Source organism: Ipomoea nil, unplaced genomic scaffold, assembly GCF_001879475.1.
Source record: "Ipomoea nil cultivar Tokyo-kokei standard unplaced genomic scaffold, Asagao_1.1 scaffold1421, whole genome shotgun sequence".
In the NCBI taxonomy this organism is placed as follows: domain Eukaryota; kingdom Viridiplantae; phylum Streptophyta; class Magnoliopsida; order Solanales; family Convolvulaceae; genus Ipomoea; species Ipomoea nil.
Genome location: NW_017617849.1, coordinates 1,220,918 through 1,360,897, shown reverse-complemented (window position 1 = coordinate 1,360,897; position 139,980 = coordinate 1,220,918). Strand labels below are relative to the sequence as shown.

The following is a 139,980-nucleotide window of genomic DNA, read 5'->3' as shown; positions in this document are numbered from 1 at the left end:
TTTTCAGTTGGCTTCTCAAACAAATAATTCACATTTAGGTGCATTAGCTGATTTATAGTAACTAATTCACATTGTCATTTTAACTACCTAACCTCAGTATAATTTCTCAAAATATGGGTGATTTCCTCCTTGTTATGAAAGAATGATGAAACCCACCCCCACCCAGGAAGTGCCTGGTGCAATGTGCTTTATGCTGTACATATTACTTCCTGGTTTTTGTTCCTATTGTTTAATCAAAAGAATGTATGATTATTCCACCCCTCATGTGCCCATCTAATGTATTGGTTCTAATAACTTTAAATGGTAAAGTTGCACTTTGCAAGGACTCCATTTTTGTTGTCTGTCATGGATGAAGATTAAGGTTTATGTTTTCTTGGAAATTACTATTCTGTAGCACTAGAAAGTCCCCTTCATTTGTGCTGAATGAATTATAACTTTGCTGAAACAATATTTCAAGTTTTGCAAATGAATAATGTATAATTGGCAGCTGACAATACTTCAACTGTTTGCAGGTGTTGAGTGCAATCTTCGTAGGAATGAGAATGGTTCCTATAGAGTTACCATATCTGCTGGTGCCACGAAACTTGTGGCAGAAGTGAGAAAACCATTTGAGCAGCTTATGAAAGGGAAAATAATAGATCATGGTGGCATTACTCCAACAGTTCTGCAGCATTTATTTTCTCGGGAAGGGATCTTTCTTATGAAGTCAATTCAGCAGGAGACAGGAACCTATATTCTTTTTGACAGGCATACCCATACGTTGAGAATCTTTGGTTCTTCAAACAAGATTGATATGGCAGAGAAGAAATTTGTGGATTTGCTTCTGTCACTTCATGAAAGCAAGCAACTTGAAGTCCATCTTCGTGGAGAAGCTTTGCCCCCAAATCTGATGAAGAGAGTGGTTCAGAGGTTTGGAGCAGACCTTAATGGGATCAAGCAAATGTTTCCTGAGGGTAACTTCTCTCTAAATGTCAAACAGCATTGTATCTCTATCAGTGGTCCCAAAGAAGTGAAGCAAAAAGTTGAAGACGTAATTTATGAGATGGCCCAAGCAAGTAGTCTGCAGAAACAAAGGAGTGATGATGAAACTGACTGCCCAATTTGCTTGTGTGAGGTGGAGGAGAGTTTCAAGTTAGAAAACTGTTTCCATGACTTCTGCCGATCATGCTTGGTGGAGCAGTGTGAGTCTGCCATCAGAAGCAGAGAAGGTTTCCCCATGTGCTGTATGCATAAAGGTTGTAAGGCTCCAATCCTGATTGCTGACTTGAAGTCTCTGTTATCAATTGAAAAACTGGAGGAGCTTTTCAGGGCATCATTAGGGGCTTTCGTGGCAGCAAGCGGAGGTTCTTACAGGTTTTGCCCATCGCCTGACTGCCCTTCAGTTTATCGTGCTGCTGATCCAGGCACTACCGGGGAACCATTCATCTGTGGTGCATGTTATGCAGAAACATGTACGAGCTGCCACCTTGAGTATCATCCATTCATTTCTTGTGTCAAGTACCGTGAGATTAAAGACGACCCAGACTACAACTCTCTGAAAGCATGGAAAAAGGGAAAAGAGAACGTGAAGAATTGCCCCGACTGCTCGTTGACAATCGAGAAGGTGGACGGCTGCAATCACATTGAGTGCAAGTGTGGGAAACATGTTTGCTGGGTTTGTTTGGAGTTCTTTGCTACAAGTGATGATTGCTATGACCATTTGAGGTCTGTACATGCCACCATTACATGACATGCTTCTCCAATTTCAACTGCATTTCTGTTTCATGTATATTTTTCTGTTCTCTACATACTGAGAACTTGTGTACATATGCTTAGGTCATAATTCCCCCAGTACCATAGCAGGATTTGGATTTATTGTCTCCACCCCACCCTGCACCCTCACCACTCACACCATGTATATTTTGGGATGCATTTTAAACATATGTATATACACTTAAACATATGTATATATATTACTACTGCAGACAAATTGAAGGGACATCACATGGTAATTACAAACACATAACATGATAACTACACACATAAATTGTTAACTGCATGTAGAGAATATGTTAACTGCAGATACATAAGATGTTGGTTAACATGTTACGTGTCTGTAGTTAACAATTTATGTGTCTGTTTAGTTATCATGTTATTAACAATTTATGTGTCTGTAGTTATTATGTTATGTGCTTCAATTTGTTTACATGTACAGAATGTGTTACTAGCAGACACATAATTTTTGAATCAAAATTCATAATACAATATGAACCTGGTCCCTATAGTAGTAAATTAAAATTTGCTCCTATCCAACATAATAATCTTTCATGACACAAATCTATCTAATCATCATGCCTCATCTTTGATTCATTGTTTATGCAGTGTTGAATTGATGGCATTAAAACATACAAACATAAGAACGTATCCGATCCGGCCATATATGACCCAGTACAACAAACGAACGCGTCGTAACACTGGAGTCTGAAAAAAAAACAATAAAAACGCTATATATCATAATTGAAGTTATATATAGTACGAAAACATGAGACAAATTAAACAGCAATTATATTTAACGTTGACAGATGATAGCAACATTATGATTCTTCTGCCCCTCGTAAGTCAAATTCTCCACATACTATTCTGTTTGTTCTTCTCGGTGGCAGCGTTGCAACTCGCAATCCGCCATGGCATTATTTTATTATAGCTTGACGAAGTTAGCTAGCTTAGCTTGTTATCGAGAATGGAGACACAACAAGAATATAATGCAAATTGCCGTATAGAATTCCATTTTCTCAATACGACCAACTGCTTAAAATCAAAACTTTCTTCCAAAGACTCATCACCCAGATTCCGATCTATCAAGAATAGTGAGATGAAAATAAAAAATTACAATCACACCAACCAACACATTTGGCGGCAACTGCAGTCCAAGCTGGTCGAGTTAACTTATTAATTACAAGGTTTCAAGTTCAACTCCCAGTGGGAGTAACCTATTGGTCTTCTTAGTTTGACTCATTTAGCAATAAGCAGCTTAGGTTAGTTTACCGGTCCTTTGCTGGTTAAGATCATAGGCGGGGTTCACCTAGTGCATACCCTCGGAGACAACTGCAGCCAAGTTGGTCGAGCTTTTACCTTATTAATTACAAGGTTCCAAGTTCGACTTCTAGTGGGAGTGACCTATTGGTCTTCTTAGTTTGAGTCATTCAGCTATGGACAGTTTAGGTTGGATTACCGGTCCTTTGTTAGTTAAGGTCATAGGCGAGGTTCACCTAGTGCATACCCTCGGTTAGTGGCTACGAGTTTCCCTCGTAACCCAAAAGAAAAAAAAAAAAGTATAGTAAGATGAAATGGATTTGTTGTAAGAAACAGACAGGGTCAAGGTTAGGAGCCGGCTAGAAAGAGAACATTTTTGGAGATTTCTATATGACTATATATACTAAATTACTAATATAATCAAGTGTTTAGCACTTAGCAGCTAGCTAACAGCTGGCCTGCATGTCAGCCAATCCAGTTTATTAGCCAAAGTGCATATAATTAAGTGAAAGGTGATTAATGGCTTCATGTGCATGAAGAAAGAGCAGTACAGTTGAGAATTAGCCCTTAATTTCATAGGAAAATATAATATAATGGAGAAGAAAAAAGGGGATAATGGCATGTTCAGATATGCAGATAGAGTGGACAAGCTGTTTATGTGTTTTGGAACACTGGGGAGCATAGGAGATGGCCTGCAGATTCCTCTCATGATGTATGTTCTTAGCGACGTGATTAATGAGTATGGAAGTCTCGACAGTGCAGTCTCTATGCAGACTGTTAACAAGGTTAATTAGGCTAAAGAAACCAAACATCATTTTCTCCCCTCCCCACAATTAATGCTGTTTCAATTCTTAATGTTTTTGCTCTTAATGTTGCAGTTTTCACTCAGGCTACTTTACGTCGCTATATTGGTTGGACTATCTGCTTTTGTTGGTATACTTCATGTTTACAAGTGCTGTTTTTTCATGGTTACATCAAAAAACATGTTTTCGATCATCTGATCTGTTTGTGTTAACGTTTTACAGAAGGGCTGTGCTGGGCAAGAACAGCTGAAAGGCAGACATCAAGGATGAGATTAGAATACCTTAAAGCTGTACTTAAACAAGAAGTTGGGTTCTTTGACACACAAGCTGCTGAGTCTTCCACAACCTTTCAAGTTATTTCAACCATTTCTGCTGATTCCAATACAATCCAAGTCACTATAGGCGAAAAGGTATTGTACACTTCTTGCCACAATCAAAGAAAACTAAACAATTTTTGAGTGACGGGGGAAACCCATAGGGTGTGAATGGGGTAACTTCAGTCTTGTGGCCCTAGTCGGCAAAGGATCACAAATAGGTAAACCAGTCTGGGTTGCCCATAGTTTATTGGCTCAAACCGGCAAAGGATCACAGATAGGTAAACCAGTCTGGGTTGCCCATAGTTTACTGGCTCAAACCGGCAAAGGATCACAAATAGGTAGACCAGTCTGGGTTGCCCATAGTTTACTGGCTCAAACCAAAGAAGGCTGATAGGTCACTCCTGCTAGGAGTCGAACTTGTAACCTTGTGGTTGCTAACAGTCTGACCAGTTTGGCTAAATTGCATAAGAATGCGTATCTTTTTTAATGTTTGGCTAGAGGTTACTTCTGTCATGTACCCTTCTTCTTATGAGAATGTGTTGTCCTTTTGGTACAGATACCTGATTGCCTGGCCTATCTATCTTCCTTCTTCTTCTGCTTCATATTTGCCTTTGTGCTCTCATGGAAACTCACATTGGCAGCTATACCATTCACCATGATGTTCATCGTCCCGGGGCTTGGATTCGGGACAATGATGATGAAAGTGGGGATGCAGGCGATCGAGTCCTATGGGGTTGCTGGCGGGATTGCAGAGCAGGCGATTTCATCTATAAGAACTGTATATTCCTATGCTGCTGAGCACCAAACTCTCGAGAAGTTCAGCCAAGCACTACAAAAAGTAATAGAGCTGGGGATTAAGCAAGGCTTTGCAAGAGGACTAATGATGGGAAGCTTTGGAGTCATTTATATCAGCTGGGGTTTTCAAGCATGGCTTGGATCTCTTCTGGTCAGTAAGAAGGGCGAAAAGGGCGGTGATATTTTCGTGGCGGGATTCAACGTTCTTATGGCGGGACTGTAAGTAACTTCACACTGCACTATGATAAGATCCCATTATATTTGGCTGACCAGATTGTGATTGCAGAAATATCTTGACAGCTCTTCCAAATCTCACCGCGATAACAGAATCAAAGGCGGCTTCTGTTCGGATTTCTGAGATGATTGATCGCGATCCAGCCATAGACACTGAAGACAAGAAGGGGAAAGCACTGTCATATGTGAGGGGAGAAATTCAGTTCAAAGGTGTATATTTCAGTTACCCCTCGAGGCCCGATACTCCTGTCCTGCAAGGGCTGGATGCCACGATCCCGGCTGGGAAAACCGTGGGTATTGTTGGGGGCAGTGGCTCGGGCAAGTCCACCGTCATTTCATTGCTCCAAAGATTCTATGATCCCATCGAAGGCGATATTTACCTGGATGGATACAAGATAAAGAGACTGCATCTTAAATGGCTGAGATCCCAAATGGGACTTGTTAACCAAGAGCCAATCCTTTTCGCAACATCCATTAAAGATAATATACTTTTTGGCAAGGAAGATGCATCAATGGAAGATGTAGAGAGAGCAGCCCAGGCTGCAAATGCACATGACTTCATCATCAAGCTACCAGATGCTTATGAAACTAATGTAAGTTCGGGCTAAATGCACATGGGCAAAACCACACTAAAAGATTGAATCCAGTAAATTAGCTAATCTAACACATGGCCTTATAAACCCATATATTCTCTCTTATTTTTTCAATGTGGGACTCTTAACAGTCTGAAGTTGTTAACAAAATGTCTAACAGGTTGGACAATTCGGGTTCCAATTATCTGGAGGCCAAAAGCAGAGAATAGCCATTGCAAGAGCTTTGATCCGAGACCCGAGGATCTTGCTGTTAGATGAAGCCACGAGTGCCCTGGATGCCGAATCTGAAAGAATTGTACAAGAGGCAATCGATCACGCATCCATCGGGAGGACTGCAATAGTCATAGCACATCGTCTATCCACAATTCGAATGGCGAATCTAATAATGGTTCTTCAACACGGGAAGGTAGTCGAATCTGGTTCACATGCACACCTTATGGAGATGAACGATGGAGAGTACTACAATATGGTGAGAATGCAGCAATCAGGTATTCAAAACGAGGCTACTCCGAGTCGCCATAGCCAAAAGATTGATAAGAAAAGACGCCATAAAATGAGCGTACCTTCTAGTCCACTGAGTGTGAGATCAAGTGCAGCCAGCACTCCTGTTATGTATCCATTTAGCCCCGCGCTTTCCATGAGCCCAGTAATTCCACACAGCGGGATATATTCCGCTCCCTACTCGGTGCAATACGAAGATTCGTTTGGAAGCGACGATGAGGACAGAAAAGAACCGGCTTATCCTGCTCCTTCACAGTGGCGTTTGCTGAAAATGAATGCCCCCGAGTGGCCTCGAGCCCTGCTTGGATGCATTGGAGCGATTGGCTCGGGAGCAGTACAGCCCATAAATGCATACTGCGTTGGGGGTCTTATCGCAGTTTACTTCCGAACTGACAAATCCACCATCCAATCTCACGCAAGGAACTATACTTACGTTTTCATAGGCCTCGGGGTTTTCAACATGGTCACTAATGTTCTCCAACACTACAGTTTCGCAGTCATGGGGGAAAAACTAACCAAGAGGGTTCGGGAGAAGATACTCGAGAAACTAATGACCTTCGAGATTGGATGGTTCGACCAAGACGAGAACACAAGTGCAGCCATATGTGCTCGGGTTTCAACCGAAGCTAACATGGTTCGTTCCCTCGTAGGAGACCGGATGTCACTGCTAGTTCAAGCCATCTTCGCAGCCACCTTTGCTTACACTTTAGGCCTCTTCCTATCGTGGAAACTCGCCCTCGTGATGATGGCAGCTCAGCCTTTGCTCATCGGAAGCTTTTACGCGAGAAGTGTACTAATGAAGAGTATGTCTGGAAAAGCACAGAAAGCACAAAGGGAAGGAAGCCAATTAGCAAGTGAAGCAGTGGTTAACCATAGAACTATAACCGCTTTCTCATCCCAGAAACGAATCGTTGGCCTGTTTAAAGCAACATTAGAGGAGCCAAGAAAGGAAAGTATCCGGCAATCCTGGTTTGCGGGGATGGGGCTATTCAGCTCCCAATTTCTCGCCACAGCTTCTACAGCTTTAGCCTACTGGTACGGTGGAAAGCTACTAACACAAGGAGAAATATCCCCCGAGAGACTCTTTAGAGCCTTTCTCGCACTGCTTTTCACTGCCTACACAATCGCCGAAGCAGGAAGCATGACCAAGGATATATCCCGAGGAAGCGACGCTGTCCGCTCAGTATTCGCTATCCTGGATAGAGAATCCGAGATTAAACCAGACAGCTCGGTGGGAGTTGATGCAAAGAAGGCAGAGTTTATGGGTCGAGTCGAGTTCAAGAAAGTGTTCTTCGCTTACCCAACAAGACCCGACCAGCTGATTTTCAAAGGCCTTAGCCTTAAAATTAGCCCGGGGACTACAGTAGCACTGGTCGGGCAAAGCGGTTCTGGCAAATCATCCATTATAGGGCTGATAGAGAGGTTTTACGATCCACTTAGAGGAGCAGTTTATATCGACGGAAGAGACATCAAGGACTACAATTTGAGGAAATTAAGGTCACGTATAGCATTAGTTAGCCAAGAACCTACCTTATTTGCAGGAACTATCTACGAAAACATTGCATATGGCAAAAAGAATGCAAAGGAAGCTGAGATCAGAAAGGCTGCTATTCTTGCAAATGCACACGAGTTCATAAGGTAACACATAAAAATAAAAAAACAGTCTATTATATCATGCAAAAGGGTAGATATAATCATATAAACTAAAATCTTACCATTATTAATCTCAGTGGAATGAAGGATGGATATGAGACTTACTGTGGAGAACGGGGAGCACAGCTCTCGGGAGGCCAGAAGCAAAGAATAGCAATTGCTCGTGCGATTCTCAAGAACCCGAAAATCCTGCTCCTCGATGAAGCAACCAGCGCTCTCGATACAATCTCAGAAAGACTGGTTCAAGAAGCACTGGAGAAGATGATGGCTGGTCGAACCTGCATTGTTGTGGCTCATCGCCTATCCACAATACAGAAAGCTACCTCCATTGCTGTGATCAAGGATGGAATAGTCGAAGAGCAGGGATCACACTCTGAATTGCTTTCCCTAGCTGGCGCTTACTACTCGCTTGTAAAACTACAAGGTAGTAGCACGCCTTACAGGCAAACTTGAAAATGGCAATTCTCCCAAGAATTGTAAACTAAGAATGAGTGAAAATCTAATGTATTTCTTTCCTTGGTATGGTGGAGAAAACCATTTTTTGTTGCAATATCCTGAATTTCTCTCTTTCTTTCTTTCATCTTCACTTTCTTTTGCCAGAATATACAGAAAATTATTATTCATTGTGGACCACTAAGGAATTCATCCATTATTGACCAATACCATAAATAGTATTTAAGAAGAATGTGTCAACATCAATCTATGAACATATTTCTAGACTACTTACCAACAATTTCAATGGGAAAAAAATGAATTACCCTTCAAAATTTCCAAATAATACAATCATAAATTGAGAAGAAAAAGAAAGGAAAAAAGACAACATGTTAAAAAAAAATCTGATCTTTTGCTATTCTACTCCAGTTACAATAGCAAAACCAGAACAAATAAAGTGACGGAAAATATAGCCGGCGCGTGGAAGGAACGGCGTTGTCGTGTGCCGGAGTTCTTACCGGAGTTGTTGACTTCCACAGTGGTGTTTTCCACCATAAAGTTGTGTCTCTTTGTGTACCAAAACACAATCTTGTACCTCACCCTGGTATATAAATCCATCCGGAAAACCGGCTTTGACCCATTCGAAACCGCCCTGAAAGCCGCCTCCCACGGCACTCCACGGGCGGTCAAATTCCCGAGCTTGTCGGCATCTTTGCCGTGGCCCTGGTAAAAGCTCGGAACCGTGTAATTGCCGATGGGGACACTGGTGTTCGCACCATAATAGAAGCTGAGGCGAACTTCGTCGTATCTGACGCCCTTGTCCTTCATCTTGTTCTTAAGGTTGATAGTGAAGTAGAGGGTGTGATTGGATCTCGTGGCGTTTGAAGCGCCGGAGGTGTTAAGCGCCGGCAAGTAAACGGCCGAAATGGAGCATGAAGGCTTGGTGGTGCGGAGACTAAGCCAGACGAAGAGGGCCGTGAGGCCCGAAGTCAGAATGAATCTGAAGCAGCACTTGAAGCATCCGCTGCCGTGGCCGGAATCTGACATGGAGGGAGAAAGGATTTTCCGGCGAGACAGGAAACTGCCGGTTTTTCAAGAACCGGAAATGAAGAGTAGGAGAATGTAATAAAGGTGCAATGCAAGTGGCGGAAGTCGGGACAGAAATAGCACGTGAAATTTGGTCTTCTTAACTAAAGAAACTCAAGTCAACGAATGAGTTGACTAGCAAAACCAATCATTTTTGTGAAATAGCGGTCAAATAAACTCTCCAACTATATACCAAAATTCAATTAAAACTTCAAACTCAAAAAAACTGTCAATTAGACCCTATCCTATTTAAAATATACTACTGGCTCAAGTTACAGTAGAGTATCTGTATAATCTCGCATTTGGAAGAGTTCATATCAATTATATTACAAAGTCATTAGCAAAAAGAAATATTTTTTAACTACTTATTTTTAAAAACTAATTTTAAAAAACTTTCCAACGCGATCTGACGAAAAAACACGGACTTTTCCGTCAAGCTTCTTCACCCATGACAGTTAAACTGCCATAGATGACTGTTATGCAACTTGGCTGCGAAGGCGGACTTCTCTGTCCATGACGAAGAAGCCCGCCAAAGTTCTTCGTCCATGGCAGCCAAGACGCAATGGACATGAAGCCATGGCAGCTTGCTTGCCATGGTTTTTTTTTTTTTAAAATTTAAATTTTGTACATAAATAAATATTATTATTTAAATTTTGGGAAAATGACGAGTTTGATCCTTGAGTTATAACTGTGGTGACGATTCAGTCCTTGTGTTATTACCGTATCCATTTTTAGTCTCTCAGTTTTGAGAGAAGTTGCGAGTTTAGTCCCTGACACTAGTGGTGTGTTGACAAAGTTAATTCTATGAGTAAAAAAAGTAAATTGCTTAATAAAACTTAAAAACTTAGCCAAAATACTTTCCCCTAACTCGACAAAAGCCCTAAGTTGCTTATGTAATCAGCAAATAATCTTACTCCCGTTTTTCTAAAAAATCAAAGTTCAATATTTCAATTGTATTTATAAAAAAATAAAAAAAAATAAAAACAACTTAAATTACAATTTTTTGGCAAATACAAAAAATTTGCTCCATAACATGGACAAGCTTGGTATATTTTCCTCGATTAGTATAACTCCATGATATTTTGATGGGTATTAAATCATCATATTTACATCGAAAATTACCCCCAAATTGAGGAAAATATGAAGTACCACAACTAAGAGATGACATCTTATAATTAACTAAATTAGTTAATCAATACGGAGAATATTGATTACTCCGTATCTATTTAAACATATAAAATAGAGAAACAACTTACCTGTGAATTTCGCAGCTTGGAAGTGGACGAATTTGAGATTTCAGATATTGAGGAAGAAAAAGACATTCGATTGTAGGTATAAGAAGAAAAGAATGACTCTTGCGTCAACATAATAAGAGGATTATAATTTGAAATTCATATTTTACCCTTCTATTATTAAATTGTTTTTAAGTTTTTCGTTAGTTGCAGACGAAAAATTAACGCTAGAGACCAAACTCGCCACTTCGTTCATAATTGGGGGATTAAACTCGGATACAGTCATAACTTAGGGACTGAGTCAGAACTTGGTTATAACTCATGGACTAAAGATGCAATTTTCCCTTAAATTTTTATAAAAATATAAATTTTTAAAAATGTTAATCTAAGTGGCATCTTATGTGGTAGTGACTTTGGAGTAACATGCTATTATAGGTCAAATATGTCAATTGTACAAATTTAACAATTTTAAGAGTTTAATTGGATTATTATTTTTTAAATCAAGTGTCTGATTCCACTTTGGTATATAGTTGAAGGGTCTATTTGACCTTTATTCCATAATTTTTTTACATTCAACTCAATTCAAATTCAAAATCTCCATATTTGTGACACAAATTAAACTTCTAGCTGGACGGCAGCTAAGAAAACCATAAAACAAGTTTTAAAAGAGAAATAAGAAAGCAAGTTTGCCAAGTAATTGCAAGAGAATTAAATTCAGAACACTTCTCAATGTGCCACAAGGATATTTATACAATATTTGAATGAAGAAATATTAACAAATTTGATCTTAAGAAAGCTTCATAAAGTGCATTGCTTTCTAATGCTGAAAAGGGAAATCTAACCCATAATCTAGAGGGAATCCCTAGAAATTCTCCTACCACCACATCTGAGCACCGACACACTTGATTGGGCATATGAGTCCAACCACATTCGCGTGGTAAGCACCCTAGCCCACACACACACCACTCCACGATAAGGGGTCAATCGAATAACTTTGCACACAAAGAGCCTTTATTTACACTAAAACAATGCATTAAAATAATCAATCGAATCAACTGAGCTAGTCATGCTGGGTCATCCATATTATTCATCGTGGACAACTAAAGAATTCATCAATTATTGGCGAATACCATAAATATTACTCCGTATTTAAAAAGAAAGTGTCAACATCAATCCATGAACATATTTCCAGACTAGATTCAGTGCTTGATCTGCAAACCAGAGTACCAAACAAACAATTTAAATGGGAAAAAAAAAAGAATTGCCCTTCAAATAATACAATAGAAGAAAAGGAAAGGGAAAAAGACAAGAAGTTTTTTTTTTTTTTTTTGTTTAAATAAAACTAAGCATTCATTCAATAAGATCAGAAGTTAAAACATTACAAATAATAGGAGATCGAAAGGTGAGTGAACCACTCTAATTAATCATACATAAAAACAGACTGCTTAATTAACAATTGGACTATCAGATTCATAAATAGTTTAGTAAAAAATAAAAACACGAGTGAACTCATAAGGTTTTTAATATCCCTAAGAATCAAGTGAAATGAAGAATCCCCTTTAACTAGATGCCTTGAACAACTTGAAAAGAATCAATTTCAATAAGAATCAAGTGACTCTCTCTTTGGTTCCAAAAAAAAAAAAAAAAAAAAAAAAAAAAAAAGTGACTCTCACTGGTATAGTCTCCGCTTCCCTGGGAGAAAAGACACCTGATCTTCGGCTATTTTATTCCAAATCAGAACAAATAAAGTGACGGAAAATATAGCAGCCGCGTGAAAGGAACGGTGTTGTGGTGTTGCGGAGTTCTTACCGGAGTTGTCGACTTCCACAGTGGTGTTTTCCACCATAAAGTTGTGCCTCTTTGTGTACCAAAAAACAATCTTGTACCTCACCCTGGTATGTAAATCCATCCGGAAAACCGCCTTTGACCCATTCGAAACCGCCCTGAAAGCCGCATCCCACGGCACTCCATGGGCGGTCAATTTCCCGAGCTTGTCGGCATCGTTGCCGTTGTCCTGGTAAAAGCCCGGAACCGTGTAATTGCCGATGGGAACACTGGTGTTCGCACCATAATAGAAGCTGAGGCGAACGTCGTCGTATCTGACGCCCTTGTCCTTCATCTTGTTCTTAAGATTGATAGTGAAGTAGAGGGTGTGATTGGATCTCGAAGTGTCGGAGGTGTTAAGCCCCGGCAAGTAAACGGCCTTAATGGAGCATGAAGGCTTGGTGGTGCGGAGACTAAGCCAGACGAAGAGGGCCATGAGGCCCGAAGTCAGAATCAATCTGAAGCAGCACATGAAGCATCCGCTGCCGTGGCCGGTATCTGATATGGGGGGAAAGGATTTTCCGGCGAGGCATTCAAGTGGCGGAAGTCAGGACAGAAATAGCACGTGAAATTTGGTCTTTCTTAACTAAGGAAATTCCAAGTCAACGATTCAGTTGACTAGCAAAGTCTTTTTTTATTTTTTTATTTTACATTCAACTCAATTCAAATTCAAAATCTCCATATTCGTGAAAGAAATTAAATTTCTACCTTACCATTTGTTGGGTTTACCGTCACGGAGTAGTCACACAGCGAGCCAACATTACCGAAACAAATTTTAAAAGAAAAATAAAAATATAATTTGGCGAAGTAATTGCAAGAGAATTGAATTCAAACATTTTTCATGTGCCTATGAGTATTTATACAAGATTTCATGCCTTAAAAGAAAAGAAAAAAGATTAACAAATTTAATCTTAATAAAGTTTCCTAAACTGTCACGTCCTTTTCATAATGCTAAAATGGGAAACCTCACCCAGAATTCGGAGGAAATCCCTAGAAAATCTCCTTCCACCGCCTCTGAGCACGGCATTGGTCGGGCATACCAACCCGACCGCTTTCGGGAGGCAGGTAGCCTAGCCCACACAGTCCACTCCCCAACAAGGGGTCTGGCCACTGGATCCTTCCCGCCTCTTGGGTAACCCGGTCCATCTACTGGCTCCAAGCACTATAATGTATACTTGACTGGGTGCCCTACTCGGGGTTATCCATCACCATTAAAAGTAAGTTTTAAGTAAAAAATTCAGCTAGTAAACTAGTGTTTTGGAGACAATGTAATACCTTTGAACAATTAAACACTTAGTAGTTAATACCAACATTAACATTAAGCAAATCTCACATAAAACACATTCAAATAGTGGTTGCGAATTTTTCTAAAAATCAAAGTATTAAGCAAATTCTACACACACAAACGACAAGATTGGTAATTTTCGCTTTCTGAACTATACCGTGAGACTGTCCTCAGGTTGATTGATTTCATCTTCTTCATCAAATATATATATAATGATTCACACATTTTTTAGTTAACTTCGATTAGGCATTGTTTGGTAGATAACTTTTTAAAATAGATGTTTGACTTTAATTGTTTGATTTTATTAAATACCTAAAAATGTATGTTTGATTAATGACTTTTGAGATAAATTTTTTTGTTCAAAAAGTTACTTTTCATTCTTATAGTCCGAAAACAAATTATCAATTTCATTTAATATCATATCATTTCTTATATAAAATTATAGAGTAAATACCAGCCAAGGTCCCTCGAGTTTGGTGGTTCCACCACCTATAGTCCTTAACTTCCGTAATTACTATTCGTGGTCCTCTGAGTTATGAAAATTGACCTGCTACCATCCTCCCGTTAGTTCCTGCCGTCTAAACTGTCAAAAGCAGGGGTAAAAATGTCATTTGGCATATATAATTCTTTTTTCCTGCCGTTTAAGGATTTAATTGACCGGCAAATGAGGAAGCTAATGGAGAAGCAGGAAGCGTTGTTGGATAAAGTAATGAAGACGATTAAGCACAAGGATGATGAATGGAGAAATTATGGGCAAATGGAGGCCTTACACAAGGTAATCGGCAACGACTTCATCCTCAAGTCGACACAAATCCTTGTACAACAGCAATGTAGAATCCAAATTCTCAACCTTACAGTACCCAATAATCAGATGTTCAGGAGTGGTACAGGTGCTCTCCACCCCACTCATCACTATCTCTCTGAAAACCTCTTCAGCCCTCTCAACCTCACCAACTCTACACACAAATGGATCCTCATTAACAACTACCTTAGTAAATGCAACAAGAAAAGAAAATACGATGACGAAAACAATGAGTTGAATTTGGTGATGAGAGTTCGCCGGAAACACCCACCACCACGCTGACAGCCACTGCTCAGTCGCAACGATCGTCAACCGCCGCCGGATCTCCCTAGCTCCCACCGTATCTGCTCGTCTCGCGTCAACTGTTCGCCGGAAAGAAACAAAGGTCATCGTTCGGCGTTGCTCCTTCGCCGCTGATCCATCTTTGCCGTCGTGCCTTGCTCGCCGGGAGGAACGGAGGTCGCCGAAGGATATGAGAGCGTCGCTAGATCCGCTGCTTCCCATCTTCTGCTTGCCGGCTTAGACGGCAGGAGCGCTGCCTAGCTCGCCGGCTTAGATAACTTAGAGCCTTAGACGGTAGGAGATGACAATAAAATAAGTAAAAAAGAATTATATGAGCCAAATGACATTTTTACCCATGTTTTTGACGGGTTACACGGCAAGAACTAACTAAAGGATGATAGCAGGTCAGTTTTCGCAACTCGAAGGACCACAGATGATAATTACGGAAGTTAAGGACTATAGGTGGTGAAACTACCAAACTCGAGAGACCTTCGCTGATATTTACTCTAAAATTAAATGATCTTTCTTTTGTCCGTTAAAATCAGAAGCAATTTCAATCTTTACGAACATTTGAGGAATGACTGTTGGACAAAAGCTATGACATCATTAATAAAGGAGGTTTTTTCTTAGTTTTTTTCAAAATTACTAGGAGAGAAAAAAGGTAAGAAAATGAGGAGAAAAAAAAAATCAAGGAAAAAAATAAAGGAAAACAAAAAGTAGGTAGCCCAGAGGAATGGATGCACCATGTTGAGCGCTATGGTGCTGGATTATGCACATGGAGCGCGTCTTTTTCTTTAGCTTTTCTTCGTGCGGGTCCCACAAAAAAATCAACAAATTACTTTTTCATCTCTCTTTCAAATCATTATCTCTTTCATTAATATCATAAAAAAAATCAAGAAAAAAATTATTATTATTATTATTTATTTACATGTCTTACAATCTTTCATTTTTAAAAACTTGCAAAATACCCAAGAAAACAAAAGTTATCAAGTGCAATTTTTTTTTTTGAATCAGGGTGAGGGGTACCTAACATAGAGTTGGTCCATTATTTTATAAGTCCGGGACAAAATAAAAATAAGGGTCTTTAATATATAAATTTAAAAGATTGTATAGGTTAATTGAAAATAATTAAATGATAGTTTTGAAGTTTTGTAATCATATAATTTTTTATTAAAAAAAGTAGAATAGCCTTGGAGTAGTGTCTATTCAAAATTTGGATCAAATTGTTGTAATTATTAAATATATTTAAAATTAATAAGTAATTTTGAAGTCATGGATTCAAATCTTTGCATATGTTCTTATAGGTCATTGACTTTTAAGATTAAATAAATAATTAATTTTATTAAATTTCATTCTATAAATTACTAATACAACCAATCAATTATTTAAAATCATTATCCCTCATTACTAATTATCATTTGTTGAGAAAGTCTTTACCTTTTTCCCAACATAGAAAACAAAATATCATTAAACAAAAATTATTAGACGTGCCCATGAAAATGATCGTATCTACAAGAAAAACAAGGTACAACTGCTCTCAACCCAAAAAGAAAACCAAAATTCACACATTTCTATGAACCAAAGGTTACGATAAGGTTTGCCAAATGTTCTACAACCAAATCCATCCACTTGCTTAATTATATTTAAAAAAAGTAAATTAATACGGAGTAATTCTTACGTATATGGGGAAGACTTGTAATTTGATTGGATTAATGTAGAAGAATCTAGTAGCCATCCATTACTGACTTTTTTGCCCACAAAATAAGAGGCGGTGTTAACTCACCCACCCGCGCAAGGGCGCGTGGTACAACTCATTTTCCTAATCATCTGCGCCACTCAAAAGGAAAGAATAAAAACAAGCTTGCCGTATAGGTTCGTTCAACGCGCTGAAATACGCAATGTACACGTGTCGTCTGCTGATAGGTTAATCCGAAGAGCGTTTTTGTCTTGAGTCTGCCAAAACTCCTATATAGACCCCGCTCCCTTCTTCCTTCTCGTTCATCATAATCATCTGATTTTTCTCTTCGCTCTTCTCCTGCGATTATTTTCGATTTTCAATTCTCTTTCTCAAGGTAATAAATCATCGCGTCTTCGTTTGATTCTTTGAATTTCTGCAATAAATTTCGTTTGTTTCTTGGATTGTATAGAGATTTGATTTGATTCTTGTTTTTGATATATAATTGCAGATGCAGATCTTTGTGAAAACCCTAACCGGTAAGACTATTACTCTCGAGGTCGAGAGTTCCGACACCATCGACAACGTCAAGGCCAAGATTCAAGATAAGGAGGGCATCCCGCCGGACCAGCAGAGGCTGATCTTCGCCGGGAAGCAACTCGAGGACGGTCGTACCCTCGCCGATTACAATATCCAGAAGGAGTCCACCCTTCATTTGGTTCTCCGATTGAGGGGAGGCATGCAGATCTTCGTGAAAACCCTAACCGGCAAGACTATTACCTTGGAGGTTGAGAGCTCCGACACAATTGATAACGTGAAGGCTAAGATCCAGGACAAGGAGGGAATTCCCCCAGACCAACAGAGGCTGATCTTCGCCGGAAAGCAGCTTGAGGACGGCCGTACCCTAGCCGACTACAATATCCAGAAGGAGTCAACCCTTCATTTGGTTCTCCGATTGAGGGGAGGTATGCAGATCTTCGTGAAAACCCTAACCGGCAAGACTATTACCTTGGAGGTTGAAAGCTCTGACACAATTGATAACGTGAAGGCTAAGATCCAGGACAAGGAGGGAATTCCCCCGGACCAGCAGAGGCTTATCTTCGCCGGAAAGCAGCTTGAGGACGGCCGTACCCTAGCCGACTACAATATCCAGAAGGAGTCCACCCTTCACTTGGTTCTCCGATTGAGGGGAGGTATGCAGATCTTCGTTAAGACCCTCACCGGCAAGACTATTACCTTGGAGGTTGAAAGCTCCGACACAATTGACAACGTGAAAGCTAAGATCCAGGACAAAGAAGGAATCCCCCCAGACCAGCAGAGGCTTATCTTCGCCGGAAAGCAGCTTGAGGACGGCCGTACCCTAGCCGACTACAATATCCAGAAGGAGTCCACCCTTCATTTGGTTCTCCGATTGAGGGGAGGTATGCAGATCTTCGTTAAGACCCTCACCGGCAAGACCATTACCTTGGAGGTTGAAAGCTCGGATACGATTGACAACGTGAAGGCGAAAATCCAGGACAAGGAAGGCATCCCTCCTGACCAACAGAGGCTCATCTTCGCTGGCAAGCAGCTTGAGGATGGCCGTACTCTTGCCGACTACAACATCCAGAAGGAGTCCACCCTTCACTTGGTGCTCAGGCTCAGGGGTGGAATGCAGATCTTCGTGAAGACCCTGACGGGCAAGACTATTACCCTGGAGGTGGAAAGCTCCGACACAATTGACAACGTGAAGGCTAAAATTCAAGACAAGGAGGGGATTCCACCGGATCAGCAGAGGTTGATCTTTGCCGGAAAACAGCTGGAAGATGGAAGGACTCTGGCCGACTATAACATCCAGAAGGAGTCTACTCTGCATCTTGTCCTCCGTCTCCGTGGGGGTTTCTGAATTGCTTCGTTGCCATGTTTGTCATCTGTTGTTCTGTTTGGTCTTTTGAATGTGTCTGTCTTGTGATTGTCAAGTGTGATGATGGTCTGTTTTGGTGGTTTAAGTATCAAGAAAAGTGAATAATTGAAGTTTAATTTGCTGTCCAACTAAGGTGATTTTGTTGAATTGTAATTTTCATAATTGTGTGATGTATCCAAAATAGAAATTTAAAAATGCAGTTAAGGTTCATGAGTATTGGCATAATTTGGATTGATTGGAGCGTTAAAGACGTTTCAATCTCTCAATAAGAATCCCCTTAACAAAACTAGTATTTGTACCGTGCGATGCACGGCTATATATGTAATAAATAGAATATACAGTATCATATAATAAAAAAAGGTGATGATAAGGAGTAATACTTCTTTGAATACTTCTTTGTATAAGACATTAGTAGTGATGTTACATTTTCGTGACAAATAAAAATTTGTAATCTCTTAAAATTACTAACTCTTGACACTGCTATATATATTTGACCATGATTAAAAATCGACAATTTCAAAAATAAAATCACGTTTGATAGTATTTGATCTTATTTTTATTTATTGTCATCGTATATTATAATATAAGAATTATTGCTTTCTTTGGAACTATAATCAACATAGTATTATATTCAATGTAAAAAAAAAAAGAAGGTAGAAAGTATTAAGAAAAACAAACATATAACAATTATTTGTATAAAAATTTGTATTATTATCATATGTAACAATAAATAATAATAAACACCTATTATTTGTAACAAATCTAAAGTCCAATTACAATTAATATTACAATGAGAGATCAGACCCAAATGTTTGAAGTGGATCAGTCCAAGACCCCACAACAATCTCGATCCCAACGCGTACTCACCTCGACCATATACTCTATTCCTCGCCTGATCTTAGTTGTTCTTGAGTTCTCTCTTTATCTCTCACTTAATCACTGGTTCATGATCGATTGAACATTGAAGCTTAAACCTATGATTTCGTTCTTGCATTTCACCTTGATGTTGAGGTCTGGTCGAGGTGATCCAAACCGCATGCATGAGATCAAGGGTGTGTACTGAAACCCTAGGTGCGGTCTATTTTTCAGAGGAATTTTGGGGTTTGCAGCTCCAACATTCAAAATATAGTTCACTGATCTTCGCTTTGAATGGTAATTTTAAGGCAATTTCAGTGGTTGATGTTGTAGATGGAGATTATAGCCGTAATTAGCAAAATCGTCTCTAAGCTAAGTTAACTACCACTTTTTTCTTAGATTGATATCTTCGTTTGTTTATTTTTTGAGAAGATTGCTTGTTATTGAAACCATACCTAAGCAAGAAATTAGGGTTTTTATCTTAACGTTTACCTGTTCGATTTGGGTAAATATAGATGGTGAATCTGATTCTCTATCAAACTGAATCGTAACTAAGGTAAGTATTGGTTGACATAATTCGTTCTTATTCATATTAGATGGAAGTTATTACTTAGGGTTTTATCTAATTGGTTTATTTATAATGTTCAGGGAGACAGAACTGTATATATCTATGTCTACATACAAATCAAGGCAAGCATCAAAAAGGAAATAAGCTATATAAGTTCTAGCAAATTAAAGAAGAATTCCTCATGCTTACTATCCCACTGCCCAGAAGAGCTTTTTGTTATTGAGTGTTAAAAGATGTATAGCATTAATTATTTCATTCAAGATAGCATGAAACCTAATAATTAGCATTGAAATTAACAATGTAAGCTACTTTTTTTTTTATCTCATTTAATAATGTTTCCCATGTTTTCTCATTGGTTAACGTTATGTAGATTAATAATGGTTATTTCAAATAGTTGCAACAAAAAATTTTGTTTATAGTCAAAATATGCATATGTCAATACAATTTTTATGTAGATGAAGAATCATCCATTCTGATGTCATGTTAAAGTAAATGATCTGTAATTTTTATCACTATTTGAAATATGAAATAGGTGCCCCAAAAATCTTTGTTTACAGTAAAAATAAGCATAAGTTCATGCAGTTTTTTTTAAGCACGTGAAGAATCATTAATTCTGATGCCTTATTTCTTTAATTCTTTTCAAACCAAATTTCTTTAAAACCATGCCGTTTTCCAGATTTCTTATATATTACATCTATTTGTATCTTTTTACATAGATTACAATTGGCAATTCATTTTGAATTAATACTTTTGCTTTGAAACTGTAATTGCTATAAACTTAATGTAATCAATTGTTATATTTTGACTTGAAAACATTCTTCTAAGTTTGTAAAATATAAACTTAGTGATTTTAAACTTTAGATTATATTTTTTACATCAGTTCTTCCAACTTAGTGGATGAGAAAACTAATTAAAGCAGGTAACCCATTATTTTTGTTTTTTTTTTTTTGTTTTTTAGTACAAATACTAATGTTTGAATAATTGAATTAAATACTGAAATGACCAATACTAAACTCTTTGACTAAATATCCATCCTTAGTAATCACAAGGCTACTCCCTCAATACTCCCTCAGTGCAGTTCTCTTTGTCCACTGCTATAGGAGAATCCTTGGAATTGCAGTGCATTAGAAGTCCATTTGAACCGCATTTGTAGAGTCCTCTTCAGTTCACTAACAATGAACTGGGTTCCAATAGAATAACCTCATTCCATTAAAACAATAACAGCAACATCAACACCAATAAACAACTTAACACATATACTGGAATATATAATGACAAATAGAAAAAAAATCTTAAGTACCATTAGTACTACATACACTTTACCAATTTAACACATAGGTAAACTTTGGCACATAGTCTTTCGGAATATTTCCATACACCTAGGAGCCCAATAAAAAAAATAGGTACACAGAATATTACTTCACAGTCAAAGAAAAGACATTCTTGACTCCTGATGACATTCATGTTTCTACCTTCAAGGACTATGTATGCTCTTACAAACCTTAACTGTATAGCCTTTTTTTGTATAATCTGGGCATGTCTTACCCTAAGATGAACAATTGAGACATTTCACATTTTTCAGATCAAAGAAATAACAAAAAAGCAGAGAGTGAATGGCGAACTGTTGAATGTTTGTATATGAATTTATAGGAGACGTATGCAGGCTTTAGAGTTCTAAAAAGACTCAACCGTTAATTATCTTGTATTTTTTTTTTTGAAAGCAAGTAATTATCTGGTATCTTTTAATACTTTTATATTTATTTTTCATTTAATATCTTTTCTATTTGAGATGTATGTATTGAATTTAAACGGTGGAACAATTTCCAATGAGTACACAATCAATAAAATAATTAATTTTTATATCTTCTAAGCTTCGGAATCCAAAACGGCGGTGCATTAGTGTTAATGCAAAATGAAAAAGAAATCTGTAACAGCACAATGAATATACTCCAAAACGGCGTAGTTTTAGTGAGCGGGAAAATGAAGCAATGTGATTGGCCAAATTCTTATGGCTTTATTATATAGTAGGACTATGATCAAACAAGGCAATCTTTATGTTGTGTGAAACGGAATAGCAAAATTCATTTATTTATCATTCACACTAACTCTTGTAATAATGATTTAAGCATACAAAAAGGTAAATGAATTTTATTGAAAATTTAAGTATATGAAGAGGCATTCACACTTATCGAAAGAGCGTTTTTGTGGCGAGTCTGCCAAAACTCCTATATAAGATCCCGCTCCCTTCTTCCTTGTCGTTCAATTTTCCTGGTCGTTCTTCTCCTGCGATTATTTTCGATTTTCAGGCTCAGAGGTGGAAAGCAGATCTTTGTGATGACTCTCATGGGCAGGACTTTTACACTTGAGGTGGAAAGCTCCGATACAATTGATATCGTGAAGGCTAAAATTCAAGACAAGGAGGGGATTCCACTAGATCATCAGAGGTTGGTCTTTGCCGGAAAACTGCTGGAAGATGGAAGGACTCTGGCCGACTATAACATCCAGAAGGAGTGCACTCTGTATCTTCTCCTCGGTCTCCATGGGGGTTTCTGAATTGCTTCAATCACATGCTTGTCCTATATTCTTCTGTTTGGCCTTGTCTCGTGATTGTCTGTTTTGGTGTGGTTCAAGAATCTAAGAAAAGTGAATAATTGAAATTTAATTTGCTGTTCAGCTAAGGTGATTTTGTTGAATCCTAATTTTCATAATTCCAAAATAAAAATTTAAAATGCACTTAAGTTTCATGAGTTTTGGGACAATGTTTTGAATGGTATTGATAGCGTAAATTGAACCGGGCGGTTACGGTTACACTACGAATACGTATGTTTGTGAACGAGTAGAATGAAGCGCTCGACGGTCAGTCGGTCGGTCGGTCGGACTACCGGGCGACGACTGAGCGGTCCGAGGCTAAGTAGTATTGCAACTAGTAAGTAATAGGTTACAAGCGGGTTGCTATTATAGGATGAAGGGTACAAGTAGTGAGTAGTAGTTACAATGAGATGAAGATGAGGATCCCCCGAGTGAGGGGTGAGACCCTCCTATTTATACTTAACTAAGTCGGTCTACGCATTTAATGCGCCTGCTGCATGCGGATCGACGTGGTGTCTTCTCGTTGGCTCAGTCAGACAGTCGCTCTGCAGCTACTCGTAGGTTAGTCAGACGGTCATTCTGCAGCTACTCGTAGGTTGACTGATCGAGGCGACAGAGCCGGCCTACCTGCAAGCGGATCGACGTGGTGTCTTCTCGTTGGCTCAGTCAGACAGTCGCTCTGCAGCTACTCGTAGGTTAGTCAGACGGTCATTCTGCAGCTACTCGTAGGTTGACTGATCGAGGCGACAGAGCCGGCCTACCTGCAAGCTGTCAGTCGTCGTTCTGCAAGTGCAAGTTGGACCCTAAAAACTTGCAGTGTAAGTTACGTTTTCGGCTGTGCAGGCTACGTCATCTTGTAGGCCGACCGGTCACCCTACGGTAGACCGGCCGGGTGACTTTCCATCGGGGCGATTCCAATGGTGATCCAAAAACATCTTCTTTTGTCACGAGGCCTATCGGTACGAACGGTACGGTTGACCACAAGTGATTTATTCTTGTCGGGATGAAGACCATAACGGACTGGTCGGATGACTTCTTGACGGATCGGCTATACGGATCAATCTTCTGTACGTATTTACCCATCAGGTATTTACTAATAATTTTGTAGATTCAAATTATATTACATAAGAGGATGAATTTTGTATATTCATACAATCATATACTTAAAATGGTTGATGAATGGATGAAAAATTAATTTTCAAAGTGTGCATAAGAGCATTCTTATCAGCGATTTATTTATTTATCAGACAAAGAACTTGTGAATGATTTCTTGTAGAGTTGTATGCCTCCGGGCACGTGCACTGCATACACCATTTTTTTTAAAAAAATTTGTTTTGATTATTTTTCTTTTTTTTTCTCTCTCCATCTCCACATTCTCTTTCATAATCACACTTACAAAAACTACTCAAAATTTATAAAATATCTCATCTACTATGGATGCTGACTTTTCCTATAACCTTAGCCCTATAAGTAATTTGCTAATAGCTATTAAAGAGGCAAACATTTTAATAGCATTGAAGCACATAAATATTCATGAAGCAGGAAATTTAAGGATGACAAAAATATTAAAATAGAATTTGTAAGGTAGACAATTGCCACAAAGATATATATAGAGGCGTTGGGAAATTTCGCTTTTGTGTAATAGACAAGGTTGCAGTAGGCGCTAGGCGCTAGTCGGGCGGCCGGGCAGCGCCTAGCGCCTAGGCGGTCTAGGCGGCGCCTAGGCGGATTCTAGGCGGGGCTAGGCGGGCACCAAAAAAATTAAAAAAAATAGTGACAGACTTGTAGTTCGACAATTATAATGAGGTTGTTTTCAACGTTCACTCAAATAACACATCTAAATAAATGAAATAATGATAATTTATAAGTCATAATGTCATAATAATATTAAAATCAATAATTAATGAAAGACGACATCGGTCAAAATCAGTCAAAATCAGACAAAATCGGTCAAAATTGGTCAAAAACGGTCAAAATCGGACGAAATCGGTCGACTCGGCCGAGTTGGCCGAGTTGACCGACTCGGCCGAGTTTGACCGCCTAGGCCGCCTAGCGGCCGCCCAGGCCGCCTAGGCCGCCTAGCGGCCGCCCAGGCCGCCTAGGCGGCCGCCTAGGCGGCCGACCGAGTTTTGGCCGCCTATAGGCCAAAACTCCAAGGTAAGTGGCCGCCTAGCGCCTAGGCGGGCGCCTAGGCGGCTAGGCGGCCGAGTTTTACATCACTGGTAATAGATAACAAATTATACAGAAAGAGTCCACGAAGATATTGACAATAATAGAATCTCGACTTTCAACATGAAATTATTTTTATTTAAAGGAAGGATGTTTGCACAAAATTATACTCTTTCCCCTTGATAAAATATGGTGGAAGAAATCAATAGTTATACTGTGCAACCGAATGCACCATGCGCATGGTGCATACGATGCAAAACGACGTCGTTTTGACTAAAAATGCGCGTCCCACTTAAAAAAAAAAAATCAGGTTCGATTCTCGGCAATAGCATTATTGTGGATATATAGTTATGAATTTTGGATATATAGTTATGAATTTCTGGATATATAGTTATGAATTTATGGATATTTAGTTCATTCATTGTGGATATTTAGTTCATTCATTGTAGATATTTACTTCATTCATTCACTCTAGATATATAATTATGAATTTCTGGATATATAGTTATGAATTTATGTATATTTAGTTTATTCATTGTGAATATTTAGTTCATTCATTGGGGATATTTAATTCATTCATTGTGGACTTTTACTTCATTCATTCACTGTGGATATATAGTTATGAATTTGTGGATATATAGTTATGAATTTATGAATATATAATTATAAATTTATGGATATATAAAAATGCTATTGCCGGGAATCGAACCTGATTTCTTTTTTAAGTGGGACGCGCGTTTTTTAACCAAAACGATATCGTTTGCATAGAATGCACCATGCACATGGTGCATTCGGTTGCATAGCATAATTTGCGGGAAGAAATTGGCTGAAGCTAAGGTCTAAGGGTGAAGCCGTATAGGTAATTGTAATTTATTCAGTTGAAGCTAGTGGTGTAGGCGTATGTATTCTGCTCCATCGTGCACTATATAATTACTCACACTGCCTTTTAGTATATCCACAAAACGATGCCGTTTATATGGCCATACTTAATATTATGGAGTATTTTTTTAGAAAAACACCCGTGAATTCCCAATTCCTAAAATTTCAAAACCTATCGATCGATCCACTAAGCACAGCTGCACAGAGGCGAACTGCTGTTTCCGTCGCCCGTCATTCCTCAGGCTGCCGTCAACTGCGATTGGCGAACTCCTCAGTCTCATAGTCCACAGACCACCGCCAGGCTCCAGGTCCACCGCGAACTGCTGCTGCCGGCCCGCCGACGTTCCTCAGACCACTTTCAAACCTGGACGGCAGTCTCCACAAGTCACAACCAGGTAATTTGTTGTTTTTTATTGAACTATTGATTTTTTTATATTAGAAATTTATTATTGTTAGTATTTATTGCTTGATTTTTTTATATTAGAAAGTTATTGTTAGAAATTGCATCTCTAAATCTCTAATTGAAAATTTTGATGTTAGAAAGTATGTCTTTTAGAAATTTAAAATGTGATAGTTTTTTTAGAAACTATGATATTAAACTGTATAAATGAGTAAGGTATTTACCTTTTTTATCGGTGATTGACCTTAAACCAGCAAACGCAGCAACAAGTGGCCGGAAGCCTAACTAGGTGTTCTAATTTCTCACGTACCTCAAGGCAATAAGGCATTGTTAACTTGTTAGACAGAATACCAGATGCCATTGTCAGCCTGTAGCTGAGTAGCAGACTTGCTGTGAGTCAGCAGGCACCATCTCAGGTATGTTTACATTTTTTTTTTTTTTTTGGTTTGTTTCTAAATCAGTTGTATTCACTGGCGGATCAGTTGTAATAATTTATTATTATTTTTTTTATTTTTTATTTTTCATTTGTTATGCGAGACAGAGACTGCTCTCATCTTTTCCTCTCGCCTCGCCTCTGCTCTCGGCCTCTCGCGTCTGCGCCTGCCTCACCGTCAACAGTCAACCAGACGGCGCCTCTTCCTCTCCAGTCGCCACCGGCCACCGTCTTCTGCCTCAGGCCTCACCTCACCGCCTCTGCTTTGCCAACTGCGCAGGTTCAACTTCTCACCCCTTGTTCAATTTTTTCAATTGTTTGCTTAATTACAATAATTTGTTCAATAACTCAATAAGCAACTTCTTTAATTTTTTGTTTGCCATAATTTCTTTAATTTCCCTAATCTTGTTTTTGCCCTAATTTCTTTAATTTCCCTAATTATGGTTTTGCCCTAATTTTGTTTGTTGGCTTTGTTGCTGGTTTAATTTATGTAATTATGTGATGCGGTTGATGCCGTGAATGGCCGTGATGGACTGATTTATGCTTATTTGGAAATTGGAATTCTGTGAACTGTGAATCTGTGATTTAGCTATGGTGATTTATGCTTATTTGGAAATTGGAATTCTGTGAAGGGTGAATCTGTGATTTAGGCATTTAGCTATGGTGTTGCATAAAAAAATATGAGGAATTGAATATGATACTATGCATATATGATATATTGGTAATCTGTGTTGAAAGTTTTTGCTTATGTAATATGAGGAATTGAATATGATACTATGCATATCTGGCCGTGATGGACTGATTTATGCATAATGCATTGCTTAATTTTTGCTTATGTAATTATTTTAGTTAGAACTTAGAAACTGAAATAACATTTGGTTGTAATAACATTTGGTTTAGTTATGGAAAAATTCTTTAAAAGAAAATCAAGAGGATTCATCTAGGTAGTGGCGAAGTGTCAAGTACAAGGCCTTGTATTGAGGAGTAGAGGAGTATTATCCCGTAGTTTATCATAAATCTTGTATTGTAATTTTATAATTTATTTTGTATTTTAACAATTTTATTTGTATTTTAACATTTTTGAACATTTTCCCTTTGCTTTTTTGCCCCCACTCAAGATAAATCCTGGCTCCACCATGGGTTGTATTTGGATTAATTTTGTCAGCTTCTAATGTGCTTTCCTCCGTTGGCAATGCAGGCCACAGGAGATGCGGTTGGGAATGTTTTAGAAAACTTGCTATAAGTGCTCTCTCTTCTAATACTTCACACTAAATGTTTGAAAATTTGTCTAAAAGAATTCCTCTTTGAAGACCTGATGCTTGATAAAAATGCACGACATAAATGTAGAAACTACATTATTTGATTGTGTTCTTCCAACTGTGAAGACTATGAACACCTTCAAATCCAAACTACTTAATGTTTTATTGCATGTTTCAAATCGTTGTTTGGGTTTTTTTTGACACACTTCATTCACTAAGTCCTTTTCTTTTTTTCCCAACAATAATTGTAATGTTGCTGAACAAGGGAATCTAAAGCTTGTTTTCTTTCTTGTTTGCAGTTGATAGAGACTTCTTGAACTCCAGAACAACTATGATTTACACAGCAATCGACACTTTTTACCTAACAGATGAACAACTTAAGAACTCCCCTTCTCGGAGAGATGGAATAGATGAAGCCACTGAGACTACCCTTCAAATCTATGGATGTGATCTTATCCAAGAAAGTGGAATTTTGTTGAAACTGTATCCTTTATATTTGTTTATGTTATGCAGTTGTTGATAATGATGCATCTTCAAGTAAGTTGTTTCTATTGTAACAGATGCTATTTTCTTTATGGATCAACACATGGCATATGTACCTCCTTAATGTGGTTATCTGCAGACCTCAAGCTGTTATGGCCACTGGTCAAGTACTATTCCACCGCTTTTACTGCAAGAAGTCATTTGCTCGTTTTAATGTGAAGGTATATCTCATTTCGCCCCTTGCTCCTCCCAAATATGAAAGCAAACAATTACCTATGCAAGTTTAATAGTTGCACAAGTTGTGATTTTCATTCTGGCTTGGCATTTACTATGTACAGAGGGTTGCTGCTAGTTGTGTGTGGCTTGCCTCAAAACTTGAAGAGTGTCCTAGAAAAGCCAGGCAGGTCCTCATTGTTTTCCACAGAATGGAATGTCGGAGGGAGAATTTAACCATAGAACATTTGGACACCTCTTCAAAGGTTAGATTTTGAATAATCTTTACAAAGTAGGAGTCAGGGAACAATTTTTTTACCATTTGGGAGATATTAAATTTCTCATTGTGGATATTGGTTTGCTTTTATCATTAATTTTCTTGTTTTTCCAGGAAGCGGCCTGGGGGATGAGGCTATGCCCTGTATTTGTTTAGTTGTTCGTCCCTTTTTGTTGTTATTTGTATTGCCTTTTTGGTTTTATGTATTTTCAACTGAAAGTGAGTTGATTTCAGATTAAAAACCTGTTATTCATTCTCTGGACAGAAATATGTTGATCTGAAGGCAGATTTGATCAGAACAGAAAGGCACCTTCTGAAAGAGATGGGTTTCATCTGCCATGTTGAACACCCCCACAAATTTATATCAAATTATATTGCAACTCTTGGAATGCCTGATGAACTGAGACAGGAAGCATGGAATCTTGCAAATGACAGGTACTCCGTATAATCCAAACTAGCAGCTCTGACATAGTAGTGATAGTACACATGCTCTTTCTTGAAATAGTACAGCTCGACACTAGCAGTACATAGTTTTGTGCATGATTTAGATGTTAATTCTGAATATTTTAGAAGGGATAAAAGGAAGTATTATGTTTAATAACGTTTTTGTGGTATCTGTTTTTCTTACTAGTTTTTGCCACATGTTCTCTCAGAGCTTCCCCAACATTTACCGTCAATTTTACGTGTGCTTTATTATTATTTTTTAAAAACCTAATACAAAATAATACGCAGCCACTGATCTAGCCAATGTGATGGAGTTATCTGATAGTTTTCTCTGTATGTACGCAATGTTTCCACATTTATGCATTTTTCAATGTCATTTTCCTCACCTATTACAACGTGAAGTTGTGAACTAGTGAAGTTTCCTGATGTAATGTCTCAAACTAGATTCTCTTATACTATACTGAGTTGATCAATTATGTTATTGCTATTAGTACTATTAATATTCATTAGTATGATATTGGCTATATGTTTTTACCTATCAAAAATAAAAGGATTGGTTGTGTACTTGTGTGTGTATAATGTAATTATTTATGTTTATATCTATATTTATAGATTTAAAAAAATTCATAAATATTTAGAAATATGTGTAAATATGTAATATAGTTAGGGAACCCAAATTCGTAGTAACATAATTTTTTCCGTGCATCGCACGGGTAAAACACTAGTTTATATTTTATAGATGTAGAGATCCCAACTACATCAGATTTGGGTTTTTGGTTACAGACAGTTTTTAAAAGGTGACACAGCACGGTAATTCCAAATTGCAAACTTGTAGCTTCTTTCCAATTACCATTCATAGCCATTTAGCTTGGTTTTTATAATTTCTCCATTTTCTTTTTCCTGTTTTTACTTTCTACTCTTTTATTATTATTATTATTATTTATTTATCCGAGTGTTTCTTTGTTCCATTCTGCTGACATTTCCCCATTTATTGTGCAGTTTGCGCACAACTCTGTGTGTTAGATTTAAGAGTGAAGTTGTGGCTTGTGGAGTTGTGTATGCTGCAGCCCGTAGATTTCATATACCCTTGCCTGAGAATCCTCCATGGTGGAAAGCATTTGATGCAGATAAGGCTGGGATTGACGAAGTTTGCCGAGTTTTGGCCCAACTTTACAATCTTCCAAAGGCACAGTATATTTCTGTATGCAAGGAAAGTGGTTCGTTTTCAACATCAAATAGATTATGGGATTCACCTTCTCAGCCAGTGCCGAAGGTCAAAATGCCTCCTCTATTGTAATCTGCTTTAAATTTTCTACTTTGTCATGTGTTCTTTCCGCTAGTAAGCACCAGGGTTTAAACTCATATCATTTCCACAGAGAAAAATCCATGCTCTATTTTTGGTTCTCATTGAAAAGAGGTTAACATATACGGAGTAATTTGGTTCTCACCATGTCAACCCGAGAAATTTTTTTGGTAATTGATGCACAGTTCTGATACTAAGAATCAATCTGATTTATCACAATATTTCTATTTCCTCTCTTGTACTTTACAGGAAGTGGCATCAAATGGCCCTTCTGTAAATGATGACACTGGTACTCCAAAGGGGGCTTCTGCAGCAATGAGTCAGGAATCTGGTAAAGATGCAGTAACCAGGGCTCCTCTTGAGAAGGCAAAGGAATCAAAGAGTGATGAAGAGTCTAAAAGCGTGCCTTCTGAAGGAGAGGCAAAGGAAGAACCAGGTTCAAAATCAATAACTGTGCATAAAGCTGAAGCAGGTGGAGAAAAGGCCAAGGACCAAGATAAGGACAGAGACAGGGATAAGGATAGAGGCAGGGAGAGGAAGAAGGAAAGATCAAAGTCATGGGACCGTGATAGGGGAAGGGAATCTGACAGGGAAAGGGAGCGAGAGGATATTGAAAGGGAAAGGGATAGGGCCAAGGGGAGGGGCTATCATTCAAGAGACAAAGGTAATATTCAGATTGCTTTGTGAATTTTGCCATTATACCATTGTTCCCAGGCTTTATCATTGTATGTTTAATGTTTAATACGTTTACTAAACGTATCTAAACAATGCAGGGCACCTGGAGAGGTCAAAACGTCACTCTTCTCGAGGTATGGTGAACTACAGGTGTATTTTCTTTAGTAACATGCCACCAGAAATCCAGAATCTTCTTGACAATGTTAATTTTATGCAGATCGTGACTATCATAGTTCCTCGTATTCATCAAGGGAGAAGGATCGCCGCAGACATCACTAATGTACAATCTTTGAACTGGAAGATGAGTTTGTACTTTTAGCATTTCAGTTGGCTGGTAGACTGGTAGTTATGGTATGAAAAGAGTTTACAGTTGTGGTGCTTAGGTGTTATCTGCTATACTTGTTTGTATTACACCCGATTAATTATCTGTATAATGAGAAAAGAACTACTTTTAGCAAGTATATTCATACAGGATCAAACTTAATTTTTGTTGAATCTCTTTTAGAGCCTGAACCATTTTGGTATACTGTCCAATTTTAGAATTTAGACAGCATTGTTAATGACATAGCTAAACATGGTGGGTCCAGAAACATCAATTGTGTGAAAGCTCAATGCATTCTTATCAAGTATCCCAAGGGTTTCTGACTTGCTGTCTCCAACCAGATCTTAGGCTTAAATGAGAAATAAGAATAGCAATGCATAAACGCCGACTCATGCAGGTATTAATGAGGTGCAATTTATATCGTGGGACCTTGACATCGTTTGAGTATCCGCAGTGGTTATTTCTTGGTTTTTGTCAACTCAAAAAACTGAATGTTGGTTTTTTTTAGATGTGGAATATGGTTTTTGGCTTGGTTTTTCGCCGTGCAAAACAAGAGATTTTGTTAGGAATTTTTTAAAAAAAAGACCCGCGCACTGCCGCCCTAGCAGGCACGTGTTTCCCACGCGCCTGAGACGTGTCAGTGGCTGCTACTCTGATTTTTAAACAACTTTTAATGTTTTTTTTTTTTAAATGTTGTCAAATTTTATTTTCCTTTTTCTTTTTCTCCCACATTTTATTTCTTTCCTAGTTACACCAAACTTTTCGAAAATCGCAAAAAAATTACACTACTAAGGATATGCTCATATTAAGTTTTTAACGCCAATAAATGTATTGTGTTTAATAATATTTATTATATACTATGTTTATATTATTTATTTTATAAGTTAATAAATATAAATCTTAATATACATAAATATTAAATTGTAGGTATATCATATCTATTTTTACTCACTTTGTAGTTTGTTCATAATGTTCATTTTATACATTTATATAAAAATAAAGTTCAATATTTTTCATTTAGTGTGTAGTAAGTTCATAATGTTTCTTCTATATATTCATAAAAATAAGGTTAAATGTACTTAAACATTACACTAAAGTAATGATTTTATGTATTTATAGATTTATTTTTTTAAAAATAAAAATATATATAAATGTCATTTAAAATATCTCAATTAGAGCTTATTAATGATTTTTTTACACATTAATTTTATTTGTATAAAAAGAGAAAAATAAAAATAAATTTAAGTTGAGGGATCCCAATATAAGGAGTAAGTAAATAAAGAGTAAGTCTTGTATTAGATTATTTTCACGTGAAACATATAATACTTTTTAGTTGAAGTGTAATACTTTTATATCGTCTTACAATAAAACGATCTTATACAAGACTTATTTCAAGATAATTGCTTGTTTAAATAGATAAATTTTGTGTAAACGGGAGTTTTTGTTTCTTTTGAATTAAGTTAAATATGGTGATCTTTACTTTATACACTTACATTATTTATTTATTTGTTCATTTATTTTGATTTGAGTTTATCTTGTGTTGTAAATTTTTTTACCTTGTTTGTCACAATTAGCCATCTACTTAAAATGTCCAATAAAAATGAGAAAGAGCACGTATGCAAGCTGCTCCATCATGCAGCGTATAATTACTCACAATGGCGTTTTACAGTATATCGATGCAGCTTAAACCAGCACACGTAGCAAGTAGCAATCGGTGGGCGTTTCACACTACTTTTCTCTCTCAGCCTTATCCGGATCTAGGGTCTGCTCCATCGTCACTCTCCGCCATCTCTCCCTCCCCACCGAACCCTACGTCCCGATCAGGTACGCATACGGATGGATCTTAGCGGATCCGAGTTTAATTAAACTTTCTGTTCGATTCACTAATTTCCTAGAACGATCGGTTATGTTTCGCTTTAGATATCGGATGTAATTTCAATTTCTTCTGCGTGCTAATGATTTTCTTTTTTGTCTGATAGTTTTCATGATTTTGTTTGCCGTCGGTTTTGATTTGGGTTTATTGCCTTCAATTTCCTAACTGGATTTCAGTTTTGATACATCGATGTTTAAATATTTATTTATTTCATTTTCGATCTGATCTTAAAGCCGCTATTCTCTCTCTCTTTTTTATTTTTTATTTTTTTTTATTTTTTATTTTTTTTTATATAGTAAGTGGAATGAAACTTCTTCGTATATGTAACTGGTAGCTCCTGTGTTTATTTGACGCAGTTTTTTCCCTGATTGATTCAGTTATTTGGGTTTAATTGTGTGTGAGGTTGTGAAATTGAAGGTCTAAAACTGCTTTTTAATCCGGACTCAACGTATATTCCGATTTTCTGCTCTTTGGGTTTTCTTTTGTGTGTGTTCTAGGAGAGGGGTCTGCTGTGTATTTAGATTGATATATAGGTTATTTTGTGAGTTTTTTACTTTCTTTCCAGCACGTCAACCCTAATTTATGTGTGAACCTTCAAAATTTTGTTCTATGTCATGGTTTATGGCGTGGATGTTAGTGAGGCTATACAGATCATTACTTTATGTTGTGTAACTAATAAATTTGATTAGTTTATTTGCAATTCCAATCTATTTATTGTTTTCTCAAATTTGTTTCATAGTTTGTATATGCATGTGAATTTGGATAATTTTTGCTTCTGAAAATACTGATGCAAAATTTTCCCTTTCTTTCTAGGCCTGAGAATCCAAGATTAGCTCAGGAGATTTGTTTGTGTGTGTAGCGCCTTTCAGTTATCAGCCAATTTTCATGTCCGATCTCGACCTCCAGATTCCCTCCACTTTTGGTACAGTCTTCTTTACTCCCATATCCATTTGTTGTGGCAAAAACTTTTGCATTTAAGAACTTAAACTGTATTTGGTGAAAAATATATACCGAGTATTAATTGTTCACGTAATTTTAGAATGGACAGTATAGACTTCGGTGGTATCAAGTTGAGTAAAAGAGTAATAAGGATACTATTCTATGTTATTTATATTGCCACCAATGCCACATTGAGTTTTAAGTGATACTCTTATTTTTTTTTACATTATATGTGCTTGACATATTGGTGCTTTTTTTTTTTCCGCTCAGATCCTTTTGCCGAGGGAAATGCTGAAAATTCTGGTGCTGGGTCAAAAGATTATGTGCACATTCGTGTTCAGCAGCGAAATGGTAGGAAAAGCTTGACAACTGTGCAGGGGTTGAAGAAAGAATTCAGCTATAATAAAATATTGAAGGACCTTAAGAAAGAATTTTGCTGCAATGGAACCGTTGTTCAGGACCCTGAACTAGGCCAGGTGCACTAATATTTATGTAATTTGTTTGATTATATATATATATATATATATATATATATATATATATATTCTTGATCAGCATAAGTAATAATAATGATCTCAGTGTTGTTGCTAATCAACCTTATGAACATTTTTTTTTTTTAGGTTATTCAACTTCAAGGTGACCAGCGGAAGAATGTGTCTACCTTCCTTGTCCAGGTAATCTTCAATGACTTAGATAATGCTTGCGGATATAGTACATGCTCTTGAGGGACAAGGTGGTCAGTTAGGCTAGGCAACCATCATTAGTTCAGGCACATGGTTCATTACTATTAGTTACTTTACACTCATTTGGCTTGTCTGAGGGCAATCCAGTCTTGTGAAAATTAGTTCTCTGATTACCTGCTGTTTTTGAAGGTGTAATCACAGGCTGATGAGAATTCTGATGCTCTTCTCATTCATTTGTTTAGTTCTTTATCACTTGTGCATATCATAAGGAGCTTTGATGAATGGTTTGATTTGGGGTTTGGGGTTGTGGCTTTTTTCCCGACTCTATCATAAATTTCTTCAACTGATAAGTTCCTTGAAATTGGAAACAGGCTGGAATTGTGAAGAAGGAACACATCAAAATTCATGGTTTCTGATCTGACCGCCATCAGCATCCTAGTTACCATTTGTTTTCTTTGTGCTGAAAACTCCTATCTGAATAATAGTTACATTTTGGTGTTCTAGTGATTTGGAAAAAGTTGTGTTGTTTACCTATTGGACAGCGTGTTTGTGTTATGGGATATTATTCTCTTCGTCTATTTGCAAGTAATGATGATACCTACCATCTTCTTGTCGTTGGAGAAAGATTGGTTGTCGATTAACTTTGTTTTTTTTTTTTTTTTTTTTTTTTTTTTTTTTTTTTTTTGTAATTGTTGGCTAAAAATCTAAAATAGATTTTCGCATGGAAATTATGGTATAAAAATGTGTACAGGGTCAGAGTCTAAACACAAATCACAACTGTGAACCAGGATATGCTAGCTTTAATATATACGCCATGTCTAAATTTGCCTATTATGTTTATTATTATTTATTAGGGTGTGTTTGGTTGGTGGGTTTTCCTATGGGTATGAAAGTGATTGTTGTTGTTTGGTTGATAGGTTTTTAGAACACCACTATGAGTTTCGAATACCCCATCAATTAAAAAACCCATACCCAAATAGAATAAGGGTTTCATTCCCTTATTCATTTTCAAGCACTACTATTAGTAACCATTCTCATTCCACCATACTACCAAACATGTTAAATACTTTCACCAAAATTCATTACCAAGTATTTGATACCCATTCCAATTTCGATTCCTATGTGCGAACCAAACACGCCCTTAGTTAAATATATTTTTTCCTTATGGAGTACTTTATTAGGAGTATAAATTCTGTATTTGAAACAAATTAGTAGTTGTGTCTTAGGGCATCCCAATAAGGGAATCTTGCCACATTTTAGAACAGTAAAATTAGTTTGGGTTGGATTTTGACAAATAGGAAAGGCAAAATTTCATCACATTTTTCTCCTGCAAGAGGAGAACTCATGTCAGAAATTTTAAAAAAATAAATAAATAAATAAAGGGTGAGACACGCAGGTGCGTCTCACCCTTCAGCCTAGCGGGCGCGTGTATTACATGCGCCCGCCAGGGCGTTTCAGAACTGGCGGCCACTCTGAAATTAGTTACTTTGGCCATTTTCGGCCATTTTGTGTTTTCCCGTTGCAATTTGCAACGGCACACAATAGTGTTTTTTTTTGGTTAATAATTATTATTTTATTCTCAAAAAAATTAAATAGAACATCTTTCACACATTTTACTCCTAATTTTTATTTTTTATTTTATTTACTATGTTTATTTTAATTGTAATTTTGGAAATGAAAGCTTGCAATTTTTACTATTCATTTATTTTATTATAAAATTATAAATCAAATAAATAAAGAAATAATTAAAATATGGAGATAAAATGGTGGGTCCACCAAAAGTTGTGAAAAAGTTTAAAACTAATGGGAAGAAGAGATTTTGTGATTGAATTAGATAGTGGATGATGAGGTGGATGTTGGGGCCCACAAAAATGTGGGATAAAATCCTCAACTATTGAGGATGCTCTTATGTTATGAATTTTTGTGTTATGTGTATAAAATTCTGTGCCTATGAACACAAATTATGTATCTAAATCAGATTTGAAAAGTAAATAAATATATAACATGTGTATGTGTTTTATGGTGATTTTTTAAGTCTTGCGTTATGAAATTTTGTACCTCGTTGTTTAGTTCATCTACAATATTATGTAAATTTAGTTCATAATATAAATTGGCGTTTATATGAGAAACAATCATTAACAGTTGAGGATTTTATAATGATAATTAGTACTCTATTTGTGTGTTTACGTTATTATAAAATTTGTATAAACAAGTATATTTGGATAATCGTTGTTCGTAGTTGTTGTATCATATCATCAAATAAAACCCAGCTTCCATAAGTTGCTTTTATGGTGCCAAGAATGTTAGTCAGTAGTTATATCAAAAAAAAAAAAAAAAAAAAGAATGTTAGTGAATAGTGATTACCTTGGACGGTTCCGATTCAAAATAATTCAAATTTAAGCTTACAGGATACATACAATTCCAATAAAAGCAATGCAGATATTTTGTTAGAAAGAAAGGGCAATTAAGTTGAAAGCGACAAAAGATGATGAATGGATGCTCTTCCCATCACACTTTTCAGCCTAAAAAACAAGATATGAATGGATGCTCTTTCCATCACGAGATTGTTTGGTACACCAAAAAGTGAAGCCTGCATGCCCGGTAGACTCATAACTTGGGTTGGAAACTTTTTTTAAAAAGTAGATAAAATATGGCAAGTTTTTGCGTAGTGGACAAAACAATGATAAGCAATAATCTCAATGCACTTTTCTCTATTTACTAACAACTACCCATACACGCAGAATACATGACTAATTGATTGATTAGCTATCATTCATTATTATTATTATTATTATTATTATTATTATTATTATTATTTTTTTTTTTTTGAGAATTCATGTTGGGTAATAAGGCGGAAAAATTTGAGTAGAAGTTAGCACAAGTTTAAACAAATTGTTCGTTTTCTTAAAAGCTTATTTGCTACATCTCACAAGTGCTAGGAGCGTTGCAGCCTAGGTTTTTCAGGATAAAACGTGTTGCGATTCTTTGTTTAAGCACCCAAACAAAGAACCCGGCAAACAAAGCAAAACAAGAACACATTTGACTTAAAGAAAGAGAGTAGAAGCAAAGTTTTGCAAGCTAAAAACGTACTAAGAATTCCTTAATTTCTTATTGTGTGTAAAATACTTCTGCCCTACCTCTCTTTATATAGGCCTGTTCTCAGGATAAAACGTGTTGCGATTCTTTGTTTAAGCACCCAAACAAAGAACCCGGCAAACAAAGCAAAACAAGAACACATTTGGCTTAAAGAAAGAGAGTAGAAGCAAAGTTTTGCAAGCTAAAAACGTACTTAGAATTCCTTAATTTCTTGTTGTGTGTAAAATAGGCTTTTGGAGGGTAGCATTCAACATTTTCCAGATGACTCTCGTGCCTTTCCAATCTCATTTTCAGTTGGAATTTGAGCGAGAGAGCCTCTATGCTATACAATTCTACAAGCTCCAAAAGGGTTAGTTCTTGTATAAAAGGGGGGTAAATCCCATTTCCAAACCAATGTGGGACAAAAGTTCACTTTTCTCTTCATTTTCCAACTCAAATGGGTCTACTTTGAGAATCAATATCTCATTATCCATTATCCATTTTGAGCATAACATATACCGATCTCTTCATCCCACTACGAAGAACACGAATCCACTTTGACCCGACCCAAATCGAGAGTGAACTCCACTGATAATTGTACCACAAAATAGTCACTTAATATGCCATTTTAAGCTATTTTTTCCAACAATTCATTCTTAGGATTTATTTTTCCTAAACATTATTTCATTCCATACTACAACAATATCATTCTTTTTTAGAATAAAGGTCAAATAGGTCATCCAACTACACATCAAACTATAATTAAGCTATTGAACTCAAAAATTTACAATTAGATACCTGAACAATGCAAATTCATACAATTTAATTTAAAATGACTTGTTTACTTGTTAATGTGTTGACATGTTGGTTCCTTTATTTAAAAATAATTTTTTAAATTTGATTATAATAAATATAAATAAAATAATTATTTTAATTTTTTTAAAAAAAAAAAAAACCTCCATGACTGACCGGAGACGAAGGAGACTTGGTCTTCGGCCCGGCCATGGAGATGAAAACCTTGGATACGAACGATCATATTATACCATAACTAGTTTTATACCATCATATTATATAATGAATTATACAATTCTATTTTAGGGTTGGGGTTCAGCCTTTTGGAAGAATTATACAATTCTATTATACCATGTATTTACACAAGAAATTTTATTTTACGATAATATGCTATCATATTCATGACACGCGTTTCTGAGAAACGCATTTCTTTCTTTACTCCAATTTCAAAAACCATTATAACATTAGAATTCATTTTGAATTTCTGTCTACCAGAACCATTGAATTAAACTCGACCGGCTTGAATTTCCTTTCTGACCATGGTTACGATTCGAGAATCCACCTTGCCCCGTAGAACCGGACAAACTCACCACCTTCATGATTCACCATTTTAAGCCCTTCAATTCCTATCCTCTCCTTGACACGTGTCCTTGCTGACCAGGCCATCCATCAGATATTTTCTCAATCACCTCACCTTCATCTCCTTCCTTAAATACACTCTACTTTCCACTCAATCTCCAACCATTCTCTCAAGTTTTGATTTGATGGCAACCATGGCTTCTACCTTGGCCGCTTCTTCCTCAGTATCCAAAACCTCTTTCTTGGATGCTCATAAATCCTTCTTCCATGGAACCCCTGCCGTCTCTTCACAACCTGCAAGGTCTTTTACACAACCCCTTAAATCCCCCATTTCCAGAAACATGGCTATCTCTATGTCCGCTTCTTCTGCTTCTGCTTCCACTCCTCCTCCTTACGATCTCAAAAGCTTCACGTTCGAACCCATCAAGGAGTCCATTGTTTCTCGGGAGATGACCAGGCGGTACATGACGGACATGATCACCTACGCCGATACCGATGTCATTGTTGTTGGCGCTGGATCTGCTGGCCTCTCTTGCGCTTATGAGCTCAGTAAGAACCCTAACGTTCAGGTACGTTCATGTGTTAGACTAGCTAATTGGTTGAATTCAATTTTTAGTATGATTTGATTATGTGCATTATAGTCTAGTTCATGTGTTAGACTAGCTAATTGGTTGAATTCAATTTTTAGTGTGGTTTGACTATGTGCATTATAGTTTAATTGAGTGACCTGACCTAATCGTGTGTAGGTGGCGATAATAGAGCAATCGGTGAGCCCTGGCGGGGGGGCATGGCTGGGCGGGCAGCTGTTTTCCGCCATGGTGGTTCGCAAGCCGGCTCATCTGTTCCTGGACGAGCTGGGCGTGGAGTACGACGAGCAAGACAACTACGTGGTGATAAAGCACGCGGCGCTCTTCACGTCGACCATCATGAGCAAGCTTCTAAGCAGGCCGAACGTGAAGCTGTTCAACGCGGTGGCGGCGGAGGACTTGATAGTGAAGGGCGGGAGAGTGGGCGGCGTGGTCACCAACTGGGCTCTGGTGTCCATGAACCACGACACGCAGTCGTGCATGGACCCCAACGTGATGGAGGCCAAAGTGGTGGTCAGCTCCTGCGGCCACGACGGCCCCTTCGGGGCCACCGGAGTCAAGAGGCTTAAGAGCATCGGCATGATTGAAAGTGTCCCCGGGATGAAAGCTTTGGATATGAACACGGCGGAGGACGCAATCGTAAGGCTGACTAGAGAAATCGTGCCGGGGATGATTGTCACCGGCATGGAGGTCGCTGAAATCGATGGAGCACCAAGAATGGTAAGATTTAATCTGTGTTATAACTGATCTGCTCAAACTAAGAAAGTTCAGTTTTCAGTAGTAATCAATCTTGTGATTAGAAAGTTAAAAGCTAAGGACTGATAAATTTGATTGGATTGTCCCAAAATCTAATGTTTTTAGTTGAAAATGATGATGATGTGATGCAGGGACCGACGTTTGGAGCGATGATGGTATCAGGGCAGAAGGCGGCGCATTTGGCACTGAAATCTCTAGGAATGGCTAATGCTATTGATGGTGATGAGGTTGGAAGCATTCACCCACAGCTCATAATGGCTGCGGCTGATGATTCAGAGGTAGTGGATGCTTAATTCATTAGAAGAAACAGAGGGAGCAGATCGAGTGGTTTTAATTATTATGCTAGACTAGATTTAAGACATGGGTATGTTGGTCTGCGTAATCAAATGAAGGACATCAATGAATAAATATATCCTTAAATTTTTAGTCGGTTATCACATCACATCTACTCTATAATGTACTTGTGCTCATCGTACCTACTTTCTGTCGGCTTTAGTGTTAAAAAAAAAAAAAAAAGTTTTTAATTCATATTATCAATCAGAACATTACAGAGAACATGAAGAGAGGAAGAGACCCACTGCCTACGTTCAGGCCTAAAATCAGGCTTCCTAGCTAGGGGTATAAATGAGTTGAGCGGCTCGCGAGCCACTCGGTCAAAGTTCTGTTCGAGCTCGGTCAAAATCGAGCTCGAGTCGAACTCGAACGGCTCGTTTATTAAACGAGCCAAGCTCGAGCTCAAATATTCTAAGCTCGTGGCTCGTCGAGCCGCTCGCGATCTATAATTAAATAAATAGATAAATATTATATATATGGTAAGGATCAATGTCTACTATTGACTTGTAATTAAAGTGGAGTTGTAAACTTGTTTTGAGTGTTTGGAGTCTTTAAACATTGAAGTTTGGACTTTTAAATTTTTTAAAGTTTTTGTTATTTATGTATGGATAAAACAATGTTTATTATTAATTGAAATATGAATACAAATAGGTCAAAAGCGAGCCCGAGCTTGAACAATCGAGCTGCTCGAGCTCGAGTATCATTTTTTGAGCTCGATCGAGCTCGAGCCGAACCATGTTTATCGAGCTCGAGCTCAAGCCAACCCATGCTCGAGCTCGGCTCGTTTACACCCCTATTCCTAGCTAACAAATGTGGGGTATTGGCCCAATGGTTGTTAACTGATAATGGTTAGCTGTTAGTTAATTAAGTTAATTAAAGAGTATAACTAATTAATAACATTAACTGATTATAGAAAGTGTTAGCTGATAACTGTCCAAACACTTATATTAATTATTGACCTATAGACTAATTATTTTACCACCAAACAGGGTCAGTGGGAGTTAAACATAGCGTTTCAATTGGAGGGTCTTTGCATTACAACATAAAACGGGTATGTAGAGTTGACTCACACTACGTGTGTGTGTGTGTTATGATTCATCTCATATACAAAAATAGTAAAATACAATAGTTGATGCAAATACATTGTAAAAACTTTATCCATAATATTAAAAAGAAAAAAAAAAAAACAAGAAGATTTTGCTATGTACCATTTCTAAAGATTTCCAGTATTAGGTTCATGTTTCTGTGTTTATTTCACAATCAGAATTCCTTCCACATCTGATCTACTTCACCTTTTTAAGGTATTTCTTGTGAAGTTTGAGCGCGCCATTGCATGCTTTTTTCGCGTCTAGGTTGCCCGTTGTGTCATTTAGTATCTGCAAAATGATGACGAAATATGAATCCCATGTTAGGATGGATCAATTCACATACAGAAAAAATACTACAATGGACAATATATATATATACCAACTGCAGGAATGACACGAGTGTTATGTGGTAAACGTTTACTGCGTTTAATGTGAGATAACACACACGAAGCTAACCTTAACAACGTCGTCCAGTCCCCGAGCCTCTGCCAACAGCTTGGGGCTTTTTTCTTTGAGGACACTGGCAACAAGGAAAACAGAGAGCGGGAGGGGAGCCACTGAATTATTTTTTCCTGCATTTTTCATGTATGCTCTCTCGTATTTCCCATACTCGCTTTTTGTCTTTGTTTTCCCTTTTGATCCTTCAGATTTTTCGTTAGATGATGATTCAGGATCTTCATACAGCAAGAACAGCGTTGGATCGTACTCTAGCGCCCACATCATCTGTTCAACATCGACCAAGCAAAGAATGAATGAATGAAAACCGCCAGATTTCCATTACTAATGGAATTGGAAAAGAGATTCAATCTTACCTCCCATAGAAACAATGAATCGCCAAAAGAAAATTCACGACGGAACAAAACCATAAGCATTCTGAAGGCAAACAGATAATCACCTCCACCTAAGGTCTCTGCAGCAGCCAAAAAGAAAATTTTAAGAATTATAAAGAAAAAAACACGAAAACATTTAGAGAAATGCATACCTAAGTGCTTATGGAGTTTAGGATCAATAACTTGGGTAACTGTGGCCAGATTACTAAGCTGCATTTCTACTCCCACAGATCTTTCAGTGCATTTGAAATTTCCTCGCTTCAAAATTCCCAATAACCACACACATAAGCAACTAAAAGTGTTTTTCTAATAACAAGAACGACCATATAGAACATCCAATAGGATCGATAGCTATTCAACTAACGAGAACTTGAAGTTTCTAATGGTAGCAATTGAGCTTCAGATAATTACTTTACTTTCCAATTATGGCTACCAAGAGAAAGGCTTCTAGCGCCATTAAGCCATACAGTACATGGGAAAACTCATTGGCGTTAACCGTTTGTCAAAGAATGTAAAATGCATGTACTTATACCTACCAGTCTACGCATCAAGTGTTGGAAGCACCAAAACGCATCCCCTTCATCTTCAAGAAGAATGATCATGGGGGAGCAAAGGTCACTCATACCTGCTCACCATATTTAAGGTCAAACTTAGCAGCAACAATAACATATATAAACATGCGAATTAAAATACTTGTAGAAATGAATACTAAGTTTACGGGTAGAATTTTATCCACTAACAATATGTTTAACGACTGAGATACAAGCAGTTTAAACTAATACACATCATGTTATTTAGCTAGACTCTTCTCGTTGAGAATATGCATAGAGTATATGATCTTTTTTTTTTTTTTTTTTTTGGGGAGTACTACTGACTCTGTTACAATGTAGTATCTATTCATACATACTTTCTCAACCTACTGAAGCACAAAGATTCAATGCCCCCACTGGGGTTCGAACCTGTGACCACAGTTATGCCGCTTGACAACAAGGTCTTTGGCAGAGTATATATCTTTAAAACAACTAGAAATTGCAAAAACCATAAAAGACACTCTCTGTGCTCACAAAATTGAATCGGGTATGTGCAATAACACTCTTTGGACAATAATTGAGGGGCAAAGGTGAAGAAAATATTGCAAGAGTTGGTAGACACACCTTGACAGTAGCCAATATCTTTGTCAAACCAGGCATAAACGGCCAGAATATCCCAAAGTTTTGCAAGATTCTCTTGTTTCTCATAGAATATTAGTGTCCTATCCGTCCGAAAAACATCAAGACCTATCATAGATATTAATCCGACAATGAAATGTTACAAGACATAACCAAAGACACCATCAATTAAGGAAAGAAAAGAAATAAGCTGTAAGAATGATTTCATAAGTAGTATATCGATCATTCTTGAATTGCAAATCAAATAAATAGTTAAAATGAAATGGGCAGAAGAGTGGGAGGAGAACTTGAACCTAGATAAATACTTAATGAGTAGAAAGGGGAAGACAAAACAAGAAATCATATTATATTTGCAGAAAAACAACCTATCTGATGCAATGTGAGTTTCCACTCAACTATTCTTTGATCTGTTTCCTTCACCACTTCTGGGTCATTCAAAGAACCTGAATTTCAAGGTTAAAAGCATTAGCATCAAATCACTGCAAGTGCCAAAGACCTTCTGGTCGAGAGGGATAAGCTTGTGACTCAATATAGGTGGTCACTGGTTCCATCTCCAACCCTTTCAGATATATTTTAAAAAAATTTAAAAATCAAGTCACTGAAAGTGCACACACATCCACAAAATATCGACTAGAAGCTATACACACATCAAAAGCAGAGCATGAAACCAGCTTGGTTGGCGTGAGTGGCCGTGCACTCTCATCCCTTAAGAGAGGTCAGGAGTTCGAACCCCCTCTCGTATGGAAAAACCAATCTGGCCAGCACTTTGCCCCTTAATTGGGCCGGCCCGGTGCAAATGGGGATTAGTCTGAGTATGGTACAGGCTTAAAGGTGCCTCATACAGTTAGGGCCTGCTCAGAACACCTCATGGCATGACCAAAAAAAAAAAAAGCAGAGCATGAAATCTCCACCCCTACCATTCTCGGTTGGCCTTTGGGCCTTATTTGCCTCTTGAAGCACTAAAGGATCTTGAATAGGATAACCATCCTCTGTGATTACAGGTGCAGTAATAAATCTGCCACTTCCAATCATGGAAAAATTTTGGCGGCATTCTTCTTTCAATACCGCATACTGCTCCCTGGAAACAGACACAAGAAAATTGCACTAACTAACAAATTACGACAACAGTAACAGATTTGAAACTCGTGAAATCTTTTAACATTGCAGCCAAGAATTCCACTATGTTAGAAGACTTTAGCATCTACTTTTACATTTCAGATCCTTCAATCCATTCAATGCCAGAAAATAGCAAACACAAGAATAAATCATGTTCAAAATCCCATGATAAAAGGCTTAATACACACACACACAAAATTAAGGTTCAAGCATCTATCTTTCTTTGCTAAAAGTGGAAGCTATTTATTCAACATTCCCCAAGAGAATTAGATCGAATGGAATTAAGAATAGTCAAAAAGTCAAAAATCCCTTTGTATGGTAAACAGTAAATAATTCCCTCCAAGGCAAAATTGTAAGGAAGACAGTGTACCTCCGACGTTGTCTTATCTGATCTCGTTCTCCAAAAGTGCTTTTTGGATCATAACAACCCAGTAAAAATTCCCAAACTTCACCTCTAATTGAGGGATGTATCCCCTATGTAGTCACAAATATTGATAGTAAATATAATGCTAACTTGATGCACTCTAGAAGAATTGTTAAAATCAAACAAAATGTATTTACCAATATTTTTTTTCCAGAATAAATCTGAAACAATTTCCTAACCATGATCTAAAACTCACCCCACGATAAATTCTTCTAAGTATTTTGCCAATATTGAGATAACCTTCTGGAGTAAATGAAGCTTCCCATCTCCTTGAACTTAGGGTTTTCCCAGCCTGAACAAGTAGATATAGATAGCTTCAGTAGAGCAATGTAGAATAATAAACAAAGCCAGTGGGAAAAGATATATGCAATAACGAAAGCTTATAAACTACCACAACGGGATTCAGATGATTTTCCAGACACACATCGTCCAATATATATTATATTTATCCGAAAAAAAAAAAGAGAACACCTTATTAATAGTACCGTGAAATCATTCAACTAAGGGTTCACACAAATTGATTCACTTGCCATGGCCTTCCTAATGTTTATTATCCTAGTAAAAAAGTGAGGATACCGATAGATCCGATTCCAAAGATGACATCTGCATAAATACATAGTTTCTAGAATCTAAAAGATAAAATTTATCCATTTAATAGAAAGGGTTCTCATATTTCAGGTTTCAAACATGTGCATATTTTCATAATTTTGTCGAGTGTGCACTTCCAAGATTGTGAGATAGGCTTTACCAAATTGTGAAATTTTGATTCTCAATAAGGACACATCTATTAATAAAAAGTTACAAATAGACCAATCAATGAACTCTCCTTCAAAGAGAGAAAGACCCTAACTTCTAAAATCATGGTCCGATCAGTGTTTCGTCATGCTCACTTTACTTCTGTTTTTAGTAAATAATTCCCTTTCTCCCCAAATTAAGCTAAGTCCGGAGTGGTATACAAGGAATCAACTCCGCTCTCTTTTTTTGCAAAATTAGCTTAAAGTTCACAGCAGTGTGCAAAAGAAAATAAATTACAAACAATTTGCCTTACTATAACTCAACACAAAATTTAACATTTTACTAACCAAAGCAAAAAACTTCATGATAGCCAAAAATGAAATTAATTGTCCCCTAAAACCAGAAAAGTTCCCATATGATGCAATTGTTACAGACCAAACACTTTTTTCAGATTATGAGAACTCTGAACTTGTGAAGGCATGATCTATAAACCTCAATTGTTTTTATACAAGTTCTTCAATCTCAGTTCTTAATTAATTCTTGGAAAGGAAAATGCAAACCTTGACTCTAAACTTGGTTTTGGGAACATCCGTGCATTGAGGCCGGACCTCATAGAATGAATCAGTAGCAGAATCTCCAAGGTCCTTCCACATTACTGAAAGTATCTACAAGAACAATACACAGAGACTCCAATCCCAGCAATTAGCTGCAACTCCTGAGCCCAGATCAGAAGAAGAATCAAGAATGGGGGGCCCAGATCACCGCGCCTCTTCGTTGGCAGTTCAGCAGGCTTCTTGACAGAGATTCAAGAGACCCTTCCAAACCAAAGAGAATATTGAATAAAAAAAGAAAGAAAAAAGATCTCTTTTTTCCTTTTAATTTTTACTTTTTGTAATGGTGAAAGAGTGATGGTAGCTGAATAAAGATGTTGGTAGTTATGGGCAGTGGCGGTGGTGCGGTGTTAGTAGGTGGCGAAGGTGGCAACATAACAAATCCAACACAAAACCATTAACCGTCTCCACAGTCAACGACCACCATCTTTTCGCGGGTAGGAGACTCAATAAACTTTGGAGTTTGGATGACGCGCTAATGGTTAAGCGTATCCGAGACGCAGTTAGTCTGGTCAATGTCAACTTTAATTTGCTGACACAGTCCAGGGTCGTTTGAAGGGCTTGAGGGGAGAAAAGTAGATAACTTCACTCGTTCAACCTCTTCCACACATACATCATTATTAAGAAAAATGCTATGAGATAATGAAATAAGAGATTAGAATATGAGAAGATTAATGAAATATAATATACAATGTCAAATGGAGAACTCCAAGAATATACATACTAAGGTAAAGATCAGAAATAAATCTCTAAGAATATGTACAGAATTTTAATGATCATGTTAAATATATTCCTACCATATAATGTCTTAACACTTCTCATCAAGTTGCAGCATAGATATTGATCATGTCTAAGTTGTTACATAGGTAATCTAATCGAGGTCCATTCATGTCTTTTGTAAAAAGATCTCCTAATTGTTCTCATGTCTTCACAAACTCTGTTGAGATTAAGCCTCGTTGTATCTTTTCACGAATGAAATGACAATACACTTTAATGTGTTTGGTTCGTTCATGGAAGACAGAATTGGTTGCAATATGGAGAGCTGTCTAATTGTCGTCATAGCTTCGCAGGAATAGGGGCCTTGAATCCTATTTCATTTAGAATGTGATATATCCACAAGATTTCACAGGTTGCTTGTGCCATTGCTCTATACTCTGACTCTGCACTCGATCGTGATACAACATTCTGCTTCTTGCTTTTCCACGAGATCAAGTTCCCATCAAAGAAGACACAAAATTCAGTAGTAGATCTCTGATTCTCCTTAGACCCTACATAGTCTGCATCTGCAAAACACTCAATCTTCATATGTCCATGGTTTTGATATACAATTCCATGCTCTGGAGCCCCTTTCAAGTAGTTCAAGATTTGTTCAACAGCTCTCTAATGGTCAACAGTTAGAGATGCCATAAACTGACTTACAATACTGACTAAGTAAGCAATATTAGGACGGGTTACAGTCAGGTAGTTTAGCTTACTGACTAATCTCCTATATTTTTCTGGATCATCAAATGCACACCCCCCCCCCCCCCCGATGTCAACTGTGAATTAGGGATCATTGGAATACAAGGGACCAAAAATAATTTGACGAATTGAATGAAAGTGTTGAAGATGATCTTTCAGTTAGATAGATGAGGTCTATTTATACTTGAGGTCCAGCCTGATGGAATATTGATATGTGGCAAGTGAGGTCGACATGGTGTGTTCCTATTGGAATACAAGGGACCAAAAATAATTTGACGAATTGAATGAAAGTGTTGAAGATGATCTTTCAGTTAGATAGATGAGGTCTATTTATACTTGAGATCCAGCCTGATGGAATATTGATATGTGGCAAGTGAGGTCGACATGCCCTTCCACCTAGTTAGTATTGTTAAGTTGGTCTTAACGAATCGAACTCATCGGGCCTATTCCATTGGGCTTACTCTTTATTGGATTAATTTGGCTACCATATAACTCCATCATAAGCCTATTACTTTCTATGGTGCAAAAATTGGCAACACAAGAAAGTAGATGAGATAGTCAGACAACCATCCTCTCAAGCCCCTTTCACTAATGGTCATTCAATTAGAGATTGCATTCTAGTTGGTAATGGTGTTTGCATCATTTTTGCTTATGTGAAAAATCATGTAGATCCCGTTTTGCTGACATGGAATCCATATAACTAACCTTAGATAATCTCGTTTTGGTCAGTTGGTTAAACATTGACCAAGTATCATATATGCCTTTGGAAATTTTTTAAAAACTTCAATTAGGAGTACTTATTGCTCGGTCGCGCAGCTTGGGCAAATTTTAGTTTGAGAACTTATAAGAAGTGTAGCATCTCAGTCGCCTAGTAACTTGACCAGTTGGAATCACATGAACTAGTAACTTGTAAAAATAGAAGAGAAAATGTAGTTCTAAGATCCTAATGGAGCTCAAGAGCACTAACCAAGCAAGTGCTCTCTCATAGGCTTGTACTTGCCAAACACGAGCACATCAACCATTCAGGTAAAAATCACGAAAGGGAACTAAGCATAAATGCCCCTCATTGGGAAGAATTATCGGTCAAGCACAAGGTCATCGTCCATTCAGATGAAAACCGTTAAAACTATAACAAGTGCCCCTCACAATTAAGAAAATTTCTACTCAATTGAATAAAAAAGTTTGACCAACTGGATATGAAGGTCATACACTCATACCAACTGAGTAAGAGGTTACAACCTGCTAAATAAGAAATTCCAACCATGAGAGTAAAGGGTTCTACCATGGAGTAAAAGGTTATGACCATTGGAACAAAAGGTTTCAAAGGTTTTTACCACGGTAGTAAAATGATTATACCGTGTGAGTTAAAAAGTCTCAACCATGGCTCATGGGAGCAAACATTTTCAACAAGTTAATAAGGTTTAACTAGTTGAGTAAAAAGTTTTGACTAATTGAATAGGAAGTGTCGATCAGTTGGATAAAAGTTCTAACCATGGAAGTAAAAGTTTCGACCATGGGTCCAAAAGAGTTATATGATCATGGGAGCAAAAATTTTTAACTAGCCAAATAAAAAGTTCTGACCAACTAGTAAGATGGCCTGACCAGCTACGTAAGAAGTTTCAACCAACTTGATATGAAATTCTAATCAGGTGAGTAAGAGGTTTTGAATAACTAGATAAGAGTTTCTCTGACAACCTTGACACTTAATTACATGATATGTTCTCTTTGACCAAAGATAATAGGATGTCTAGGGATGATTGTGTAGATGACCGAATTTGATAGGTTAATTGACTAAGAAAAATGGTGGTGATGAGGTAGAAATTAGGAAACCATTTGAAGGGTCGCCATAGATGACTTTATTGATAGCATAAATTAGACCAAGGGATAAGGGTCTAGAGTTTCATTGCCATATAAAATACTAGGAAATGAGAATGTGTTCATTAACTAAGGACAAGTTGGTAGGCTCCAAATAGTATGACTAAATACAAGATACAGAAGTTTAGTAAAAATAATACAAGGTCAGGGGTAATCAGTCAATTATCAAAGTGTAGAAGATAATCATTCAAATTAGGTGTAGGAATTCTATTTATACTAAGGCCCAACCTAATAGAATGATGGTTGTGACAAGTGGGGTCGACATAACATATTCATGTGGAAGGAAGGTCGATCGGTATACTCGACAATCCTATCAAATGGCGCATCAACCTACAACCCCCAGCTAGCCTTGCAGCTTAGCGGGTGTAGGCATTTCGACCGAACTAATCTTGACCACGTGGTTGATGAGGAACATCTTAGATGTCTACACTATTGGGTAGTCTAGCAAGTGTAAGTCTCTTTCATTCGATTAGTCTCATCGAATTGGTTAGACGATGAGATTTTAACATATTGGACTATTTGACCTATTTCATTGGGCTTACTATTACTGCCCTATAACCCTATTAGCTTTTTTTTTTTTTTTTTTTGACGTTACTTCTTAATATTTACCTCCTGATAAAGTGGCATTAAAACTACTTATAATATTAACTACTCAATTGACCGAATCCATCTCCGGTTTGAAAAGTAAAAAATCTACTCATTAATAAAATACCAAAAAAAAAAAAAAAAAAAAAAAAAAAAAGAATCAATCATATTGCCACATATAATATAGTACTTTAACGCTCCGCAATAGTATTATATCTTGAATTATATTTAAACATTTAAAATTTGATAATTTAATATTAAATTTTTATATCTTGTGATAATTATACCGAATTATAATAATTGATGCTAAAAATAATTCAACTCATGATTTTATATATAATCATAATTAAAAGACCTAAACTGAAATAAAATAATTATTTTAATGTCCAACTTTTCAGTTGATTTTGAATAGAAGCATCTCACATGAGATATGTAATACCTTTACTAAAAATAAAACATGTTTGATGTGATAGGCCTCACACAGCCATTTGTGTCCGTGTTTCGCTCCATATAAATAATTTTCTCAGCCTTATTGTTAGCAGCTGAGCTTAGGATTTCGAACAAGTTTGTTAGTTTAGTTTCAATTGTAAATAATCCAACTTGAGAAACCCACTCTGCAAATATAATCTATCAACTCCCCCCTCTACCTGAGGAAAAAACTCAAGAAAAACCCCTTCTGGGGATGGCTTTAATTTGCAAGTCCAACCATGTGGAGTACTACAAAATATTCTACAACTTTTATTGTAATTTGACAATGTAATATGTTGAAACTAGAGTGAGTTGTCTGTATAGTTATGAACTTTCAACTTTGAGAACATTAAAAATTCTTTCCTAGCTCAACTTTTCGCACCAGTCTCATAGTATTCTGCAGAATTGAATCCAATATACCAGCTACCTGCAAACAGCAGGAGAAACAAAAGAGGCATCAGCAATACAGGGTCAACTAAATCGGTCTTATTCCGTAGGGTACAGATACCAATGCATTATGTAAAAACAAATAAATAAAAAGGTGTGTGAATGGTGTGCAGCAGGGAGGGTGAAGAGAGAAAAACTAACCGTAAAAACACCCCCGATAATAGCGCAGACATTTGTAAGAAAGTGCGAGAAGGATTTTGCATTTTCGTTAATGATGACCTGATTGCAAAACAAAGACATCAACACCAATGGAAACCGAGAGAATGGTTGGTAATAATTCTAACATGTATGAGGTTGGAGTTTTGGAATACCTGCATTGCTGATGGCACAATATGAAACTTTGCGACAGGTAGGTCAAAATTGTGAACCAGACTACTATGAGCTGTGTACTCGTACTCCTCCACTAATTTATAGGATCTTGTCATGACCTCTGTTTTCACCACTTGAATGTAATGCTCAATCTGCAAGACAGTCGGGTTCAAGAAATAGCAAGGCTTCGAGCTCCAGGTTTAATTAAAAATGAAATAAAACGACGAAAGATGAAATGAAGTTAACATCAGTCACACCAAGCAAATAAAGAATTCCATTTCATTCCATTCCATTTCTTTTTATCATCCAATATTTTAGAATCACATAAGAGGTTTTACCGTATCCAACTATATACATGCTTTTCAGGTCAATGAACAATATAAAATTATAAATCATAAAATATTTTACATGTAAAATATTTTATGCAAGTTTTATTCAAAGTGAACTGGGCACAAAAATTCAGGGAAGAAACACTTATCAAATGTAGATACAAAATCTAAAACCAGCAATTAGGATATGCAACAGAAAAGTAGGAAGCTTACGGTAACATTTTCACTGGAATCCTTTGGATTAGTAATGTATGTTTTGCCACTCAGCTTGTCATAACCTTGACCAAGGTATGGTAGCAACCTCTTCAGATCACTCATTTCCCTAGGACTTATCATCTTACCAAATGAAAAACGAGAAATTACATGCGACATGTTCATCTGAGAAGCATCAAATGAATGAGCCCCTGAATGAGCTGAAATAACAAGACTACCGGGAACCTGCAGAAAATAAGACAGTGATTTTTATCTTTTTCAAAGCATACCTAAACATCCAAAGAGACAGAGATAATAGCCCCATATAACATCTACAAGACTACAATATCCTAAAAAGCAATGCTGACCAACACAAACTATGAGCTTCCAAAGTGTCTGTTTGTCCCTCTACATTTCAACTGCATTTATACTAATTTTTATTTGGGCAAAGAGGAGGGTGGTTGTGGTGGAGTTGGGTAAACTGTCATCCAAAGGGACTTGAAATCTGAGCCTTTGGATAAAATATAATTTCCAGACTCCAGTGTGTCACTTTTTGCCCCTTTAAAAGGTTAACTAAGATAAGAAATATACATTTGCATTTTCATGACCATTGATGAATAACACACCTTCTTAACACGTACAAAACCTTCAATTCTGCAGCCTCCAGTTGCTGGTGCGGGCCTCTTTGTACCATTTGTCAGTTTGTTAGACTTGCCATCAGAAGCAACCCTTTGAGACTCCCTTGAAATAGGTGCAACCAGTTCTTCCATTGTCTGCAATAAGAAAGTATCAGGCATGTCTCTCCTATAATAGGCAATATGCATATTGCATGAGAAACACTCCAAGGGTGCATCTGCTTCAAGTAATCACATTCTTAGGAATCTCACATTAACTAAGAATTTGGGGGGAATGAAATTCCAGGGAACATGACAAAAAATGAACTACAAAACTATTCGCAGAAATCTCACATAAACTCCAGAAATTATCTCAGATTCCAAGAAACCAAACAAGAGCATATAACATCTGCTTAGGTAACGTGAGATTTCTGAGCACATAACGCAAACCAAACACCCACTAAGGTTTCACAACATCTCCATCACTGCAGAAACACTTCAACAGTTCAATATGTAATGTGCCAAGCATTTGCAAGGGCAACATGCTGTCTTACATTTTAACTTCCACTCTCACTTTCTCTTCAATCCCCACACACCCCCACCCCGCCTTTAAAAAAAAAAAAAAAAAAAATAGAATAGAATACAATACAAACTATTAAGTATTGTTTCTTCCTTCCAAATGATCTTTGTCAAATCAGATTCAAACTTTGCTCTTACCTTTACCAGGCTCTCTGTATCTCGATCACCATAATATGACTCATGCTCATGGTGCCCATGATCCTCTCTGTATCAGAAGCACATAGAGAAAGAAAAAAGTAAACAGAGATGCATACAGCACAAATTGAAGACAAAATTGTTACGACTAAATGCATTTTCTACAAGTTAATTAATAAATTTAAAATCTTCTTTCAGTCTAGCAATTTAAGCATATTTAAGTTCACGCATCCCCCTTTTCACTGCCTAGAAAGTTCAAAGTGTTATCCTTTCTCTTCAATTTCATTGGAGATGGATTGCCCAAAAAAACTTCAGCTAAATCATCAGTTCTGCCAGTTTGGATCTACAATTCAGAAACAAATACATATTGCAAAAGAAGGCTTTGATACTTATGCTGAGAATGCCAGGATGAAATCCCCCTCTCCGGGATACATTTTTACCTGGTTGTATTTTTCAAATGCTCAATAACTCCTTATAATGACAAGTATATCAAATAACGAGGCAGTGTTCTAAATATTGCCATACACAACTATGCAAAATTTTTCAAAAGGGAGATTGCACATTAAATACATCCCTAAACTTACTTAAGGTCGCTCCCTTTCCTGAAGATGCGAATAGATGGATAACCCTGTATGTGATTCCTGAATATTTATTAATGGTTATTGTAAGCAAGAGGATGTAGATAAATGAATAAGCAAGCACTAACAAAGTTACAAAGTTCGCAAAAAAATGGAAGTCTAAAGACTAAGCCAGTTAGCACAAAAACCAACAAAGTCTTAGCAGCAGCTATATCATTAGAGAACAGAATACATTATTAGATTATGAAAATGTAAAGAAATATAATACTGTTCTTAAGCTAGCTTCAAAAATTTAAGAATTTCTCATAAAAAGTAGCTTGAAAACATAAAATTAAGAGATGAGTCCATTCAGCAAGACAATAAATCTTGAAAAACTGCAAAACTATGCACCACTGCCTAATAGTAAGTTAAGGTAAAAAAAAAATATATAAAATCATACCAAGAATAAAAAAACTAACAAAAAATGCATCCAACTTTGAGAAAGAAGGATGCCAAAAAGAATATTTTTCTGATGTCATGAATGATAATGGAAACAAAAGATTTTTGTATTGGATAAATATTTGACTATTTGAGAATCTATAACCAAAATTAAGACTAATATATGAAAGCAGAGCTGCAAGAACAGATTCCTTGAAAGAAACAAACAAACAAAGAAAAAACAGTTCAATTCAGAAGTACCTTTTACATAAATCAACTTCTTCAGTGCAATCAACCTTTCCCAAAAGGATTCGTCCATCCATCTCTGGATCATACCTAAGAGGCCAAAAATGAAGTTTCATATGAGAATTTGAAGGGCATAGTAGCATGAAAATGCTAGAACTCCATTTCAGAAGTGAAATGCAGTCCAGCAGGCAAAAGTTATTTTCGACATTGTTATAAAAGGATAAAAGAAACTACTAGACCTTTCTTTTATGATTTTGGCTGCTTTTTCCCATGAAGGTTTCTGATATTTCAAGATACCAGCCACCAAAAAAAAAAAAAAAAAAAACACACAAACAAAGTTGTTAGTCAGCCCTCAATTGCATACCCTTAGATTAAGAATTCTAAAATAAAGCCTCCACAACATCAAGGCATGTAGTTTAACCTATGCCATATATATTGCAAAAATGGGAATTTAATCAACATGAGCAATAAGTGAATAAAAAAGTACCAAACGGTTGCTCCAATAGCACCACGGAGCATAGAAATTTACAACTAGAATTGGGTATCTGAAAAAGAGACATGACTAGAATCAGCTGATGATGTAACATCAAAAGTATCAAGGCAGTGAAACAGAAGGTTCATGGTTCAAATGGATCAACTCACTCATGAACTACTCTATCAAAAGTACGGCCATTTAGTGAAAAGGCACCTTCACCATACTCTTCATCTACTTCCTCATCATGCTTAACAGCAACAATTGCTCCAGATTGAAATTCAGAACCAGTATGTCTCAAATTTGAATCTATGGAATACTTACGCACTGTTTTTGTAATATTCAACCTATTCTGAGGTGAGGAGAGGGCACAGTCAGACTCATAATTCATAATTATAGCAAAAGGGTATCCCCATAAAATAAAAACTATCAGAAAACAGAGCAAGATAATTTTAACTTTTTGAAGCCAATTACACAATGTATTTTATTGGACAATCATTTCATGGCCAATTATGTTTTCATTAAATTTCCAAAACATACATCCACACTGAGGAGGTTCACAATTCATAGCCAATTATGTTGAGTTCATTGAATATCCAAAACATGCATCCATCCCAAGGATGTTCACAAGCAATGTAGAGCTAAAGTTTAGAGTGAAATTTTAATGAGCAGCTAGTTGACTGACCAGCTTTTACTAGAATCATCTTTTGATGAAAAAAAAAAAAAAAAAAAAAAAGACAGAGAGTCAGGGAGAAAGTCCATGTATCTGATTCTGAGACTTACTGTTCCCAAGACATCAATCACATCCACAGATGCAAATTCACAAGACAGTGCTGGAAAACTGCAGCATAATTCAACAAAATGTGAGACTAATATAATTGTTCAGCAAATCTAGGGAACATAGATTGAATTCCCCCAGTTCAATGAAGAAGAGTTTCGTGCTGGACAAAGATACCAATCTTTTCAACGAATCACCTTTTCCTATAAGTAATGGTTAAGAGAGAGAGAAGAAACAAACAAAGAAAGAAAAATGTACAAGCATTCTTTGAACAACAAAGAAACTCCAATATACCTAAGATTAAAATCAATTCGCAAGAAATCTCCATCAGAACTCTTGTCAACGACAATTGAAGTTGTGGTGCTCACTGTCAAGTAATTATTTAATTCCTGTAACGATGAAGACATGAGTGCATTTGGATTTCTTTTTCTTTTCATGCAATAGGTATGTACTATAACAATAAAACATGATATTGCTAGAGTGAGGCCAGAGCATATCCATTTGAAACTTAATGAATATTGCACTAAAACAGTCATAAATAACTATCAACTTCTACCACATCTATGTAAAAGAAAGAAAGGTTCAAGCACTAAATAAAAGGTTAGACTCTTACCATTCCAAACAAAAACACCATGCAAAGTGCTGCTATAATGGACAACCCAGCACCAGATAATGATGCCTCAGTCAGATCTCTGGGAATCTTCCTATAACGGAATAAGTTAATAAGTTAGACTCCTATTCACAGTCTATAATTTTCTGTGCCAAGAGATAAAACATACCCATGTGAGGATGCAATATTGGACACAAACAACTTTTTTTATGCATGTAAGTAATGGAACAAGTAAGCAAACAAACAAAGAAGACTTTAACTAACTATAAACTCATTAGTGGCCTCATGCTAGTCTCATTCTTCATCTTGTTTCAGCATTGAACAGCAGGGTTCACGCTTGAGTAAAAGAAACAGTGATGGATTGATGGAACCGTAGCTGTTGGTACACGACCTTCTTTTGATAGGAAGAAGATGCCTCCCAAATCAGACTCCATCTCAAATTATTTTACTAGTTACTCTGTATGTTTCTGTCTAATAAAGTTATCCAATTTAAAGTAATTTGTTTCAAAGCAAGAACCATTAGTTTAGGCCATGGAATAATTAAAGATAGGAATTTATGTTCTAGGGGTTTTAACAGCTGCGCCTTCAGAGGCCATTCCTTCTGCCATATAAAATTCCCAAGTTTCTGCAAGAAGAAATGCACAGAACCAACTCCAGCACATTAATGTCGTCATGCACTGTCGTGACCCAGTATATAACCCCAGACCTTTTCTTTCTTCTTCACAGCTGCAAATGCCCATTCCTCTCTCACTAATAAGGTTAAGAGGCTTTGCAAACTTATGAAGATATTTCGGAAAAACTCTGATTATTTAAAAGATCAATACCTGCTCTATAAAAACTTATTATTTAAAAGATTAATATCGGCTCTATTGTAGGGGAAATATCAGTAAATGCCAAAGGCTGGACTTGGAGACTGAAAGAATGTGCATTTACTCAAATTCCTCTGTGGTCAATTTATTTTTTTTTTCTCACAAATAGTCATCATACTTCCTCCAATAGTATATTATATTCCCCTTCTGTTATTCAATTATTCAAGTATAGAGACAGGTGATTCAAACATAAGACTAAACAATTTTATTTTTTTTGAAATTACTAAACAATTTTTTACCCCCTTCTTACCAATCAAAACAGAAACAAACAAAAAGCTATCTTAACATACCCATCGCTAGATCAGTACTATTTCTAATTGGATTTTATATCGCATAACAAACGTGAATTGAAAGAAGAATCATGCTTCGCCATGCTAACATTCGAGAAACGAATTTAACAGCTTCGGCCAGTCCTTAGTCCATGGAAGTCGTGAAAAATCAAATGCAAAGTCAAACGGAAGCAACACAAAACTCGCAAACTCGGCTATGAGCTATGAAACAAAAACACCATAGATACATAGGAAAATCAAATGGGAATTCCACAACCATGTACCAAGAACCAAATGCCGAACAAAACAACTCGACGAACTAATTAACCAAAAAAAAAAACAGTCGCATTAAAAATCGAGGGTTGCGAATGTTTAACCTGTAGAAATCAACGGATTTGAGTTTACTGGTAGAAAACATGGCTCCAAAGGATGATAGAAACGGAAAACAATCGAAAATTTGAGCTAGTTTTATTGCCTCAAAATGCGGGATTCCTTCGATTTTGTGCCTCTCCCGCCGCGTATCTCGGTGTCCGTGTCAGAGACACAGTGATGCGAGGCGACGGATGCAGGGAAAGAATGGTGCACTATTTTTAGAATGAATAACCAGATCTTGAATTTGTGGGCCCAATTTATGGTACAACATTTATTTCTACTGCAGTCAACAAAGGAAAATGGTACGGTATTATGGACCATGGTTTACGTTATTTTTTTTTTTTTGGAAAACAGACCATGGTTTACGTTAAGAGTTGGTATCATAAATCAGGTATTATTAATATTGAAATTATAAAGCTCTAGAATATAAATTGTGTTCCTAAATCAAAAGGCATAATAACGGTAAAAGGAAATTTGTAAATATAATACGGGATCATTAAATTTTAATATGTCATCAAATGTTAATCTGTTAATATTGTGTAAGTGTGTGACTGTAATATTTAAAAAGAACTTGTGAATGCAAAACAAGGTAATCAATTACATATATATTAAGTTGTTAACATTGTGTGTTTATAGTATAAATACAAATGGTGAGTTTTTAAAATGTAATTGTGAATATTTAGTATGTAAATTGTGACATTTGGATCGGGGTCCACCTTGGCCCACAGCATAATTTGCGTTACGTTATCATTTTGTTTAATATGGATAAATATTTATTTATATCTTAAAATGAACTTTTAATCTCTATCTGTATTCTCTATGTCTATATCTCTATCTTTATATATATTAAAACAAAATGATGGTCAAAATTTTTTTCTCTCCAAAATGTGAAAGCATTTATTATATATATATCTATCTATCTAATTTATTTATTATCTAAATACCATAACCATAACTTAATTTAATATGGAATAAGGGTCAAATAGGTCATCCAACTACACACCAAATTGTAATTAGGCCACTGAACTCAAAAAACCTACAATTAGGTCCCTGAACTACACAAATTCATTCAATTTAACCTAAAATGACTTGTTTACTTGTTAATGTGATGACGTGTCGATTTTTTTTATTTAAAATTAATTTTTAAAATTTTATTTTAATAATTATAAATAAAATAATTATTTTAAACTAAAAAAAAAAAAAAAACAGCCCGCCGGAGACGAAGGGAACCCTTCGTCTCCGGGCAGCCAGCCAGGGAGTCGAAGGGTCCCCTTCGTCTCCGGCCGCCATGGAGACGAAGGGTTCCGTCTCCATGGCTAGCCGGAGACGAAGTCTCCTTTGTCTCCAACCGGCCATGGAGACGATCCCCTTCGTCTCCATGGCGGCCGGAGACGAAGGGGACCCTTCGTCTCCCTGGCTGGCTGCCCGGAGACGAAGGGTTTCGTCTCCGGCGAACTTTTTTTTTTTTTTAAATTAAAATAATTATTTTATTTATAATTATTAAAATAAAATTTTAAAAATTAATTTTAAATAAAACCGACACGTCATCACATTAACAAGTAAACAAGTCATTTTAGGTTAAATTGAATGAATTTGTGTAGTTTAGGGACCTAATTGTAGATTTTTTAAGTTCAGTGGCCTAATTGCATTTTGGTGTGTAGTTGGATGGTCTATTTGACCCTTATTCCATTTAATATCTATAAAAAAAATATGTATAAATACATCTACTCACACAATTAATGCACTCAAAATGCATTCACACTTTGGAGAGAAAATATATATAGAGATTAGCATCCATAGCGATGCCCTAATAATATATATATGTACGTTAAATATATTACAACAGTAATATATATATATATATATATATATATATATATATATATATATATAAACCTACTTATGATTCTAAACGCTTACTCCTAATATATAAGCATATATGTACACACGGATTTCCCAATATATATACTAATCAACATCCTCTTAATCTCTTCATCGACTTATGTTTTTATTCTTCGTTTGTTCCTCGTGCGCACAAAGAGAGAGAGAGAGAGCCGATGGTGAGTCCGACGGTGCTGTTACATATGTGTTGATGTTGAAGGATGCAAATAAATCATAATTTATACCAACTACGAGCCGCAACAACATCTTTTTACATTAGAAAGGACCATCTTATTTTTTAATATATGTACTTAAATACTAAATATAAATAAATAAATAAATAATGAATATAAACATCAGTATATTATATTGTTTTTATTTTATTATTAAGTATGTTAATATTTACAATTTATTACATATGTTAATATTTAAGTAACATTGGTGAGTGTTTTTTTTAGTTAAATTGATTGATTTGATTTTTTGCATTGTGATGGTTTAATTTCAATATGTTAGAGATATAAATGTCCAAACCTTCTAATGTAAATAAAATAACTCTTCAATTAGTTTACAATAATTAAACAAATACAGTTTACAAATAAAGTGTATACGTTTATCCCAATGTGAAGTCATTGAAAACATCAGTATATTATTTTTATTTTATTATTAAGTATGTTGTTATTTATAATTTATTATATATGTTAATATTTAAGTAACATTAGTTAACATAAGTCATATTCGTGCATCGCACAGGTACAATACTAATAAATGAATATATTCTAAACTCATAGGACCCTGCCTCTTAATCTCTTAGAGACAAATCGCAAGTTTATCCATCGGTCATATCCAAATTTTCTTTTAAGTCAGGCACCGAACCAATCACTACTCCGCTGGCAAATTAATGAAATTCTCCCCTCCCCTTGTCGCGGCGTACTTCCTTAGAGCATCCACTATAGTAGTGTCTTTTTTGGAGCTTTTTCAGAATGCATTCTTCCCAAACAAGGAGCAAAGCTAATGTGGGGTGGGAGAATGAGAAAACCAAGAAAAAAAAATAAAAGAAATACTACTTGCTGTGGCACACAGCAAGTCCACAGTCGGGCGGGCCGAACGGTGCGCCTGACATACTTTTTTTTTTTTTAATTATTTTTTCATTTTAAAAAGTCGGTTTTGGTTTTTTGTTATTTTTTTTCCTATTCCCTCTCACATTTTCTTTCCTAATCACTCTTACATTCTTCTCTCTAATATCTCCACTAATAAGGATGCTCTTAAGTAACCATCCAAATGGCAGTAGGATCCATTGATGAAGAGCTTTAGTTAATTAATATATCATTAATAAAGTAGTACCCAACACACCCACCCTACTAGCTACTACTGCTATTTTCACTTGATAACTTCTCAGCAGTACCGTACCAAACACACCAAACCTAGTGCTTGCTGCCATATCTTCTCATCGCTTCAAGCCGATCCAACGGAACTTATAATCTAATTGTGTGAGGACATCTGCTCGATCGTTGGATGTATTGTAAACTTGATTAATGGGGAGATGAGATACTGTAATTGTGAATGCATAATTTCACATATGGGACCTTGATCCGGCCCGGATGGATCGAAGTGGATTCTCTCATTATGAAAAGAAATTAGAAATGCATGTATGGGTCATGGGTGTATATATACCACCCACCTTGAGCGCATGTAATGTTTAGGAGTTGAGGCAACACTTTGGAAAATTGACATGAAAATGGAATTTAAAAAGGTAATTTTGTTGAAAAAAAAAACAAGAAGAATAAGGATCAAATAGGTCATTGAACTACACACCAAAATGTAATTAGGTCATTAAATTCAAAAATATGTCATTGGGTCCCTAAATTAACCAATTCCATGCAATTAGTCCAATTTGAAGGATTTTCAGGTTTCTAATAGGTCACCCCAAATTTAAAAAAAAAATTAAAAATAATTATTTAAACTAATTATTTAAAATTATATATAAAAAAAAAAAACTTTCTTCGTCTCCGGCATCGACTTTTAAAAATAATAATAATTATTATTCTTAAAAAATATTTTAAATTTGGGAAGACTTGTTAAAAACCTAGAAAACTTGTAAATTGGACTAATTGCATGAAATTGATTAGTTTAGTGACTTAGTTGCATGTTTTTTGAGTTCAATGGTCTAATTGCATTTTGGTGTGTAGTTCGATTGCCTATTTTGAGACATGTTTTTAGTATTTTCAACTTGAATTAGGTCATAATTAATTTGAAATCTCCTAATTGATATAATTAATTTGATCAAAGTTGTATATAGACTAATTTCTCTACCGAGCATATATGACTATTGAAATTGACCAAGTTTTTAGTTCGAGATTTGTCTTAGGAAAGTTAAATGGCCCATTTGGTAATTGGCGGATTCACCATTTTAGCATTTTGACAGTCAAAACATCAAAATAAATGTTTGGTAATATGACAGTTTGATCCAAAACGCAAATTTGCAAATGCTACAATTTGCAACGTTTGCTTATGGCGTTTTGGAGAAAGAAAATTCTTTCCCAAAAAACACCCCTGATTATTATTTATTATTTTTTAAGGTATACTATGAACTTAGCCTTTAAGACTCTCTAATGAGAAGTCATTTCAGCTTCTCAATGTTGCACAATCCGCTTGGATGGGCATAAAATGGTTAACCAAAATGGAGCCTTGAGGCTCCTTTTATAGGGGCCCCAAGGGTCCATTCTCACTTTTTCCACATCACTTTTTCCACTGATGTGGAAAAAGTGGGAATACAAAAGGGGAGTAGCGTCCTTACATATATACACACACACACACACATATATATATATATATATATATATATATATATTTGTTTATTTATTTATTATTTTTTTTGTTAATTTTTATGGTCATGGGGTAGCCGGACGGTAGGCCAATATATTCATAAAACAAAATGAAAAATATGAGAGAAAGTTCATAGAGTAATCACAAAATAATGGAATTATGAACTCGGTTCAATGTGCCCCAGAGGTTATTTATACAAGATTTATGTGCATTAGAAAGGAAATAAATAATAAATTAAGAAATTAAGACTTATGAAAGCTTCCAAATAACCATGTTTATTTCCTAATATTTAAAAGGGATTCTCGCGAAGAATATGGAGAAAAGCTTTGGGAGATCTCTTTTAACCACCTCTGAGTGCAATACCTAGTCGAGCGTTCCAACCAACTGCCTTCGCTTGTTGTCTAGTTGGGCCTACCATACGGGTCATACACCTCAGCATGAGGCAAGCTACTGGATTCCTCCCATATTCGGGTAACATGGTCAGATTGCGAGTCTCAATCACCAAGGTATACTCCTGACTGGGTACCCTACTCGGTGTATCCATCACTAGTCCTTCACTTTCCCGAGATATAGTAGGGCGACGGCTTGGGAAATTATGTGGGGTGAGGAATCTAGTAGCCTGAGTGCTGACTGTAGGTTGGGGCATCCTTGTATCTGTCAATCTTGCAATGTAGCTAAGAAATATGTATGCAACCGATCAGGTCGTCTTCGTAGTCGTGATGCTCTTCTCACCCATCACGACTGGCTGAATTCTTGACTGGTTTTGCGAGGGTATGGTCATTAAATGAAGCATATTCAATACATTTCCTAATTTCTCGCCGATTGGAATTTTAAAAAGTTACACTAATGTAACAGTTGCGTCAGACGTCACTTCCGCCTGCCACGTGAGGGGGCTGGGAGAACCGAAAAATGTGATGGCTATACACAGTGTCGCGGTGCGCCTGTGTTGGTCGTGATCGGCTGGTAGCTACGTCGTTGGGAGGATTAGAGAAACGACATAATAGGGATTGGGGAATTAGGGCTGGATGGGCATGGGGAGACTACGTCTCTTAGTCTTTATTCATTTAAAAAAAAAATAGGTGGAGCTCGCCAACCTACGTGTTAGGCGGGGATGGGTTAAAAGCACGCTCTGATATGAACTTATAAAATCGAGTAAAAGGCAGGGCGGGACGGACTAGCCCAACAAGCTAAGCCCGTTTTGATGATATGGGACGTGAATAGGGGAAGCAACCTCCTCCCTCCATCGATATTGATTAAGGAGGTGGCTTCTTCCTTTGTCGACGTAAATCGGGGATCGGAAGCAACCTCATCTTCCATCGATATTGACTGAGGAGGTGGCCTATCCCTTTATTGACGTTGATGGAAGATGCAGACTTCTCTGTCAACGTAGATGTAGCCTGTACTCCTGTAGGAGGTGTAAAGTTTTATTTTTATATTTTTTAAATTGGGACAATAAAGCTTTGATTTTTTTTAATTAAAATTAGAATTCTAAAATATTATAAAATAATGTGTTATAATTAAAAAATATTTTTAACATGCCACATAATGTAAATGTCAGCGTCAATTTTTTAAATCTATCACATTATATATCGACTCGGCAATTTAACATGTTTTACCTAGAAGAAACCTACCAATAATGATGATCACACATTTTTAATATTAAATAATTTAATTACATAAATTTTGTATTCCATGATTTAATTATACAAAAATTTGATAGGTCACTTTTTTTCCAAAATTCAATGATCTATTTAACCTTTTTGTTTTGGAGCCAAAATGGTGGTATGGTGGAAGGCAAGAAGGGTAGAGTTTGGGATCATGTGACATACGCGTGCGATGCCTCTCATTCCTTCCGCTGCTACAAGCAAAGATGGATGAACATCGTGCCCACACCTCTCGCTTTACTATGCTCACTTGGGCATCGTGCCCTTCCGTATGCTTCATTGCTTCTCCAAACCCACTTCTCTCTCTCTCTCTCTCTGTCAAATTGCATATCCTTTTCATTTGCTTCCACCGCCTTTCCCTCTTCCCAGAAAACTTTTCTCTTCTCCTTGCACCGTTCCCATCACCGTCATGATCCTCAGTAAGCCCCATCTCTCTCATACTACTTCCGCTTTATTTTTGGTGTTTTCCCATTCCTTTTCCTCTTTGTTTTATCCCTTTCAAGAAATGGTTGCGGGTGACGAAGTCTCATGGATAGTTTTATTTGTTTATTTGTCTGTAAAAATCGTTTCTTTTTTTGTCTGGGCATTTTTCGTGCTAAAATGGCTGATTGCTTATACTGATCTTTACAATGGTTTGATTTAGTTTGATGCTTTCGCTTCCGTATCGTCTGGGTGGCGGGTGGGTACTCAAATTGCAAGGCTAAGTTGCACAGTTTCTTATTAATTGTCATCGGATTAACCCTATGGGCTCGCGTTTTGGAAATACCCTACTGTTGGGTGTCCATCAAAGCATTGCCATACTTTGCATTACTAGCGGGGCATTCAGCACCGGTAGTATTTCTCCATTTTTTTTCCTTTTTTTCTCTAGATGATAAGTTAAAAGTACTTGCTAGAATCTATAATCACCTTTTCAATATTAATATCTGAAGTGCTTTCCTAGAGCAAATACTTTCTGCCAGAAATAAGGATGTCTTGTTCTGTTTATGGATGAATGTTGGTGTTTCTAGAACTGTAAATGTGTGGCACACTATTCGGATCCTAGAGTGTTTTATTCTTGAGCATACTGTCAAAAATTTCATTTTTAAGTTTTAACCCTATCGAACTCCTTACTTATTATATTCGCAGGGGAAATGGAGGACATTATGAGCAGTTTCAAACGGCGGCAGAAGGTATCTGAGGTGGTCAAGATTGATGATGGTGAAGATAAAATTAGCCAGTTACCTGATGGCATTCTTCATCACATTCTATCATTTCTTCCCACCTCAAATGCGGTGGCAACCTGCATATTATCAACAAGATGGAAGAATCTATGGACCATTAGGAACAATCTTGACTTTGATGACTCCTTGTTGTACTCGAGCCCTTTTTTTGATTATAAGGTCACTTGCTTTATGCATTTTGTCCAAAGGGTCCTTGAACTTAGAAATGCATCTACTATTGAAAAGTTTTGCCTTTCTTGCCGTGTTTGCTTCAGTGCTTCCCATGTTTGTACGTGGCTATCATCGGCTATTAAAAATAATGTTCAAGAGCTTGATCTTTGCCTGTTTGCGGAGGAACCTTTTTCCTTGCCCCCATGTGTTTTTTATAGTAAATCACTTTTAGTACTAAAACTACAAATGACTTGTATCCTTGAGCTGCCTGATTCTATCTCTTTTCCATGCCTTAGAACCTTGCACCTACGTCTCGTCACATTCCCTGATGATAGCTCAACCCAGAGGCTGTTCTCTGGCTGCCCTGTGCTTCAAGAATTGGCCGTGTTAGATTGCGAATGGATTCACTTGAAGAGTGTCAGTATATCCATTCCTTCACTAAAGAGTCTGACAATAGATGACTTGCCCTATTTTGGATCATCTGATGATCTAAATGGTTGTGAAATCCGGATTGACTCGTCCAATCTCTGTTTCTTAAAGTACAGCGGCTATCTGTCAAATGAAATTTATCTATATAATCTCTCCTCGCGAGTTGATGCTTCAATTCATATTGCTGTTCTCTGTGAGAAGAGGAACCAGATTGCTTTCCGTGCTGTTAATCTATTTAGAGGACTGAACAATGTTAGCTCTGTGAGAATATCGAGTGGTGCTATCAAGGTATTTACTTTGGGATTGCTATTATCAATGAAATTTGTGAACACATGCCTTTTCTTGCATATGGAATATTAAACAACTGAACTGAGATTTTAAAATTTTTCTTGAATCCCTTGTGCTTGGGAAGTCTCTATTCAGTGCAGATGATGTACTTGACCGTCTTCCAGTATTTCAGAACTTAACACATTTAGAACTGAGCAAGGAGCTTGAAAACCAAACAGTTGGAGCATTGATGGAGCTGCTTCGACGCTTGCCAAAATTAGAATCTCTTGATTTTTCTCAGGTAGTATTCTAGTAATATTCTAGCTTAATAAGGATATGTTGTAATTCTTGGAGAATGTTATTTTATCCATTTAGGGACTTGATCCTTGCAAGCCTTCTGGAGAAAATGACTGGAAATTGAAAGCAATACCAACATGTTTCTTCTCAAGTCTCAAGACAGTTAACTACTGCAATTTTCATGCAAAAGAAACAGAAATTTGTTTTCTCAAACTTTTGCTGAATATTGCTATCATTTTGGAGGAAATGAATATATTCTGTTCTAAGAGTTTCTTGGAGGACCCGAAGAAGCATAAGGAGGTTAGGAATCATTTGCATACCCCTCCTAAAGGATCAGCTCATTGTGCAATCAAGTTCTTTGAAGTATGAAAGTGCCAGTATATGTAAGTGCCTTCCGCTCTCTTAAAGCATTTTTCTATTGCGTGCTATTTATATTTATATTATACTGTATATACCATCCAAATTGTGATTGATATAGATAAACTAATGCCATGCAAAGCCTTAAGAATGGTTTTCCCTAGCAAGCAGAATGTGATTGTGAAACCTTTATCTATATAGAAGGCTTAACAACTAGAACCTACTGGTTCATAGAATGGGCTTAGTGGTTGTACCTAGGGATCATACACCTGTAATTAGATTCCTGATTGTAAAATAGACAAAAATTCAGCTACTCATTTAAGAGCTTAAGTATGTGTCTTTCAGTCTTTGTCAAAAAAGGAATTTAGGGAGCATTTTTGTTTGAGGCATTAAAGAATTTTCTCCCTATATATACATACATACATTATATATAGAGAAAAGGGTCAAATAAGCCCTTAAACTTTACTCAGAAGGGCAATTAGGCCATTGAACTTCAAAAAAGGTCAATTAAACACTCAAACTTATTATTTTAGTGCATCTAAACCCAATAACCGGTAATTTACCTGGAATAACCAGTTATCAAGAATCCGGCGAGAATTCCGACAATAATTCCGGCAACAAAAAATTTTCCGGCGACATATGAAAAAAAAAAAAAGTTCAACAGTCACTGTTCGTCTTCTCCGGCAGAGAAGACGAACCAGATGGTCGTGGAGACCAGAAGGTCATCTCCTCCATGGAGAAGATGACCGGTCTGGTCCTCCCCTCCATGGAGGAGACGACCAGATCTGGTCGCGGAGACCAGAAGGTCGTCTTCTCCATGGAGGAGAGGACCAGACCGGTTGTCTTCTCCATGGAGGAGACCACCAGATCTGGTCGCTTTCTCCAATGGAGAAGGCGACCAGAAGGTCGTCTCCTCCACGGAGAAGACGACCAGATTGTCTTCTCCACCAGAGAAGATGACCGGTCGTCTTCTCCGGCGGGGAAGGCCGGAAAATGGCACCGGTAAGTTTTGTTCATTTTTTACGAGCGTGAATAGTGGTCAACGACTAGAATTTTACCGGTAACTTGTTGGTTACCCTTTAATTTGACTTAATTGACTCATTTTAATAAGTTTGAGTGTTTAATTGACCTTTTTTAAAGTTCAGGGGCCTAATTGCCCTTCTGAGTAAAGTTTAAGGGCCTATTTGACCCTTTTCTCTTATATATATATCGAATAAATCATGTGAGGATGATTGCTGGCGTGAAAAATGAGAAATAACATGGACCATCTAGATCAAGTGGTTAAATGTTCCAGATTTATGCAGTGGCAATTTCAAAATTTTTTACAAGCAGTAGTGCAAAATTTACTATGTAAAAGTAAAAGTTTATTTGACATGAAGTGCACTTCTGCATATGAGATTCTTTTCACCCTTTTTGCACTGGATTTCACCCCTATATATAATTTATTTATTTATATGTATATATACTATTTTGTGTATAGGTACTTATATGAATATAATCTCTTAACCCAATCAAATAATGGAATAGTATTCTTATTTTATTCCTTTTTTATTCAAAATTTGTTTGGAATCCTATTCCTATTCACTCTATTTCCATTTCGTGAACCAAATGCCATGTTAACACAACTAGTCTTATTCCCATACTTTCATCTACCTTTCAATAGATGAATATTTATAGCCTTTGAGGTTTGCTTGTTATAGCTATTGCTTTCCAGTGTAAGCTTTATCCATTTAGTTTCAAGTTTTCTTTGTTTAAACTTGCATGTTATATGAGTCTTGCATATTGGGTCTCTCCTTAAATTTATACAACATAGATAACATCGAGTCCCATATCGAACTCCCACAAGTAGAGCCAATGTAATTGCTATACCCATGGCATGAAAGAATAAATGGATATACAGCGTAACTTTTAAGGTTTGATGCTATTTATGTAATCTTTGTTGTCATTTGATTCAGTTTTCCACAGGTAGTATATCACAAAACAATAGCGGTTGAATCTGGTCAGTAGCTTGCCTCTTTTGATTGGTGATATCAACATCTGGTCATGATGTACTTGTTTCACATCACACATGGACTATCAAACTATGATGCACTTCAGGCAAGGGTAACGAGCGCTATTTAACGTATTTTAGTGCAGGTTTAGTAGTACTAGTGGGTTTTGTATCTGGTATTTTGCTTCAGATAACCAAAAAATCCGACCATTGTCTTTTATTCCTTTTTTGTTTTTGTCGAGGGGAAGAGAATGGAGGTTGGATTTTGTGAATGTTGTAAAAATTAGCCTAACTCATAAACAGGTTCCATCCTGTAACAGAACAGGACAACAATGTGATGATGCTTTTTGGGATAGAAGGAAATGCATATTTATATATTTATGTTACAACATAGAAATTCTGATCTTTATTATCATTAAATTTACAGTATTGTTTTAAGTGTAATCCCATGTGGGCATGTCCTGTCTTTGTTAATCAGCAGGACAGTGGTAGGGCTCATTGGGAATCAATTGTTTGGTTCATGGCTGTTGTGTTGAGAATGCCCCTTTTTATGCACAAAGAATATTCGGAAAATGAAAGGAAGCATAATCTGTGGATTTGATTAGTTGATTGGAGAAAAGTGTTTTGTAAATTAGCTGATAGCCGATTACATGCAAAATGACTTATTCAAAAAGTTGATTTGAACAGCTTTTTGAATTTTAACATTTTGGAACAATAATAGTGGTGAAATAAGTCAAAATTGATTGATAAGTTAATTATGTTACAAAATAGGGCTATACAGATCTGTAAAAATTAATAATTGACAATGAAGTAAGCAATTGTGTTATTGCCAGTGCCATGAAAATGTGGCTGCTTATTCTCACAAAGGTCACTTCGACCCTTATTCAGTTTTCAACTTTAACATAGGCCTAGGTTTTGGTTTAAGGTTTCGAAAGGACAATAATGTTATGGTTTAGGTTTCAAAATGTCAAAGGATGGCATGGAAAGATTAGGTTTCATAAGGTCAAAGGATGGCATGATATTGCATTGATATCGGTGTGACATTATTTATTAGTTGATTTAAAAGGATTTTAAATTGATTAACAATATAACATGTTACAAAGTTGGTTAAGGGCAACATGATTTAAAAGGGTCTTTTTGAAACGGTTATCAATAGTATGTAATGTATTCACAATATATGGATGAGATAGAATTGCATATGATAGAGATATATTTCGATCTTGCGTTGTGTGTGTGACTGATCATGGTATGACTACATATTCTCACCGTGTAGGAAGGCTACACGTGTTGTTTTGCCTTGGTCTTATCACTATCAGTTAGCACGCTTTGGACAGATGACTTGATCGACCGTTTACTTGTTAGAAACCCATCACGTGTAGCCAAATGAAGAAAGACAAGCATGTGTCTCTTGGAATGCCTTAGGGCATCCCCAATAAGGGGATTTTACATAGGTTTTGGAATAGTAAAAGCTTGAGGTTGGATTTTAAACAAATGTGGTGGTTGAAATTTTAGTGGGTTTTTCTCATGCAAAAATGGGTTCTTTGTGGGCCCCATTAAATATTAAACAAAGAGGAGAGATGAGAAAGCAAGCGCGTATTGCGCAATTTTCGCGCCCAGTAAGGCGCGCCCATAGCACTCGCCTCTTGGGCGCGTTTGGCGCAGCTAAAGCGATGTAGCTTGCATTAAGGGGGACTTTTGGCCAAAATCTAATGAAGTGAATCCTTACTGCTTAGGAGTCTGTCAGAGTAGAAGTGTCTTGAGTAAAGATCTAACTATATGAGGCACATTTAAGTCCGTAGCATACGAGATGAAGTTTTAAACTTTCAACCTATCTTAAGATATAAGAGTGCACGACTATTCACACAAATCAAACAGTTCTTTTCTCTCTTCATTTAATATTTATTTCAATCAATAATTTTTTTTCACTCTCTAAAAAGTACTCCATAATAAAATATTTAAATTTAATTAGTTGGTATTCGAAGAAATAAAATCTTAATTTATGGAAATGTATTCTTAATAAGTCATAATGTACAAAGTGATGGAGTATTACATAAATGATTAATATTAAAATGAAATGACAATGTATTAAATATATATACTTTTGAGTGCATTAAATAATATGAAATCTTGAGGTAGTACATCAGAATTTAGTACACAGCATTAGAAAGTTTGGTAGACATAATAGTATATATAGGCATACTTGATGGAATATGCTATTTCACAAACATTATTATTTATAATTGCTTGATGGGCGGTCACCACTCACCACTTTTCTGAATTCTTTTGGTCTTCACTCTAAAATATAATAACTATAGAAATAGTCCTTTGTATACTGATTTTATTATTCTGGTCACCAACTTTTAACTTCATTTAATAATCTCTTTTAACTATCAAATTTGAAAGCCCTATATTCGGAAGATTCTTGCCAATATTCTCTCAATCAGACCTATCACACAAGGTAATCCCAATACGATTTATTTTTCATGTATTATTTTCAAATTATTATATAAGAACGAGATTTGCACATTCTCAGATAGTGTCTACACCTAAAAGAAGAAAAAAAAGAACTAAAGTGATAAAACCACTATAATTAATGAATTATTTCAGTGGTTGGTTTTTAGTTTATGTATCACTTGACATGATGTTTCAAATAATTTTTGACACATAAGCATTATATGGATCAAGTTAGGGAAAGTGTAGGGTAACTCTGATTAAGTTGGTCAGATTATTAGTTAAATAATCACAAAATTTCAAGTTAAACTTTTAGTGAGAGTGACCTATTGACTTTCTTGATTTGAGCAAGGTACACCCTATATAGTAATATAGTAATTGTGAATTATCTTAATCATCCAAAAAATTTTGGAGAAGTTTGGTTCCGACATCACAATAAGAATCGTAAAAGAAGGGATGGATGGGTGTATCTACCAAGAAATTGACTGTTGAATATTGACCAAAAAAAGCTTAGAGTAATTATTATTAGCAGCATATTCCATTTTAAAAATGTTATATCCTTAATAATAATAATAATAATGTTTGTTTAATGTAGTACATACAGTGTATGGTGCTTTTATTGTCGAAACGTCAATATTCAACGGTCCGAATTTGTGATATGAAGAGTGAAGACACCCCACCAAACATTGTGTAGTTTGGACAAGGAATTACTCCAGCGCCTCATGTACCTGCCCTTCTTACGGTTAACACCATAAAATGTGATTTGTGTAAGTGGTAAATAAGTTGATACACTATGGCTCTGTTTGGTAAAAAATTGGCCTATAGGTCAATTTTGACTTATTTGACCACTATTAATTGTTTGATTTAGTTAAAATATCAATAGAAATATTTGGTTAATTAGCTTTTTGCAACTCCAAAAGGCTAAAATTCAAAAAGCTACTCTAAGCAACTTTTTCAATTAGCTTTTTGAGAAAAGAAATTATACCAAACAGCTATCAGCTAACAGCTAATTTACCAAACACTTTTCTACAATCATCTAATGTTATCAACTATTTATACCCTTTAATTAACACAATCAGCTAACAACAAACAGCTATCAGCTAACAGCCATTTTACCAAACAGGGCCTATATATAGATTCAGGTTCAGATGCATTTAAGTGTTTCTCGTGCGGTTGTGCGGGTGATTAATATGCGCGAGTTTTGTACTTAATGTGCATGAGTCTTGTGCTTAATGTGCGTGAGTGTGTAATGTTTAATGTGCGTGAGCTTTGTACTTAATGTGCGGGAGTCTTGTGCGTAATATAATGTGCGTGAGTGTGTATAGTACTTAATGTGAGTTGTTATGTGAGTTGTTGTTGAAACTTTAAAGTGCATGAGTTTTATGCTTAATGTGCGTGAGTTTTGTGCTTATTGTGCGTGAATCGTGTGCTTAAGGTGCGTGGGTGTGTACTTAATGTGAGTTGTTTTTAAAACTTAAGGTGCGTGTGCTTTTGTGCTTAATATGCGTGAGACTTGTACTTAACATGCGTGAGGTTGTGTTCTAAAGGTGTTTTGTTTGTGTGCTTAATGTGCGTGTGTTATGTACTTTAAATAGGTCAGATTAATGCTTAACGTGCGTCCACCCGCACAATCGCACGGGAAGCCTCAAATGCACCTGATCCCTTCATATATATAAAGAGCCCAAGAGAGTTAGGCCTATAATGAGTAGAAAAAATGGCGGTCAAATTTTTTAATCAAATGAATGGCTCAGATTGATTAGATTTTAATTTTTCCTTGTGATTTCCTAATTTATCCTTAATGAATATGATTATCCGTTAACTTTTCCGTTAAATATGATCTTTTCTGTTAGTTTCTGTTAGTTCACCGTTAACTTACTCATTGATTTTATAAGAAAGGTCTCAGGTTCGAACCTCATCCCAATCAAATTAAAGTTGGCATAATTAGTACTCTATTTTACTCTTATTAAATTAATTAATAATAAGAATTTAGTAGCTACAACAAAAAATAATACATATGCATTTCTTTAATTTAGAATTATGTGTGTACAATGTCTTTATTCAAAAAAAAATTATTCATTATCAATAAATTAAATAAGAGAAATAATTTCATTAGTTATACTATCTTATTTTTCTCCAATGTAAAAAATCTTTACATTCAAATTAATCAATTAATTATATTCACTACATTGTCTATTATCTTTTTTTGTGCACTATTTTTTAATTAAATATCAAAGTTATAATACAAAATAATGTTATATATTTATTTACCAAGTATTTTATTAATACTATGAAAAAATTAAAAATTTAAAAAACATAATTAATAAAGCCGGTCATATTAACTACTTGAGGGATTTGTTGACAAAGAGAGTATTCAAAACACACAACAAATTGAAGTGAGAACTACATCGCAATGTTCTTGTTTGATAATCAGCAGTTAGGGGTTAGCGTTAGCGGATTTGACTAGCGAATTATATCAACGGTTGGTAAAAAGATATTTGAAAAAATTAACCGTTTAGATTAACATGTAAAATGACCTAAGGGTATACATAATAATAATAATAATAATAATAATAATAATAATAATAATAATAATAATAATAATAATAATTGTTTTAAAAAATAAAAATATATATAATTAAGGCAACCATATTAACTACTTGTGAGATTTATTGACAAAAATAGTATTCAAGTCACAGAACAAATTGAAGTGGGAAACTACCTCGCAATGTCCTTGTTCGTCAATCAGCAGTTAACTATTCAATATTAGTATATATTTAATATTTTATGCCTTAATTTTTAGTTGCTCCCCTTTATGTCCCGTATTTGGTTTCAACCATACTTATACAATTATTTTATTGACAATTATAATCAATCTTGACTATATTATTTTGCATTTGTAAACTTAGAATTACCTATTTAAATACACAAATTAAACATTCAATTATCTATGCATTAACAATTCCAATATAATCTTGCATTGATATATTTTAAAGTACTTATTTAAAAAAAATAAAAATATTGGGCATTATCCCAATCGCGCAATGCACGTAAAAATTAGTGTATATATATATATATATATATATATATATATACACTCAAAGCTATGAAATTTAATTTTGAAAATTAATTCCAACTAAAATTTTAGTACGAAACCAAAATAATAAGTGATTTAATTTATAGAAAATTAATACCAAGAAATTTATTTATATAAAATAAATAAATACTAAGAAAGAGTTTTCTACCCTGAGGTTATAACCCAACAAAAATAAGGAAAGATCCAAGTCGTGTGTAACACACACTTTCCTTAAAATTGATTCGCTACCTTCGGGAGCTAGGAGCGTTGTAGCGTCAGCCTCCCAGGATAAAATGGATCACGACATTAAGTTTGAGCATTCAAACAAAAGGTTCGGCGAACAAAAATAACAAGCTGAGCACTTCGTAGTTTTACCCCAGTGCTGGTAGAAATTTTAGAAGAAAATGATTTTAAGAGAGGAAGAGAGAAAATTTAGATTTTGACAATTCAAAATCAGCTTCCAAATATAATCTGCCAACACTAACATGGCGTTTGGTTGGAGGGGGGAATTATATGGGAAAGGAATTGTAATTCCATGGGAGTTGAATTACTGGGAATAAAGTGAGAATTTAAATTCCAGAGTTTGGTGGACAGGAATAGAATTACTGGGAATTTCAATTCCAATGTTTGGTATACATGGGAATTGAAAGGGAATAAGTAGTATAAAGTAAAAAATGTCCATTATTGTTGTTAAACATTAATTTTAGGTTAAAAAAGGAAGGGATAATATTGACTCATCACTATTTTTTTACCCAAGAATTAAAATCTCGGGGGGGGGGGGGGGGGGGGGGGGGGGCACATGGGATTTTAATTCCATGGAATTGCAATTCCCTCCAACCAAACTACGGAATTTAATAGTCTTTGGAATTAGGTGGGAATTAAGCGGGAAGGGAATTTAAAATCCCTCCAACTAAACGCCCTGTAAGTTTTTATATGAGAAAGAGAAGTTAATAGCATTAATCAATGGCACATAAATCTAATTTAATAATCAAATTATAACGTTTAAAACGATCATACTTATTATCAAAATATACTTATTATCAAAATAATATCAACGGTTACAAAATTAATATACAATTAATTCATATCAACCATTAATAACTTGTTTCAAAACACCTTAGTGGTCGAGAAGTCTGTACATCCGGCAACCTATCGAAACATTCTGGAAAGTTGCCTAAGCATGCACCTTCTGAAATTAATCTGGATGGTCACAACTCACAACCATTCGGAACTGTCCGGATGGTGACCATTCAGTACTACTAACTATTTGCACCATTCGGTGCTGCCACCTTCCGAAAGGTGCAATAAAAACACTCCAAAGTGCTTAATGAAGTAATTAGCACTATTTGAAATGCTACACAATTAGCACCTAAACTTAAACTTAACTTTTGACTTCTCTCAAATAGGTTCCTTTTGAGAATCAATTTCCCATTCATTTATTATCTATTTTTAGCGTACAATATATCAATTTCTTCGTCTCACTACGAATAGTGCAAACCCACTTTGACCCAACTCAAATCGGAAGTGGATCCACATATATTTGTACCACAAAATAACCACTTTATTTGCCATTTTATGCTAAAAATTCCAACAATCCCCCACATGAATGAAAATTAATTTTTGGAATGTGGAAAAACGACACGAATGTGCTCAACGGTCGATCCCTACATAGGATAGGTAGGTGTTACCCTTTGAACCTTGCCTTGTGAAGATATGTTTACTCTACTGGATGTTCGGTAGAACTGATGTCTTTGAACCGACTGCCGTTTGTGTAGATGATGACATACCCCACACAAGAACCTTCCAACATTTGTTCTATTCTCATGGTTGTGCCTGTTTTGCTCATGGATCACCTTCCTGGTTCTGCGAGAGTTTCAAAAGAATTGAGCCCAATCAATTATCCTTTGAAGCAGTCTACTTCTCTCTCACATATGTGATTCTTTTCTGAGTATCCCGCACACTCACAAATGTCAACCGACATTCGAATCATTAAAGCATCAACATGCTAATCTCGTGCGGGAGTCACTATTTTGTCCAACTCAGAGACTATTAGACAAATGTGGTTAAGTGGATGAAACACGATTCTCATGTATGATTTGTGAGCTATTACAAACGAATAAGAGAGATTTATCTAATACACACTCAAATAGTGACGATTGATTTTCTCATCATCCAAAAACTAAAATAAGGGGGTGACGGGATAATTGGATACATTTACTAGTATTATTGAGATAATTGAATATCTTTACCGGTATTACTTTCTAGCTGGCACTAGGTCTGAGGAGAGCAATAAATCCGTTACATAGGCACTTAATGCAGAGTCATTATAGTTATTATAGAGCCGTTGTATTTATTAGACTAAATTAATTAGCCAGTATCCAATATAAATACCGAACCCTTGTGGTAGGCATGGGAGTGACGATGGGACACACTCAAATATTATACTAAGAACTATCACCAATGCAATCGTTTAACTTGTCACTCCTTGCTTACTATATTCTTAACTATATTCTGGTAACATTCTTACGGTCAGGGAGTGTATCATGACTTGTGGAGACTTGACTTTTAAAATAATAGATTTTAATAAATTATCAGTGACTTTCATTAAATATTTATAAACATTTGTAAACTTTATAAGAGTCTATAAAAGTCTATATTAAAAATATTAATATACTTTTATTAACTTTTGTATTTCTTTTTTTTTAGAGAAAATTCCAATTTTGGTCATATGACTATAGGAGCTTTGTTAATTTCAGCCCCTAACTTTTAAAGTATCAATTTAGTACCTTGAGTATGTAATTTTTGTCAATTTTGGTCACTCCGGCCAAATTTCGCCGGAAAATATTAATAAGTAAAATAATGAGGGTATTATAGTAATTTCACTCCTCTTTTCTTCTTTTACGGCGAGACCATCTTTTCCGGTGATGGAACACCAAATCTAGAGCTCCACACCACATTTTGCTCTTTCTTTCCGTTCATCCACTTCCAATAAATGAATAATTTCACGGATTCGGTTTGGATGATCACAAATATTTGCCCTTTGCAAATTCTTTAGACTTCTGGAATTTGTCTTAATGTGTGTTAACTAAAGTTGGTGACGCAATCACTGATGTGGAAGCATTCAAATGGACTAGAAACTGGTATTGGCTGGAAGATTTCTTCATTATCTACGGTGAGTGTTTATCAGTAGATTTATTTCTCCCATATGTTTTTAATATTGGTCCGATGAGCTTTGTGAGTTTCCGATGGCGCACTGGTCTCGTACGCACAATCAGTTGGTATCGGTACCATGACTTCCTCAAGTTCGCCGGAGAGTTTTTCTCAGGTGACATGGTAGACTCGCCGGAGAAGAAGAAGAGAAGTGTGAAATGATTAAAATGCCCTAATTATTTCAACTATTAAAATTTTTCGACGAAATTTAGCCGACAATTTGACCGGAGTGACCAAAATTGACAAAAATTACATACTCAAGGAGTCAAGGTACTAAATTGACACTTTTAAAAGTTAGGTGCTGAAATTAACAAAGCTCCTATAGTCATATGACCAAAATTATTTAAAAAAAAAAAATCTAAAAAAGTCATTAAAATTCTAAATTAAACACAACTCTACAAACTTCCAATGACTTTGATTCTTATTATTTATATAATTATTATTTTCTTATAAAAATGTTTTAAAATATGTTAAAATTCTTCATAAAACTCTCCATCTATATCTTCTTCTTCGATATCAATTTTCTCAACTTCATTATTTTCACCATAGTAAGGTGAGACATTAAATGACAATAACATATACAATATTAATAAACACTTCCAAATAAAAACTTTTTCATATAAAATTTCATAACAATATTGACTACAAATGGGAGGTCACATGTTCGAATCCAAGTGGGGTAATTGACTCTTTGTGCTTCAATATATTAAGAAAGTATATATAGACAACAATTTTTTTTTTTTTTGAAAGCTTCTAGCTCTATTACATTGTAATGTAATATAGACAACAAAGTTAGTAGTACTAAAACCAACAATATTGAATAAAAAAATGATTTAAATAAAATATTTAAAAATATACTTACTAATTTTTTTTTTAAATCAATAACTTTTTTAATATTAATTAATATTGAGTAGATCTAAGTATAATTTTAATTTACCCCTTTCGCATGACGTAAACGTGGCCAATAAATACAATGTGTTAGTTGGAGCTTGGAGTTTTCAAGGCCTTACAATAAGCAACCAAAACCAAACCCTCCAATGCCCATACGGCCCTACTTCCCCTCTCTCTCTCTGGATCCAGCGGCCACCTTTTGCTTTTTAATTTTGAGTTTTATTTTTGTAAACCAACCCTTTTCTCTATTATTGTGATCTTTTCTCACATGAATCTCTTGCCAAGTGCCAACCCAATACCGTTTCTCGCTCGTAATTTGTGAGTATTTACTTGGCGTCTCTCTGTAACTCTGTAAGTATCACACAACATTACTGGTTTCTGGTTTGAGTTTGACGGCCATGCTTGTTTCACTATATTATACGCCCACTTGGATCTTGCGCCTCCTTTCATTTTCGGCCGTCAATTGAATTAGCGTTCAGAGTTTTGATCAGTCACTTCTGTTTCCCTTGAGGAGTTATATATACATTCAGGTAGGGAGAGAGATCTTTCAAGTTGGCACCTTTTTCTTTTCTTTTCTTGGTTTTTTAAATCAAAACTCAACTACCCACTTTGATCTTTGCCTCAAAGTTCCAGTCTTTACGCTATAATGATGATCTCCGCTGTGAGGCAGTCTGGGCCGCTAGCGATCCGCGGCTCTGATTTTTTCCGTCCGAAGTCGCCGGCGCCGGCGCCGAAGTTATGCGTTCTCCCGCCGCTCCCGGCGTTGAAGCCTTGCCGGGGTTCTGTTCTCTCGTTGGCGAGGCCGGTCCATGTTTCTTCTGTGGAGACCTTTGGGAGTTTGAAGGAGAGATCTCGAGGCGATGATCACGAGAAGCGTGCGTTGGTCACGTGCAAGGCCTACGAGGCCGACCGATCGCAGCCGATCGAAGAACCGGCGGCCAAATCTGAGGCTGCCCGGAAAGTGAAGATCGGAATCTACTTTGCGACTTGGTGGGCTTTGAATGTGGTCTTCAATATATATAATAAGAAGGTTCTGAATGCTTACCCTTTTCCATGGCTGACCTCCACGCTCTCCCTCGCTGCTGGGTCTCTGATAATGCTCATTTCTTGGGCTCTGAGGATCGCCGAGACTCCAAAGACGGATCTTGATTTCTGGAAGACCCTCTTCCCAGTAAGAAAATCAATCTTTTTGTATTGTTCTTCTTGATCAGATGTTTTATGTTGTATTGCCTGTGATCTTTAGCTTACCTGTTTATTTATTTTAATGGATTTTATCATCTGAGGATGCTAATATGTTGGGAATTTTCTATTTTTCTTGTTTGTATTGTAATTGGATTGGACTATAGTGTTTTTTGATGATGTTGATGTTAATGTTGTGTTGGGTATATTTATTTAGGTTGCAGTTGCACACACCATTGGACATGTGGCTGCTACTGTGAGTATGTCAAAGGTTGCTGTGTCTTTCACTCACATTATCAAGAGTGGGGAGCCGGCTTTCAGTGTTCTGGTTTCCAGGTTCATCCTGGGAGAGAATTTTCCGGCGGCTGTTTACTTATCACTCGTCCCGATTATTGGTGGTTGCTCGCTTGCTGCCCTTACCGAGCTCAACTTCAACATGATTGGTAACCACAATTTCCTCTATCGAAATGTTTGTGATTATGTGTTTCTTAAACCATTGCCGTTTACTATAGTGGAGAATTCATGGTTTCTAGGAGTTATTGCGTTACTTCTAATCAGTGTTGCAAAAATCAGGCCTAGGCCCTAGGCGGTCCCCAGGCGCTTAGCGATTTTTTCAACCTTGCTTCTAATATAAATCACCTTTAGAAAGAACTATTGCACTATTTAATTGATGGAGTTTTCCGGGGATTTTTACTACTGAAATACTGCCCAATAATGCTTGTTTACTCTAACAATACGCAATTTGCTGATGCCTTTTCATTTTGGGTTTTGGCTGTTAACTTCAGGGTTTATGGGTGCCATGATATCGAACTTGGCGTTTGTTTTCCGTAACATATTTTCCAAGAAGGGCATGAAGGGGAAGTCGGTTAGTGGGATGAACTACTACGCTTGCTTGTCCATGCTATCTCTTGTTATTCTCACCCCATTTGCAATTGCTGTGGAGGGACCACAAATGTGGACTGTTGGGTTTGAGAAAGCTCTTTCCCAAATTGGACCCAATATCATATGGTAATCAGATGACACCTATCGAACCTTGTTTATCTTTTCGGTACAATATTTGGCATAATGTTACTTCAAGATGTTTTGGGTAGGAAACCTTTTTTGTAGTAATTATTATTTTCGTCAATTTTTTCAATGAATTTATGCAATGAGGACAATGAGGACAATTGCAGATATATATATCTATTTTCTTATTGGCTTGCCAATAGTTGGAAAACTCGTTTTCATTGAATTCCAAAAATGATTAGGTTATCTATAGAGAATATGCAAGCAAGCTAAATGATATTTCAAGTGTGGATTTAACATTTTCATATCCAACGGTTCTCATAATTTCTTATGTAGTGATGTATGACCAGTGTTGCAAAAATCGCGCCTAGGCGCTAGGCGGTCGCCCTCCTAGGTGCCCTAGGCAGTTCCCAGGCGCCTAGTGATTTTTTCAACATTGTGTATGACTATTCGTTTGTTATAGAAATATTTAGTTTGAACGGACTAATAACTACGATGAAGGCTAGGGAGCTCTTCAATGTGCATTTGCGTATCTGTTTATACCTTTTTAAACTGCGACCCGTCTATACAATCGGTGTGTTTTTGGTTACTGATGTTTTTGTATGGTTAATATCTGCGTGTATAGGTGGATGTTGGCCCAGAGTGTGTTCTATCACCTCTACAATCAGGTGTCGTACATGTCCCTGGACGAGATCTCGCCTTTAACTTTCAGTATTGGAAACACCATGAAGCGTATTTCTGTTATTGTCTCGTCCATCATTATCTTCCGGACACCAGTCCAGCCTGTCAATGCTCTAGGAGCTGCCATCGCTATTCTTGGAACTTTCTTGTATTCACAGGTAAATTATGTCTTTTTGTATTGTTTTGGTGATTAAATACGATTCTCCCTTGCTAGATACCTCAGTCTGAAAGCTACCGAAATTTTTTCTGCAAAAATGAACACTACTTCCATATAAACTAAACAACAACACAATTTACATTTTGAAGTTCTGCCCCCACATGTCTTTGGACCGAGGGAGGGAAGTGTAATCTGTGGTTATCTAAGCTGAATTTGTCACCATTGCTGAAATCCCAGAGGCCTAACTGTAGGAGGCACCTTTAAGCCCGTACCATACTTAGACTAATCCCTGTTCACACCGGCCCGGCCCAATTAAGGGGTAAAGTGCTGAACAGATTGGTTTTTTTCATACGAGAGGGGTTCGAACTCCTGACCTCTCTTAAAGAACAAGAGTGCCGGCCACTCACGCCAACCAAGCTGGTTAAGTAGCTAATTAGGCTTCTGCATTTTTATTTCCTTTTTGTCATTTTGTGTAGTATACCTAAAAATGAACATTCAATGTATTGAAAATGAATCTTTAGTATACAACTAATGAATCTTATGTCAATGGTCCATCTTGTAATGATCGGACAAAGTATTGAATTGTATTTCAAGGGCACGTTCTCTAGTTTTAGCGAGGATGCATATTTAACTTAAAAGGATTGCCATTTTTATCGTATTCTGGGTTGTTTTTGCAGGCAAAGCTGTGAAGATTTGGGCAGAAGGAAGTTGGTGCAGCAGAGAGGAAGGAATGAGATTTTGGGGGTGGTGATGAAGCAAGCAAGTTGCTTTGTTTGTAGATAGCAAATAAGGAGTTTGAGGGAAGTACTCAAACGTTATTATAGTGATAGATTGGGCAGAGTTTATTGTAATTTTTTTTTTGCACCTCCAGAGTTGAGAGAGAGAGAGAGATAAGAATGTTGAACTGTATAAATAAGCGAACAGAGATGATGATGAGCTGTTAGGGAACTCTTTCAAATTTGATAAATAGAGTATGATGGTTATGATGATAGATTGCCACCGACGCCTAAAGTATAAAAATGGCACACCTTAATTGAAAAATTTATGCATCTTTAAGTTTATAATAATTGGATGTGTTTTAAATGTTAAAATGGTGCACTTTACGTGTTAAAAAAATACACAAGTTATGAAAAGATACACTTTAAAGTTTAGAGTGAAGTTTAAAACAAAAAATGCATCATACGTTTTCAACTGAAAAATTGACGCACAAAAATCACACCTTAAGGACAAAAACTACGCACCTTAAATTTGATTAATAAACAAAAAATCAAATTGCCGTTGTATTTTTTAAAGTTTTTTTTTTTTTTTTTTTTTAATCTGAACTGTTGATTTTGATTAGATCAAACTGAAATTAACTCATTTTTCACCTAGAATATGCATATGATTCTCTCTCTCTCTCTATATATATATATATATATATATATATATATATACTTGGCCGCCTAGGCGACACCCCAAGTGCCCAACTAGCGCATAGCACCTTCGTGAGAGCCAACCCACTCAAGCCATTTAGACTTGATAGATCACATTGAGGTTAAAAAAATAATTTGACCTTAACCTACCATTTTTTAGAAAATCTTTTCGACGCAATTCATTAATTTTAAAATTAGTTGTATCTAATCATCGTTCTAACCGTTTCAATTTCACTACTTTCCCAATCATAAGTTTTGGATTGATTGTCCCACCAATATAAGCCCAGCCAATATATTAGCAATTGTTATACAATGAAACATGGTTGACACAATTGTGTAAACCACGGTGATACGCCATATATATGTATATTGTCAAATAAATCTATAATAAAATTAAAATAATATTTTAGTATTGCTATAATGTATTGTGTGTATAAATTGAAACTGAAAAACATAGCTCATATAAATATGTATAATGTCAAATGAACATGTAGTAGAATTAAAATGCTACTTTAGTGTTACTATAATGAATCTATTGTATGTATAAAATGAAACTGAATAAGAGAACTCATATAGATATGTATATTATCAAATGAACGTGTTTTGAAATTACAATGATGCTTAGTGTTGTTATAATGAATATATTGTGTATATAAAATGAAACTAAATAGCAAAGACATGAGTGTAATTAAAATGATACTTTAGTATTATTATAATGAAATTAGTATATGTGAAAAATAAAACTAAAATAGAACTTATACCATGATCTATACTATTATATGGACCATGATCCATAATAAAATATTCCATATATTAGAAGTGTCCTAATATGTTTGGGCTTGGACCAAAATTTATGTTAAGGAATGGTCTTAAATATGTCTTAAGGCAAATTATTCTGTGGACCAGTGTACTAAGATACACATTTTACATATTAAATATTTACAATTTCAATACTAAAATACACAATTTAAAACAAGGATCCATCCTGGTCCATGGTATAAGAACTGAGGTTAGTCTTAGTGGCTCAAAAGAGTTGATTGAGTTATGATTTTACAGGTATGAGTGTTTCTAGGCTTAATAAATGTTGAATTATCATTTATCAACTTTGTGTATTTATGGCCCAAAAAAGAGTTTAGGTTAATCTTCGAGGCTCAAAAGAGCCGAGTTATTATTTTACAAGTCTGAGTGTTTCTGGGCTGAATAAGAACTGAGGTTAGTCTTAGTGGCTCAAAAGAGTTGATTGAGTTATGATTTTACAGGTATGAGTGTTTCTAGGCTTAATAAATGTTGAATTATCATTTATCAACTTTGTGTATTTATGGCCCAAAAAAGAGTTTAGGTTAATCTTCGAGGCTCAAAAGAGCCGAGTTATTATTTTACAAGTCTGAGTGTTTCTGGGCTGAATAAAAAGATGTGTACATGGGAAGCTTTTCTCTATCAGAGCCAGGTTTCGATCCTGGGACCTGTGGGTTATGGGCCCACCACGCTTCCGCTGCGCCACTCTGATTTATTGTTTAAATATTGTAAATTTCTATACTTATTAATTTGTGTAGATAGCTGTGACGCTAAAGCCCGTTTGTGATTCTCGGTATTTGCGCCACATTGATGGCCTTAACTCATTCTTTAAAATAGTGTAGTTTCCCAAAAACTTGATTTATACACTTTTGATAAAATTTACAATATTAAGTGCTTTGTAAATTGTAAACATGTACTTTATTTTTTTTGGAAAGTTACTGGCTCTATTACATTGTAGTATCTGTTCATATACTTTCTCAACCTACTGAAACACAAAAAATCAATAACGCCTCCATTGAAGTTCGAACTCATAATTTTTTTCCAAATGAAAGTCCAACCTGAATACCATTAAACCACATAGTCCTAGTAAACATGTACTTTATACTTTACTAGAAGTTCATACTTCATAGATATTGCGCTAAGCACAGAATACAATTTTACAACTTACATATTATTGTACATTTTTCTATGCGATTATATATACTATATTACTCTATATTATATTATATAGAATATTTATAATGAGATAAAAGAAGAAACCCAAGCCTTTTTATTTTACCTAAAGAAAGATAATGGAAAAATACAATTAAAAAAAAAAAAAAGAGTAACAAATTTAGGAGGATAAGCCATTCTCTATATTATGTTTTTGTCCCTTGTGAGAAAAGGGAGAAGATGTTATGTGTATTTACAAAAATGAATGCAAAAGCTAGAAGTCAATGATGGGTTCGCCAATGGTGAGATTCCTCTCAACGTTCCATGGTAGGTTAAAAAGCTTCGCCATTATAAATTTGAAGATCTTATTCACATTGATGTTATGGGTCGAGCTCGAGAAGAATAAGGTTGCCTTCATCACCTTTGCATATGCCCTTGCCTGCAAATTTATTGTGTATCAGTTCCTCAAATCTTAAATATTACTTTGAGCAGCACAGCTTTTTGCATATAATCAGTTATCAGCTAATTTACTAAACACTTTTCTACAATCAACTAATACTATCAACTCGTCAACCTCACTAACCCAATCAGTTAACAACTATCAACTATTTACTAAACACTCCCAAAGTAGCAGCTTTTTGCATATAATCAACTATCAGCTAATCAACTTACTAAACACTTTTCTACAATCAGTTAATGCTATCAACTCGTCAAACCCATTAACCCAATCAGTTAACAACTATCAGCTATTTACTAAACTCTCCCAAAGTATTGATATAGAAGTGAATATTTTTTGATGGGTATGCTCAATAGTCCCAACTCCCAACCAACATTCTTGTGCTACCAAGACAAGCAAGTTTCATATAAAGAAATGTTTGGCGTTTGTCCTTGAACTTATCCGATAAGGCAAGGCCTAAAGGACATACTACATAGATACAATTTGTAGTTACCTTGTTTCTTTCTTTCTACTTGGATTATGTCCGGTTGGACACATGTATTTTGTAATCTCAATCTTTACGTTGACGTTACAAAGGGGATGCAGAAAACAAGACATTTTTATCAAATTTTTAGGCAATGAAAAAATTTACAATCATTACTCGAGAATATGCCCAAGATAAATCATATTTTGTGATTCTAGAAATTAATTTAATAAATAATCTAAATTATTCAAATTAAAAAGTTAACAAAGCCTCCTCATCATGAAAAAAACATCGTTATAATTCACACACGAACAGGTCGTCGTAGGTGGGCCCACACCTCATCCTAGGAAAAAAATCTGGGCGTTTGTTCTTTGGATCGTTACGCACGCAAAGAGATTTAAGGACTGTTTGGTTGCTTATATTACATTATCTTTTTGGGGAAAGAAAATGACTCCTTAACGTATGTCCGTTTCGTTGCCCCGAAACCTAATTTTCAAGGTCAAAGCTCAAAAAATAATTTTATATTTTTTTTATTTACTGCTCTCCTGTTTTTGTATACGTGTCGTTAATTATCAAAAACCAAACAGTAAAAGAAACATTAGAGAACTGTAAATAGTTTTGTAGGTAAAAGGGATTTACCTGAGTGACGATTGTCCACTGAATGTCGGGCGGAAGCTGGGCAAAATCGTCAAACTTGGTGCCGATGAGTATAGGAATTGCATTCTGCAGTATCAACTCAGAATTAGATACACACTCCAAATTAAGTGCATTTTAGTCATTTTAATTCTTAATTATCTGACTTTATAATATTAATAAATATAATTTTTATCCCTGTTACGAAACAACAGTAATGTGAAACAGAATCAAACAAAGTTTCGTACCTGATTCCACTTTCTTGCTTCACTGAACCACCCTATAACACTGCAACACCAAAACAATTTTTTTTATTGAAAAAAGAATTAATATATTAAGATTTTAAAGAATTAATGACTTTGTGATCTAGTGACACAAAATGACTCGATCATAGAGTCAGTATTAATTCGTCGTGCTTCAATAAATTTAAAAAATAAACAGATACTACATTGTAATAAAATCAATAGCACTTTAAAAATATATATATATTAAAAAAAAAAAAAAAAAACTTAAAGCATACCTGTTTAGTGTTGATCTACTAGTAAGATCGAACATGAAGAGAATAGCAACTGAATCTTTGCAGGCAATTGGAAGTTGATCAAGTGAGGAATAATCTCCTGCCCAATTTTTTTTAAAATAAATCAGATTTACCAATTTATAATTTAAAATTCTATTATTGATTTATTACTGAAAATAATTTTATTTTATTTTTTAAATAAAAATCTGCATACCTCCAACATCCCATATTCTGAACGCAATTCTTGCACCTCGTACGAATAATGTTTTGTCCATTAGGTTTAATCCATTCATTTGCAGGCATCTCTTCTCTTCTTCATCTCCAACATACTTTATCTAAAATATTCCCAAAAAAAAAAAAGGATTGATGAACTTTAAGGCTTTAAACTTTAAAGGGTTTATTCGAAACGAATAGAAGTTTGATGAAATTATAAAACTGACCACAAAACTTGTTTTCCCAATCTGGCAATCGCCCAAGATACTGATCTTCAAGGTGACCAAATCCGAATCACTCTCGTACCCGCCACGAATAGCGGTGGTGGGGTCCTCATCGATAACCGTCCCGGATTCTGCGGATTCCGGCGGCGGCGGAGCAGCAGCACCTCCGGTCCGGGATATTCTCCGGTAGCGCGCCGGGTGCTGGCCGGTGGAGCAGACCAGTATTCTATCCCAAAGGAACCGGAAAAACTCCCTGAAATACGAAACCCTTTCCAGTAACCTCCACCGGAAGTTGACGTGCACGATTTTCCGGCAAAGCTTGGTCATCTTCCCGGTGGCTTCATGGGCTTTCTGAGCCATGAGTGTGGCTTACGCTCGGAGAAGATAATGATTCCTGAACTCTCATTCTGTGTCAAGTTTTAGGTTTTGTTTTGCGTATTTTTTTCTTTTCTTTTTTTGATTTCTACAATAAAGTTAACGAAGCAGAGGGAAGAGAGAAAGGAAGTTTATTGTTTTGGGGGGTGGGGCAGTTGACCGGAGTTCTTGGGTGCCTAATAGTCCAAGTTGCCGGCTTTCTTGGTTCCAAATGTAGGCTGGGCATTTAGGTCAATTAAATTAGGCTCAGCTTTTGATATATAGAAGTTCCTAGGGGTACTTTGGTCATTCCGGAAAAAGGATAATTTTGTAAATTAGCTCGTTTTACCTGATAGGGATTGCTCCATTTTAATGAATCTAATGATGCTAAAATTCAGCATTAGACCTGAATTATTATATTCCTTTTCTTTCTTTTTTTTTTTTTTTTTTTTTTTTTTTGAAAAGAATGATTATATTCCTGGGTGCTACTAAAAGGTGAATCACTACTACTTGTTGGACTAAATTTTGGATCATATAACATTTAAATTTTATTTATGTGATTAATTGAACTATCCATATGAAATGAATTATTATTAAAGTATAGACTCAATCTATCAATTAGGGGGTGTTTGGTTGGCATGAATTGTGTTGAAATTGAATTGGAATTCAATGAAATGATAAATTACATTTTTTGGTTTGAGCTAATTGCAATTCTATGGAATTGCAATTCTCACAATTCATTGAATTGCAATTCATAGGTCTCAATTCAATGAATTCATGCAAAGGGAAAGTGGAGGAAAAGACATATTTGTCATTGAATGTTATTATTAATATTATTATACAAAGGGTATTTTAGTCTTTATATCATTACTCCCATTTTCATTATTCCTTCCTACCAAACAATGTAATTATAATTCCTACTTTATTTACACCTTATTCTTTTCCCACCGAATTACAATTTCTTTCCCCTTTAATTCCTTCCTTCCAACCAAACGCCCTGTTATAGTTGTGTTTAATTTTCTTCCCTTAATAATTATTCATGAAGTGATGTTTTGGTATTTTTGTTAATATTCTATTGAATTTAGACATAAAATCAAAACTTAAAGGGTAAAGGTAAACATGAAATTTGATGTTCTCTTATTTTCTTTATATGAGACAGATTTTCTTAATATTACAATGTTATTTGACCATTTTTTTAGTTTAAAATTTGTTGAATAAACTAACTGAAACACGGTTAATAATATTTATGTGACCTGTTAACATTTGATAACAAATTTGGTCTATCTAGCAAAATTTGATTGAAATTCTAAAATGGTTAAGATTATTAGTGCGTTTTTTGGGTTGTCATATTTGAATACGATTACAAGTTTTACTTTATTATATTTTAAAAATTAATAATTTGTAAAGCGGACAAGCAGTTACAAACATTGACATTAAAAGAAAAAAAAAAAGTGAGACAAAACATTATTTTCTTGTAACAAATTTCACCTTTGTGACTAGTTGAGTTACCACTTCATTTTTTAACTAATCACATTATAGTTATTTCTTTTTACGAACCGATGTACTATATTATAATTGCTTATTTATTTAATACGTACAATTCTCATTCTTAAATTATTATAAAATAACACTTTTATTCTTTCAAGTACCTTGTGGTTTGATGTCATCACTGTTATTATTTCAAACAGAATTACAAGTTCGAGTCTCATCTCAATCTCAAGGGTTGGGATATTAATTGAAACTGAACACCAAATAAGGTTACTCGTGACCATTCACCATTCATTAGTCGTCGGAGCACATTAATAGGGAAAGGAAAAAAAAAAAAAAACGATGACTTAGACCGAATAAGGCGACCCGCAACCATTACACTAAAATGACATATTAATTTGTTTAATTGTAACTTTTAAAAGTTTGAAAGTTTAATTAATGTATCATATAAAGTTCACCGTGTATTTAACCATTTTTCTTTTCAAATATAAATGCTTTTATGTGTCATTAATTCATTGTAATGAGATTTTAGCAATTTACTTTAATTTTAGAACACAATTAAGATTTCGAACTCTTATATTACTGCTTAAAATAAGGCATATGATCGGTCAAATCAACTTAGCACGCGGAGCCTAATTATGAGTTTTGATGTTAATAATCAGAAACAAATTGAAGGAATATTATTTCATGCATTGTTTTAATGCTGAAATTGGCATTAATGAATTAATGAATTATGAAGCAGAGGAAGGTTCGACGCACTGATGATAATAAAATACTTAATTAATTGATTTAAGCACAATTATTTAGTAATTATATATTTGTTAAGGAGCAAACCTCCAACAAGAAGAATACAAATGTTGTGATGACCACGAGGTAAATAATCAAATAGGATAAGCCACATCCTCATCATCACCAATTAGAATAAACAAGATATTATCATGATTCGTTTAAAAAAAAAAAAAAAAAGATATTATCATGATTTTCATATAACCCGGCCCCCATTGACAATTATGCTAAACAAACACTAGTAAAAATCAAGGAATATGACACTCTAACCCCTTAATTGTGATCATTGTTTATTTTTTGTTATTTATTTATTTATTAATTAATTTGTGACTTTGGCTTAGTCAATTTATTTTAGGAGTAATTTATATATATATATATATATAAATCAAGAAGGAGGATAACACTCCCCCCCAAAAAAAAAAAAAAAAAAAAAACTAGTTGTTCAATATTAGAATATGCATGGGTACGGTCGATGAATGCAGAACCAATCTTCCTCAATAATCATTCAAAGGGGAGTATGTAGGAGGGACTGCAAGCATATGTGTGTCATAACACTATCGAATGGACAAGCGAACTAAGAAATCTATCGCTCTATTATATTCTCTAAACATATACACTACTTGGATTGCCCCATGTTTCCTCCGGTAATATATTGCAAGAATATTTAAAATCTTAATTATGAATCAAAGTTGTCATTTTTCTAAGAACATATAGAGTAAATTAAAACCACAAATTTTTTTTACTGTGATGAGTACCAAGGTGCCATTTGGAAGCTAGAAAAAACTCAATTCAAACATTTATGATAATTTAAAAGATGAAAAAAAATTTATTTTCATGTTCGTTGAACTCTTAACTAGGAAAAGTTTAGTCAAATAGAAATGTGATTCATTAAAGGGTACGTCTCTTGTGACACAATCTCTTTTTTTTTTTGGTGAGATGTGTCATATTTAGATAGAAATATAATATTTATGATGAAAAATGTAATACTAATCAGATATAAATGAAGTGTTATTTATGAGGAAAATGTGATATTGTTGATTAAAAATGTACTCCGTACGTAATACTTTTAAATCAAAATATAATATTTAAGCGTTTTACATTGAAATATCTGTTCATATACTTTCTCAACCTACTAAAACACAAAGAGCTAATAACGCCTCCACTACGGCTCAAACTCACAACCTTCCAAATGAAAGTCCAACCCAGGTACCATTGGACCACATAGTCCTGATAAGCGTTGAAGAGTTACTTATAAGGAAAATGCAATACTAATTATGGATTAATTAATTGATTATTAATTACTTATAAGAAAAAGTATAATACTTAATGTGATATTTTTAATAAAAATATAGTATTTTTAAATAAATAAATAAAAAGTAATATTTAGGGGTTGAATAGTTACTAATGAGCAAAATTATAATAATTATGAGAGAAATGTAATATTTATGAAAATTTTGACATGTCTCACAGATAAAGATCAATTAGATGATCTCATAAGAGATTTTGCCTTCATTAAAATTTAAAACGTGAGAAAATTATTCTTAAATAGGGGTTACAATACATAATTCTTTTTCTAGGTAATTGAGAATATGCAAAATTTATCAAATTACTTTCTTATTTGTTATTGTGTTTTTTGTTTGCATATGACTATATTGTATATTAAAATAATTTCTCCAAAAAAGTTTAGGTGTTTGATGTTTGAAATAAGTTTCCAGGAAATTTAGTTATTATGTTAAAAAGATAACACCAAATGTATTAACTAATTTACTCAAACAAATTATTCTAAACAAACACATTTCCAATAGTTATTTTTCAAAAATTTAATGAATAAAAAAAATATTAAAGGGCCTTTAAAGAACTCAACATGAAAACATATCATTCTTCTTAACTCTTAACATAAATAACTTTGATTTCTAAATTTAAAGTTTTTTCACTACTATAAAAATTATGTGGCTCACCCAAATGAGTTATTATCTTACCTCAAGGGTTGATTCCCTAACTCAAAGAACCTCCACATCCTAGCTCGACTGAGTATTTGGGATGCTATAAATCTAACTCAGTGATTTATAAGACATGGTCAAATTGTCAATACGTATAAGGAATCTCTCTACTTTAAATACAATCTTAATACTACCACTATCAAATTTTGAACATTGATCTATTGTCCCAAATACTAGTTAATGAACCAGTGAGTTAAACCCGTGCGGACTAAATGAATTATTATCTTCTTCCAAAAAGTTGAATCCCCAACCCCAGAGATCTTCACACCCTGACCTGACAGAACATTTAAGAAGATGTAAATTACGGTGACTCAATAGCTCAACGGACATGACTAAATGCTGGTGCGCATAAAGAATCTATCCACTTTAAACATAATTCCTTACACTATCATTATCGAGATTCAAACCTTGATTTCTTCTTTCAAATATTACTTACCGATGCGGGCAAATGAGTTATTATATGCTCCCATGGATGGCAGATAAGTATGAAAGTTAATGGCAAGACTTGATTGGTGGATCTGGATCATGGCATTCTAATATTCCAATTTTAGTTATTTGTTTTCGAAATTAATTTTGGGTAAAAGTAACAGGGAATAAGGAAAAAGCTGCAAAAGTGGAAAACAGCGTCACATTTCGATATAAATATTTTTTTTTCCGATATAAATATTGACATCTAATTGGCTTTTCCTAAAAGTACTGCCAAGATTTAAAACTCATATAGGCCTGCCTTTTTTCAGCCAAGATGTCCTTGGAAACTGGAATCTTCATATACAAAAGCAATTTTTTTTTTCGGGAGAGATACAAAAGCAATTCTCATGTCCTCAAACTACGTGTTTAAGTAGAGAAGAAGTATTAAAAAACTTTGGTTTAAAAAAAAAAATTAAAAAACTTCAATTTAAGTAGTATAAATGATTTGATTTAATTTAGTACTCCGAATTTATTATCTCAAGATCCTCAAGTTATCACCTTAATGCACAATTAGAGGTTATACATATCTATAGAAATTTTGATGGATTTTCACTTTTTATAGCAGGATCATGTTATCATTTCAACTTATGACAATTCAACTTCTTTTACTCGAATTATATTTTGTCATCTTGAACTATATAAACTCGATCATAGTCTTTTGAGTAATTATAGTTTGTTGATTCATGACGGTAAAGAATTTTGAAAAGTAAAATTGGAAAGTCATTTCTTGATTATTATTTTTAGAGTGAAAGTGAAAAAAAAAAAAAAAAAACCGCTATCATATCCTCTAAGCAATTCAAAGCTTCTTGCATTGAGATTCAATATGTTCTATCAAATATGTCTTTCAGAAAGCAAACTTATGCGATAATAGATTGATGATGCACCATATCCAATTACAATGAGGTTTTCATTTTTTTAAGCCCTTCCTAAAGGGTTAGGCCAATTACTTTTTTTGCTAAAATATAAATTCAGGAGCAAAGTTTAGCATTCAATATTCTTAAAAACTTTATCCCCAAACTTGCTAAGCCGCCCCCCGGAGTAGTTATGTTGTGCATCCGTATGCACCATGCATGGTGCATACGGATGCAAAAACGACGTCGTTTTATTAAAAACGCGCGTCTTTCCTTAAAAAAAAAAATCAGGTTCAATTCCCAGCAACAACATTATGATGTTCATTCATTCTGGAATTTTAGTTCATAGATTATGAAATTTTAGTTCATTGATTCTGGAATTATAGTTCATCGATTCTAGAATTGTAGTTCATCGATTCTGGAATTTTAGTTCATTCATTCTGACATTTTTAGTTCATAGATTAGATTCTGGAATTTTAGTTCATATGTTGTTGCTGGGAATCGGAATCGAACCTGATTTTTTTTTTTAAATGGAGACGCGCGTTTTTAGTAAAACGACGTCGTGCATGGTGCACAGCACAGGGCCAAATGCCAGCGGTAACTCGCCCCACAGAGCATGTGGGAGGGTGTAAATCACGACAGTAACTCAATGGGTTAGTAGACAGGGCCAAATGCCAGTGCGCACAAGGAATCTGAAAAGGTTCCAGATTAGGCAAAGAGAGTCGTCGCGAAGAGAATAAGATGCTGCTCCCCTTCCCTCTGTCTTTTCCCGCTTTGCTAATCTTCCGGGAGGAATCTTTGGCTCTATCGTGCTCCCCTTCCCTCTGTCTTTTCCCGCTTTGCTAATCTTCCGGGAGGAATCTTTGGCTCTATCGAACATAGTCCCCGAGCGAGGAATGAAAGACCAAACCTGAACACCGAATAGTTAGAGATGCCGCAAGCAAAGATCGAATGAACCAACCAAGAATGAAGAGAAAACTCTCTATTTTTCAGTATGGATCACAGGTTGATCCAGTCGGTCCCATTTCCAATGGCATTGCTTGCTCGCTCCGTTGCTTGTGGGAATAAACGGAGGGTGGGATGGGTTCTTGTAAGGGTGTGGAGCCGTTTATAAAGTAGCAGGGTCGAGTCTGATACAGAAATCGTCTACTCTCAGGGCCAAATGTCAGTGCGCACAAGGAATCTGCCACACTGTGGTCGCCGAGGTTCGAACCTTAGTCTCTTATCCCAAATACTACCCACTTAAACTATTGATCTAAGCCCGTGCAAGTTCATAGTCTTAAAAACTAAAAGTACAATTTGGCATTTAATCTTTAATTTATTTGTTTTAAATGCATAAAAACATGCATGTGCTCCGTTTCCTTAGTTTCTACTCACTGGTCACAAGTTATATTTTTTTTGAATGCCTGGTCACAAGTTATATATTTTCCCTTTTTTTGAAAAAGTTTGGTCATTCCAACATACCCCCTTTTCATTCCTTAGTTTTTACTCTTAAAATGCTGTTATTGTTGTGAAAAAGTTAGGACATTTCCACATGTATGTATGTTTGTTAAACTGTGTTTAATTAGATTTAAATTAAGTTTAAAAGATGAATAGAGATAACTTTGATTTACGAGAAAGTCTGTAGCAATTATGCGAAAGTGAGCATATGGTTAAGTCCGCTTTGTGACCCTAATCGATCACAATGAGATAAGTCAACATAGATTGTCTATAGCTAACCAACTCAAATCAGGAAAATCAATAGATAGCTATGACATGGTGTCAAATTTAAAATCTTGTAGTTACCAAGTCAATTGTCCAATCAATTTTGGGCAACTAATTTTTAAATATTATTCAAGATTCTTTACCATGTAATATATGTTTTATACTTTCTAAAACTCTTTCAACCCAAAGAATCAATCTCCCACCACCGAGGTTCAATCTTTTGACCACTTATCTATAATGATAATAGATGTGACATCACACTACATAATAGTTGGTGTAAATTAATCTGATCTATTTGATTATGCAATTGTTAATAAACCATATACTCCGTATTAATTTAATGGGGACTTAAAAAAAATAAAGTCATATATGTATGTGTGTGATGAAGTTGAGCTCTCCGACAACATAGACTAACGACTGCTGAGTGTTGGATGAAGTGATAGCGATGTATAGTATTTGTTGGAAATCAATACCTAATTAAACCGATAAATTAGACAGTGATCGAAGAGAAAAGAATGAAGGCAACGGAAGTCCACTGCACCCACGCCACCTTGCTTTTCTGCGTTCAATCCTGCCTATAAAAGTTGAAGTAGCTAAGAAGAGAATATATATACAATGGATAAAATATATACTTCAAGAATCGGCATTCAAAAAAAAAATATACTTCAAGAATCGAATATCTTTTCCTTTATCCTTCTCCCTAAGGTTGAACTTCCAACTCCAAGGCCCAACAAAGCATATAAAAAAATGTAAATTACGGTGGCTCAATAGCTCAGCAGACAAGGCCAAATGTCAGTGTACACACAAGGAAGGAATTTGTCAACTTTGGGCATAATTTCCACACTGCCGTCACTGAGGTTTGAAGCTTAGCCTATTCTCCCAAATATTGCATACTGAACCATTGAACAAAGCTCATACAAGCATCCTTTCCTTATCCTATCCAACGTGTTTACCTACCTCAACAGAGAAAAAAATAAACTTAAATTATTTTTCATGGAAAATTTGCACCTGAGTTACTGAGTAAAACTGATTCATCTTAAACTATATATGGAATTTGGAGTCAAAGGCTGTGTGATTGAGCGGTATAGCTGTGACCCTTCAAATGGGAAGTATCAGTTTGAACCCTAGTGTGGGGGCATTGACTCTTTGTGCTTTAGTATATGTATGAACAGATACTACATTGCCTAACTTTATTAATTCTTATATAGATTATTATAGATTGATTATTATTATTATTATTATTATTATTATTAATCAATCTGTCCCATTTTATTTGTCCTACTTACTATTTATTGGTCAAACCAACTCTTTCTTTTTTATTTATTTTTTTAGTAAGCCTCGTTAATCGAACTAGACACATAAAATAGGACGGAAGGAGGGAGTATTTTATAACATAATAAAAGTAAATGATATATAGATAGAGGTTTGTTTTTGCCTAAACTGAATTTAATAATTGTCTTATAAATAAAATGAATAACATTACAATAAACAAGAAGCACCAGTGGTCTAGTAGTAGAATAGTACCCTGCCATGGTACAGACCCGGATTTGATTCCCGGCTGGTGCATGCCCTTGAAACAGTGGTAATTGGGTCGCCCCTTCCATCCGACCAAAATTGGACGATCAAAAGCGCATATGAGTTTCTTATTTTTTGGACTTCAAATAAATAAATGACAAATGAATGGAATGATACTAGCTTTTTGGACACTTAGCTTGGATAACTAATATAACTATAACAGTCATTGAAACAATAAATAAATACATGGAGATTTTTAAAATATGTATAAAGTAATATAATCAAACTTGATAATTGATTTGAATGAAATGTTTAATTTCAATTTTTCAAGTATAGTTGTATTCCTAAAATTAGATGTATATTTTTTTATGAAACAAACATAATATCAATATAATCATATCAAAATACACTTATGTGTCTATATCGTGTTAGTTTAAGTATTTTAAAACTGGAAAAACAATATATTTAGTATTATTATTATATGAATATAGTGGACTTAAGACCTTCAATTATACATGCATTTAAATTTCGTCTTTCAAATGACTCAAAGATGGTAAATTTAATTCTATGAGGTGGAAATATTAAATGTAAAGAGCAAAACTTTAAAAATCTAAAATTTTAAGGGTTAAAATTGTAATTTCAAGCTTCATCCCCCTTACTATACACTCAGGGGGCGTTTGGTTCACGGAATCTTAGATTACCCAGGTAATAAGATTACCTCCAGGAAGGTAATGTGAGATTACAGGAATGTAAGATTACCTTATGTGTTTGATTTGAATTGTGGAATATAATATTACCGTGTTTGGTTAAAGGTTATATTTTAGGTTATATGAATCAATTTACAATAATGTCCTCAATAATATATATATATATATATATATATATATATATATATATATATATATATACATATACATATATTATTTATGTGTGTGTATTTATTTATATGTATGAATGTATATCAATGTTCAAATATTAAAAAACTAAATATATAAATATACACATGTATAATAATAATAATAATAATAATAATAATAATAATAATAATAATATAACATTACCAAGTAATCTCATAACTTGAACCAAACAAGGTAATATAACATTACCAAACTCAGATTACCTAGATAATCAAAGATGACCTGAACCAAACGCCCCCTCAAGGTTAATTATCATATTTGCAGTTTGCTTTAATTTCATTTCTTCCACCATTGTAGCTCATAAACTAAATCAAATCACGACTCCAAATTCCATCGTTTACTCATGAATCCATCATCAGCAGGATTGTTCTTACTGTTCTTCGCGAGGTAGAAACATACAAACAAACATGTAATACAACACGACTACATGTTGAGATTAATTGAAAATTTTGACCATTTTTTATTTTGGTGGTCAAAATTTTTAATGGGCTAAACGTTGTCGGATGTGTTTTCTTAATTTCTCCTATTGATGGTCTTCTTCACTGAAAACATTCGTTTTTATCATTTTAGAGTGGTAAGAAAATCTGATTTTTCATAATTGTTAACTTTTTTTTTTATATATATAATTATGTTATATTGTCTCAGCTCGCAATGAAAGTAAATTGAATGAAAATTATAATTAAAAATGAAATGTGTGACTTAATGCCAGTAAAATTGTGAAACTAAACATGATTAAATTATGGATAGTAGCATGCTTCTACGTTTGGTTTCCTAGTTCGTAGCATGGATAGCTCTTTCATCGCGGCAGCCAACGGTCCCCTCAAGTGCCCTTATGATCCACTCCTAGCTGAAGCCATGACCGTATGTGAGACGCTTTCGTAGCTAAAGGAACACAACTACTCGAATGTCAGAGTCTATTCGAATTGCGGAGTCGTTTTTGTTTCCGGTCTTAGTAATGCCTTTTCATTTTGGTCTTATGTTGGTCTAGTAATCTAGTTTTACTTTCGTGTTTACATTTAATTAATTCTATGTCAGACTATGTAGTTAGTTTTGTTCGTAGGGATGTCAATTTGGTAGCTCATGCTCTTGCTAAACATGTAAGTGCGGTCTCAACACGAACTGTTTAGAGGAATGCTCGTCCACCAGTACCGTTTGTTGATGTTTCTTTAATTTAATACAACCCGCAATTTTTGGCTTAAAAAAACATGATTAAATTAATAATTAAGAATTGAATGTGACGTGAAATTAAAAGTAAAATTTGGTGAAAATGGTGAGATAATGACGAATCCAACATTATATTCCAACTTAACCTATAGTAGTGCCCCTACCGCCCATACATAGGCCATAGACATGATTCTTTATCTTAATAAATATAGCTTTACCAATTCACCAACCTTCTTATTAGGACCGCCCAAGCTTTGCTATAGTGGACACCTACAATTAACCACCTAACTAATTTCTATTTCCTATATCATATAAAACCTCGTTGGGGTTGGCAGTTGGGTAAGACCAATCATTTTTTAATGCAACCTCGTAATATATAGTCATTAATGTGTACTTAGTATCTTATCTGCTACACGTAAGCCGGAATTCAGGCTAGTCCGATCCTGCACCCATTTGTTTTTCCTACACTCATCCAACTTAGTTTCTTCTCCTAAATATTATCCATTGTCCCAATAAATTATTATTATTATAATTCCTTGAATCCCACACCCTCGCTCGACAGAGTATTTGAGAAGATGTAAATTATGTTAACTCAATGGTTCAACAGACAATACCAAATGCAAGTGCGTACAAGGGATCTGTCCACTTTAAACATAATCCCCATATTACCGTTGTTGAGATTTGAACCGTAGTCTCTTCTTCCAAATACTGCACACTGAGCTAATGAACTAAGTTTGTACGGTCAAAATCCACTTAACTTTATATGAGAGAATTGTCCGTAAATCATGTTGTATTAAAATTCAAAATCAACGTTTTTCGAATCTAATTACAATTCATTGATAAGGTTTCAAAAACTATAAGCTTTTTATTTTGTAATCAAATTTTAATATATACAGGTATAATATGGGTTTGGTAAAATCTTTGATTAGTTATGAATATTGGAAAATGATAGCTAGCCTAGCTATTACACGTGTACCTACATCAAGAGAGAGTGAAAATCACAGCAGTCTCAATGATGAAACTACCGCATATAATATAATAATTAAATTAAACAAGATATATAAGGTTACGTGTGGCATTCATTGATTGAAATTGAATCCATCCCAGTCAGTATGTAAGAGGGCCGGCCTTTTGTACCTTCCACTTTGTTTTCCTTGTACCTTACTGAAATGTTATGGAATTGCAGTTAGTTCGTTCTTATGATTTCCCAATTAAATATTTTTTAAGGTTTTTTTTTTCCCACTTTGCAAAGTGGAATTGCAATTAGTTATGATGGTTTCTCAACCTTTTATATATATATATATATATATATATATATGTGTGTGTGTGTGTGTGTTTAGCTTTTGTCCCACTTAACTTGCTTTAAGTTAACATTCTCATTGACAATCATAGCTTCATCTATTCGATCTCTTTGGTAGATGATTATGGATTTGTTGAACTCACAGACACTAGAATAAGTGCATATATAAAAGATGTTATATATGAAGTAAACTAATACTATACGAGACTGTGTATATATGATTTGTTAATATTATTAACTTAGGTATTTGATTGATCTCTAAGTATAATTATGAGTAGCTAAAGCATGTTGTAACGTCTCTATGCACCTGTTATAGTCAGATTCGCCTACCAAACTAAGGGGCACCTCTCTTAAGAAATGAGAGCGCACGGCCACTCACACTAATCAAGTTGGTTAGAATATATTATACTTGATGTAAGCTTCATGAGTTCATGGGGTAGTTTAGTGGAATGTGTCATCAGGCAATGTGCTTTTCATTTGTGTGTAGACAATTAAGGTTTGTTTGGATTGGGTCATGCCATGCTAAACTAGGCCTTGCCATATTGGGTTAAATACCTCTTTTGTGGGTTATGATGTTTTAGGGTGCACTTAGAAAAGTGATTGGCGAAATTCAACACCGCAAATTATGTTGTGCAACCGAATGCACCATGCGCATGATGCATACGATGCAAAACGACGTCGTTTTGGTTAAAAAACGTGCGTCACACTTAAAAAAGAAATCAGGTTGGATTTCCGGCAATAGCCTTTTTATATATCCATAAATTCATAACTATATATCCACATTGAATGAATGATGTAAAAATCCACAATGAATGAACTAAATATCCACAATGATTGAACTAAATATCCACAATGAATGAACTAAATATCCAGTTCATAACTATATATCCAGAAATTCATAACTATATATCCATAAATTCATAACTATATATCCTCAATGAATGAATGAAGTAAATATCTATAATGAATGAACTAAATATCCACAATAAATGAACTAAATATCCATAAATTCATAACTATATATCCAGAAATTCATAACTATATATCCACAATAATGCTATTGCCGAGAATCGAACCTGATTTTTTTTTTTAAGTGGGACGTGCATTTTTAGTCAAAACGACGTCGTTTTGCATCATATGCACCATGCGCATGGTGCATTCGGTTGCACAGCATAACTACTGATTCAACACTTTAATCGTAAAAAGTAACTAAAGAACTAAAATTTAGAAGGAATAAGGGTCAAATAGGGCCATCGAACTGCACACAATAATGCAATTAGGTGACTGAACTTAAAAAATCATCAATTAGGTCCCTAAACTAATCAATTTTATGCAATTAGTTCAATTTACAGATTAATAACATGTCATTCAAAATTTAAAATATTTTTTTTTAAAATTATTATTTAAAAGATTAATTTAAAATCAAAAAAAAAAAACCTCTGTCGTCTCCTCTTCGTCTCTGGCCATGGAGACGAAGAGTCTCTTTGTCTCCGGCCATGAGACTTTTTTTTAATTATTATTTAAAAAAAAAATTTAAATTTTGGATGTCCTGTTACTAACCTACAAAACTTGTAAATTGAATTAATTGCATAAAATTGTTTAGTTTAGGAATCCAATTGTTTTTTTTTTCTTTTTTTAGATTCAGCGGTTAATTGTATTGTTATGTGCAATTGGATGACCTATTTGCCTCTTATTCCAATTTAGAATGAAGGATTAGATTACACCAATAACAATGTCACTACTTTCCCAAAAAGAGCCTTAGTGGACTAAACTTGGTGAAGCCATTACACCCCCAACAGGTTATTTAAAATCCTACTACCTACCCCTTCACTATCACTTCATGCCCTAAAGTCACATGATCATTATCATCACATCATTTAATACAATATTGCATGAAGACAGGTTTAAAATTATTAAATACAGTAAGCTATAAGCATTGTGCCACTTCATATTTCATATAATAATCTTCAGAATAGTGCTCTTAACAAGCAAATAAAACTCAGGATATGGTCATACAATTTTCATCATGCATCCAGAATTTGGGATAACCTAGGATACTTCAAAAAAAAAAAAAAAAAAAAAAAAAAAAAAAAAAAAAAAAACCAACTAGGAAATTAGAGCAAAACCTTTTCCAAATCGGGTACAAATTAAATTACAAACTAGATGTTCAGGAGTGACACTAAAATTAAATTATCATAGCTACTACTCTGATCTTGAGAACTGAAGACAGGTTGATGCCAAACATAGATTCATGAAACTCACATAAAAAAAAAAAGAAAAGTTTGCCAAAAAAAACACGAGGGAATGGAAGAAATCTAATGTCAAAGAAACTGATAAGAGGCAAATACAAATTAAACACAAAAGTTAACAACAGATCAGAATTGTGTTAATTAGTTATGCCTTCTGGACTGAAAAGTTAAGAATGAAGTCTTTGATTTCCTCATTAGCTCTATCAAGTGCAGTACGGCCATCTGCATCCTTCACAGTATAATCAGCACCGGCTCTTAGTAACTCTTCGATTTTAGGCTTGTCGCCTTCAGAGGCAGCCATGAGGAGTAAAATGTCGACTGGGTGAATATTTTGGCTCAAAAGAGCTTCCATCTTATCATATGAACCCTCAACAGCAAGCATGCCCATATAGTTGAAGTACTGCAATTTTCAAAGTTAGTTCATATTAATAGATTGATCCATTGTAAATTAAAGTTGAAACAATAAATATTAATGTAAACATTTGATGTTTAACACACAAAAACAATAACAACATGAATCCATTTTCTGAGTGTCAACGAAACTTGCAGCTACTATCTGATGGTGTGCACAGGTACCCCACCATATAACCTTAGCAGGGCAAGGAAAGTAAACCAACTTAAACTGTCTAGGTACCCCACCATATAACCTTAGCAGGGCAAGGAAAGTAAACCAACTACCCCACCATAAAGTAAACCAACTTAAACTGTCTATAGCTAACTAACTTAATCGGTCTATAGCTAACTGATTCAAATCAAGAAGGTTTAATATGCTGTTCTCACTAAGAATCGAACTTGTAACCTTGTGGTTACAAAACATACAGTCTGACCAACTTAACTACGTTGCCCATTTTCACTATCGTAGTGGCTTATCGTGTGACGTAGAGATTCGAACCCCATGATCTTTGGTCTGGTTCTGAAACCAAATTGAAGCATGTGTTCCAAAGCCTAAGCTGACTATATGCTCAACATCCAATAGTACACACAAGATAACACTAACATGATTTGATGAAATCTACCCACTCTTCCAAGACTCAAAACATTTCCAATATCAATCAAGAACAGGATAGCTAATAATTACACATTCAAGAGAGAAAAGGGGAGCTACTATACCTGTTCAACATCATCTCGGTCAAAATCGTTTCGGGATTGGCTACCATAAATGCCGGCACCTTCAGCATCGACGCCATTTTTGCCGAACCTGAACCAACAGGTTGTTCTTGAACCACAGCCGGGCCCAAGTCCGGAGGGCCTGCACCATCCTAGTCTCTTCGCTCGTACGCCACCCACGAACCGAGATTTGAGGTTTGGGAGAGACGGAGAAGAAGAAGAAAGAGTGGGTCTTGAAGGTACTACTCTCAGTTGGATAGCACTTGAAATCGTGGCCATGGTTCAGTTTGGGATGCTCGTCCAAACACGAGAATCACAAACGGGCCTTATCTTCACAGCTATCTACACAAATATAATTGCTTAAGTAAAGAAATTTACAATACTTACACAACAAATCAGAGTGGCGCAGCGGAAGCGTGGTGGGCCCATAACCCACAGGTCCCAGGATCGAAACCTGGCTCTGATAGAGAAGCTTCCTCCTCTGTGGCACTTAAAACTTTTTATATTAAGCCCAGAAACAAAAACTCTTTTTGGCCCATAAATAGACAAAGTTGATAAATGATAATTCAAAAAAAACTCTGTTGGGAACCAGACATCTTAATTAACTTCATATGCAATTTAGAGTCTATATGAAAATTTGCAAGAGAGTAATTTGAAATATATAATATTCATTTTTAATATATTGAATGTTCATTATTTGTACATTGAAACTACCAAATAATGAACCTTCAGTATTAAAAATGAACATTTATTCATGGTCTACCTTGCAATATGGACCATGGTTCACAGTATAATTTGCACCTACCTATAAACACTTACAACCCATTTGGTTCGTGAAAAATATTTGAAGATGAATGAAATTGAAATTCAATGAGAAATGAATTACCAGGAAGATTAATTACATTGTTTAGTTTGTAGAAAATAAATTACTGGGAATGTTGATTATATTGTCTGGTTGAGTTTGGGATTCTAAGGAATAATGAGTGTCAATATACCCTACATAATAATAATAATAATAATAATAATAATAATAATAATAATAATAATAATAATAATAATAATAATAATAAAGAAAAATCAATGAGTATCAAGTTTCTTCCTAGATCAGTGAACAAGCTCGTCCATGCATTAGTTAGGGATGTTCGTTTTCAAACTGGTCCTTATTCTTGGATTACTTCATTACCTCCATGTATTGAACAATTGCTTTAATAAATTTATGGTTTTTTCAAAAAAAAAAAAAACAAAAAATATAAGAAATAAATGAGAGTAAAATTGTCCTACTAATTTTTCATGAAAAAACAAAATACCAAATGTGAGTTAAGGAAAACTTTTTTCGGGTAAAAAATATTTTTTCATGAACCAAATAAAGAAAAGAGTAAATACCCAAAATGGTCCCTCGACTATAGCTAAATTCACAAATTGGTCCTCGACTTTTAATTTCAACCAATTAAGTCCTTAACTTTGCAATTTTAACACAATTTGGTCCTTTGTCTATTTGACCGTTTGTTGACTGCGCTTTTTAGGATATATATGTAATTTCATGGTCCATCGTCGATTTTTTAAGGTTCCGGTTGCATTTCTAGACCGCACTGTTACATTTGAATTCACTGCCGGCGTTGTACCCCATGCCAGATATATTATAGCTTTTGATAGATAGATCGCCGAAATCCCTGGAGTGGCTCTTCGAGAAAGCCTGACTCCAAGCGATGTAGGCAAGCTGAACCGGCTCGGGATCCCCAAGTAGCAAGTAGAGAAGCACTTCCCCCCTCCGAAACGGCGTTGTCACCTCCAAGAGCGCTCTCTAAGCTCAAATTTAAAGAAAACTTTTTTCTTGAAAAAAAAAAATTCCATCCAACCAAACATATCTTAGACTTGAAAAATAATCACTCACACAACTCTTTTGGACCACAAATACTAAGAATAAACTAAACTCTTTTTGGCCCATAAATACATGGAGTTAAATGATAATTCAAAAAACTTTGCAGGAAAGTGGTAGGGCTTTATGAGGCAAATTATTCTATCAACTCGAGTCCACCTCACATACCGAATGTTCACAATTTAAAAAAAATAAATAAATAAATAAATTGTAAATATTAAGTATGCAAATTGTGTATTTTGGATCCGGTCTACCGTGCAAGGTGAACCCAGGTTTATGATATAACTATTGGGTTTATGACTTTAAATTAGTACATTAAAAAGTTTGATTCTCAACCTTTCTAGTCTTCTAGATGTACCAAAATGATGTTTAAATATCTCCATGGGTCAATTTACACCCAACATAAATTTGTTAATCCAACAATCAAGTTACTCTTTTGGGGGGGGGGGGGGGGGGTCATAAAAATGACAGCAAGTAAATGGTTCTTTTAAAAACCATCAAACTGGAATCATGTTACTAGATAAGGTAATGCATCTATTACTTGTACCAAAAAGCAAGCAATGCATGTGGTCCATGAATAAAAAACCAAACCAAAATTTAAGAATCTGAATCCACCAGGCAGTTAGAAAGATGGTACAGGAGCTAATCAACTTTAATGTTTTTAACTGCAAACACATGAATAGAGTGACCACACCACCACCCAGTCTTCCATCAAAGGAAAGAGCCAATAGGCAATAGCCCCCCATGCTTTCCACTCTGTTACATAAAATATTCATGTGAAAACAACACTACCTATTAGGCCTAACCATAGTGACCCTTTCTCCCTTTGGTGTATAAATTTGATGCCCATATGCCCATACCATTCATTATACATTATCCCCAAGAAAAAATGGCTGCAAAGTCTGCTCGGATCGCGCTGGTTGAGATTGGCAGCAGAGGCACGGTTGGGTCCCTCGTGTTGCGAGAAATGGAGTATTTCAGTAGACTGGAACTAGGCCCCCACAACAACTCTTGCTGTCATTTTACGGATGTGGATTCTACAAGTGGCATTTCGAAGCCAAAGATTGGATCTTTGGCTGCAAACCCGAAAAAGAAGAAGAGAGGGTGCAAGAAGTTCTTGCCTAGCATGTGTTCTATGGTGGAGGTTGTAGAGAGCAATAATCGTCCAAGGGCCACGGTTTCTGGATTCACTTACAAAAACCTCAAGGCTGATGTTAAAGAGTTACGGGCTTAGCTTAGACCGGGCTGTCATCGTCTGAGAGCTTTGAGAAGCCAAGCTTCTTGATTCTGTTCTTGATGGGATTTCCCCATGCCTTCTCAACACTCCCACATTTTATGTCCACAATTTCCACCATGTAAGCCCCTTTTTTTTCCACTTTCTGCCTTACTGGTGTTGTTCCATCCACAGAAGAGACTTCTAATATAGGAATTTGATGAGTTCTCCTATGGTAGTTCTTCGTCGTCTTGCAAACCGTTTCATCATTTCTAGCACTGCTGCTCGCTTCATCTGATGACACCGTTCTTGATTTGAGGCGTTTAGGACTTGTAGCATCACCAACGACGAAAGCACAGACCGAAGGGGGCTTGTTTCGACTTGTTTCTGGTGTCTGAGAAGCAGGTTTTATCGAATCCAATTCTCTTGACATCAGGGCACTGATTGTACCAGTGGTTCCCACCCTTATGGACCCTCCACCACCCTTGATTTCCTCTAATGTTTGAACCATTTTCTTTCAATGTTTCCACCCAACAGAATCTGTATCAATCTAGTTTCTTTCTGACCTGTGAACACAGCAGTATATGGATTAGATGTTTGTGGCTAAAGGCTATTTGTAATTTGTATGCATACCTAACAAATTCATTCTTATTTTCTCAACTAGAGATGTAAGGATCGACGAGCAGAGGGGGTCAGAACTGTCAACCAATATGTCACTTAATACAGTAGCTGATTTGGTCCTTCAGATACTAAAATCATCATTTTGCACATAAAGATATTACGGGTATAACTTAAAGATTAAGTTTGTACAACGAGTATAATTGGAGAATCAAAAATGCAATTTTCACAATAAACAGTATCATAAGTACAACATGAAGTGATCAAGAGTGGGCATTGGACAAATTCACTCATAAGTTCTATTGAGATTCATTATTATGCCTTTATTATGCTTTTATTATTTCCTTTGTCTATTCAAGTTCTTGTGTCCGTCAGTATCCCTATGCTCTATTAGTATTCCCTCTTCTGCCTATATATTGTAGTCTATGTATTTGCTTGTTTAGACAGTGTAAATAACAATACAATATTTTCTTCTTCAACTCTTTCAACAAGTTCAACCACCCCTTCCCCCAATCCAACCCACCTACCAAATTCCAAGGGGGGTGGATGAACTCTAGAGACAAAAGATTGGCCTTTAGTCTATAGGAAAACCAAAAAACCCCCTCCCACTAAATGCATGATATTCAATACTCCTTGAAGTGTTGTACCCACTACCCACCTGCCAACTCCATGAAAGTCACCACCCAAAAAGAACAAATTTAGGATAATGGCAAGTGAGAAACCAGAAAAATGCAAATGGTATTGAAAAGCAAAAAGTTAAACCTTCCTTTTTCTTTACAAACTTTAGCACTAACAGCATATATACCACAACCCAACTATGCTTGCTGACTGTTCAGAGACAAGAAACACCATATGCCATCAAAAAGTAGCAAATAAAGATAGGCAAAGGGGCAAATCAGCAGGAACCTTGAAACATTTTTGAATTCACCCATAAAATTTAAAGATTCACTTACCCATACTATGAAAACAACCCATAAACTTTAAAGATTGCAACTTTCATAAGAAAACCTTCAAAATGTAACAGATCTAGACTAAATGCAATCAAGATTGAAATAAGGAATTTACCAACAATGGCAGCTCTGTTGCCTCTTTTAGAGGTGTCAACAGACACCCAGATTGTCCAACCCTTCTACCCAGAAAGCACAAAAGATTCCAAAAAAAAACCAGAGAATAAGGTGAGAGGGCCACAACTCTTTCACTACTCACTGGTATTATAAAGATGATGATGTCACTTTCAAGAAATCTACTACTTGGTGCATCAATCTCTATATGGGTAAGTTTTGTTTTTGCCCCATTTTTCAAAAAGGTTTGTGTCTCTCTATGTATCTTGGTATCTCATATCAGTCAACGTTGTACAGACGCCTAGGCAAGATCTGACAAGAATCACCACATTTATGAATCAAAAAATTCAAAATCAAAGATTCTTCTCAATGTATTTTTCATTAATTATGTTGTCAAGATTTTTTAGTGTGATTTTTTTGGTATATTTTAAATTTTATTGTACATGAACAAATTTATTTAATGACGATTATCAGACTATGTATTTTCTAGACAAACAAAAATTCAAAATCAAATATATTAAGCATTTTAGCTCTCTAGTCTCTATCTCCATTAATCCATTGCCGCCCAAGGTGTTTAGTATTTTAAATATTTCATTTTTGTACATTTTCTTGGTTCTTTTGACATCAACTTTCTTTTTAATTTTTTTTTATAATATATGGAAAGTACCTCAATTTTAGAGACTATTGATTGATTGGATAGTGTTGGGTCGTTGGGAATTAATTTTGGAAAAAAGTTCAATCATTTTCCCACCATTTTATCATTGTCGAGTTCCTGTACGGATTTTGAATTGTTATTTAAAGAAGGGAAAATGGTCAAATAGGCACTTGAACTTTAACTTAAAAGTTAATTAGGCCCTTAAACTTTTTAAAGGTGTAATTACACTCATCAATAATTCATTTAGGTGCAATGAAGTCCAAAAACAAATTAATGACCTGCTATCACAAGTCATTAAGGTTCAGGCCACCTTCATTGCAGTAGTATGGATTACTTCATTACCTCCAAAATTTAAGGTTCGGTACCAGTAAGAATGAGAACTGAACGGGGAGCAAGCATCAAGGAACTTGGATTTACTTCTTTATTATTATTATTGTTATTATTATTATTATTATTATTATTATTAATTTATTATTATTATTTATTAAAAAAATTATACAACATTCGGTTCGGTTCGGTTCGATTTTTGCCAAACCGTTTGGTTTCGGTTTGGTTCGGTACTAAACCATTCGGGTTACAAAATCTCGAACCATTCAGTTTTCTATTACTAGTTCAGTTCGGATCGGATCGGTTCGGTTCGGTTTGGATAAACCGAACCGAAGTGCCCACCCCTAGGATTAGTAATGCAATTTCATTTCTTATTTCTTTGTTCGGATTTTAATACTCGATATCTAAACCAATTTTATATTCGAATATATCAAAATTTAAAATATTTGAACCAATAACTATTAAGGTTTACCTAAAATTTAAAATACGACTCGGATTTCGAGTGTTAGTTCGGATAATCCGAATTACGCTCACCCCTACTTTGACTATTGATTTTGCTTCAAATTTTGTCCTTTGGTTAAATATTTGCCTAATAGGCATTAAATTTAAAGGTAAAAAATGTTTTGTTACTGAGATGAGCAAATTGAGTTCATAAACTTCATACTCTAGGTTCATTATTAGTGGGAATGTCAAGAGCACGTTGATGCATAATAAGCAAATATGGACTAGACTATTGATTAGTCTCTACTCCAAATTTGAGGTGATTATATTCTTTGTTTCAACACCCTTAACTATGCAAATCTGAAGAGGCAATTCTAGTTTTTATCTTTAAATTTAACGCCTATTAAACAAATATTTAATTAAATGACCAAATCTAGAACAAAATCAATAATCAAGGTCAAATTAAGAGTCGAAGATAAAAATTGATGAATGTCAATAATCAATAAACTATTCTTAGAATTAACTCTTAGAAAAAAAAAAAAAAAGTATAATAGATGGCAATAGACAATGATTTTTGCTACTAAATAGCAATGTTGAAGTGCAAAAGGGACCAAAATCTACTTTAACCTTATAACCAAATGTTTATAATAACCCTGATGAAGATTAAAGATTACAGCATATCACATAAATTCATGTTTTACATTCCCTCTATCATACATATATATACATCACCATTTGCTGGCACACCTCGTCGTGGTTACATGGGAAAAACGCCAGGAATTTGAGAAGCTAATACCAAAAGGGACCTTTCAATGCACTTAGGAGTGTGAAGGAAGGAGAGAGGTTAGTAAAAGATCTCCCTGTTCATGTTATGATAACCAAATCTGTTCTCTACTTGGCAGAATACCAGTTTTGAGCACATTTCGCATCAACTGATAGCCCAACTCTCAGAAAATTCTTCCCATCAAACGGATTGGACATGCAGTGAACTACAATAGCCTTGGCTTCCTCGGCTGACTCTGTTGGCCCTTCAAGAATTACTTCATCGTGAACCTACTCGCAATACCAAAACGACAAACTTCATTCTTATTTCCCGAATCGAGGAAGTTTATGGGGGATTTTCGTTCTTTAAAAGGGGAGGGATGGAATGGTTGAAGTAATTAAATGAAATAACCTGTAAAAGCAATTTCCAGCCAAGCTCCTTTAATCGTGGGTTCTTTGATATTTCGAGCATGGCGCACATTGCAACATCTGCAGCACTTCCCTGTTGAAGAGACAATGCATGTTACTTCACTACTTTCCCTAAACACATGCATGCATACGATTTCTCCGGCCCCAAGAAATATGTGCACAGAATAAATCCTACTTGGGTTGGGAACAAAAAAACAGAAGCAAACAGGAAGAAAGGGACATTAACACAAAGACCTGCACTGGAGTATTGATGGCAGCTCGTTCAATGTGGCCTTTCAGAAAGCTGCTTGCTTTTTTCAGTGAAGGGAACCAGCGTGCTCGTCCTAAGAGTGTGTAAACACATCCAAATTGATGTGCTTCAGATTTACGTTGTTCTTGCCAAGATAATACTTCCTTTCTGTCACTATACCAGCGATCAACTGTTTCTTTGGCTTCCTTCACAGATACCTGTTTGTGAATGTGCGATTGGTGATTATCCAGTAACACGAACCAAATAAAGCACAAAATCCACTCCTCCCTTTTGTTCTAAACAAGCAAGGTTACCTTCCAATCCCGAGCAAGCCCCACTGTAGTTTTTCCATATGCAATGGAAAAATTAAGCATCTTCGCTTTCCTTCTTTCAGAGGCAAAAGCATCCTATACCAAAAAATATATAATTTTGTTAATAAAAGAAAACCATAATGGTACTTGTATCAAAACTCTGTACATAATGCAATGCAAAATAGTCAAGGAGTAAAATACAAGTCAAAAACAATCACTCCTATTTCCCCCTGAATGTTATTTCCTCCATCCCATTTTTATTGGCCCATTACTACTCGGCTAAAATATTCCTAAAGTACCCTCAGTTGTTTAAACACCTTGTAGCATTGGGAAAGTTGGCATCATATGTCCTTTGGAAATTTTGGAAGTGGACATTTTCTTACGGACCAATAAAAATGGAAATGTGGCCAATAAACCAGGCCAGAGGAAGTATCATATCTCAGTCATCTCAGAATATATGTACTTTCCTCAGACCAGATATTTTTTTACATTGTTCATTCTTCTCGAGTATCATAACCAACATCAGTAGTAACTAGTAAGTACATATTACATTCTTCTTGTCATACTATCAACATTATATTCCACATTGATATCCAGCAACTTTAAGGTTAACTGCTTATATTATAAATATAGTACCCTATCAGCCCAAAAGAGGGAAAAGGCAGATACTCAACCAACATGAGACATCATGCCACATGCTTTAAGGAACTACCCATAGAAAAGACAAGAATAGAAAATTACGCTGCCTGAAAGACAAATCAACCAACAGACTATTTGCACCAAACCTTTAATAAAGGAACTGGTGGCTTGTCTTCACCAGGCTGAGGGTCCCACTCTAGGAGAACACGCTTTTGTTCAATTGCTTCTCGTATGTGTGGATACATGTTTAAAGCAGTCCTTGAATGAAAGTCTCCACCAGCTTCAAAGGCAGCCAGCATGCTCTTACAATTTGCAAGGTGTGCAAGAATCCTAAGTTCCAACTAATCAACAAAGGAAAACAAACATTAGTGAGACACCACGACAGGAATTATTATACTAATAAAAACAGTTGGAAAGTCAAAATCACCTGCCCATAATCAGCAACAATTAAGGAATTCCCAGGTGCAGCGATGAATGCCTGACGAATTTTATACCTGTCTTTTTCTAAAGCAGGCTGGTTCTGCATCACAGGAAAATATATTTTAGCAGTTACAAACCTAGAGTCAAATGAAAATAGATAACTACAAAATGCTACCATGTAGGTATAAACCTAACAGATTGCATGTACTGGCCCAAAATATGGCAGATGATAGTCAAGAGAAGTTCATGTTTATTTGAAACTCACGCTATATTTTGGTATTATTGAGCTATGGAATACAAAATATTGCCAACACACAAAAAAAATAAAATAATAATAATAATAATACCACATCATCTAAGTCTTAATTGCATCAAGCTGTAGGATTTTTAGATTTCATTCCAAAGAGTTTTTTTTTTTTTTTTTTTTTTTTTTGAGTACTACTGACTCTATTACAATGTAGCATATGTCCATACATACTTTCTCAACCTATTGAAGCACAAAGAGTCAATGCCCCTACTGGGTTTCAAACCTGTGACCTCCCATTTGGTAGAGCCACAGAGGTGCCATTGAGCTACAAGCTACTTGGCAAATGACATCATTTCAAGTGCCAAATGCATAATCATGATGATATTCAAGAACACCACCTAAAATAGTAATCTCAGAAAGATATGAATCATATGTAGGAAAAACCTGCAAATTTGGCCTCCTTGCTGACAAGCGCCCAGTTTCAGTATTTATATTAAGTGAACAATGGATGCGTCCATTCTTGCCTGATATCTCACCGCCCTAGGAGACAGGAAACAACATCAAAATTAAATGCTTCAGGCTATAGAATCAGACACTGAAACATCAAAAGTCAATATTACACAGGAAAGAGGTACTCATTAGCACAACCAACAAAATTTGGAGAATCTTTGGTGAATTAGTATTAGGAGTTCAATGTTTGTATCTCTACTTAAGATAATTAATTATCTGTAATGAACCAAAAGTGTTGCGCCCAATGCTTCGTCATATATATATATGTCATGTTTTATGAACCTCTATGTATGAGATGAAGTAAAATAGAAATGGAGGCCATATTAAGGAATATTATATAAATTAACACTTAGTCGTTTCCTCTTGAAATTGTTCTACATGCAAAGATTAAGTTTGAACTAGTGGCCAAGTGCTCACCCCTTGGTCTCCATCCCATACACTCAACCCCTCTTGGAAAGCCTTGTGCATTGGGTCCAACATTTTTAAGAACTATATGAAATGTCTTAGAAAAACAATAATTGTATATGAAGTTGATTAAGTCAAAAACAATACACTCAAGCATCCTAGTATATGATAATTTAGGCGAAACTTCATTTAGCCTTCTAATTTAGAAATGCCAAAGTAAATCACCTGCAAAGGAAGGATGAAGTTTGAAATTAGAGAGTCTATAGAGCAAATTTCACATAAAGAGGCAATGGCATGACAGGCCTCAATTCCTACTTTTCCACCCCCAAATGCCTTGTAAGCTGTTCCATACCCTGAAGCCTCTGGCTCTGTACAGGGTGCTTCATTATTAGCCACAGACGGCTCATCAGAGCTTGAAGCAGACACTTCTTCCACATTGTCATCTGCTTCACTAATGATTTCAAAATCAGCAGAAATTTTCCCAGCAAGAGCCTTTAAAGCATCTCCACTAACAGATGGCCAGCCACTAGCAGTGTACAAATCAGTCTCGATGCGGTCACCAATCTTATGAAGAGTGATCTTACGAAATTTTGATGGAGCCTTCTTGCCTTCTTCAATTATATTCTCAACGTTGGGAACTTTGAAATCCCTCTTATTTTCAAGACTCTCATTAGGGTCCTTTCTGCATGCAAAAGAAAGGAAATCAAATGTAAAAGGGACATGAAGATTCAGGAAAAGAAGAAATGTGCAAAATATCCAAAGTGATTACAGAGTAAAATTAACACAAAAATAGAAGAGAAAAAATTTTCTTTTTATGAACAGATATATTTTAAAGAAACCCCATACCTGTTCAGAGTGCCCCCAAAAAAGAGCTGACGCAGCTGTGCATCACTACCCACATTCATGTATTTTGCATCAGGGCAGTGCTTAGATGCCCAGTTGCGAAACCTGTTAGAAGCAATCTCCTGCTCCGCTTTAGCCACTTTCTCCAACTCAGCAAGATAGGCACGATCAACCAGCATGCCCTCAGTTTCCATATGAACTAGAAGCTCACCAAATGGAAGCCAGTATCTCTCATAAAAGTTAAGCATGTTCCCTTTATAAAATCCATCAAGCTTCCAGACCCTGTTAGTGAGTTTAGTTTTCAAACTTTCATAAAGCATCAACGTGCTTATGGAATCTAAGGCTGAGTAACAAATCCATGATTTGCGCTCCACTCTTTGCAGCTCTTCAACAGAAGGAATGATGTCTACTTTACCCTCTGTCCCATCTTTCTTCAGCTTTTTTCTGCCAAATATAGTTTTCATTGACACTTTACCTAACAGCTCTTCACCAGGGGACACTCTTGCATCACACATGACAAAGTGATCACCTGTAAGTGCCTCAAGGGAATAGCCTCCCTCTGTTCGTCTAGAGGAATCCCATAATCGAGCCATGTGCATTGTATCAGCATGAAACCCAGAAACTTTAAATCCATAGTTCTCTATGATGTGGCAATCAAAGCTATAGTTGTGCCATACCTACAGAAAGCATGGGGTATTTTATCATATAACTGCTAAAGGTGCAATATGGATAAAGGATTCTCCTACCACCTCTATGGATTTACCTTTTTAATTGATGGGTCTTCAAAAAATGGAGCGAATTCTACTAAAATATCCTTCCCACCACCATCAAGGACATCTACCCAGACACAAGATTTTCCATTTCCAAAATCAGCATCAGGTCCAGAATAAATGCTGAAGCATGTAATTTCTCCATGACCAACTGGTGTTTCTTGCTTAACATTAATCTTGGCTACCTATTAATTGTTAGTAAACAGATGAATAAGTTCAGAAATGGGTATAAATTATTATTTTCATTTTGTAAGTGGTTCAAAACATAAATAACTACACATAAAGTACAGCTTTTATTTCCTTCATATATGTATGTGTATAAAAACATTGATGTAAATTAAGCAGAAGACATGCCTCTGTATCACATGCATGGATGAAATCCCTGAAATCATTTGTAAGCTTACTGACTACTTCCTTGGCCACTGAGATGTTGTCAACTATGAAAACTTTGTCATAGATGGACTCCAGCCTCTCACGGATGTTGTCCTGGGTAATACTCTTTTCTGGGGCAGTACATTTTGCAAGCTTAGTCTGGTTCAGAGTACTACTTTCAACAAAATCAGAAACATCCCTTTCCATTTGCTTAATTGGAATGTCGTCATCTAGCTTAAAAGTTTTCTCAGCCTTCTTTTCATTGGTTTTGTTTGGCAATAACCCAATAGGTTGAGTATCATTTGGCAAAAGGTGATCTAGAGATAATGTTGAACCACCAACCCTATCGATTGACCTCAGTTCATTGCTTCTTGGTTGGCTCACATGTACTGATGATTGTGGAAGATGGTGTCTAAATTGTACAATTTTAGGAGCTTTCTGCTGTCCGCTACTAGAGTTATAATGTGGTTTGGGTCCATAAGTGGCATGTTCAAGTATCAGACTTCCCTTTGCATTCCTAATTACACCATACCTTTTATCTTTAGCACTGTTATTACTACTGTCAATGTACCTGTATTCATCAAAATAGGCAACATTATTGAAACTACCATTGCGTCTTCTGTCTTGTCTAATTGCTTCGGCCTCAGCTCCCCAAGCAGAGCGGGCTGCCACATAATCTTCCTCAATTCTCTGTGCAATTCCAGAAGAGAAGGGTTTTATTTCATGCCTTAGTGTACGTTTAATCTGACAGGAATCACCAAGTATGGATAAGCTAGATAAGGCATTATCCGCACTCAGGGTTTTGCAATCTTCTCCCCTGCAAATCATGGTCAATTTGTAACAAGGAAAGGGAACTTCAGTATTGACATGTTCAAGATCAAATTGCACAAGCCACAAGGCTTCCAACCACCCCCAGCTGAATTAGATAAGCAAAATGCTAAAAGAGTGCGTTCATTATGTCAAAAGTGGCAATATGGTAGCTGCATCAACAACAATGTGTATGAAGCAGTCATTTCCCTTCTTTCTAATAGGAAAATGGATGTCTTTCAAGAAGTTGATATTTCATAACTGATTAAGTACATTTTCACATGATCAGAACTTGAATTTTTAAGTACCCATTTGCCACCAATTGAAGCATAACAAAGAACTTTTTGTTCTGTTCTTATCCTTCTCTTGAAAATGAATTTGGCAGTAAATTTGCACAATGCACATTATTAAATTCTCAAATTTTAAATTTATCAGCCATCCACATTCCCAAATTAAGAGCACACATACACAAATAAAGACTCAGAAGTGCAAAATACAAAACAAGACAAAAATAATAATAATTACAATATCACTGAATAAAAGTGCAATTAGGTTACCAGAATTTCCAGAAAAAGATACCATCAGTCATCTACATTCCCAAACTAAGAGCATGTATAGAGAAATAACACACTAAAAAGTGTTAAACCCAGACAAGAAAAGTGCAATAAGGTATCAAAATTGGCAGAAAAAAAAGATACCAAATGCTTTCTCCTTCTCACAGACATTTGGTATACAACAACACTAAAAGCGAGACACATTCTTGAATTTTCTCTTCTTTTTTTTTTTTTTAAACCAAGTTACCTTATCCATATATGAAAACAAAATAAATAAATAAAAGGTCCGAAATGAGTTGAAACCAAGTTTTAGATGAACATAGAAGAGCAAAATTAATGCATTAAGGAATTAACCGAACCTGTGACAGGCTTTTGGCGAGCAGGAAAACCAAAAGGAGTGAGAAGTAGAGAAAGAGCGAGGGCAAAGCCAGAAGTATCTATTAGGGGCAAAAGAGGAACGTTTGACAGGGGTGGCGGTCTGGGTGGAGAAGCTCACTACTGCCATGGCCTCGGAGGCTGCTCGGCCTACAAGCTTCCTGAAGTGAGGAGAAGCGGCCGTTTTGATACACCTATGGTTTTTCAATGCTTCACCGTATAAAAACAAAAACCAAAAAAAAAAATGAAGAATCAAACAAAAGGGTTTTACTAGGGTTTATTCGTTGTCTGATAGTGGAAAGGATGGTAATTATGAGTCGTGAATGATTAGAAGAAGAGCGGAGCAGCACACGCCATGTATGCACACAAAATGGGAGGACCCAACGACAGTAGTCATAAAAGGGTTTAAGACGACCAAACGCAGATTACGCAGCAAGTTTAAAAGATAAAAGAAAATATGTTTTTATAAAATGACATTTTTTAAAGTTAATTGGATAGTTATTGAACTTTTTTAATTCGAATTTGATTTTTACAATTGACGAATTTCCTTATGGGTCAGCTCCCGTGCCTTTTGGAGTGAACATGAATTAGTCGAGTGAACCCGAACAACTATATCATGGGTCCATGTATAAGATATAGTATAGTGAAGTTATCAACAAAAAAGAAAAATACTTGTGTTGTGTGCTTTGCAAAGAAACATATAATTTTATAAAATACATGAATTTTAAGAGAATTACAGTCTCGAGTTTCCTAATCAAACTAGAGAACTTGAACTTTATTTGGAAAAAGACCTACACTATCACATTCACACCTCATAGTCCTTGTAAAATTACATTTAATCGAAACTTTTATGAATTTTAAAAAATTATAAAAGTTTAATATTATTCAATCCATACAAAAAGCCTTAACAAATTGGAGCCTATATAAATTTGAGTTTGTTTTGACTTGTTTGCACCCCTATACCAAACACACTTCAAACTTCAACCAATGAGTCCACTTCAAGTCTTCAGCCAGCATCATCATAATAATAATCACTTTACACCTTGAAATTGTTTAGTTAGTTTGAAAAAAAAAAAAAACTATTTAAGATGAATAACTGATCAACTAACTGAACACAAAAAATGCCAAAATCCAAACATTACAAGTACTTTCTAGCATGGTTGAAAAAATTGCTAGGTGATCCTCGAACGCTCGGGGACATCTAGGCGTCGATTAATCTGCACCTAATTAAGATATACTATTATAAAATACTAGTTTGTTACAAAAACACTATTCAAAACACTGCTAGTCTTTTTCTCTAACTTCAGCAGGCTCACTGCTTTCAAGTTTATCAACATTACTTTCACTCCTTCCCGGAGGCAATGACTTGGCTGCTCCTTCTTCTTCCTGGCCACCCTCGTCCCCCGCTTTCCTGCTCCCCGACAAGAACTCCAGAGCGGTGACCACATTGCTGATGTACGGCCGTGTTTCTGCTTCCCCTTGTAGACACATTGCTGCAATTGCAAGAGCCTGATACAGTCCCTTTGTTGGGTAGTTCCCTTCCAGCAATGGATCCACCATTAAGTGAAATTTCTGTTTGTCTTTGAACAATGGTTGAGCCTGCAAATTGTTGAGCATGTAGCCATTAATGTACAATCCAACTACCAGCTTAGGCTTTTAGTTGAGATGGAGCACATGCTTCAATTTGGTATCAGAGCCAGACCAAAGGTCATGGGTTCGAAGGGCTTTTAGTTCAGATGGAGCACATGCTTCAATTCAAATATTTATAGAGTTGCAGAGATTTCTTGGAGTATAAATATATATATAGTAATGGATTCTTGAAACATACCCACAAGACCAAGTTCTGTTCTCCACTTGGTCTAGCCTTATCGATGACTCTTCTTCCAGAGATCATCTCCAAGAACACGACCCCAAAGCTGTAAACATCGGACTTGGTGGAAAGCTGACCAGTGGAGGCATATTCGGGGGCGCAATAGCCATAGGTACCCATGACCTTGTTGGAGACATGGATTTGATCATCGGTTGGACCTAGCTTGGCTAATCCAAAATCGGAAAGCTTAGCATCAAAGTTTTTGCCTAGAAGTACATTGGAGGCTTTGAAGTCGCGGTAAATGACTGGAGGATTGGCTGTTTCGTGGAGGTATTCGAGCCCTCTTGCTGCTCCCTCAGCTATTTTCATCCTCATTTTCCAATCTAGATGCGGTTTACCAGGTTTTAGGTCTGAAACACATAAGCTTTATGGTTCAGATATGTTCACTAAACACTATAGTCCTGAAAATGAAGGTAAGATTAAATTAAATACCAAGAAGATGATCTTCGAGGCAGCCATTTTCCATGAATTCGTATACTAATATGCGTTGTTCACCATCACAGCAGTATCCAATCAAGTTTACGAGGTTCGGGTGGTGAAGAAGACTCAGCAGTAGAACTTCCACAAGGAACTCCCTATTTCCCTGAAAACCATTTCTGTCAAGCTGTTTAACTGCAACATCCTGAATGACATCAAAATGCAGAAAAACAAAACAAAACAGGTTAATAATGTCCCTGACAACATTTTCAATCCAAGGATGAATTAATGAAGAGGATTGTGAGGGTACAATATTTTTGGTTTCTAGGTGGCCTTTGTACACCTTGCCAAAACCTCCTTCACCAAGCAAGCAATCAGGGTTAAACTTTTGGGTTGTGTCATTCAATTCCTCGAACGTATAAGACTGGGCTGGCATATTCCCTTCTCCATATTTCCCTACTTCTTCAGCTATATACCTTCTCCTGCTGCCATCTGCATTCATTGCCATTCAAAAGAATGGCTTCAATTGGCATTACAGAAATGATGATTTTCTTTCTTGGATTCATCACAAGTTTCTGTTGAAATAATGCAGTGCAAAAGATAACGAGAATTACCAGATTTTAAAGAAATATTGGCAAATGAAGCCAGGGTTACGCTTTTGAAATGCTTAATGCTGCCCACTCTCAACGAGTTTTGATGATCGGTTTTGTCCTCTCCCGTGCAACAAGGGAAGCAAGCCAACATTTTTTTCAGTGTTCTTCCAGATGCAGCATTGGGCAAAACATGTGTTTATAATCTCTGGGAATGCTCAGTAGATGTCCTTATTTATGGAAATCCACTCATATGACAATAAGAACATCATTACAATCTCAGATTCCTGTCAAGACACATCAACACCTCAGACCCATTCTAGTTTTTGTTTTTTTCTAGTATTCCAGGATTTGGAAGCAAATGAAAGTGTTTCCAGAATATATGTTTTGCTTCCTCTCCCTCACACAGAATTTCTGTATGGACTTTTGACATTGTCAATTTTTCTTCTTCTTTTCTTTTTCTTCCCAAAAAAAAATAAAAAAATAAGGAGAATAAAAGAACATTGTTTAGCCAGTGAAAATAGAATTCTTTCATGGTCCAAGTGTACAATCCTGTATGCTACATAAATAGGGGTCCAGCAGATTCTGTGGATCACCCCATGTTTTACTTTCCTACACACATCTTTCAATATTATTGTTGTTCCAAAAGGTTGAATTCTCAACCCTAAGGGTCTCCTGGTCCAACAAAGCATCTGGGAGGATGTAAACCATGGTAACTCAGATGAACACAGAGGCTAGACATTTTCTTACTGCGCACAAAGAGCCCCCCATATTTTCCTTTCCTACACACATCTTCCCCCACGTCCCAGCCCGACAGAATATCTGGGAGGATGTAAATCATGGTAACTTAGCTGAACACAAAAGCTAGACCTTTACTTACTGTCTGCACAAGGAGCCCCCCTCACTTTGAGAGGTTATTCCCACACTGCCGTGAGACTCAATCTCAAATCATTGTTCCCAAACTTCACCCCTGTGATCAACTGAGCATCTTTCTATATTATGCTTTATGCAATGAAGGAGCCTTCCATTCAATACGTTTGGAGCCAAAGAAAATATTTCATTTCTGTCATTGCTGAATGCAGAATCAAATTAATTCTTTTTTTTTTTTATCAAGAAAAATTAAAACAGAAGGGCAGGCTCAATACCAACTGACAGGTTCTTGATTTGCTATCAGTTTCATCAAATCCAATTATGGCCAATGGACATAGATTATCAGTTTATCACCAGAACCACAAGCCCTCTTTCCACAAATTACAGCTAAATGCAGAATACATATCACAGAACAGTGATCAGAAAACCCAACTACTCAGTACTCACAAATTACTCTTTTTTTTTAAAGTGACTAGAGAAACCCGCAGCCACTACCTGTGGGTGTTCATTAGGTAAACCTCGCCTTGTGGCCCTAGCTGGCAAAGTAGCACGAGGAGGTAAATCAGCCTAGAATGTCCATAGCTGACCGGCTCAAACCAAGAAATCGTTCCCGGTAGAAGTCAACCTTGTAACCTTGTAGCTACCAAGTTAACCACAAATTACTTTTTTGTCCTGACATTTAAAGGATTGTTGAAAGAAAAATATAACCCAATACAGTACAGCTGGAAATATAATCAAATTAAAAGTTAATGACTAAATATGAAACTTGCCAACTACTACGTAGTGTGATGATACCTCTGTTACCATTCCAACTGGGTGGTCACAGGATTGAACCTTGGGACTCTGGGAGTGGGGACATTGAGAAAGTATAGAATATATACTACCTTGTAAAGAATCATGAATGTTTCAAAAAAAAATAAATGAAACTACTAGCATACTAAAAGTGAAATTAACTTTTCTTCATATGTGGGGGAGATACTGAACTCTTCCATTTCTTCCAATATAGTTTAGTTATCTTTAAACAAGTTCTCCATGGTGGAGATGGAGGAGCAACATATTTTGTTCACTAACTTTGCAACATCTTCACTAGTATGTATTAGAAATTTTAAGCAAAAAGGGAAGAATAAGCATCAAGTTTATACTATCACTATTGACCATTCATCTTCAAATACCCACACTCACAATTTGAGTGCTAGAATGAGAAGAGAAAGTATAGTTAGATGGAAGCACCATTGCTTCAATATGAGTTTCAGATCCTATTGTCACTAGTTATATTAGGTATGCTTGTTTTTTAGCCAAGCTATTAACTTCTCAAGCCTGGAAATTCTAGCTTCAATTTCATCTGGTCCTGGAATCTTACTTCCATATAGGCAATCCCTTTGCTCTTCTTTTGTCAATCTCAAGTCTTCTTCCATTTCTGCCTCTGCAGATTCATGGTGTTTGTCAACAGCTACTAATCTGGGCCTCGGAGGAAACCCGGGAGGACCATCAGAAGATAGCAAGTTCTCCTGATTCGTTTTCTGTATTTTACAATCCTGCAATACCACAGAAGAGTTATCGTTGTCATTTGGAAATGCAAGATCATTATACTCCATTTTTACCGGATAATGTTCGAGATGAAATCCAGCATGCCCATCAAAACAAGATGAAATTTTCCCTTCTAAAACATTGGTTTTGGGAGGAAAACCTGGTGGAACATCAAGCCCATTTTCTACTTTCTCATTAACAACATTACTGTTGCCTTTTCTCTCTTGTTTGGAGTTTTTCAGACATCTTTTTGCTTCCCTTGAGCTTCTTCTACCTTGCAACATTCCCTGATTAGCATCAAATGGAAGCAACAACATAGATTTCCTCCACCATTCCAAATACCTTGCTGTTACATCAGATTCCAGCAATCTCGGTGGGATATTCACCATCCCAATTGGCCTGCTATATTCACACCAAGAAACTTCAGCAGATTTAATATTCGAACGAGGGATCCATTCGGGAATGTCTTGATCGAACCCAAACTGCATAGCTACCCGGTTGGGGCGATATGGTTCATTGCAATCTATCCCAACAAGGTGAGACACCCTCAAGCAGTACATAAAAGACTTCAGTTCTTCACTCAAATCCTCCCCAAACTGTTCTTTTTCCTTGTAGAACTTGGGGATTTTCCAATTTTCTACAGCCAATACATATGGCCTCCACAGAAATGTCTCTACAGCAGAGTCAATACTTGTCCTCACATTCATACTATTACTAAACCCTTTTAGATTATGCCATCTAGATAATCTCACCTCTCCTGGTTCAATGCAATTTGGGGGTGGCCTCAATGGAATTATCCTCTCCCAACCCCAAATTTGAACAAACTGCAAGGGTGCCCCAAGTGTGAGTGCGAAAGCGTCACACTCACAATTTTCTCCACCCTTCATCGGATCAGATGAAGAAATCATTTCCATTGTTTCTCTCAAAGAACTCATGTCCCTATATATGCTACCCATAACAGCTGGAGCAAGTGCAATCCTGATGCCTCGAGCTAGCATAACCGCCGCAGGGAAAACATGTTTGTCAATCTTGTCGAGATTATTGCCCGGAAAAACAAACCTTGAAAGCCAGAGTGATAGGAACGCCTCGTGCTCGATATTGCTCTCACTCCCCATGAAAAGTTTCAGCCACTTGGCGTGATTATCAAGCTTCAATCTTTCCATGTCGTGTCGTGATCTTTCGAGGCTCTTTTGGGTCTCTTTCAAGTCAGGTTCTTGAAGAGTGAGTGATGTTACAGGGCCGCCCAGAACAGAGAAGCCTCCAAGAACCATTATGTCTTCTAGAGTGATGGTGGCTTCGCCCCAGGCGAACATAAACGTGTTAGTCTCGGAACACCACCTCTCCGCTAGCCCCAAAACCAGTTTATCGTTTCTGTGGATTTTATACACAGAACACGTGATGGCTTCTTCGATCCCAGCTGATCTCCAGACGGAGAGGTGTTTGGCGCGCATGGCGGTGACCCATTTCTTCCACAACTTTGGCGGACCCTTCCACCCACAGAATTCCACCTCAAGAGGCCACTCTGCTTCGGACGAGAACGGCAATGAAGGGAGCTTTGGCCTCTGGCCTTCAATGGCGGAAGCCGTGGGTTTCAGAAACCGGGCAGCTCTGAGGATTGGCGAACCACCTGTGGGTGATACCATTAACTCCTCTCTCTCCTCAAAGATGGAGTCTTTGGATGACCCTTCCTCCATTGTTTGCTGTTCCAGGGTAGCTCTTCTTTCTTGCTAGAAGTAAGAAAGAATAGCTAATCTTGGGCACAAAGTTTCCTTTCTTTCTTACTAGAAGTACATGTACGGATGTACCTCACTTTTATCTTTTACTCCATTAATGGAGTGTGTGGTTAGACCATGTTGTTTTGTATCCTTGCAATTTCTGGCATTGCAGTATAATATGGTTGGCTAAGTGGACTTTTATATTCACATAGTTTCTTCAAGTTTTCAAAATAAGAAAGAATTACAAATATTATTATGCTTTAACTTCAACGGTTGATCTATTTAAATAGATAATTTATTAGTTATAACTTTTTACCTGATAATCTGTTCTCACATGAATAATATATATACATATAGTGAGAGAGTTACTATCATATGAAAATCATCCTTCTCGCGAACTACTGAACGAATGCACTGCAACTATTACAGGAATGCACTACAACTTTAGGAAAGACGAAGTTGGAGTAGTTGTAGATACATATATAGAGAGAGTTGCTATCATATGAAAACCATCCTTCCCGTCAGTGCAAACTAATAAATGAATGTACAACAACTATTTCACGAATGCACTACAACTTTAGGACATACGAAGTTGGAGTAGTTGTATGAATGTACAACAACTATTTCACGAATGCACTGCAACTTTAGGACATACGAAGTTGGAGTAGTTGTAATTCTTTCCGTTCGCACCTGATAGCGAGCTTATATATATAAATTTAAATTCCCGCGAGTTAAAATAGATACAAAATGGATACAAATATTATTTTACTTTCTGTCTAAACCACAAAGACGTTGACAAGTAATTTTAGAATTATTTGAGTTTGAATTCAAGAAAAAGCATAGCGGGTGGCCGTTGCAACTCTATAGGCTCATCATTTTCATTAAATTGCACGACCTATGAAGGACTATAGTTCTCTTTTCATTTTCGGTCTTTTGTTCTTTTTTTCAAGGAATTTGGAGCCGTACATTCGTACCAATCCGGACTTGCTAGCAGAGTGTGAGAAGAACATGCTAAAAGAACACCGCAACTTTTTCTGTTCTATTGGCATACAAATAATATGTCCATCATTATATTCCATACAAGGTAGGTTAAGATCATGTTAATGTATTAAAAATAAAGATATTTATTTAATTAAATAATATAATTGATCATTGAACGTTTAAAAAAAAAAATTATAATAATCTTCATGCTCAACTCATCTTCAGTATTGCCACTCAAGCCAACAAACCTTGCTCACAGAGCTTTAAGGAACAACTGTACAAGGAAAAAAACAAGCATGTCAATACCGAACTAAAAAGAAAGAAAAGAAAGAACATATAAACACAATAATATAAACACAATCATATAAGAGAAAAGAAAGAACATAATTCCAATAAACAATGCCAAATAATGACAACACATTTCTCCTACAAGTGTGGAGATTTGTTGAGATGCAGTCCTTGGTTTCCAGATCAGTTTCAGTGCTTTCTTGCTTATACACACATAATTTGTCTCCTTCACTCATTCCCTGTTTTTCTTCCCATTTTTTCCTTCATTGTTAATGCTATAACAGATTGTACAAGGTTATGGAAACTCAAAAGACTTTCAAATTTGAAAAATATTCAGTAAACATGGCCTCATCTTTCTTTTTTTAGGAGCAAACAGACCAGGAATTACAAGCAAGTAAACTGTTACTACTCTATAAGGACCTATTCAAGAGATATAAAGAATAGCCTTACATTGTGTGTTCCCATATTTAAACTTGTTTCTTTTATAACCAAGTTTTCCGGTTTTGCCGAACTATATCTTGAATTACATGAACACACCCCAAGCCTATGAGAAGGTAAATCAGATCAATATAGCTTCAAGATTAAACACCAAAATGTACCCAAACCCAACCCCCAATGTTTGTGGCGAAGCAAGTCTTGAGTGAGCATTCTCATTTACTAGATCAATGCCCTGGGCAGATTTAAACATTATTAATAAGGTGGAAGCCACCAAGACCACTCCTGAGTTCTGTCCTCCCTACACTTCTGACATCACTTATAGCATGCACTGCTAGACTATATCCATTGAGATAAATATCAACAGATCTTATATGAACAGCTTGTTGAAATGGAAAGAGTCAAAGAGAGTAGCACATTTACAAACTAGTATACAAGAAAGCTTACACAAAGACAGCCAACAAAGTCTACAGATACCTACCAGCATTGTTGGAGTAAGTTTTGTGGTACATCTCAGGATTGGAACCCAAATCTAGATTTGAAAATATGAGCAAATCAAGGCAACGAAACTGATAAATCAAACTTATCTTCATAATACAGTCTCAAGTGAACAGAAAGAACACGATGCTCGAAAGGACAAATAAATCACTCAGAACCAAGCTCTCATCAACAGTGTATCAGTCCACTTTTATGAAAGAAATAAAGAACATACACACGAGTCCAAATTCAACGGCTGAATGTTCGTTCTTTTATAATCAAGAACTAAGCAGATTATATATGATACAAACAAAGCAATAAAGTTCTGCTAATATAAGCTTCAAAAAGAGTAAATTAAACTTCATTGTAGACTAATTAGTTTCAATGACCAACACTTCAAAAAGTTCAGCACAATCTTGACAGGAATCATAAAATGGCAGAATTCACAGTAGCAATTTTAAAGAAAAACAAATCCCTCAGGTACTTCATTTCTCATCAATAATGATCAGGCTACTTTTAACGTCAAAATGTACTGAGAAATTCATCATAGGGATGAAGGGAAATAAATGGTTAAACGAATACTTCAAAAACACATAACTACATTTAAGCGTTTCTGAATGAAAAGAAGAGCTAAAACGAACCCCTCAGAGTTTAAATTTATCCTCAATGCATAATATTCAGTCCACTACTTTTAACATTGATTGAAAACATTCTTCATAGGGGCGGACGGTGACTAGTAAAATTAGATTTCGGATCCATAATATGCCCAAAGAAATCAACTTCTAAAGCACGATAAACAAATTGATTCAGAGTATAACAATACTCAGTAACCAAATCTATTCTAGAAATGACTAAACGAGAGCACAAACAGAAGAAAAAAAAAATTGCAGCAAACGGAGAGCAGATTTATGCAATAAAGCGAAACGATGTGCAAATAAATAGCAAGGCACCGGTTAATCAACGAAGAGGGTGGCCGACGGCGTTCCCCGTAGTGTTGGATTTGTTAGGGTTAGAAGCTTAAATATATAGTAGGGGTGACTGCGGTCTGCGGTACAATTATCTTCTTGCAAAGATTATTCCGACCGGATAAAGCATTTGAGAAAATGTAAATTACCATAATTCAATGGTTTAACAAACAAGACTAAATATTGGTGGGTACAGTAAATTTATTCACTTTAAATATAATTTCTACACTGTTATTGTCGAAGTTCAAATATTAGTCTTTTCTTTTAAATATTATTTACTAAATTAGTGAGTTAAACTCATGCAAATAAAACGATACAATTATTGGTTTGGATACAAAGAATTTATCGGAGTACTTAGAAATTTTATTCGCCAATGACTCGATGAACCAACGATTCTTAATTAACCAATAATTCAATTAGCCCATTTTCAATTGCGAGCCTGAATATGGTGATGATTGTTTATGTTTTGAGATATGGCAATAAATGTGCTAATAGGCTTGCCGGGGGGTTGTTAATGGATCTATACCTGCTAAATTGCTTAAGGGAACTCTTTCAAGCAGACGCATGCAACGTCATTTCGCATAAAATCACATACATGTCCCCTTTGTTGCACCCAAATAAAAGGTAGATGAACTTCATACAATAAAACTTTCACAAAATGTTCAAATTTTATTGAAGAAAAAAAAAAAGAGTGAATAAAAATAATGACTCACCCCTTATATTAAATATAATTAAGGCATAACACATTATATGGAACTAAGAATGTGAGTAGAAAATTAAAGTACATGTAAGATTACTCGTTAAAGAAATCGAAATAGATATTACAACAATTTTGAAGTGTGGACCAATATATGTTTGATACTAGATCAAAATAAATGATAAGATTTTAGTTTACATCGTATACAGATACTATATGGTCAATATTAGTGCTTCTGGTAACTTGTACAGTTGTACCATTCAAACAGGAAAATATTATTCTTACTCCCAATTTTTACTCGCTCTCTCAAAATTTGAATGTTGAAATGCACATACATATATAGCATGCACTACCACCACCACCAGCAAGAAAAATAATGACAAAAAAACTCTAGTTGATTCACAAACTTGACTAGTGCATGAACACATCATTAGATGCAAATCATAATGCATTGATGCACAAGTATGGGTTTATTGTCATATTTGATTCTACCAACTAAATTTACAATTACTTATTAAAAAAGTGTAATTTTTCTCTGTCAAGATTGTTAAAAGGGAAAATTTTAGTAATAGAATTATGTATTTAGATTTGAATGAAATATTTTTCTCTTGTAGCAATTTTGTTATATTTTTAACGAGTAATAATTACTAGAGATTTGATTGGTCGGATCAAATGTGACAATAAAAATATATTTATGTATTAAACGTAATAAAATTAATAATTAAAGACTAAATGTAGGAAGTGGATAATAGTTGAGGACCCAAAATAACAATAGCTTTGTCGGCAATGGGAGTCGTCATTCCCTTGGCCAGGTGTCACATAAAGGCCAGAGAAATACGAAAGCTGTGAAGCAGACTGGGGAACTAGAATGGAGTGGAATCGGAGGAAACTTTTCACTATAATCTATCTCAATTTAACTCTAATTCTCTTGATAAGAAGCGCGAGAGCTTGGACCGGCGAAATCCATGGCAGAGTCGTTTGTGATGTCTGCGGCGATTCTACTGTTGGCCCTGAAGACCATGTTTTGGAAGGTAATCTTCCTTACCGTTCCATCTCTGTTGCTTCTTTTCTCTCTTTTCAGATTCTTCTTCATTTTGATGCTAATTTGTTTCAAGCTTCAGTAGATAGAACGGGTTGGAACTCAATATAGAGAATTCCGGCATTAGATTTTGAGATTTTCCTTTAATCTCGTTCCATTTTTTCTGCAGTACTTTGTGATGTTCATGGTTTGATGCTATTTGATAGGTTTCGAGTTCAAATGTTTATTGGAATTTCTGTATTTGAGAGAAATTTCTTTGTTTTCGTTTGTTAAGTCTATTGAAGTGTTGACCTTTTTCAGAATTTTGAGTATTGTTGAGGTGAAAAGTCAATTTTTTTTGGTTGATTTTGTGAAAGTTCAGTATTTGGTTAATTACATGGCTAGTTATTTCCCTATTGTATTGCACCTTGTTAATTATGTGGTAAATTTTACTTGATTATGCAAAGTCTCTGCTGTAAAATGATATGGAGTATGATGGTAATATTAGGGTATAAATGTAAACTGGAAGCTGGTTTTCCATCTGTTATGCTGAAGATGTGAAGCTTGAGTTAGAGTTTCAGACATTTTCCATTGCTTTTATGAAATGTAAGCAATATTTGGGTTTACGTCTTGCATTAAGGGGAAGGAGAAGAATCTTTAATTGAATTCACCCGCGAAATAAGCTGGTTCTGTAGGCAAAACCAATCAACAACTAAAACCAATTGAATGTGCAAGGATGCTGTACTGTAGCAGATCAAATTCTTCTTTGGACAGTTTGTGTTTGTAAAGCAGTTGACAGTGTAATTTTGATTTCTAGCAATTATCTGACTTCGATTGAAACAATTTCTTCTAAGAATCTGGGTTTCCACTATTAGCCGCTTTGTAGGCAAAATGTTTGGTTACTAACTTACCCAACTCCCTTTCAAGATAAGTACTCATGTGAGGATATACAGTTCCATAGTTCTGCTGGTGGTTCGTTTTCTCTAATAGCTATTCCTAGAAACCGTACTTTTAGTTCATCGTGAACAGATGGTGTGATACATATTGATGTTTGTATTATATGATGGTATTAAATCTGGCCATCAGATCCATCTGTTGGAAATTCTATCCTTCTGCATAGAAGTCGTATAGAATCATGTCGTTTTTAGTCCAAGTTTTAATCACCCCGCTTCATAGAGCATACAATACTTGTCTATATTAGAATAGAATATTTACTCAAAACTGCGGAGAAACTTTATTTGAGCGCAACCTGGTTCTTCTCATTTTCTGGTTGCAGGAGCAGAGGTTGCCGTTCTTTGCATAACAAAGTCCGGGGAAGTTCTAAACTATCAGGCGTTCACAAACTCCAACGGGATATATACAGTAGCGGAGACTATGCCAGAGAGTGATCGCTGGGATGCATGCCTAGCTCGACCCATAAGCAGCTTCCATGAACAATGCACACACCTGAGAGATGGCAGTTCGGGCGTTAAGTTCAGCTACAATCACAAATCAGGCTATTCACATACTGTCAAACCGTTTGTTTATCATCCCGCCATCCTCCCAACCTACTGCATATGATGAGTGCAATTTCCTTGGTGGGTGGTTTTGGGAAAATGGGGATTTTTGGGTTGTGATGGAAACTGTAAATTTGTGGTAATGCTCACCCTATAATATATGCCAGTCATTTTGGTATGCATAAGTATTTATAAGTATACTTTTCTTTGTACATTTGAAATCGAATTTGGCCAGGTCAGGTAAAGTGTAATATTACATTTATTTTTTGGTAGGACCATTATTATTTTTTGATTGAAATGCTTTGATTAATTAGCTATCAAATAAAGCAGGGAAGATGAATCAAAACACGCAAGCGATGGTATGCCTTGTATCCCATTCTTGTTCAAGGATGAATAGATTATAGTTTGGAGGGATGGAGATGATAGAAGTTTAAGTATGATCAGCAGAACTTATAACATGCATATATCAAGCCCTTGTCAACTCTACACATATATGTCCAGGGGGGCGTATAGTATTCAATCTTAGATTGACTTATATGATAGTTTGTACAGTGATTTTTTTGTGAGGCTGTCTCATGGATTTTTATATTATTGGTAAAAAGTTTAATATTAATATTAATATTTATTGTGAGACTTAATCATGATTGAATGATGATTAGTCGCGAGGGAAAGTGTAATAGGAAGAAATGTGATATTTTTGAGAAAAAAAATGTAAATATTTTTAAGATCCGCTTACAAACACAGGTTATTAATGGAAATGAAGTTAACGAAAAATGTCTTTTGAGTGGTGTTAAATGGGCAAGTTGACTTGTCATTGGTTTGGTTATTATTATTATTTAAATGGAGCATTATTGTATCATCGGTTTGGTTATTATTATTTAAAATGGAACATTATTGTATCGATTATAAATAAAAAAAAATTATTTGTATACAAGTACATTATTTGAGTATTAAAAGTATATTATTTTGTATACTATTAAATAATGTACTTTTTTCATTTCAAAAAACAAATAATATACTTTTTGTATATTCATTAGAAAAATACATTATTTAAGTACTAAAATACATTAGTTTGTATGTTGTACATTCAGTACACAAATACTATATTTTTAGTATATTAAAATGTATTTTTTTATAGTCTGTTTTGGGTAGCATTAGAGAGCGTATATAGCGGCGACAAGGGATGACAATTTCAATCCGCCCAGCAGTTATCCACCCGAATCCACCCCGCAAGGATCGAGTTTTTTTTGGGTGATGGTGGGTGGTAGGTCGGTGGTGGGTCTTAAAAAAGTAAACTCGCAGTGGGTCGGGTTGGGTCGGGTTCTATGTACAAAACCCGCCTAGAACCTCACCCGACTCACCATGTGTGTGTGTCTATATATATAGTAGTAAAATAAGTACTAGTATGTAGTTATTTATAAAAGGTTATATAACTTTGTGTATCTTTTTACTATTTTTATATCTAAACTATTAAGTTTATTTTTAAAACTTAACAATTTAGTTATTATATTTAAATATTTATATTCTTTTATATTTTAGTACCACTAATGAATTTTATTATTTTATTATATGTAAGTAACTTAAATCTTATTTTTTAAAAAATAATAATAATAAAATGATAAGTGATGGTACCCGTAGTGGGCACCCGCACCCCGTTGCGGTGGGGTGAGTTTTGAAAAAGTTCACCGGATTTGGGTTGGGGGTAGGGGTGGGTAGAGAAAATATAAAGTGGGTCGAGTGATGGATGTAGCCCTCCCCGACTCACACCCGACCCATTGTCATCCCTAGCGACAACAGCAACATTACCCTCAACAACGGTAGAACTGTAGAAGAGTTCCGATAGTAATAAGCCCTCCGAATAGAGGTGATGATTAGTAGATCTCTACATATCCATATTGTAGCAACTATTGAGTATACTACCCTAGCTTATGGACTCAACATACGACTATAACTCGTCAGCACCAGTATTGCGTGTGGCCTAGGAATGGTGGGTTTCCTGAAGATGGAAATAGAAGTCAAATCGACAGTACTTTTTTGTATTTCTTTTACGTGTTCAATATATTTCTTATATCTTTTGTAGCTGAAAAGTCATAAAAATGTTAATTGAGTACAAAGTGTTTTGCATCTAAAAATCTTAATTAACCAAATTTATCTTGAAAATTACTCTTAACATTTTTATAAGTAGTAATCTTCTAACAATTTTAAGACCCTAATTGTTTATTATTATCCATATCATTATATTAAAATACTTAAATTTGGAATGTAACTAATAACTTATCCATTTATTTATATGAATTTTATAAAACATAAATATATAGATTGAAGACACTTGATAAAATTGAATAAAAATGATAAATTTATCAAAATATTTGTAATTGTCATAATATTCAAAATATTTTATAATAATCTAAAAATTTAAATTTCAAAATATTTTATAATAATCTAAAAATATTTTATAATAATCTTAAAATATATAGATTGAAGACACTTGATCGATGCTTCTCTTAGCTTGTTGCCACTTTTGCAATAAATGAATTCTTGATTTGATCTAATCTCTTGTGTGCTTCACTGTAATTTTAGTGCCTTTACGCAATACACCTTCAAAAACATAATCAAATCCCCATTCTCCAAAAAAAAAAAAAACAATAGTTATAGTCTTATAAACTAGTTTCTTGAATATATAACAGTCTCAGACCAATACGATTATATCCATATCCACATTATGATAATCCTAAAAAAATTTCAAAAGTTTGTGATGGATATATTAGCAATGAACTTGGGGCGAACCGACTTGGAGAGGAGTTGGCGCGGCATGAAGGGCCAAGGGGGGCCCCGGCATAGGTCGACCTCGGTCAAGGTCGACCCCGGCTAGAGGTCGGCGTCGACCCCAGTTAGAGGCGGATGCCCCCCTCGTGGGCTTGAGGTCGACCTTCGGCTCGGGCTACTCTCCTTCGTTGACGAAGACTCACAACTCGGAGAGTGGGGGACTGATGATGGATATATTAGCAATGGGCTCAGGGCGAACCGACCCGGAGAGGAGTTGGCGCGGCATGAGGGGCCCCGGCACGGGTCGACCCTGACTAGAGGTCGGCGTCGACCCCAGTTGGGGTCGACCTCGGTCTCAGTCCGACCCTGGTAGGGGGCCGACCTCAGCCAGGGCGACCACGACCCGGGGCCAGTGGCGAAATGTAGCCCCGGTGGAGGCGTCCTAGGCCTCAGGTGTGCAAGTGGACCCAGTCAAAGGTGATCCAACCGCCCACCCTATTCTCAAGAGGCAGGAGCTTAGTATATAAGGAGGCATCATTGTCTTGTTTAGGACATCTACTACTACCTTGTCTGAATACTATATATTCCTTGTAATTCTCCTACAAAAGGATTATCAATACAAAAGTTGTTCCCGCGACAAACATTTATCACCTTTATTATTGCATTATCCTAGTCTTGTTATTATTGGGTTTAGTAATTCGGGCCACCCCGGGTTAATTAAATCCATCAGTTTGCATTCTACATTTCTTTTGTTTTTATTTTCCCCTAAAACTAATTAATTTACTCATATACCATGACCAATAGGGGTAACAGTGCAACGAGGCCTCCTCCTTCGATCCATCTTATGGCTGTGCTCCTCCGCCTCCTCCATCGTATGGTGGTGCTCTTCCTCCACCTCCTCCGTCTTATGGTGGTGTGGTGATTATGCCTACGGCTACACCCACTGAAGAAGAAAGCAGAAATGGGAAGTATGAAGTATGAAGTAGAAATGCGAGACTAATTTAATGCCCAATATTTGTATTTAAATAAGTTATTCAAAGTATATCAATGTAAGATTATATAAGATAAGTTTATTATAGTTGGTATTAAAATTAATGTTTAATTTACACTTTTCTAAAACAATTATCTAAATACTTATTGCAGTTGATATGATATTAGGTAGTAGATATATGTGGCTATTTAAGAGAATAATTAATAATAATTAAAGGTAAGATAGAAAAATCATTAAAAAAAATTAACCAGAAATAATATGAAACATAAAATAATTTATGAATTCTAATGTTCACGAACCAAAAAATGTAATGAAACTCATATTCTATTTCTTTCTTATTTCATTCCCTATATAATAAGATTTGTATTCACTCAAACTTAATTCTAAAATCAAATACGCGATAATTATCTTAACTCTTAAGAATCAAACACTATGTAACGTAACATAGAGAGGGTGAAATGAGCACAAAATATTACAATCAATATGGCAGTTGTATCTAATGAATTATTATATTGTATGTAAAAGTACAAATTGTATTTTTGAAGTGGATTTTAACAAAATAATAAGAACTGGTAGATCGAGAAAAATAGGTTTTCTTGATCCTCTTACTCCGAGTAAAGATGGCTACACATTTGCCTAGTCAAAAAGGGTAAGCCAACATTTAAACACCTCCCCCCCCCCCCCCCTCCCCCACCTTCCAAAAAAAAAAAAAACACTTTGTATTGGTTGCAGCATTGGAGTGGGTATTGGGTAAGAACAAGATACGATTTTATTTATAATTAATTCATATATATTTCATCAAATAATATTATTTTAATATAACACCATAAAGACTTATTTTCAATACCAGGAAATGGCATATCATAAAGACTTATTTTCAATACTAGAAAATGACATTTTTAGTTTAAAGTTGAATGGGACACCCCAAATGAGTTAATAAAACAATTGACTTGATAACTACAAAGTTTAAAACTTAGTTCTTTGTGGGAATTGTCTTTCTCAGATGATTTACCTCCTTATGGTCCTTTACCGATAACAAGGCAAGTTTCACCTAGAGCGTCGCAACAAACTTTCTTGTAAATCTACTATACTAATAAGAGCCCAAGAGAGTTATGCCTATAATGTGTAGAAAAAATGGCGGTCAAATTTTTTAATCAAATGAATGGCTCAGATTGATCATATTTTAATTTTTCCTTAAAGTTTCCTAATTTATCCTTATGAATATGATTATCCGTTAAATATTATCTTTTCGGTTAATTACTGTTAGTTCACCGTTAACTTAATTACTCATTGATTTCAATAAGAAAGGTCTTATGTTCGAACCCCATCCCAATCAAAGTTGGCATAATTAGTAATCTATTTTACTCTTATTAAATTAAATAATAATTTAGTAGCTACAACAAAAAATAATACATATGCATTTCTTTAATTTAGAATTATGTGTCTACAATGTTTTTATTCAAAAAAATATTTATTATCAATAAATTAAATAAGAGAAATAATTTCATTAGTTATATTGTCTTTATTTTTTTAAAATATAAAAAATCTTTACATTCAAATTCATCAATTGATTATATTCACTACATTGTCTATTATATTTTTTGTGCACTATTTTTTAATTAAATATCAAAGTTATAATACAAAATAATGTTATATATTTATTTACCAACTATTTTATTAATACCATAAAAAATTTAAAAATATATAATTAATAAAGTCAATCATATTAACTACTTGAGGGATTTGTTGACAAAGAGAGTATTCGAATCACACAACAAATTGAAGTGAGAACTACCTTGCAATGTCCTTTTTAGACAATCAGTAGTTAGCGGTTAGTGTTAGCATTTGACCAACGAATTATATCAACAGTTGGTAAAAAGATATTTTAAAAAAAATTAGTTGTTTAGATTAACATGTAAAATGATCTAAGAGTATAATAATAATAATAATAATAATAATAATAATAATAATAATAATAACAATAACAATAACAATAATAATAATAATAATAATAATAATAATAATAATAATAATAATTGTTTTCAAAAAATAAAAAAATAAAAAAAATATAATTAAGTCAAACATATTAACTACTTGGGAGATTTATTGACAATAAGAGTATTCAGATCACACAACAAATTGAAGTGTGAAACTACCTCTTAATGTCATTGTTTGGCAATCAACAGTTAGCTCTTCAATATTAGTATATATTTAATATCTTATGCCCTAATTTTTATTTGTTCTCTCTTATGTTCCGTATTTGGTTTTAACATACATATACAATTATTTTATTGACAATTATAATCAAGCTTGACTAAATTAGTTTTTATTTGTAAACTTAGAATTACTTATTTAAATACGCAAATTCAACATTCAATTATATGATCTATGCATGAACAATTCCAATATGATTTTGCTTTGATATGCTTTAATGTATTAATTTAAAAAAAACACTGGGCATTATCTCAATCGCGCAATGCGCGTAAAAAACTAGTCAAAGTATAAAGTTCATCAATTACAATCCTATTATCAACCAATCATCAATCAGGCTATTGCATGTGACAAGTGCCGCACTATTATTTGTTATTGAAATAAGGTTCAAATTGGTCATTGAACGTAACCTGAAAATGCAATTAGGCCACTGAACGAAAAAAAAAATTATGCAATTTCACCTGATAGCAGGTTACCCTCAATTTTAGCAGGTTACCTGCTTACGTGGTAGCTGAGTTGGCATTTTTAATAAATTTTAAATAATTTTAATAATAATTTTTTATAAAATAAAAAATAAAAACGACTTTATTTTATTTTTTTCAATTTTTTAATTTATTATTAAAATTAATTATTAAAATTATTTAAAAATTATTAAAAATGCCAACTCAGCTGCCACGTAAGTAGGTAACCTGCTAAAATTGATGGTAACCTACTATCCGGTGAAATTGCATACGTTTGGAGAGTTCAGTAGCCTAATTGCACATTTTTGGAGTGTTTAGTGGTCTAATTGCACTTTTTTTTTTTCGTTCAATGGCCTAATTGCATTTTCAGGTTACGTTCAATGGCCAATTTGAACCTTATTCCTTTGTTATTTTATTGACATATCATGCTTTAGTTGATTCGTAAAAAATAAGTCACAATTATTATTATTGTTAATAAAATTAAGATATGTGGTAAAAATTTCTCTCTAAAAGTACACGGTGGCAACTGTTAGGTGGTTGTTTGTGAGAAAATGCATCAATGATAATTGATATGAGACAGATTTTGGTAACTGTCGGTCTACCACAGTCCACACATAGCCACATAGGATTTGTCACCATATCAAATTGAAACATTGTTATCTAAGAAGGGGAAGCCAAAGAACTTATAACTACAAATGAAAAAAGTCAGGCTTGGGGCAGTGAGGAGTAATTTAAGTTAAGCTATATTCGGAACACACATATAGATAACAGTTTCATATTTTACCTTAAAAAATTAAAAATAACAATATATTTTCTGCAATATTAACTCAATTAGTTCAACCGATTACTTAAAATCTTGCTTTAAATTATATTGTCTTCCAATATGGTCATATGGGTAGTTGAATACGTACAAACCAAACCTTCCCCATATTATTTATTTCGTGTTGCGTGTTCAACATCATGTGCTCATTTTATTTATGAGTTAATACCCAAAATCGTCCTCGACTATAATGGTTTTTCTCAATTTTGTCCTAAACGACTTTGGTGACCTAATATCGTCCCAGACTTTTGTGTTTCGCTCAATTTAGTCCTCCATTTGTTATTCCGTCAAATTAGTGTTAAATAAAGGGACAATTCAGTAATGTCAATATTGATCTCTCTTTACTTTCAACTTCTGAAGTGCGAAATTCCTCTTTCTTGTACGAATTACACCCAGAATTACTCCCGGACCTGCAAATCAAATTTTATATTCGCAGTTTTAGGAGTAATTCTGGGAGTAATTCGTAAAAAAAAAAAGGAATTTCGCAATTCACATGTCTATGAGTAAAGAGATGTCAATATTAAAATTACTGAATTGTCTATTTATTTAATACCAAATGGACAGAATAACAAATGAGGGACTAAATTGAGCAAAAACACAAAAGTCTGGGACTAAATTGAGCGAAACACAAAAGTCTGGGACGATATTAGGTCACCAAAGTCGTTTAGGACGAAATTGAGAAAAACCACTATAGTCGAGGACGATTTTAGGTATTAACTCTTTTATTTATTTATTTTTTTTAATATCTTATACACACGCACACAAATATATGTAAAAATTCTTGTTCAATATTAATAAATAAAAAATATATATATTTTTAATTCAAATTATATTTCGTAAAAATTTTTTAATGTAATAAATTTTAACTATTATATTTGAAATATAAAGAAAAAAAAGATTTTTTTTAAAATAATAATGTAAAAATTTTCATATAATATATTTTAAAAGTAAAAATAGAATTAAAAAATCTATAATATTAAACTAACACCCACATATACGGGTATATATACACAAATAATATATGTATTATATACACACATATGATTTAACGTTCATATATATTTAATTAACATATAATATATAATTAAATTACTTGTTATATTATGAATTTAATAAAATGATAATTAAAGAAAAAGGATATGGTAGATGTAGTTGTAGGGTAATAGAGATTGGGTTATCAGTGTTATCATTAGATAGTAACGAAATTATAATAATTATAGTTTTGTCTAACAAAAATGTAATAAGCTAATGACAATTTGATCCATAAATAAGGATCAAATAGGTCATCCAATTACACACTAAACTACAATTAGGTCACCGAACTTAAATTCATGCAATTTAATTTAAAATGACGTGTTTACATGTAATTAATATGTTGATGTGTCGGTTCCTTTATTTAAAAATAATTTTTAAAATTTTATTTTAATAATTTTAAATAAAATAATTATTTTAATTTTTATTTAAATAGCCTCTATACTTGCCGGAGGCAAAAGATCTCCATGGCCAGCCGGAAACAAAGGGGACCCTTTGTTTC

At 35.4% G+C, this 139,980-nt stretch overlaps 18 protein-coding genes, 2 long non-coding RNA genes and 2 other non-coding genes across 29 annotated transcripts in view; 11 read left to right on the top strand and 11 right to left on the bottom strand.

Moving 5' to 3' along the window:
- The window catches only part of LOC109187752 (ATP-dependent RNA helicase DEAH11, chloroplastic-like), a 6,665-nt gene extending 4,705 nt beyond the window's left edge, over nt 1-1,960 (top strand). Inside the window, exon 3 of the mRNA XM_019338058.1 lies at nt 513-1,960. Coding sequence (XP_019193603.1) covers nt 513-1,729 — 1,217 coding nt within the window. The 3' untranslated portion in view covers nt 1,730-1,960. The remainder of the gene's footprint in view (nt 1-512) is intronic.
- Nucleotides 1,961-3,917: 1,957 nt separating this feature from the next.
- Nucleotides 3,918-8,394, top strand: LOC109187753 (putative multidrug resistance protein). Its single transcript, XM_019338059.1, has 5 exons — nt 3,918-4,225; nt 4,689-5,146; nt 5,214-5,754; nt 5,915-7,893; nt 7,986-8,394. Exons 1-5 carry the CDS (start codon nt 4,082-4,084, stop codon nt 8,359-8,361), a joined length of 3,498 nt encoding a protein of 1,165 aa, XP_019193604.1. The 5' UTR covers nt 3,918-4,081; the 3' UTR covers nt 8,362-8,394.
- A 247-nt stretch (nt 8,395-8,641) lies between these two features.
- LOC109187758 (protein NDR1-like) lies at nt 8,642-13,008 on the bottom strand. The gene is made up of 2 exons (XM_019338067.1): nt 12,402-13,008; nt 8,642-8,792 (listed from the first exon to the last, which is right to left on the bottom strand). Exons 1-2 carry the CDS (start codon nt 12,952-12,954, stop codon nt 8,770-8,772), a joined length of 576 nt encoding a protein of 191 aa, XP_019193612.1. The 5' UTR covers nt 12,955-13,008; the 3' UTR covers nt 8,642-8,769.
- LOC109187756 (protein NDR1-like) lies at nt 8,642-13,069 on the bottom strand. Its single transcript, XM_019338065.1, has 2 exons — nt 13,015-13,069; nt 8,642-9,452 (listed from the first exon to the last, which is right to left on the bottom strand). The coding sequence occupies exon 2, from the start codon at nt 9,385-9,387 to the stop codon at nt 8,770-8,772; it is 618 nt and encodes a 205-aa protein (XP_019193610.1). The 5' UTR covers nt 9,388-9,452; nt 13,015-13,069; the 3' UTR covers nt 8,642-8,769.
- Nucleotides 13,070-16,831: 3,762 nt separating this feature from the next.
- Nucleotides 16,832-18,557, top strand: LOC109187755 (polyubiquitin). 3 transcript variants are annotated; one of them, XM_019338064.1, is made up of 3 exons: nt 16,837-16,923; nt 17,038-17,085; nt 17,314-18,557. In XM_019338064.1, the coding sequence occupies exons 2-3, from the start codon at nt 17,038-17,040 to the stop codon at nt 18,409-18,411; spliced, it is 1,146 nt and encodes a 381-aa protein (XP_019193609.1). In that variant the 5' UTR covers nt 16,837-16,923; the 3' UTR covers nt 18,412-18,557. The 3 variants fall into 3 exon arrangements, with proteins under 3 accessions (XP_019193607.1, XP_019193609.1, XP_019193608.1); XM_019338063.1 differs by having other exon boundaries at nt 17,038-17,118; nt 17,347-18,557; XM_019338062.1 differs by having other exon boundaries at nt 16,832-16,923; nt 17,038-18,557.
- Nucleotides 18,558-25,624: 7,067 nt separating this feature from the next.
- LOC109187907 (cyclin-L1-1-like) lies at nt 25,625-31,536 on the top strand. Of its 3 annotated transcripts, XM_019338309.1 has the most exons (11): nt 25,625-25,884; nt 26,144-26,305; nt 26,431-26,602; nt 27,881-28,064; nt 28,204-28,285; nt 28,403-28,543; nt 28,820-28,989; nt 29,998-30,271; nt 30,551-30,965; nt 31,075-31,110; nt 31,194-31,536. In XM_019338309.1, the coding sequence occupies exons 4-11, from the start codon at nt 27,913-27,915 to the stop codon at nt 31,253-31,255; spliced, it is 1,332 nt and encodes a 443-aa protein (XP_019193854.1). In that variant the 5' UTR covers nt 25,625-25,884; nt 26,144-26,305; nt 26,431-26,602; nt 27,881-27,912; the 3' UTR covers nt 31,256-31,536. The 3 variants fall into 3 exon arrangements, with proteins under 3 accessions (XP_019193854.1, XP_019193857.1, XP_019193856.1); XM_019338312.1 differs by lacking the exons at nt 25,625-25,884; nt 26,144-26,305; nt 26,431-26,602 and having other exon boundaries at nt 27,953-28,045; XM_019338311.1 differs by lacking the exons at nt 25,625-25,884; nt 26,144-26,305; nt 26,431-26,602 and having other exon boundaries at nt 27,971-28,118.
- A 1,448-nt stretch (nt 31,537-32,984) lies between these two features.
- Nucleotides 32,985-35,434, top strand: LOC109187909 (protein translation factor SUI1 homolog). Of its 2 annotated transcripts, none has more exons than XM_019338315.1 (5): nt 32,985-33,056; nt 33,983-34,093; nt 34,381-34,586; nt 34,731-34,784; nt 35,165-35,434. In XM_019338315.1, exons 2-5 carry the CDS (start codon nt 34,057-34,059, stop codon nt 35,207-35,209), a joined length of 342 nt encoding a protein of 113 aa, XP_019193860.1. In that variant the 5' UTR covers nt 32,985-33,056; nt 33,983-34,056; the 3' UTR covers nt 35,210-35,434. The 2 variants fall into 2 exon arrangements, with proteins under 2 accessions (XP_019193860.1, XP_019193859.1); XM_019338314.1 differs by having other exon boundaries at nt 32,988-33,122; nt 33,985-34,093.
- A 3,946-nt stretch (nt 35,435-39,380) lies between these two features.
- LOC109187908 (thiamine thiazole synthase, chloroplastic-like) lies at nt 39,381-41,015 on the top strand. Its single transcript, XM_019338313.1, has 3 exons — nt 39,381-39,808; nt 39,986-40,546; nt 40,714-41,015. The coding sequence occupies exons 1-3, from the start codon at nt 39,425-39,427 to the stop codon at nt 40,873-40,875; spliced, it is 1,107 nt and encodes a 368-aa protein (XP_019193858.1). The 5' UTR covers nt 39,381-39,424; the 3' UTR covers nt 40,876-41,015.
- Nucleotides 41,016-41,934: 919 nt separating this feature from the next.
- LOC109187906 (small G protein signaling modulator 1-like) lies at nt 41,935-47,358 on the bottom strand. Of its 2 annotated transcripts, XM_019338308.1 has the most exons (11): nt 46,838-47,351; nt 45,739-45,834; nt 45,489-45,592; nt 44,920-45,080; nt 44,368-44,445; nt 43,988-44,110; nt 43,370-43,458; nt 42,986-43,091; nt 42,816-42,913; nt 42,460-42,726; nt 41,935-42,291 (listed from the first exon to the last, which is right to left on the bottom strand). In XM_019338308.1, exons 1-11 carry the CDS (start codon nt 46,928-46,930, stop codon nt 42,199-42,201), a joined length of 1,308 nt encoding a protein of 435 aa, XP_019193853.1. In that variant the 5' UTR covers nt 46,931-47,351; the 3' UTR covers nt 41,935-42,198. The 2 variants fall into 2 exon arrangements, with proteins under 2 accessions (XP_019193853.1, XP_019193852.1); XM_019338307.1 differs by having other exon boundaries at nt 42,816-43,091; nt 46,838-47,358.
- A 4,072-nt stretch (nt 47,359-51,430) lies between these two features.
- Nucleotides 51,431-58,715, bottom strand: LOC109188402 (protein disulfide isomerase-like 5-4). Its single transcript, XM_019339063.1, has 15 exons — nt 58,499-58,715; nt 56,987-57,077; nt 56,668-56,762; nt 56,379-56,436; nt 55,766-55,947; nt 55,611-55,668; nt 55,363-55,403; nt 55,139-55,213; nt 54,467-54,523; nt 53,886-53,952; nt 53,181-53,327; nt 52,576-52,800; nt 52,036-52,185; nt 51,866-51,943; nt 51,431-51,704 (listed from the first exon to the last, which is right to left on the bottom strand). Exons 1-15 carry the CDS (start codon nt 58,537-58,539, stop codon nt 51,627-51,629), a joined length of 1,443 nt encoding a protein of 480 aa, XP_019194608.1. The 5' UTR covers nt 58,540-58,715; the 3' UTR covers nt 51,431-51,626.
- A 6,337-nt stretch (nt 58,716-65,052) lies between these two features.
- LOC109188459 (F-box protein At4g22280-like) lies at nt 65,053-69,954 on the top strand. The gene is made up of 5 exons (XM_019339151.1): nt 65,053-65,280; nt 65,987-66,948; nt 67,073-67,228; nt 67,303-67,607; nt 69,537-69,954. The coding sequence occupies exons 1-4, from the start codon at nt 65,133-65,135 to the stop codon at nt 67,591-67,593; spliced, it is 1,557 nt and encodes a 518-aa protein (XP_019194696.1). The 5' UTR covers nt 65,053-65,132; the 3' UTR covers nt 67,594-67,607; nt 69,537-69,954.
- Nucleotides 69,955-79,349: 9,395 nt separating this feature from the next.
- Nucleotides 79,350-83,209, top strand: LOC109187761 (glucose-6-phosphate/phosphate translocator 1, chloroplastic). Its single transcript, XM_019338071.1, has 5 exons — nt 79,350-80,367; nt 80,593-80,818; nt 81,161-81,383; nt 82,006-82,219; nt 82,896-83,209. Exons 1-5 carry the CDS (start codon nt 79,843-79,845, stop codon nt 82,905-82,907), a joined length of 1,200 nt encoding a protein of 399 aa, XP_019193616.1. The 5' UTR covers nt 79,350-79,842; the 3' UTR covers nt 82,908-83,209.
- Nucleotides 83,210-85,065: 1,856 nt separating this feature from the next.
- Nucleotides 85,066-85,137, bottom strand: TRNAM-CAU. Its single transcript has one exon. It is a non-coding gene; the product is annotated as a tRNA-Met (tRNA).
- A 535-nt stretch (nt 85,138-85,672) lies between these two features.
- Nucleotides 85,673-88,691, bottom strand: LOC109187762 (septum-promoting GTP-binding protein 1). Its single transcript, XM_019338072.1, has 6 exons — nt 88,088-88,691; nt 87,862-87,982; nt 87,651-87,747; nt 87,379-87,418; nt 87,137-87,220; nt 85,673-86,016 (listed from the first exon to the last, which is right to left on the bottom strand). The coding sequence occupies exons 1-6, from the start codon at nt 88,442-88,444 to the stop codon at nt 85,852-85,854; spliced, it is 864 nt and encodes a 287-aa protein (XP_019193617.1). The 5' UTR covers nt 88,445-88,691; the 3' UTR covers nt 85,673-85,851.
- Nucleotides 88,692-102,758: 14,067 nt separating this feature from the next.
- LOC109187763 (protein LHCP TRANSLOCATION DEFECT) lies at nt 102,759-104,317 on the bottom strand. Its single transcript, XM_019338073.1, has 2 exons — nt 103,991-104,317; nt 102,759-103,280 (listed from the first exon to the last, which is right to left on the bottom strand). Exons 1-2 carry the CDS (start codon nt 104,264-104,266, stop codon nt 103,026-103,028), a joined length of 531 nt encoding a protein of 176 aa, XP_019193618.1. The 5' UTR covers nt 104,267-104,317; the 3' UTR covers nt 102,759-103,025.
- Nucleotides 104,318-104,381: 64 nt separating this feature from the next.
- TRNAM-CAU lies at nt 104,382-104,453 on the top strand. Its single transcript has one exon. It is a non-coding gene; the product is annotated as a tRNA-Met (tRNA).
- Nucleotides 104,454-106,374: 1,921 nt separating this feature from the next.
- On the bottom strand, nt 106,375-108,959 carry LOC109187764. 2 transcript variants are annotated; one of them, XM_019338074.1, is made up of 2 exons: nt 108,760-108,959; nt 106,375-107,642 (listed from the first exon to the last, which is right to left on the bottom strand). In XM_019338074.1, exon 2 carries the CDS (start codon nt 107,585-107,587, stop codon nt 107,099-107,101), a length of 489 nt encoding a protein of 162 aa, XP_019193619.1. In that variant the 5' UTR covers nt 107,588-107,642; nt 108,760-108,959; the 3' UTR covers nt 106,375-107,098. The 2 variants fall into 2 exon arrangements, with proteins under 2 accessions (XP_019193619.1, XP_019193620.1); XM_019338075.1 differs by lacking the exon at nt 108,760-108,959 and adding an exon at nt 108,648-108,666.
- Nucleotides 108,960-110,739: 1,780 nt separating this feature from the next.
- Nucleotides 110,740-118,090, bottom strand: LOC109187759 (DNA polymerase I B, chloroplastic/mitochondrial-like). The gene is made up of 12 exons (XM_019338068.1): nt 117,836-118,090; nt 116,098-116,932; nt 115,737-115,928; nt 114,977-115,650; nt 114,356-114,812; nt 113,660-113,755; nt 112,976-113,068; nt 112,695-112,889; nt 111,913-112,005; nt 111,604-111,816; nt 111,353-111,442; nt 110,740-111,231 (listed from the first exon to the last, which is right to left on the bottom strand). Exons 1-12 carry the CDS (start codon nt 117,979-117,981, stop codon nt 111,070-111,072), a joined length of 3,246 nt encoding a protein of 1,081 aa, XP_019193613.1. The 5' UTR covers nt 117,982-118,090; the 3' UTR covers nt 110,740-111,069.
- A 798-nt stretch (nt 118,091-118,888) lies between these two features.
- On the bottom strand, nt 118,889-121,357 carry LOC109187760 (serine/threonine-protein kinase CDL1-like). Its single transcript, XM_019338070.1, has 5 exons — nt 120,753-121,357; nt 120,449-120,630; nt 120,154-120,343; nt 119,680-120,071; nt 118,889-119,450 (listed from the first exon to the last, which is right to left on the bottom strand). Exons 1-5 carry the CDS (start codon nt 120,880-120,882, stop codon nt 119,136-119,138), a joined length of 1,209 nt encoding a protein of 402 aa, XP_019193615.1. The 5' UTR covers nt 120,883-121,357; the 3' UTR covers nt 118,889-119,135.
- A 4,500-nt stretch (nt 121,358-125,857) lies between these two features.
- LOC109187767 lies at nt 125,858-127,539 on the bottom strand. Its single transcript, XR_002055305.1, has 2 exons — nt 127,026-127,539; nt 125,858-126,095 (listed from the first exon to the last, which is right to left on the bottom strand). It is a non-coding gene; the product is annotated as an uncharacterized LOC109187767 (long non-coding RNA).
- LOC109187768 lies at nt 126,110-127,891 on the top strand. Its single transcript, XR_002055306.1, has 2 exons — nt 126,110-126,253; nt 127,062-127,891. It is a non-coding gene; the product is annotated as an uncharacterized LOC109187768 (long non-coding RNA).
- A 1,592-nt stretch (nt 127,892-129,483) lies between these two features.
- On the top strand, nt 129,484-131,495 carry LOC109187765. The gene is made up of 2 exons (XM_019338076.1): nt 129,484-129,714; nt 130,978-131,495. The coding sequence occupies exons 1-2, from the start codon at nt 129,552-129,554 to the stop codon at nt 131,259-131,261; spliced, it is 447 nt and encodes a 148-aa protein (XP_019193621.1). The 5' UTR covers nt 129,484-129,551; the 3' UTR covers nt 131,262-131,495.
- The last annotated feature ends 8,485 nt before the right edge of the window (nt 131,496-139,980 follow it).

Coding starts and splice junctions, on each gene's coding strand:
- LOC109187763 (XM_019338073.1), bottom strand. CDS start 104,266: ATGGCCACGATTTCAAGTGCTATCCAACTGAGAGTAGTACCTTCAAGA. Junction 103,281..103,990: donor ACCGAGATGATGTTGAACAG/GTATAGTAGCTC, acceptor TGAAAATTGCAG/TACTTCAACTATATGGGCAT.
- LOC109187753 (XM_019338059.1), top strand. CDS start 4,082: ATGAGATTAGAATACCTTAAAGCTGTACTTAAACAAGAAGTTGGGTTC. Junction 5,755..5,914: donor CAGATGCTTATGAAACTAAT/GTAAGTTCGGGC, acceptor AATGTCTAACAG/GTTGGACAATTCGGGTTCCA. Junction 7,894..7,985: donor AATGCACACGAGTTCATAAG/GTAACACATAAA, acceptor TATTAATCTCAG/TGGAATGAAGGATGGATATG.
- LOC109187762 (XM_019338072.1), bottom strand. CDS start 88,444: ATGGCTCAGAAAGCCCATGAAGCCACCGGGAAGATGACCAAGCTTTGC. Junction 87,983..88,087: donor TTGGGAAAACAAGTTTTGTG/GTCAGTTTTATA, acceptor GGAATATTTTAG/ATAAAGTATGTTGGAGATGA. Junction 86,017..87,136: donor AGTGGACAATCGTCACTCAG/GTAAATCCCTTT, acceptor ATAAATTTGCAG/GCAAGGGCATATGCAAAGGT.
- LOC109187909 (XM_019338315.1), top strand. CDS start 34,057: ATGTCCGATCTCGACCTCCAGATTCCCTCCACTTTTG. Junction 34,094..34,380: donor CCAGATTCCCTCCACTTTTG/GTACAGTCTTCT, acceptor TTTTCCGCTCAG/ATCCTTTTGCCGAGGGAAAT. Junction 34,587..34,730: donor AGGACCCTGAACTAGGCCAG/GTGCACTAATAT, acceptor TTTTTTTTTTAG/GTTATTCAACTTCAAGGTGA.
- LOC109188402 (XM_019339063.1), bottom strand. CDS start 58,539: ATGTTTTCTACCAGTAAACTCAAATCCGTTGATTTCTACAG. Junction 55,948..56,378: donor TGATTGATGTCTTGGGAACA/GTAAGTCTCAGA, acceptor TCCTCACCTCAG/AATAGGTTGAATATTACAAA. Junction 52,801..53,180: donor GTTTTGTACGTGTTAAGAAG/GTGTGTTATTCA, acceptor TATTTTCTGCAG/GTTCCCGGTAGTCTTGTTAT.
- LOC109187761 (XM_019338071.1), top strand. CDS start 79,843: ATGATGATCTCCGCTGTGAGGCAGTCTGGGCCGCTAGCGATCCGCGGC. Junction 80,368..80,592: donor TCTGGAAGACCCTCTTCCCA/GTAAGAAAATCA, acceptor ATATTTATTTAG/GTTGCAGTTGCACACACCAT. Junction 80,819..81,160: donor GCTCAACTTCAACATGATTG/GTAACCACAATT, acceptor TGTTAACTTCAG/GGTTTATGGGTGCCATGATA.
- LOC109187755 (XM_019338062.1), top strand. CDS start 17,038: ATGCAGATCTTTGTGAAAACCCTAACCGGTAAGACTATTACTCTCGAG.
- LOC109187758 (XM_019338067.1), bottom strand. CDS start 12,954: ATGTGCTGCTTCAGATTGATTCTGACTTCGGGCCTCATGGCCCTCTTC. Junction 8,793..12,401: donor TATATTTTCCGTCACTTTAT/TTGTTCTGATTT, acceptor CCGTCACTTTAT/TTGTTCTGGTTTTGCTATTG.
- LOC109187760 (XM_019338070.1), bottom strand. CDS start 120,882: ATGTTGGCTTGCTTCCCTTGTTGCACGGGAGAGGACAAAACCGATCAT. Junction 120,344..120,448: donor ACCTAGAAACCAAAAATATT/GTACCCTCACAA, acceptor GATGTCATTCAG/GATGTTGCAGTTAAACAGCT. Junction 120,072..120,153: donor CCTCGAAGATCATCTTCTTG/GTATTTAATTTA, acceptor TATGTGTTTCAG/ACCTAAAACCTGGTAAACCG.
- LOC109187756 (XM_019338065.1), bottom strand. CDS start 9,387: ATGTCAGATTCCGGCCACGGCAGCGGATGCTTCAAGTGCTGCTTCAGA.
- LOC109187906 (XM_019338307.1), bottom strand. CDS start 46,930: ATGTGGAAGGACCTTGGAGATTCTGCTACTGATTCATTCTATGAGGTC. Junction 45,593..45,738: donor TTAGAAGAATTTATCGTGGG/GTGAGTTTTAGA, acceptor GTGACTACATAG/GGGATACATCCCTCAATTAG. Junction 42,727..42,815: donor ATTCATTGTTTCTATGGGAG/GTAAGATTGAAT, acceptor GATGTTGAACAG/ATGATGTGGGCGCTAGAGTA.
- LOC109187765 (XM_019338076.1), top strand. CDS start 129,552: ATGGAGTGGAATCGGAGGAAACTTTTCACTATAATCTATCTCAATTTA. Junction 129,715..130,977: donor TGAAGACCATGTTTTGGAAG/GTAATCTTCCTT, acceptor TTCTGGTTGCAG/GAGCAGAGGTTGCCGTTCTT.
- LOC109187759 (XM_019338068.1), bottom strand. CDS start 117,981: ATGGCAGTAGTGAGCTTCTCCACCCAGACCGCCACCCCTGTCAAACGT. Junction 114,813..114,976: donor TTTGGGGGCACTCTGAACAG/GTATGGGGTTTC, acceptor TTTTGCATGCAG/AAAGGACCCTAATGAGAGTC. Junction 111,443..111,603: donor CCATCAATACTCCAGTGCAG/GTCTTTGTGTTA, acceptor TCTCTTCAACAG/GGAAGTGCTGCAGATGTTGC.
- LOC109187764 (XM_019338074.1), bottom strand. CDS start 107,587: ATGGTTCAAACATTAGAGGAAATCAAGGGTGGTGGAGGGTCCATAAGG.
- LOC109187908 (XM_019338313.1), top strand. CDS start 39,425: ATGGCAACCATGGCTTCTACCTTGGCCGCTTCTTCCTCAGTATCCAAA. Junction 39,809..39,985: donor GTAAGAACCCTAACGTTCAG/GTACGTTCATGT, acceptor AATCGTGTGTAG/GTGGCGATAATAGAGCAATC. Junction 40,547..40,713: donor TCGATGGAGCACCAAGAATG/GTAAGATTTAAT, acceptor GATGTGATGCAG/GGACCGACGTTTGGAGCGAT.
- LOC109188459 (XM_019339151.1), top strand. CDS start 65,133: ATGCTTCATTGCTTCTCCAAACCCACTTCTCTCTCTCTCTCTCTCTGT. Junction 66,949..67,072: donor TATCGAGTGGTGCTATCAAG/GTATTTACTTTG, acceptor GTGCTTGGGAAG/TCTCTATTCAGTGCAGATGA. Junction 67,229..67,302: donor AATCTCTTGATTTTTCTCAG/GTAGTATTCTAG, acceptor TTATCCATTTAG/GGACTTGATCCTTGCAAGCC.
- LOC109187907 (XM_019338309.1), top strand. CDS start 27,913: ATGATTTACACAGCAATCGACACTTTTTACCTAACAGATGAACAACTT. Junction 28,065..28,203: donor AGTGGAATTTTGTTGAAACT/GTATCCTTTATA, acceptor GGTTATCTGCAG/ACCTCAAGCTGTTATGGCCA. Junction 28,286..28,402: donor TTGCTCGTTTTAATGTGAAG/GTATATCTCATT, acceptor TACTATGTACAG/AGGGTTGCTGCTAGTTGTGT.